At 42.8% G+C, this 144179-nt stretch overlaps 1 protein-coding gene and 1 long non-coding RNA gene across 2 annotated transcripts; one reads left to right on the forward strand and one right to left on the reverse strand.

The window, feature by feature from the left end:
- Nucleotides 1-19754: 19754 nt before the first annotated feature.
- Nucleotides 19755-82182, reverse strand: ARHGAP20 (Rho GTPase activating protein 20). The gene is given in 16 exon segments (XM_050332403.1): nt 19755-21676; nt 21678-22747; nt 24355-24466; nt 24924-25113; nt 26031-26140; nt 27151-27312; nt 30251-30429; nt 34819-35001; nt 36914-36980; nt 40865-40942; nt 43752-43836; nt 44799-44840; nt 46700-46849; nt 51956-52126; nt 71939-72024; nt 82028-82182. Coding segments are annotated over 16 exon segments (2814 nt in total). The 5' UTR covers nt 82130-82182; the 3' UTR covers nt 19755-21649.
- LOC126648839 (uncharacterized) lies at nt 22700-27158 on the forward strand. The gene is made up of 4 exons (XR_007630900.1): nt 22700-22832; nt 23199-24624; nt 24764-24885; nt 26075-27158. It is a non-coding gene; the product is annotated as an uncharacterized LOC126648839 (long non-coding RNA).
- Nucleotides 82183-144179: the final 61997 nt, after the last annotated feature.

Genomic DNA, 144179 nt, shown 5'->3' on the forward strand with positions numbered 1-144179 from the left:
CTGGTGCCATGTAAGGAAATTCCTCCAGGTACTCCAGGGAAGTCTGCAGGCACCTGTGGCTGCTGTACCTGGGTTGTAGCTATGGCTGAATTGGTTGTCTTCTCATTGGCAGCAATCTGCCACTGGCAGCTGGTTGGCTGAATTCTCGGGATTTCGAGAATGTGTGTGCCATTCTCACTGAAAAAAATGCCAGGCCATAGGTGGTATTCCTCTTTCAGGCTGTGTTTCATCAAGAATGGCTCTCTGTAAGGATCCAGTTTTGGATCAAAGAAATACCCAGGTAAGTTGGATGTGCTTACTCCATCCAAATGGATCTGAGCAGGTTCAGAGGTGGGTTAGCAGCCTGTTTTCCTTTTACCCTTCCTGGAGTAACAGCCCCACTTTGCATAGGTAAGCCAGCACTATCTTTTGATCTGGTGAGTGCTCACAGGTTTTACTGGTAATGGTTTGGAAGAACAAGGGCATTGCCTTCCTAGAAAACTCTGACTGGAGGGGAGAGAGAGAGAGGGAGAGCTGACACAAGATCACAGTGATGCAGCTGCAGCTTCTCGGATCCAGGAGAGAGGCAGACATATACCACCCAGGGAGCAAGCAATGGGTTTTGGCTGCAGATAAAGGTGGAAGGTGTCATCTCAGAGGAATGTTTAACAACGGATGAAAATAACTGTAAAAGCAAACAAATGGTGTCACAGAGACAAGGCATATGGTAGCTCAGAGTGACGGGGAAGCTTGTTCAGGCTGTGGTTCAGTTCCATGGACTGATGACTGTCAGGAGGAAGCACAGCAGGGGATGGCTGGAGCAGGAGAATCTCTGCTTCAGATACCAGCTTTTTTTTTTTCTTCTAGCCTAATTGTTATGATCATCACAGCCATTGGATTTCTATCAGAAAATTAGGAACACCACATTCTGTCCTGGTATGGGGAAGTAAAAACAGTGTCTCTTGTCTTGAAGTTTCCTGCCCTTCAAGGGCTGTCCTTCAAGGAGAAGGGCAGCACAGGATTCTCTGAGGCAGAGGTTTGGGGAAGCAGAACAGAGCTGCCCCAAGGGTGAATGTTGGGAATGGCAGGGAAGCTCAAGAGACTGGGATTTCCCTCTGCTGAGTGATGTATACAGAAAATGTATTTCCAACTCGAACAGCCTATGTCTGAGCATTGAATGCGAGCTTCACATTAAAAATTATCCTAATTAAATATCTAATTGCTGGTCTTTATTCTCTACTATTTTGCATTTTATCAAGTATTTGCCTTTGGATAAGAAGGGTGGAAAAGGTGTAGCTTCTGAGTTGCCCGTCCACTTACTTTTGGAGGTAAAAATGCTGAAGAAAGCACAAGGCATCAGAGACCTTTACAGCAGCACACAGAAATGAAGCAGGAAAACCAATTACTGGGGAACAAGAGTTAAATCTTAGAAAAAAAGTACAGATTAACTGCCAGATATTTGCTATGGTATTTCACTGCTTATATAACTGGTTAATCAGTGCTGTCAACTGCCCAGCACTGGGCTGCTCCTGTTTTACCATAAAGCCACCATATATAATACATTTAATCCATTTCCACTTCCTTCCAGCTGAAGAGCTTCCATAATGGCTCTAGATCACAGGAATTTTGTAACATTAACCTTCCTCTAAGGGTCATGTGCCAGAAATTCTTACACCCTGGGAAAATAATTTCCCCAAATGATTTTGTTAATGAGTGAAAAATCAGCTCCAAGCCTGAGGTGAGCATGAGCTGCAGTGTAACCACTGCAAGTGCAGCTGCCCCAGAAATTGATGTACTGCCCGATGCAGTAGTTCATGGTTTCTGCAATGAGATGTTATTTCCCAGACCATGGTTTATTTTTTTTTTTTTTTTTTTTGCTCCTTCAAATCTGGAGTGCAATCAAAAATACACAGGAAGGTTCTTTTGCTGTAAACTCGTGGTCACCTTCAAGCTTGGAAGGAGACCTGCGTTATTTAAGGAGTTCATTCCTGGCACCAAATTTGGGTGGATGCTGCTCTGACAGCAGGTCTGAATCTGTAAACAATTGGCCCAAATCCACTGAGGGAAGAAAAAGACCCTTTAGCCAATCCTTGCCACTTGCTCCTCACCTCTCCAAAACAAACAGACTGGTATGTTTTGGTTTAGCAAAAATGTTGAAACAAATTACATTTGATACAAGCCACAGTACTATATCAGAAGTGAAAACCACAATATTCCTTCCAGAGTATGCTGAATATTTAGAAATAAAAATAAACCACCTGGCCAGGCCCCACTGGTGCATGCACTGAGCTTCCAGCCCTCTCTTCTGTTACTTCCTACGCTGCTTCTCCTGGAGAGCTCCTGATTTATTGACTGTTTCCCTCCCACTCCATTGCTTGCAGTTTCTCATGACTTCCACTCACTCAGTGGGTACATCTGTTCAGGTTTTTTTCTGCTCAGTTTATGTCCTTTTTATGGTGTTTCTTTGTCAGAGAGAAATCAGGTATCCTGCAAAAATTCCGTTTATACCACACTAGTCAATATTACATTGAAAGCACCCTCTGCTCATTTCAATAATGATGAAATTCTTCAGGTTTCTTGTACTTTTCGAGTAACCATGATGCCTGGAATCCTGGTAGGGTAACATTCTGGTAGAATACAAGCCCTCCAGGAGCTGCCAAAGGAAACAGGGAAGGGGTGCAGGAGCAGCTCCTGGCTCCAGTGCCGCATCCTTGAGCTTCAGCACTGCCTGTGGCCCCTCTTCCATTCCCCAGGAGCTGTAGGGGGAACCCAGGGCTTGACCCTGGCATAATGCTGCTTGGTGCATAAGGCCATAGAGGAACAACCAGAATGAATTTGTGGATGAGGCATGCTCTCAGAGCCCTGCAATGCCACAAAACCTCACGTTTCTGTTGCACTGGCTTTCACCAAAGCTCCTGCTGCAAAGCTCTGGAGCCGTGTTGGATGGCTGAGCGCACAGCAAGGGGCAATTTAATTAGTGACTACATACAAAACTCATGTCTGAACAGCTTCATCCAGGGCTGCGTCCTCTGTAGGCTGCCTCTGCCAGGCATGGCTCTCTTCCAGTGCTATTAACTTTGATATGCTTCTTAAAAATCTTATCATACTTGCTTCTGAAGAGATGAAGCAGCAGAAATCTGGAGCCTGCTTCTCCATTTTCTCCCAGGTTATTCGCAGCTCTGATGCCATCTGTAATGTCAAAGTGCTCTTTTTCTAACTTCATAGCCTTGGTATTAGGGCTTTTGATGAAAATCCCCATTGCTGACAACTTTTCAAGATCCTGGCTGGGAGCTTTTTGATTTCCAAACTGAATTTCAGGCTACATTATTTTCACAATTTTCTCATTGAAAATGTCAATTAAACTACTGAATAAAATAATTCTCTTTTTCTTGATAAAAAGTGTGAAATTTTAATAATTTTATTTTTGTATTGCTCTTCATACAGTGAAAGACATGGAGAAAATCAATTCTGCTGGCTTACACATGATACCATTTAATTCTGGTAAGCTTATTCATAATGTTTTCCAAATCTGAATACTGAAATTATCTCACTAGAGCACAGGCTCTAAAATATCTTTTCTAGCTTTGCAATGTTTTCCAGAATGACAGACAGAGGGCTATAAACCCCAGATATTTGGCTGGGAAGTCACACAGTCTCAGAACAGTTTGGGTTGGAAGGCACCTTCAGAGAGCACCCACTCGAGCCCCCTGTGTGCTTGTTTAGGCAACTGCATAAACTTTCCTTAATTTCCCAAGACAAATGATAGCATCTGAGTTTTTATGTACTTTGTACAGACTTGCAGGAAAACAATAAGACCCATCTATCCCCCCAAGATAATACGTTTCCTCCTCCTTCTGGGTATATCTTGAAAAATGTTGAATAATTACAACCTAATTGAAAGGTCATACCTTAAAATAACTTTTCTTAGAACTACCTTTTTTCCCCCACAACCTCTCTGGCCCTCCAGGCACCTCCCAGCCATTCTAATCTCATCAGCAGAAGCAAGATACCTCGTGTCCCACAAACACCTCATAGAGACAGATCTTGCCAAAGCACATGCAAAACAGGCTGATACGGCTTTACAATTCATCCTCATGATAGAACACCAAAAGCCATGGGTGAAGGTAGGATTAGTGAGATTTTTAATTGACCCTGGCCTTTCATCCAAGGATTTTTTTTTTTTGCGATTCACCTTCACCATGGGCAAGGAAATGTTTTAGTTGTCTGCATGTAGGGAGTTTGGTATGGTGCACCTCTGCCCCCAAGGCCGTGTACCCCCTCTCTGCCTTCACTGCCCTGCCTTGCCTGGCCCCTCGTGGGAAGCTCCAGCTCAGGGACAGCACAAGGACACACTGACAGCTCCGTGACCACCAAGGTACCTCCATAAGATAAGTATGTATGTCCCTGCAAAACCTTCTCTCTGATGAAGTCTGATGAAGACAGAGGATGAGGGGTGATGGGAGGAGCTTTATGGCTCACTTCTTTCCATGTAGTCTCTGGAGGCAGGCACCTTGTGGGTTTTGTTGTTTTTCGGGGTTTTTTTGGGGGGTATTGATCAAGGGTGACAACCATCTTAGGTCTAGCCCAGTATCTCACAACAGATCTTTCTGCTCACTAGGTGGTTGCTATGCCTGTGTGTGTTTGGTTTAGGGTGGTTTAATATCTTATATTTGATGGAGCTCTATGCTCAAAATATTTACTAATCCCAGTTTTATCAGGGACTATGAAACCAAGTGCCTTAATGCATACTCTCTGCTTAATCCTTGTAGTTCAAATGGAATTTGAAGCTCAAATTGACTCATAATCTCTTCTTTTTTACAGTGTGCATTTTCAATCAATTTGTGAGTTGAGCGTGTGTGTGCTGTTTTCTTGTTTTCCAGGTTAGGACAGTCCCCTTCCCAACAGAGAAACTTTCTGTCTTAGGAAATTTGGAAGGTGTCCTGAGAATGTATACATACAACAGTGCTGGAAATAGAAATGTGGCATTTACTTACTGGGCCAAATATCAAGAAGCAAGCAGAGAGTTAAAAGGATAATACAGCAAGTGTGTTATTTAAATAAATTTAGTTGGTAATGCTGATGAGTGGTGAGGACATTATTGGAAAGCTTTTGTTACAGGGAAGGATAAAAATAGAATTAATATCTCCCACAGGCAATTACTTTTAAAAATCACAGCTTGTTCCCTGTCTCAGAAGCTCAGTGGGACGATGGAGCTCTTGTGTGGGAACAGAAAGGACAAATAAGAGAAAACTCAAGCCTTACTTTATGCCAGGTTTCTACCTGGTGAATTTCACCCCACCCTACCACATTTTGCTCTTAGCTTCTACAAGACCAAGAGTAGGCCACCCCTAGGCAGCTTGAGGGGTTCAAAGGCCACCTGCACACACAGGAGCCCCCTCAGTAGTCCAGTGCTGGGATTATGTGGTGGGTGACAGCAGCAGGGCTTCTGCCAACGGCACCTCTGGCTTCAGGCAGCCTCTGGGATGTGCAATGCACAGAACCCCTAAGTTGCTCTCTGGAGGCACCTGATCTTAGTGTGTGGTGAACAGAGAGCAGCAGAGGCTTAACTTCACATGCTCTGGATTAGGTTTTGGAAACTTGAGTCCCCACCAAGGGAGCCTCAGTGTCATAGCACCATTTGGCTGAACTTGGAAGTACCTCCACCCACCTGGCAGGCAGATGGTGGTACTAAATCAGTGTTCAAGGCACTTTTTGCAGGGGGGGGGATGTTGAAGAAGGCACTCATTCATCATGAAGAACAGCTCAGGGTGGGAGATGACACCTCTGGACAATCCTTCAGCTGTAGAGGAAACCCAGCACCAATCTAACACTAATTCTTGGATAGATTAAACCTCACCCAGGCCTTGGGGGAGTGGGTCGTCTCTCCTTCAGTTAGCAGCATCAAATTCAGGCCCAAATAGGCATAAGGTTGACATCAATCATGGCTTCTTGTCCTACATGTAAGCATCATCACTGAAGTCTTTTCCCTTTAGTGAATGACTAGTCCCCATGGACAATGTTAGAAAAAACTAGATCTCTGCTACATGGGGGAACATCAGCTCTGTCCTGCACATGGCAGCTGACTAGTGTCAGCCCAGGTTTAATTTAAAAAGGGGTTTAAGAAATTCTGACAGCCACAAAATCAGCAGAGCTAGGACAGGGGCACCCAACCTCCCTGCTTGCTGCCCCTGAACCCCTGAGCTGCTTCCCAAGGGTTTAATAAGCACAGAAACAATTTGGGCTACAGAGAGTCCCACAGCCAGCCCTTGAGGGTGAAATGTGCTCTTGGTCTGAAAGAATAGCAGCTCAATTTTTCTTTAGCTTATGACAGAGATTCCCTCAGTGAACTCTCCAGACGAATGCTAGTGCAGATTTTCTGTAGGAAAGGATCTAAGAAATATAAATCAATTGGTTTGATGCAGTTAGTTAAGGGCATGATACAGGAGTGTTTGATGTTTTCCTGGAATTACCTTCTTTTAGAAAACAAGACTTTTGGCAGTAGCAAGGGCTGGCAGGCAAAGGAGTAAGTGGCTGTACCTCCACTGCTGGCTGTTTCCTATGGCACAGCCATACCACACTGAGTAAAGTACCAGTTCTTCCTCCTTCCTCTTTCCCTTCTCCAAGAAGCACATAATCCTGTGTGGAAAGCTATGGAGTACACCTTGCAATGGAAATGTTTTTCTTGACACCATTCAACAGCATCTAAGCAAAGGAGCTTTGAAATAGAACAGTGCGCCATCTCAAGAAGGGATTATTAAGAAGTAGCATGCCTATTTCTGCAGCATGTTAGCATGAGTTCCTCCTCACTGATGTCTGAGCACAGCCTCATAGCATGAGGAAATGTTCATTTTTGTCACATCACACTGGAGTCCAAAACTATGTAATAAACTGCTTTAAAGTAAACACAGTTTCAGAGAAAAATTCAGGCTGGATCTAATTGTGCAGATCCTTCAGCTGCAAGGCAGCTTTGCCTTGAGCCAGCTCACAAATCAAGGCCATGGACATTATTCCTGAGAGCCCCTATGACTCTGTGGGATATGTGTGATGGCTGGCATGGGTGCCTTGTGCCCCTAGCCCAGCATGCTGAGTTCAGCTGGGACATCTCACATCACTTGCTCTGGAGAAGGAACTTATTGGGAGCTTACAGGATTGCAGGAACAATGGAGGGACTTGAAAACACCCCAGGAGACAACCATGAGTACAGTGTACATGTGTGCTCAGTGTGAGATGAGCTACTCCTCCTCCCGAGGTGGGCTGTGATCACTTGTCCCTCATGGTTAATGAGAAAAAACTCTACCAATAATCAATCCTAGAGCAAGATGTTGAATATAGAGCTCTGACCTTTGTGGTTTAGAGCATTATGAGATCAGCTTGCTTTGCTCTCCTTGTCTGAGCTAATTTCTCTGACACAGAGAGATTCTCACTCTTCTTGCTCCATTAGATGCTGTTCAGCATGTCACTGGCTGCTGAGGGTGCACACTAATGTTCACTGTAACAGCATTTTCTCAGTGGCCTAATTAAATTCATTTGACTAGAGAGAAATAATAAATAAAGCCTGAGCCACTGTTCTGGTGAAAAGTTCCCCATAATGTCCGTGAGAGGGAGAGTAATGATGGTTCTGTGTGCAGAGCAGGTCTCCCTGGCTGAGCCCAGTGAGCTCTCCTGCTCTGCAAGCACACACATGCTGGCCGGGATCCATACCCTCTCCTACTCAAACTTTTCCCAATTCAAACAACAATAGAAATCTGGAAAAAACCCAAAACACTTCATTCAGAAAAATCTATTGTAAAAATACTTCTTGTCTGTCTATTCTCTCTCCTTATTATTTTCTTACTCTGAGAATTACCTTAATGAAAGGAGATGAAGGAGGCAGTAGGTTCACTCTATCTCGGGTTTGATGCCAAGCATCATGGCATACTTACAGGGAATAGGGGAAATGCGGCATGGACAAACAGCTACCTTTTTGTTTTGCTGGAGAACTGGCACCAGCAGATTGAAGGCCTCATGGCTGTCTGCATGGGAAGGGGCTCCACAAGGTTCTTTCCTTCCCTGCTTGCCTCTGAACCTCAAGACCATTAGAGATTGGAACTGAGAAAACGCTTTTACAGACAATACTAAGATAAAAGCAATGTGAGTCTGGGATTCAGGCTGGGTGTGGGTTCTTTGGGTGCTCACCCAGGATTAGGGGTGCACACACAGGTGTCCATATGTGAGTTAAGTGCTGATTTCCCATGGTAGCTGCTTGGGATACGAGCACTGTGGTCAGAGGAGTCCAGAGAATGAATCTACTCCTCTGAAGCAAGCACAGGGAAAGCATCTGGCTGCCAAACCAAAGATGCCTAGTGCCATATTGGAGACTGTAGACCCTACGTGGTCTCCAGGTGCTGTCCCAGGGGCTCGGGGACCCTGCACGTCCTCTGTGGCATCTTCCAGCCCTGTGCAGGTTCATCTACCATCCTAGGACATTTCAAATAAATTATGCTTGGGCAAGGTATCTCACCTGCCAAACCCCTCTTCACACCAATAGGAAAATCTAAATTCATGAGGACCTGATAACACAGTAGTTATAACAAGATATCAGGAAGCTGATGTTCAGCCATGAGGGGCTGTAGGACATTCAGGGCAGGATAGCTGTCTGGATCATAGCACAGGAGGACTATCTATCTGACCATCTCAGACTCAGGTCTTTTTCTCCAGATATATTCTAGCCAGATATTCAGTTAAATATGGCACTTTACATCCCATGTCCCGCCCTTTGTCAGGGCCTCATCTCCAGATTCAGACTGAGCTGGTTGGTGTAGCATTGTGTGATTGCTGACAGCTCTCTCCCTTGCTCAGCCACCCCCATCCTCTTCCCAGCAGGTCACTAGGGCTGCAAAGCCTTAAAGGTTTCTCAACAAAAAGAGAAACTGAAGGAAATCACATAAAATCAAATGCAACCTTTAATTCCACGTACGATATTGATTTTCTAACTTTTTTCTTGACACTTGCAAAAGTATGTCATAAATTGAAGCGAGATCTGATGTAGAATTTCATTTTTCTTTTTTTCATCTAAAATGTCAGAAGAAAATGTGGATTTTCATGGATAAAGGGAGCAAGGCTCCAGCACTTCTTGAAGAGAAACAATGAAAAAAAAAAGGATGTGTATTTATGAAATGTTTCAATATAACTAAAACCCTTTTCTTCCAACAGAAAAATATTTTGACCAAAAATCTAAATCTCCACCCAGCTTTTTTTGATCTACAGCGTCACCCACAAAGGGCATACTGTAACAGCTGAAGACAAGCTCAGTAATCAGCACAAGCCCCCTATCTCCCTTTCTGCTTGCAAAGGGCAGCTCTCTAGTCACTACTGCAGCAGTAATGATAATTGCCAAGGATTTGCATTTCTGCTTATCCTAAAGCTTCCTATTTCAAAGCAGAGACTTCAGAGAACTAATTAGCGCAGAGGTTCATTAAATCTAAAAAACGCTCTCACTAAGTAGACGGAGCATCCAGACCCTTAACCCATTTCCCAAAGGCAAATGCCTTTCTGCCTCCTAAGGCTTTATGAAGAGCAATCTGAATCCCTTAAGCTGCACGAATATAGGGAAGGCCAGTTTATACCATCTCCCAGCTTTTTGCCTCAGTACTGGGAGGCCTGGGCGCTGCCCCAGGACCGTCGTGGGGCTATGGGGCAGCACCAACCCAGTGCTGCAGCAGTGTGGGGCAGGACCCCCAGCACAGCCTGGCCACGAGGGCAAGGGGACAGTGGGTTCAGTTCACCCCTCCCTGCTGTAATAAGCGACCTGCCTGTGCTCCGGCACATGATGGTGCTGCCAAAAATGTCGTAGAGAGCCAAGATCAGCCTGCAGCCAATGTGTGTCTGTGGAGAGAGAGAAAACCAAAGGGACATTATAGCAGCTCTGTGCTCCCATTCTTTCTCAGAACCTAAAGAAATGGCTGTGGCTTTGTGTGGAAGTTAATTAATGATAGTAAATAATATTCCTTTGTGCTAGGAGTGAATGGCGCCCTTTATGCGGGGATCTCAGTGTGCTTAATGCTCTGTATTTAATCCAGCTTCACAGCAAAAGCTATCTGAATTATTCATTGCAAATAAATTATCTGAAGAATACAGTCCTTTTTTCACTGCCTGTGAGCCCAGCCTGCTTTCTTTGATGCCCTTTTCCATAGCCAGCAGTGTCTTTACAACAGTTTGGGCAACCGACCCACAGTGCGCAGCTCGTTGTGCTGTTTGCTAATTGTGAGAGTGTGTGTGCACGTGTCAGGGAGGCAGCAGGAGGAGGGAGACAGCCTCCAGGTCCTGCTAGTGGTCTGAGTAAACCTCTGAATGGGAAAGGAGGCAATAAGCAATGCTGAGCATGTTCCTCATCTGCCCACATAGATGAATACACACACATGCATATGTATATGGAGCTTTTCATATGCACCATGCTGTTGGTTCACACAGTGCCCAGACTCCAGTTAGGACCAACTGCATATGGTAAATCCACAGACAAGGAACTGAGATGACATCCTTCTAAACTGATTTTGGTACGAGGCTCAATGTTACGTATAGAACACATCCACTTCCTGATATTCAGGCAAATTAAAACCTCTCGCAAGTACTCTCAACCAGCAAAAAGCTCTGTACTGAAAAGTGGAGAGACGTGATTACTCAAAGCGAGTGTGAACTCCATTGCTTCAGGAAAGCAACGAGGCGGGATGTGACTCAGCTGCTTGAGGAGGACGAGGTCCTGCAGTACATAGATTCAGGCCTATCAACATCTGGATCCCAGGGGTTTTTTGATGCCCTGGGCCTGGGGATGCTCTGGTTGTGTTTTTAGTCAGCCCTTCAACACTTCGTTGCAGGTGGCAGGTTTGACACAAAGGCCCAGGATGATTTTTCTCATGCAGGCAGAGCTCAGCCATGAACTCTCTGCTACCAGCAGGTTTGAGATGCCAAAAGCTGACGTGGGCCCAAAACGCTTTTTGCCTAATTCACCTACACAGAAAAATGCAGGCATCACTGTGCAAGGAGGCAGAGATGGCCCTCCTCTCCCACGTCCCCACTGGCTGCCCCCAAGGAGGGAGAAGGGAGGCAGAGCCAGCCCTGAAGCTGCAAGGAAGTTCTTCCCGTATGGATGGTCCCATCACTGAGCAGATGCCCTGTCCTCACCTTCCCACCTCCAGAAAGAGCTGCTGCTCTGGGCAATTTTGCCAAGAGTATTGGTTACTTAAGTATTTGATGTGTGTCTGTGTTCTTGAGCAATGAACCATCCAGATCTGAGGAACACTGGGGAGCCTCTCAAGGACAGCTCTCGGTGGGAAATGTTAGGAGCTGAACTGGATATAGATATTCCCCAATAAAGAGGTGAAATGCTGCACACATGGCAATGTTTCACTAAATCTCTAGGTTAAGTCTTACGGTAAATGAATGCATGACTGAAAATTATCTTTTTAACATAAAATTTTTGCTTGCTGTTTTTTGTTGTTTTGTCTGTTTATTTCTTGTAAACAATAACTCACCTTTATAAGAAGGGCTTGGTGTTTCGTTTAAAAAGATCATTCTATGCAAATTTTTTTACCTTTGGAAATAGCTAAACTGACAGAAAAAGAAATCTTAGGTTCATGTTTTTGTCAGTTCCTTTTCATCAATAACACCCATGTAAAAAAAAGCCAAAATCAGCAAGGAAACAGACTGAATCCGTAACAGCTGGGCTGGCATTTTGTAATCACATCTGTCAAGAAGAAAATAAATGAAAGCAATCCAGCCTCTTTCCTCAATCCTGATGTGTTATCTGCCCTCCAAGCACCCAGTAAGAAAAGCACACAGACATCTTGGCTGGGTTCAGTGAGGATGTGATACTCAAGAGATGACAAGAGCAAGGTTTCTCCATCCCAGGAATGAACTTTCATGGTGGGCTGACCCTGTCTGAGTGCCAGGTGCCCACCAAAGTCCTTCCATCACTCCCCTACACAACTGGACAGAGAAGAGAAAATATAACAAAGGGCTCATGAGCTGAGATAAGGATGGGGAGAGATCACAAACCAGTTATTGTCACAGGCAAAACAGACTCAACTTGGGAATAGTAACTGAATTTATTACCAATCAAAATCCCCCACCCTCCCTCCTCCCCAAATTCTGCCTCCCCCCTCTGCGGCACAGGGAGAGGGACATGGGGAGTGGAAGTTATGGTCAGTTCCTCACAGGTTGTTTCTGAGGCTTCAGTGTGGGGTCTCGTCCCACAGGCTGCAGTTCTTCAACTGCTGCAACCTGGGCTCCAAGGACAGAGAAGCAGATCAATATTCATTCCGGACCTGAGTCCAGGTTCCAAGTGTCCCTGACCACCTCTGTCCCCTTTCTGCTCCAGAGGACTGTCCTTTCCCTGTCCCTACGCAGAAGGTATTTCATATCCCAGCTAGTGACACAGCCCTGAAGAGCAGAGGGGTGTTGTCCCCTGCGTTTGAAAGTTTGGCAGCTAATCCCACCTTCTTCCATTCATTGCAATATACCTCAATAAAATAAATTTGTTTTAAAATAAATAGGTTTCATGGTCTGATTCTGCATCAGTCACAGAAGAAAATCAGATTTGAGAGCACCCATCATTTCATGAGAGCCTAAGCATTCCTAACAGAAAGCTAAGTATGGGGACTGTATTAAGGCTATAAATACCTTGTAGTGATGAGCCTGGACTAACAACCTGTTTTACAATGGGACCCACTCTGCATCTGCATCGTGTGAGTCTCCTCACCCCAAGGCAAGGCTGAAATTTTGTTCACAGAGAGGTGTTTTCAGAATTATGGGTTTTATGAGTTTTTTGAATGTGAGAAAAGTGAAGAATTTACATAGTAAAAATTCTTGGCAAAGTTGGAACCTCTAGTTTCTTTGTAATAAACCAATTACTGTGTTGTTGAATTTACACACTTCAGACAAGTGGACTGTAAACTCATATCCCAAGGTAAAAAAAAATGCAAGAAATTCAGACTTTGGCTTTGCCAAACATTTTATTAGACAAATTCTTTTTTTTTTTTTTTTTTTAAATTAAATCTAGGCAGGATGCATAAGTATTGAATACTTTTTATTATTTCTTACACAATGAAAGAGTACTTTTGAAGTCTTTAGTTTATAAAATAATAGATAGATCTCTGTAATGTAAGTTGTAAATGGAAACTTCATAGGAATCATCTTTTTTTCAGCAATGCAGGAACATCTGGTATAGTTTCTGATTTATTTAGAAAATAGACACATGGGCTCCTGTCCAGTGAGGAATTTAGGTGCAGAAGCACTCTTATTTCACTTCTCTGGGACTATTTACACATTTAAGCTAAGCCCAAGCCCAGTCACTCTGCTGAAGGTGACCTTCCAGACTCCTTGTGCTATCTCTGTGTGAAAAGTATGATGTCATTTAGATGCTGCACATTTCTGCAAGTGTTTAGATATTTCGCAGAGGAATAGCAATGCCACAGAAGTATTCAGGTGGGCCTGAGTAATGAAGAGCGTATTTCAGTAACAACCATCTATGGAAACCAACTCCTGCCTGGAAAGGTGACTTTGGAGCATGAACTTCCTTGACTGCCTAGTCACCTCGGGTTTCTAAAGTCAAAGGCTCTTGTGGGCATGGTGTCAGATATCCCTTTCCCAATCAGGTGTGCCAATAAAGCACCTGAGCGCAGCCCTGCCTCCTTCCTGCCACTCCCACCCAGTCAGGCCCCCAGCTCTGCTAGGGGAACTTTCAGGGGTGCATTCAGGGGTGTTTTAGGTAAAACTGGTTTGTTCAGATAAAACATTTAAGTAGTAGCATTAACCAAGCTGCTATTGTTTACTGTGAGGTCAGGGTCCACCTGAGCTGCTGCCTGCAGCGACTGACCCCTTGGTGGCTTTGACTGGATCTGGGGAGATCATCACCCTCCTGCACGAAGTCCTTGCAAAGCATTTCATACTATATCCCCTGTGCAAGCTATCCACGGGGCACTTGAATTTTAAACCCCCCCCTTCTTGATCAAAAGTGTCCACTGACTCTGTTGTAAGGCAATCCCTTGCACACAGTGCTTGCACACAGCGAACAGCACAGGTGACAGGTCCTGCTCCTCTCCAGCTCCGCAGGATTAGTGTCTGCTAGTGAAATCTGTACTCACACATGGAAAATGGGTGTCTCTGCTACCTGGCATTACCTACTCAGTCTGCCCATGAACTGGTCTCCCTCAGGCCCCAGTTTCCCCAGGTGCTGGCACTGGCACCCTCCAGCCTCTGAGGTTCGTGATCCCATTCCAGTTGCCGGCACTCGGCTCAGGTGCTGCTGCCCATTCATCTGGCTTGAAGGTTGCTGGTGGTCTCTCACATGTGCTCAGAATAGAGGGTGTGCCCACACAGAAGGTTAACTGAGAGAATGTAAGACTAATTACTATTAGTAATAAGTAATTAATCGCATCGTTACATACAAATATTTAGTAAGACTGTAGGGCAGGCGGTGGTGATGAGTTACAGGGCTCAGTCAGAGGAGTGTATACTGACCAGCTGTCTCTTGTCACCTAGACCAGCTCCTTTTTATCCCCTTTTCCCTCTATTATCTCATGCTTGTTCCTCCCCAGTCCATCTTGATTCCTCCTTTCCCCTGCCTTTGATCCTTACACTAAACATCCCATAACAAGTCCTGTACATTTCTACAGCCCTCTTAAAACACCCCCTAAGAGGTTGTCCAATGTCCTCAAATACTTCCCCCCCCTCCAACCCCCTGAGCCTTGTGTCCCTGCAAGCACTGATCCCTGCCATTCTGCAGGGTTTTCTGGGGAGGGAGCAGCCCCACTAGTGCCTTGGTGGGGGAACCCCAAGCTGACCACACTCCTCTGACAGTCCAAGGGATAAGGTTGGAGCACTCCTGGGGCAGGTGGGGGGACTGGGATCCCATAGCCAGCATTGCCTCTGATCCCTGGGGGGATCCTCTTCAATCCAGGCTTTAACCACCAACAGGTTCTCTCCACAGGTCACTCTTCCTTCATCAGCACTTACTGTCAGGACTCATTGTCTAAGCTCTGAGCTGGGATGGCGTGCACATTGGCAGCACAGTCCTGTCCCTTCCCTTCCTGGCTGGCAGACTACCCAGCCCCCACTGCTTGTCCCAGTCCTTGGGGCAGCAGGGAATCCTGTGGAATTTCTCCAGAGCCAGGAGGAGGAGAAGGAGGAAGACGAGGAAAGCCTTGCCTTTAATGGTCACATCAGAATTACTGCTGCGCCTGAGAGCAGATTGGTAGCATGTTGACGGAAATAGTTTGTGACAGGAGAATCAAGTGCAGAGAAATAATTTCTGTACTGAAAACACCTCTCCAATGTAGGGTCACAGAATGGCTAAATTCTGAATTATTTAACTTAATGCAACTGGCAGCAGCTACCGAGTATTTGTCCTCGAGGAACTGCTGACATTTGCAGTGAAGCCACAATGAAACTGACAAAATAGGGCCTGGAGCAAACCTAGTATCAAGGAAAAATCATTGCACACTGCATTGTACATATTTGTAAGACACAAATGATGTCCAAAACCTTTAGGCCTTGTGTGGCAATCATGTCCTAACAGAAATATTCAACACCTTTAACCAAAGGGTCTCCCCCTTTGGACACCAGTGGGTCAATTAGTTTAGCTTGACAGTGGCCTCAATACAGAGACATCAGTAACTAATCTTGGGAGTAAGTGAAATCATTCAAGCATGTCTGTGAATGAGAGAGCTGGCTCCTTTCCCATGATGTTTATGCAGGGCTCTGCTTAGCCGGCAGACATCAGGCTCCACTGCCTCTTGCACTTGGCGGGAGCGAAGGACCCTTCCATGGGGAAGTGGGCTTGCACAAATGCCAAAGACAAGGCTCAGTGCAGCTGCAGCTGCTTGCTCAGGCTCTTCCCACATTAGCCCTTGATGAAGGAGAAGCACTTACTGTGGATGATGCCTTGAGTCTCCCTCTAGATGATTCCTCAAAACACTGTGAGTGCACGAGGATGTCCAGTGGTGTCGCTGAGCCTAGTTCCTTATGCATACTCAGTTTTTCTGGACACAGGAGATGGGGAGGTGTTAAATATTGAGAAAAAACATATATCATAGCGTCTGCTCTTAATATATAAGCTTATTGGATAACCTGAAGATTGGGTGTAAGACTATAGGTTTTTTTTGTTTCTCAGGCATTTTCTAGGTTATTTAAGAAATTATAATCATAATCTGTCTCAAAAAATTTTATTTATTTGTCTGACTTAGCTACTTTTAGCAAAATTTCTCTGTCTGTGATGAACGTTGCTATCCTTTCTCTGGACATGAGCTACGTGTCTTTGACACAAGCCAGTCACAAGTGATGTTCCACAGAGGAAGGTAGCTGGAAAGCTGCCCAGTGGAAAAGAACCTGGGGGATGCTGGTTGACAGTGTCTGAACATGAGCCAGCATCATGCCCAGGTGTCCAAGAAGGTCAATGGCATCCTGGATTGTATCGACACCATTGTCCAGTTCCCCCACCTCCAGCACCCAACCCTCTGCTGGGTGCTGTGCAAACACTAACAACCACCAGCCTGCCCCAGCATACCACGGTATTTAGAGAAAAGACTAGTGGTGAAAAACAGGCAACAGAGGAGACAAATAACTTTGCCAAATGTCATACAGCAGATCAGAAACAGAGCTGGAAATGAGATGTCGACCACCAGATCCTGGGACCACATATGTCCCTAAAACAAAAAAGGGGCTGGAACATCAGGTCTTAACAGAAATCCAGTGATTTAGAGTCACGGATAGAAAGACATCTTCAGTTTAAAGGCCGTGCTTCATTACCCAGACCTGTAATCTATTTCACTTGAACTCTGCAAACTAGCTTAAATAAGAATTAGATGGTACATATCTTTCCTTTTCCTGGATTGGGCTGTTCTGGAGAGATAAAATTTACAGGGATGAAGGAATAGCATTTATGAACTCAATGAAGAAGAATGGAAAAGCACACAAAAAACCCCTTAATAAACCCAAACAGTGATATTTCAGGCACAGAAGTCCTGCATCAGGGCTAAAAAAAGACAAAGACTTTCAATGCAGGTTGAGAATAAATTGCTCTAAATTTATATTATATTAATCTCTGAAGTTATCTGAAAGGAATGATGGTTAGTACTTGTGAAACAGAGGCAGAATGATCATTAACAAGGAGAACATGAACCCCTGTGGGAAAGAAAGTCCAAACGAGCAAGGTAATTTTTCAGTTTGCTTCATTTTATGTCCTTGACATCAGTGGATGAGGAGTCACTGCCATGCTTCTTCCTTAACTCAGTCATCTTTTTTATTCTATTGTTTTTCTGTAAGATTTTGCTGCTTCATGAAAGGAGAAAACATTTGGGAAACATCTCACCTACCATTTGTCACAAAAACTTGGGCACTTCCTCCAAAGCAGCCACAGCAGTTTATGGAGGCAGACATAAACCGGGCCCCGTTTGCTGGCAGGACTTGTGACCTTGCAAGGGAACCACCCAGCCTGTTCCTGAAGGATTGAACCCCGTGGAAGGGACCCACACTGGAGCAATTAATGAAGAACTGGAGCCTGGAGGAAGGACTCACATTGGGAGAAGTTTGTGGAGAACTGTCTCGCATGAGAAGGACCACAGGCTGAAGCAGGGGAAGAGTGTGAGGAGCCTCCTCCTGAGGAGGAAGGAGCAGCAGAGACAACACGTGATGAACTGACGACAGCTCCCATTCCCCATCCTCATGTGCCGCTGACAGGAAGGAGGTAGAGAAAATCTGAAGTGAAGCTGAGCCCAGCAAAAAGGGAGGGATGGGAGGAAGGTGTCTTAAGAATTAGATTTTTATTTATCATTACCCTACTCTGATTTGTTTGGTAGTAAACTAATGTCCCCAAGCTGAGTCTGTTTCGCCCACGGCAGTAATTGGTGAGTGATCTCTCCTTGGTGTTATCTCAACCCACGAGCCTTTTGCTGTAATTTCTCTCCCCTGCCTAGCTGAGGAGGGGAGCGATAGAGCAGCTTTGGTGGGCATCCAGACAGGGTAGCCCACCACAAAGGCCAGCAACAAAGACATAAAAAAGAGTTACAAAACTTTATTTTTAATATTACTTGGACCCAAGATCCCATTCCAGCCCACCAGGGTGCCCAGGGGAGGAGAGCAGCTGGGACCCCTGTACATCAAATGTTGGCTTCCCAACAATAACATACCTGAAGCTGCTGCTTACTGCAGTGTTTAGAGTCGCATCTGATACTCTGAAAACATTCACTACAATTCATTTTGAATCTTAACAGCATTTAATTCCTTCACTGAGGCATTGCAGGCAGTGATCTTCTCCATTAGCACTCTTTTTTGTTCTTGTCACAGAACATGCCTCGTGCAGCAGCAGGGTGTATGTCTTGTAAGGTAGAAGTGCATTTTAAATTGTGCTGGTTCTACACCCAACTTGTTCGCCATATATTTAAAGCTGAAAGCACTCCAGCATTAGCTACAGCTCAAAAGCAGACACATAATTTGTTTCACATCGAAGCACACTTGGATATACCCTTACCTCAGACTAGCAGAGATAAATGACTTGCTGGAAGATACCATTTGTAGGACAGAACATTTATTTTGCAGAGACTAGAGATTTTCTAAAGCTTTATTATTGTTGCAATGAATCAATATTTGCTACTTGATGTAATCTTGGCAGCACAGCAATACGCTTTTTACCATTTCAAACAGTGATGCAGAGTAGCTGTTTTATTTCAAGATAGCATCTTTTCTCGTTTGTTTTGAAGGAGGTGCATACGTAGGGCTATTAGGTGACAGGTCTCAAAACGCATATGAAGTATTTTACCTGTGGAAGGTGACTATTACAGATAAGACTCTGCATAGGACTGTTTTCTTTAAAATAGCTGAATGTGAAAGAGAACAAATTGCAGTCAAGTCTTGGAGCCTGCACACAATTATACATGCTGGTACTGTTCTAAGCACATGATGGCTTATTGCATTACATGGGGCTCCACAAATGCAGCTCTGCTTACAACATTTGCAGGATTAGAGCCCAAAATAATAGCCCTCTGATTCTATATTTTCAAGCAAAGGTATTTTCTAACCTTGTTAACAGACTTTCCTCCCTCTTCTTCGTCTGCTGGAGAGTATCCATTCTGTTTCACATAGAGCTAAAAGCCTGTTCTGCTGATAATACTTGGAAGCAGCTTAGTGCACTGGACAGTGTTTACATTTTTCACACATGTGAGTGACTTAGGAGCATCAGCACCATTAGGACAGCATAGTTAAGCACAACAGGATCTGAAACTCCAGTACTGGCCAGTATTAAACTTAGTTGGGGAGGGCTTTTGAAAACAGAAAGCTAAGGAAACCATCTGTGCAATTTCAGAAGCACTGTATGCATGCACACACATTCAGATGTGTTTGGTTTATCCCTGCCATTCTTGCTTTCTCTATAACGCAGCTAATATTAAAGAATAAATCTTGATTTCATCCCATGACTTGCTTCCCCCCCTTTCCTTGCTTCCAACTGTAATATCTATTATGCCAAAAGACCTCTCTTCACCTCCATATTATTAATTGCATCCCATTAGCTGAAAGCACCCTCCTACCTCCAGATGAAGAAAAAAAGGGTAGGAATTCTTGTTTGAATATTGCTACAATTTACAGAATTCCACAGGATGATGGCATGCAGTATGAATTATGCCATCGAAAGCAGAAGAAAAATGCTTCAATCCCTCCTCATGCAAGATTTGCAGTGGCATCACTGGGACTTTTGCTTCAGCAATAGCTTGTAGAACTGACAGATAAAAAAAAATTACACAGAATATAAATTGAATTTATGACATAACAAATAATATTTAATAGATAGCATTGAATGCATACACATCAATACCAGTGCTGTAACAACAAAACAGAACTTGTAAAATTAGCAGCAGTTTTTTGCAAGTACAAAAATACACATTTTATTCAGAACATATATAATAGCAAAATTTAACAGGATATATTATACAAACTCAAAGCATTTAGATAATGCATCACTTTAATATATTACATGACGTATGACAAAGACAGTGAGATCATCGAGTGCACCCTCAGCAATTTTGCAGATGACATGATGCTGAGAGGTGCAGCTGACACAACAGAAGGACGAGATGCCACCCAGAGGGACCTGGACAAGCTCAAGAAGTGGATCCACTGGAATCTCATGAGGTTCAACAAGTCTAAGTGCAAGGTGCTGCAACTTGCCTTGGGTCGGGACAATCCCAGATATGGGTACAGACTGGGAGAAGAACTCCTTGAGAGCAGCCCTATGGAGAAGACCCTGAGGGTGCTGGTGGATGAGAGGCTGGGCATGAGCCAGCAATGTGCACTCTCAGCCCAGAAAGCCAATAGTACCCTGGGCTGCACCAAAAGCAGTGTGGCCAGCAGGGCAAGGGAGGGCATTCTGACCCTCTACTTCACTCTGGTGAGACTCCAACTGGAGTGCTGCATCCAGCTCTGGGGTCCCCAGCACAAGAAAGATGTGGACCAGTTAGAGGGGTCCACAGGAGGGTCACAAAGAACATTAGAGGAAAGGAACACCTCTTCTATGAGGAAATGCTGAGAGTTGGGGTTGTTAAGCCTGGAGAATAGGCAGCTTCAGAAGACCTCACTTCGGCCTTCCAGTACCTCAAGGGGGCTTATAAAAAGGAGGGAGGTTATTTTTTTTTTATATGGGAAGAGAGTGACAGGACAAGGGGCAATGGTTTTAAATTGAAAGAGGGCAGGTTTAGATTGGTAGTTAGGAAAAAATTCTTTCCTGTGAGGGTGGGGAAGCACTGGAACAGGTTGCCCCAGGAAGTTGTGGATGCCCCTTCCCTGTAAGTGTTAAAGGCTGGGTTGGATGGGGCTTTGAGAAACCTGATCCAGTGGAAGGTGTTCCTGCCCATGGCAGTGGGGTTGGAACTAGACAATCTTCAAGGTCCCTTCCAATCCAAACCATTGTGTGATTCTGTGTTTTAGATGCTGCATAATAAAATTACATGTGTTCTGCTTGCAATAATACATAATGCCATTTACAGCAATGTTAAGAAAATATTCACAACTTAAACATGAACAGAACAGCCAACAAAGCACAATAAATGAAACACACAGAGTGGCAGGGTGTTAGTTACAAGCTTCTGCATTTCCCTTTACATATTTTTGAGCTTACTTTTGTCTTTCTTTTACAGTGTGAAAGGAATAACTACACCTATCAAACATACCGCATAAACATACAGAAAACAATACACTTACTCCTTGGAGGACAATGAAGGGAATATTCATCAGTTTCAGAACAGTAGTATAATACCACAGTTGTGGAATCTATGCTGACTTTGCACACTACATCAAAAGCACAAAGGACTGAGACTCACATCTGCAAGGCTCAACACTCGAGTGGTCAAGGGGAGAGGCCCAGCAGGCACCCCACTGCCCTGGCAGGGTCAGAGAACAGGGCACTGGCCTTAGTTACCTCCTGTGCCCCTTCCAGACTTTCAGGAGACTTCTGTTTTCTTGCTTTTCAGAAATTTTTATTATTGTTACAATGTTCTTGCAAAGCTTTATGTCAGAACATTACTCAAACAGTTTCCTAAAAAAAGAAAACCTGTGAGTCTGGGGACTGCTCAATTAAATTTGAACAACCTGGATGTTAAACTTAAAATGAACACACATTAACACCAAAGGCATTTTCTTTATGGTGTTTATTTTACGCATTAATATTCCTCTGCAAAAAAGCTTTGGTCAGTCTCTTTAAACTTTGGATTGCTGCAGTGTTTTTCTAGACGTCCTCTTTGATCATGAACACTGTCCCTTCCTGTGACTTTCAGAGGCAATGGCTGAATTTTAGGCTTAATCGAATAGCCATCAACCCCATCAGTAGGTTTCAGGGGGGCTGGCCTGCTATTGGGCTCCACCAAGCCCCTCTCAGCCACAGTGTCAGTAGGTTGTGGAGATGGTGGCACCTTGGTGTGTGCAACCAAATAGTCACCAGCCACAGCAGCATCAGCATCTTCGTGTTTCTTTAGCAACTGAAAAGTGCTGTCGAAAGGGCAGGAGACTTCACTTAGGGTAAACAGAGTCTGGTCTGAAAACTGCGAGAAAGCACTGTCCAGAGAGCAAATCGACGACACAGATGGAGATGTCCCCGAAGAAGACTGGCTAGAACAGCTAAATCCTGAGCAAATATTTAATCCCTCAGGCGTTGGAGGCAGGAGACTGTGGGACAGGTCTTTCCTTTCAACGTTTTGGTTTGTGTTGTCACTTTTACCAACATTAATCCCCATAATCAAGCTCTGATTGCTAAGTTTTTGCCTTTCCATCTGCAACGACCGAAGCTGACAGAGATAGTCTTCCTCTTCATGAGATAGGACAGCATCACAGCTGGCTTTGCGTGTTGCCTTCTCATGACCATCATCAGTGTGGACGAAACTGGAGGCGAGGAGGGCAACTGCAGGCTCGGAGGAGCGTCTGTATCTCCTCAAAGTTTTGAGGGCACCCGAGGTAGCTGCTGAAGAGAAACCCAGTGCACTGGAGCACAGAGACTCATTCTGTGAGCTTTTTTGTGATGAAAACTTCAGGTGCATGCCAACAGAAAGTGTCAACTGCTTTGATTTGGTCTTGCTTTGGATTTCATCCACCTCTGTCTGCTCCGAATCACCATCACTCAGAGTGAAGACAGACTCTCTGCTCCTGTTATCTTGATCGCGGGTTTTAATCCAGTCACTAGAAGAAGAATCAGCTTCATCATTTGCCTCATTTTCCAGGCTGTCATAGGAAGAGTCATTCTGATGGAGAGAAGCAACATCTGCAAGGACAAACCAAGTGTTAACACATCAGTGACTGAACCACCCTATTGATAAGCAGTTTCCTTTTTTTATGGTTTTTTTTTGGTAAGTATCCTTTACTTTTAGGAGCATTTGCCCTTTAAACATTCTTCAAGAGGAAATACCAATAATTTCAGAAAAAATTACTGTCTAATTTTGAAATGGAAAAGCTCAAGTGAGTGCTAAGTTGCAGTTCAGTCAAGAAATACAAGATAATGGCACAATTAAGGGTTAGGGTTTTTTTTTGTTGTTGTTGTGGTTTCCTTGGTTTGGTTTGTTTTGGTTTTTTTTAAGTGGAGAACTTTAGTAGTAGATAATCTAGCTGTAAACAATTATTTACATACATACATGTATTTAGCTGGTAATTATTGGATTTTTCTTTTCATTATTGAATATTGAAAACAACATTTAACCTTTCTTTCCTTCTTTCAGACAACTGAAGAAAACAGAGCATACTTTGTATTTCCATGGTCTTCCAGAAAATATATTTTTAAGAGCAACACGGTGAAGTTTTAGTCTCAGTTTAAACAGTCACCTCATTTCCACTGAGCAGGGCACACCTGGGTCCTATCCTGGATCTGCGATAATTGGAATTACATTAAATCTCTTTTGCTCCGGGCCAGTCTAAGCTGACTTATCTCACATTTGCAGCAGACACAGTTCACACACGGGCAGTTACCACACCTCAGTGCGTGCCTGAAAACTTGTTCAGCTGCCATAACCTACTGTGGGTCTGAGCAATCAGTCCCAGCACATCCCAGCGCAGCAGATCCCATGCGCTTCACTCCTGGGGGAGGAGGCAAGCCAAATTTCACTGGATTTCATCAAGTCTCACATGGAGCATGAGGAGTGTAGAACAGCCCCACTGAGTCAGTCTGGCATGCCAATGCAAGTGCAATTACCACTTCCAGTATAGGCCAGCTGTGATAAAATCTATTTTACAAAAAATGCTGCTTTAGAAATACTTTTGGGAGAGACACAAAACTCCAGTCAAAATCAATGCTATCACAGAGTTGGAGAGAAAAAGAGCACTAAGAATAATATGGAATGTTCTGTCAACTAGTCTGTCAGACAATTTCAGTCACCAGTTCCACGATTTTTCTGTGCTAGTAGCAAAATCTGGATGTCCCATTGGAATTATGAAGATCTCTCTTTTTTCATAGTGAAGAATAGACTTTCAATCCTAATATAATGGTGTGACATGACAGCTGCATTATAACCATTGTTGATCACTGACTTCACGATATTCTGGAGGCTGAGGCAAAAATTCTAGACTTAAGATGAAGCTTTCTGCAGATTTTTTTCCTTTTTTTTAGTTCATTTCCCCTTCCTCCTTTTTTTTACCATAGTGGCTCAGATGACTGGTACAGGAGCAAGAGATTCTATGTGAGAGCATTCTGTGATATGGCTCAGGTCTTTGGTAAGTTGAATCAGTTTTTATGACCAATACTGTGGGCAGAGGAAAGAGAACGGCACTATCTGGAAACACTGCATGAAAAGGGAACAGCACTCTTCCATGCAGTAGACTGATCTTTTATCTGGGTAAATTTAGCTGTCTTGAGGGGATCGAAACATCAATCTGTATTACCTGAGCTGTTCTCTCTATTACATGTCATCAGTATTTCTCCGAAGAGGGAGGTGATTTCATCTCCAAAAATCCTACAGCAATTCTCAATGAGGAACTGTACCAGACTGGAAATCTGCAACAAAGCAATGGGAGAGAGATGTCTTGTCAGATCTTCTATTATTGCACTCAGGGCAAGCTCACCACACAGATGAAGAACAGGAGCAAACTGTATTCCACGATGGCAGCCAGGAACTACTCCCTCAGTCCCCTGGGCCCAGATAAAATGTCCTGGTATGCATCATTATACACATCTTTTCCATTTCTACTCTGTACTGTTCTGAGGTCACCACAACCACAGAGCTTCTTGATGAGAGAAGCACTTCACTAATACACTGGGTGTTGATTTATGATCTTCCTCCCCTTCTTCCAGGCAGATTATGAGAATGGATAGATGAATGTTTCTGGAGCCCTGATAAGAGGACAAGTCCTGATCTGAAGAGGTATTCTATGTTTTCATGTTTGTAACCAACAGCCTGGTTGAACAGGAAGAAGGTTGGTTTGTTTTTTTACTACATTTAAGTGTCTCTTACCTTTTTTACAAATTCACTTTCTATATCAGGAGTGGAGGAAACAGGAGGCCAGAGCAGGCTAGGTGCAATGCAGATAGCCAGATTAAATGCATTCATCTGGTTCTCTTCAGATCTCATTTCTATACCATGCAGCACTCCAAAGATGTAACGCAGGAGAACAACATTAGCTCTGGGGAGCTGTTCTAATAACCTGAAAACATACACAAATGTAATTCTTCAAGTTAGCGACCATTTTCCATAGATACACACAAGTCAAGGCAATGGAATTACAGAAACAGGGTAACACGGTCCACTAATTAAAGCTGGGAGTGTGTCAAAGAGATGTTCTTGCTCAGCTGCTTTCCCTCACTGTTTTCTGGAACAACAGAAAACACCACAACACATAATTAAAATTATGCTCTGTCGAACTAATGAACCAAGTACAATAAATGCCATGAAACTGTACTTCACCTAAGCTCCCTGATAATTCACTATTCACTTAACCAAAGTGTTCGGCTGTCTCTCCATGTCATCTAGTTGCCTTAAGTATATATGTGTGTAAGTACGTGTGAGGTCAGCTGGTGTACCAAGCTCTGCTTCCCGTGACATAAACTTTGCCTACTTTCTGTTTTATACCATCTGCAAAGGTGGAGGTTTCCCTTGTCACTCTGCTCCAGCATTTACACACAATTCCATCTTGGCTTCAGAATGGTCACTGAAATTTGAGATGAATCAGGGGAAATATATGAGGAACTGATTTCATCTTCCCTTTCATCCAGGACTCCAAAGTTCCCTGCAGGTGGTTTTGGATTTGATATCAGACAGAAATTCAGATCTTGGATGGTGTATTTACAAATAATATAAGTTGGTTTTGTTTTCTTCATGAAAGGATATTTAATTTATTTACTGGTATCCACAAAAGGCAAAAAAGTGGGACAAAAGAGTCAGTAAACTGTTTCATACAGACAATCATTTAAGTACATATATAAGTTTGAATGTTCTGTCATATACACAGATAATTTTAGCATCTATTTTAAAAAAAATAATTGTAAATTGAATATTTGTGATTCTGCATTCTGGGATATACATTTACAGGAAAAGAATGCAGAGAATATAAAGTAACTCTACCTTTGTATGCTTTTTATCTTCTCTTCATTATTTCCTTGATCCAGCACAGAGACCCACTTATCACACAGCTGGGATGACAAAATGCTGCCTGGGATGTTGCGAAGAAAATCCTTGTCAAGAGAAAAGAATAACAAAACACATGAACAGCTGTTCTGGAGCATGTGAGGCAGTAGGAGTAAGACATGCACATAGAAGAGGATGTATCTGTGGGATGGCGCTCGCTGACAAGCATATTGTTACACACAGCAACCAAAACCAGAAGAAAACTATCTGAGATATGGAAGTACTTTAGATTATGCCTAAAATGATTATTTTTCTGCCCTGTCCTTACCCTTTCCTATCAAAATAGAGGTATTTGCAAGCCTCATCTGATATTGCTGAACTAAAAAATCTGCAGTGAGACCAGTTACTTTGTTGTTGTCTTCACTTATCCCTTAACTTCATCTGTAGTCCCTATTTCTTCTCCTAAGATCAAATGCATCCAGACCATAAGCACTCCAAGACATCCCCACCTTCTCTCCCCTATTCAATCTCTTTTGATAATAGAGTACTTATACTAGTCATGAATAGTCATGCTACTCCTCTTTCCTTAATACCTCAACCACTGGGAGGGAAACTGTTGCAGCTTAGGAAGAACTCCCAATCCTAGCTTCCCAAACAAGCTAGGGAAGCTATGATGCTTTTTTGCACAAGGAACACTGGTTTTTATATACAAGATTGTAAGAAAAGATAGTGCATAAAAAAATAATCCAAATATTCATGGCAACACTATAAACTCACCAGGGTCTGTAGTGTAGGGTATTACTGACATGCAAGGAAACAGGTCTGCAAACGTGCCTTTTTAGTATTTCATATGCAGAGATAGAGTATCAGAACCAAGTTGTAACAGAGAACTCAGAAAAACCGGCATGAAAACAAGCTGGCTAGTCCTCTTCCTCATCCTAAGTAAATGGTAAACCCATTGTGAGATTCTCACAATGTTATTGTGCCAGCTCATTCTTCTCAATTCAGTTCACCAGTTCCTCTTTAGGCCTGTCCCTGGAAAAAAGCTCTACTTGCTTGTGCATGGGATCTGTGCTGCTCTCACCCAAAAAGGGAGAAAGGAACATTCTTCACATACCTTAAACAAAGATGCTGTCACAAATATGGATTCACAGGCTAAGTCCACCTCAGAGCCTGAATCAAGCTTCTCCTTGAGCTCTTTGAAGGTTTTTGCACTTCCAGAGCGTCTGAAAATACCCTTGGTGGAAGGGCCTTCTTGGTAAAGGAGGGAAAGCATGTCCTAAAAAATTTAAAAGCAGACAGGATTTCTCATAAATATATTTTATTGTCCAGTGCCATTAAAACGCAGTTTTGCCACTTCTGCCCCATCTGAAAACCTCTGAGTCCTAAAAAAGCTCAGAAATAAAACACAAGTCAAGGCTAACCCTCCAAACCATGCCAAACTGCACAGCAAAGCTGCGATTTGGGGCTCTCATTTTGGAAAATCTCATAAATACTGTGCTACCACTGATGAGCACTAGCTTCCTGCATGATTTTCCAGGACCTGTGCAAGTTTCAGCCAAGCCATTTAAATATATAAACATTGTGGTATGGGAAAAGGAGAGGGGTCTACCTAACTGAAAGCTCTGCATCTGACAGTGGCCTCAGACAGACACAACTTTGCAGGAAGATATGAGACCTTCACTGCTCATCATTGTAGTCAATATCATCGCTGACCAGAGATAGACTTCTGTTCCATTGTTGATGTCTGAAAGAGATTAGATTTTTATCTAAGCTGGAAAGCACTTCTTTAATATCTATCTGCACTTCTTCAGCAGATCAGAGTCAGGTTTTTACTCCCTTTGCTGCTTCTGAGTGGTATTGTACTCTGCAAGCAGCTCAGGGCTGTCACCTTGCCTCACCTCTGAGGCAAGGTGTTCCCTCTTGGGAGGTCACCCAGAGAGGGCTAAAGCTCAGCCTTACAGCTCTCCTAAAGACAATGAGGCTGCAAAGGACTACACAAGTGGGCAGTTTACCACATGAGATACTTAAAAGGAAAGGGAAAATAAGCAGTTTCCTGCCTAGCTTTTAAAATAACAGGAGGGACTTATTTCTTCTGCTAAATAAGAGAGGAAAACAAGCAGAAAAGGAAATGCTGAAACTTCTTCTGAGGTAATATGTTCATGATATTTGCCAGATGCTTAGTTCTCTGCAGTCTCCTGTGGGTCATCTCTCTGACATGCCGGTCACCTCTTGCAGGTCTGCTCCAAGCGATACAGAATTTGTCATGTTTATCTCTTCCAAAGGAGAAATACATGCAGACAGTCTCTGGGATTATGAGTATACACACATAATCTGAGTCTGAGGACCAAGTTATCAAAAGAGATGGCAAGAAAAGGGACACTGGGGAGAGCCCATCACCATAAAACTGAATTACTGAACAGTAATGGCTAAGAAGTGGGGTTTGGGGACTTTCCCAGTCTGGGCTGTAAGGTAGATCTTCCTGATACACAGCAGTGCAAGTAAGTCTAATGGAAACTATTATTTCTAATTTTCCTCTTTAATGTTTCTTTCTCAACTCTTGCAGATGTTGAAGGCCAAGAATTCATGTAAGTGCAGATGCTTTGGAGAAGCGCCTTCATGGCAGCAGGACTCAATGCAGCATTTTCATTTTCTTTGCAGTAATTTAGAGCTTTGCCATCAAAACAGGCTGAGTCCCACACTACAGGATATTAGCACATGAACAAATGCTTTGAAAATATATTTTGAACAAAATATCTACAAGATAAAAATGGGAAGTCCCTGTTAAACTAGCAAACCCAGACAAAATGACATGAATGAAGGTAATGGTGTAACACAATTCGGCGTGGCCATGGCTAAAAGAGAACCCTTCAGCAGTGAAAGCAAGCTCTGAAGCAGATATTAAACATGCCTGCAGCATTCGTCCCTGGTATTTTCCTTCTCTTGCAGGTAAATCCCACACAGTCCCCCAGTATTCCATTCTCCAGAGATGCTGCATGAATTCAGAAGTAAGTTATATTTTGTGGCATAAACACAATGCTTAAGATTCAAAGAATGAAGCCTACCAAGCTATGTTTCTATTCTTAGTAACTCTGGGGATTTTTTCAGATAAAAATTTACTAATATTTATGTTTTGGAGAAATTTCTGATATGCAGCATTGGCTCACCTCTTAAACAGAGAGCATGAGGGAATCAGGTGATCATATTCTTACAGAGTTTATCTCTGGAGGGCTTATTTAAATAATCTAAATGATGAAAATACACACTTTTCCTTTAAAAGAAAACAATAAACCCACACTATTAAAAGACCTGAAAAGTCCTAGTATGATTCACTATTCAGGCAGTGATAAAGCAGCACATCAAGCACAAGCTTTGGAGACAAAACATCTCTTCCTGTAAACTGGTGTAACCCCATTGATTTCAGTGGGGTTCTGGCAACTTCTTCCAGCCAAAAGTCAGGCTATCAAGATGAAGGAGGCTCAATCCCACTCTGTAAATACTTCAACTGCTACATCGACAACAGGGCAGCCCTTAGTCCTGACCAAAAACGCCACATATATGCCTTAATTATGCCTAGGAATGGGTTCTAGGAAAACCTTTTTCATGTTCCTAGACTGGTTTTGAGAGCACCCACAGCACTAGAACTCTCTCAAGACAGAATGAAAAGATGCTTCTGCAGCCTCCACATTCCCACCTGTTTTTGCAGTGGTGTTGTCGGATCAAAAACGAGGACTCAGAGTGCTTGCCTGTCCTGGAATGCCTTCAAGAAAGGCTCTGAAACTGTCTAGTTATGGGCAGGTGGCATTTTTATGCATGCGTGGGCTGTCTATATGGGACAGTAGATGACATATTTATGGATTTGGGGATTTTACAGAGATCTTGGGAGTGGTTTAAAAAGTATGTGTGAACGTGGCATTTATTTACACTGCGTAAGTGAGGATTAGGGAACCGGCCTTACAGCATGGGCTATAAAGAAGGAATAGCCCAGAGCAGCAGACCGATCACATACATTTCTCAAGCTGTTAGTAACTAAGCCTGACCACAGCATATGTTAAAAACTGAAGTTCTTGCTGAGAACCACAAATGAGATTTTCTTCTGGAAGCCTTTCTGGTTTCTCTGCTTGGGTACTTTTAATGTCTCATATACAAACACATTCTCATCTACTACACAAAGAAATTCCACCACTGTAAGACCCAACCCTGAGCCTGGGACTCACCAAGAGGGGTTTGGGCAGGTTGTCATCCTCACAGATGGTTGTTAGCAAGAGGCCAAAGAGCTTCCCGGGAGCAGCAGATGTTGTGGAGAGGGGTGCATTGTCCAAATGAGAGCCTGGGCCACGCCAAAAAGCCCAATTTATGATAGATCTTTTCCTTTTAAATGGCTTTTGGCTTAAGTCTGGGGAAAGAGAAAGGTGTTTATTACAAGAAATGCATTTCAATTCTAGTTCCAGTATTTGGTTTTTGGTGGTTGCTACGGTTTCAAAGGAAAAAATGTAATGAACTCAAACAACTCCTTGGCATACAGCTAAGCCTAATCCACCATGAATATACCTGTGTGTGTATGTGTGCGTGTGGAGAATGTGTTGCCTTACTCATGTCCTGAAGAGGATACAGGATCTGCACTGTGCTGCTGGACTACAGCATCAGCACTTACCACTAAGTGCAGGAGGGCAAACCTCAGCCTGCTGACTTCTATTCACACAGAGCTGGATTCTGCTGTACAACTCATTTTTCACCCACACAAGCAAAACCAAAGACCTTCTTTGGAAAAGAAGGTTTCCTCTGTCCTCATCTTGGCTTGCTGACCAGAGGCATCCTAGTGTCCCTGGCAATGCAGGAGAGCACCCATTCTCCCCACAAGTAACACCAGGGAATCAACTAATGGGTGAGATGTTTTCAGACCATGAAAAGCCACTGCCTTTGCTCTCTTATCTGCAATGCAAGAGTATCGTTACTCTTCTCACTCCAAGCATTTGCTGACCGTGGCCCAGGGACAGTGCCTGACCTTTAATCAACGCATTCCAGATGGCATTTCAGCATGCTGCCGACACACTGATGGGCTCCATTTGTCCTAATTTTAGCATATTTCACAAGATATCAAAAGACCACCACTAATCAAAGCTCTTATTCTCTTATTTGCCATGTATAGAGAAGGAAATACTGGTATTGGGATACAAAAAGGGTTTTTTCATATGACCTTTCTCAACATCAGACAGTGTAAACTCTTCTTAACAGCATGGGCTACTGCTAAGTGGGGAGGAGTTGGGGACTGTTTATAATACAAATGTTAACTGGGAAAGACTTATTCTGATATTATTTTTCCTTTTCAAGGGGTTTTCAAAGCCAATCAGCATTGACTTAGTTGCTTGCCTACCCTATATACTTTTCTGTTAGATGGTTCTTCCACCTCGTCAAACATTTTACTTTCTGCTGTTGTGGAGGGCAGAAGCAAGGCTTGCAGAATTAAGGATTGCGGCATAATACCAGGTTTTTCTCTCCAATACTTTATTCTCTCCTACACTTGACTACAATTGTTTTTTTAGCTCAAAGAGTGATTTTCATTATAGGTCATTCCATTCCAGATCATGCTCCTTTTGGGAATGGGTGGAAATCTTTTCATTAGACGCTTACAGGATGAAAAGTTACAGTTTAATTCAAAATGTGAACATATGAATGAGAAAGCCTGATGAAAAATTCTTTTCATAAAAAGTAATGAGGATATACATTTTAAGCAGCCCAAACCTTCAAGAAATGTAAGTTTGGCAGTATCTAAGGCTTTACTTGACACAAATAACCTGTAACTTTCAAAATGACATTTTTTTCTTTCAGATGAGCTGGATATCAGCACACAAATAAGGTTTGCTTCACTTGGAGTTCCAGTTATACAACAGCAAATACATACTGGTGTTTTTTTCTGCCAACTCTGTAGGTCTCAGCGGAAGTAAAAATTAAGAAAAGATGTTTTTTTGGAGACCAAGGAATAGCAGAAGTGAATAAATAAGGGGTCTTAAAATTGGGAACTCTTCTTAGTCTCTTACTCTTTGCTCCCCTCCTAAAAGCCATGCCTCAAACTGACAGTGTGAGCAAGAGGTAATTGTAACTAAGTGCAGCTCTCTCCAGGGACAGGAAGGAAATCTTAACCAGTGCTCTTCAGTATACCAGGGCAGAAACCAAAAACTGATGTACAGCAAGGAAATGCCATGTCACTTAAAAAAGTAACATTCACTGAACTACAGGAAAACTCATCCCTTTAATATTCCCTTTTTAAAAGGGTTGAGAAGTCTTAAGCTAAAGAGCAGATGAGAAGGGGTGGATGTACACTTTCTTTCCTTGAACCTGTGCAAAGCTGCAATACAAGGAGAAGCCCAGGCTTCTCTCAGCCAAGACAGCACCGGTTATTGCTCTGCAGAAGTACTTCCATACAAAAACCTCAGGACCCTGCTCTGGTGGAATATTCTAGGCCAGAATCAGAAAAAAAGCAACACTACTTTGATGGAAAACTCAGAGCTCACAGTAACCATCTCTTCTGCTCATATGAAGGGAATTTCCACTCATAGGTAGTGTCCCAGTCATGGAAGTGGCATTTCCTCTTCTTGAATAATCAGAAACTTCTAAATAAAACTTAAGAACTGTTTAACAGTGTAGCATCCTTTCCGATCAAACCCCTAACTGTCAAACAGTTTTCAAAGACCTCCTTTCTGTATTGAGACTAATTGGTTGTATCTTTGCTTTCTAACAGACAATTAAATAATAATTTGGATTACAGAGTAGCCACTGGCAGCAGTTGGTTCTTTCAATACTTTAGACATGTGCTCATGAGCATTACTTAATGGCTATGTTTAACTGGTAGGTGACCATTCCTGTTACGTGCTGAAAGGTTACACAGGAGAGGTGACAGAAACACTCCAGTTCTTCCACACATTAAATTCTCTGTACTTTTTTTAACCATCCTTCCAGGACAGCTGATGCAACTACACCACCACACAGCTACTTATTTGACCTGACGGCCTGGTGTCAGTCATGTCTGCCTGTCAACACCGCCACTGCTGCCTAACCATGGTGCATCCTGGTGCAGCTGGGCAGCCACTCCTTGCTGCCTCCAGAAGGCACAGCATGTCCAGCACAGTGGTATCAATGTAGGGAAGTGATGGGAGGGAGGATAGCACAGCATGTGGCAGTGAAATGTGAGATTACAGATGCCACTCTCTGTAAATTTTCCCTGTATGTGGCATTGTGCCTAGTGGTTAACCAACAACAAACATAGAAATTCTGGCTTACTGATCTGAAGGTGAGCCCAAAGCCAGATAACAGCCTTGGCTTGCATACAGGTACCTTTTGCCATTTTCCAAAACTGAAATAGGTAAGAAGGAGTTAGGAGGAGCATAAAAAACAGTGCTGTATGTGAGATAGCCTGCTTTGCAAGCAGTCAGACTATACATCACTTTAAGAGGTTCTGTCTAATGAAAGAAGGAAAGGTGAATGGACTAAAAGCCTTCCTCCCATTTAGAGCAATCCCTGTGCATGACATGCAGGCTGCCCCAGGCTTCTGCTGCCCCAAGCTAGCCTCACCTCCCCTCCTGCAGCTTGCACAGCGCTGATGACAACACATCTGCATTAGAACTCTACAGGCCTGATTTGCATTTCTATTTTCTCTTGCCAGTCAACATCAGCTGCCAAAGCGGGGTCTGTAAACCTAATTACACCCCTTTGCTAGATTGCCTCATTCTCGAAACATGCCATGAAGTAATATGTGATACAAATTACTGTGAAGGGGGGGGAGGGTGAAGGCATGCGGAAAGGAAATTAATATATATAAAATATAATCAATTTTCAGAATAATTTATAATAGTCACTAGTATAGTTCACTATATTTAACTTCTAAAAACATTACAAATGGATTCTGTTCATATATTGTGGGAGATCTCAGCAATTGGGGAGTGCACAGGGTAACAGCATGTGTGTTTTTTTTTTATGATACAGTCACTAACAGTGAAGTAGGTCAGAGTTCCTAACTGAGCTGAGTATGCCAGTGTGTTAAGCACAATTAAAACACACCATGGGATGTATCCTTGCCCTAGGTCTAACGCCTCAATCCAGTAAAGATCTCCTTATTTCTTTTATTACAAGCAGTGCTCAGTCATTGCATCGTTGACAACAGAGTGCAAAATAGAGAGCAGGTGCTCATACTTTTGTAGCATCAAGGCCAAAGGTAGAAGAAAATGCTACTTTCTTCAATTTGTTCAAAGAGTACTGAAATAAAGAAGTTCTATTTGCTCACCTCATCTAAGAACTCAAGTACATGTCTAGACTTTGCCACTTGAGGGTCCCAGTGAGGTAGGTGTATAGTCCTAAGTACCTTATTGAGATAAAGGATGCTGCCAAATGTTGCACAGGAATTCTGTGCTGAAGTCAAGCCTTGACTCCTGAACCATAAAACCACTCTGCCTTGCTACAGAGCACAGCAAGGGCTGCAGAGAGAAGCTCACCTAATAGGCTTACAAAAAATTGCAGGGGAGAGATTTTGTCTTTCTTTGGCTTGTTTTTAGAACAATTATTTGACAGGCAGCTTGTCAAAATGTAACTTACAAGGATGACACATACACAACAGCACACTGAAATCAGGGAGGGCTACATTGCAGAATCCCCCGTGCAGCTGGAAGGTACAACTGCATGATCCTCTTCCCTTTCCACTACCCCCCATGCTGGTACATTTGCTTTCTGTAGCAGAGCCAGGGAGGTAGCCAGGCTGTGGGTGAATGTTGCTGGGGTGAGCAGGGCAACGTACCGTTCAGCTGCTGGCACACGGCCACTTGGCTTGGCTTCAGCACAAACTGGCACTGCAGCTCCTGGGGCAGCTGCTCCGTCAGGAAAGACTCCTGAACCTGCCTGGGGCAGGCACAGTGCTTTGATCCATGGGGCATAGCGTCGCGAATGTGGCTCATTTTAATTCCAAAGGGATATTCATGTCCTGTTCAAAGAGAAATCATAATAATCTGTGTTGGATTGACTGGAGACTTGCAAAACTCCATCTGCCCTGTACGGAAGCAGATTTTGCTTGCTGGTCTGCAGCACTTTCTCTTTCAGTAATCTAAGAATTGACACTTTTCTCCATATTTACACAGGCATAAATCATACACTGGCAGATAGGGAGTTACTGTGTTTGGTGCAGTTAATCAGACGTAAAAGTAAAATCAGACCTATTACAGCAGTATCACATAAAAGTCCATCAGAAAAATACAGATATTTACTATTTCTACTGCTTTTCTTGTAGTACTGAAAGTTTAGGTATTGATTGCTTGTATCATTCTGGAGAGAAATGAGATTTGGGGAGCAGTCATTTTTGCTAAGCATGCAAACCCCCAAAAAAATCCAGAGTGAAAGTGATCTTCCCTCCTTCTCTGTGTTAAGTGCAACAGCCATCAACTCAGTCAAACAAGCCACAATTATGACTCTCATCTGAGGCTGAAACAGGAAGGAAACGTTAATCACAAGGCTCATGCAAATGAGCTACACTTGGCTTTAACCAGCATCTTCGGGGACTACACAGACACAATTCATTTCTGGAGGAGTTTTCAAAAATGCCACCGGAAAGACGTTTTTCAGACTTCTCTAAAGACCTGGCAGATGAAATATATTAAATATGGATGCAATGCTAAGATGTTTTAGTTAGCTTACAGTTAGACTTGAGCACTGAGATTGGAAGAGATGTTATTTGAGATTGTAGGTAGTATGAAGCTTTGGCACAGTCAAAACTCTGCTCCTGATGTCTACCTATGATAAAAGCTGACCTTATCTAATAAACATTTGCATAAATATCATGAACAGCATCACTTTCATACTCCAAGGATTCTTCTTTTCCAAGGATTATAATTTGAATTTGTAGTGAAAGTCAGTCAATTAGAAAGGCCTTTACCATTTCCGAATTCTCTGATTCTATGTTTAGAGCTGTGGCTGTGATTTGTTCTGAAGAGGATACACAGTAATGGTCAGAAAGCCAAAGTCTGGTATTTTTCAAAGGCAAAGTAGTTTGCACTGTCTATAAGGTGCACAAGGTAGACCTTTTATAAATATTAACATTGTCTGACTCCAGCAAAGCATTTGTAACTAAGGCTGCTTTGAGAAGGAATGCTAAGATTTACTGGGGTTAGATCTGCAAGAGGTAAACCCAGGAAATTCATAAGTTTTTCTTGTTCTAATCATCTGCAAACTCTTACAGCACAAGTAATGCTGGGCTTCTACAGGGAAAGGTTATTAATAATGGGAGGGGATTTGTTCTTAGTGAATCATGGGCCAAAATCAAATCACTCCATCCAATCACTTCTGAACTTTGGGTTGGTTTCTGTGGACAAAATGTTTTGAAAACCATTTTAGAAAGACAATAAGCACTAATTTTCTCCTAATCAGAGGGGAGCTGTCAGCCAGTACGAAAAATAGGGGATTGAAAAGGACCTCTTGAATCAGTTAACTTGAGTTAACAACAGAACATTTCTCAAAAGTCTGCTGGGTTTTACTGAGGAGGGAAATAAACAATGCTCTGGAGGTGTAGGAAGAAGTATGGTAAAGCTGGACAGCCTCGAGGCTGATGTCCCCAGGAGGGGGTGAGTGGAGAGGCCAACTCTGCAGAAAGACTGGGGCTCATGCAGCAAAACTGCGGCAGAAATAAATGACCTTTTCCAACCTCTTAGTGACACAAGCTCTTCAAAGCAAAGGATCAGCATCTGACTAGCTCCCCAAATAAGCAACCTTGTGTGACAGGGAAGTAAGAGAAAAAACCAGGAAAAACAAAAGAGGAAACTGCATTTCAGTCTTCCCTGTATTTCTTGCTTCCTTCAGCACTAAAAGCTGAGTGAATATTGAAAAAAACAATGTCAAGAACTTACCAATAAGAGGGTAAGGAGCATGTTCTCTTCCTGAAATCACCCACAACTTGTAATCTTTTTCAGAGCCCTTTAAAAGCAAAATTAAGAATAAATTTGCCAGCCATTAAGGACAGGTTCATGTAAGGTTTCTCACAATATAAGGACAATCTGCACCTTGTCAGCAGTGTTTACTTTCCAGTGACAAAGCTTGCCACCAGCAAAGTTTCTGAATTTTGTCTGTCATGTGCAATCTGGTTATGTGACCAGGATTCAGCTCTGAGCATTGAGAGGTACTGGAGCCCATCATTTCTGAGGATAAGGGGGAAGGTTTCCCACAATTCTTTCAGTGCTCCTGGAAGCAGAGGGATGGATGTCCCAGCCCACTTTGCCCTGCAGCACTGAGCAGCACCCAGAGCCAGGGAGAGATGGGTCTGATCCCCCAGAGGGATTACAGCTAAGCAGCACAAGGAGGAGGATGCCTGCTGCAGGGCATGGGGCAGACAGCAGGCAGTCCCTGTGAGCTGAGATCACCCTTCAGCTCCATCCTGAGTACCACGGAAATCACACCCTCTGGGGTGTGCTCTGGCATACAGGGACAAGCCTCAGATCTGAGAACTCTGTTCCACCACTGCTCCAGCTTCTCTACATCCCCAGCAAGAAGGAGGAGCTCAGGCTGGTGAGCCTGTGACCCACGCTGGAAGGCAGGGCAGGAGTACCTTCACCCAAGACCTGAACCCAGTCTGATGATGCCAAGGCAAGGATGGCACCCATGGGACTCCTGGCACTCAACACTGCCCCAAAATCTCCTTGTAGGGCTGCTGTCAGCCCTTTTGTGCAGCCCTTTCGTGTGGAAATGCTTGGGAGCACTGGAAGGTGTTTTAGACTGCCGAATCCTCTTTAAAATGTACAGTGGAGAGAATAAATTTACATCAAAGGAGACAATTTTCAAAAGACTGGAGATTGTGATCATCTTTGCGAAAAGCTGAGTAAAACCTCTGATTTGAAAGCAAATTCAAAATATTGCCTTTAGCATAAATATACAAGTCAATGTTGCAGTTTAATTGAAGAAAGAGAATAATACTTTTTCCAGATACGATGGTGAGACAATAGAAGTAAAGAGAATGACATTTAATATAAACCACACTCAGGACAAAAGGAAATAGCAAGTGGATAAATACACTGCAATAAAAGTGATCTATTTTACCTTAAATTACTTTTCAGTGATACTGTTCAATCAGGATAATTAAAATCTAAAAGTTTTCTGTCTACAAAAGGTGATAAATACCTCATGACAGTATCTATTTATCACTAAAGTTAAATCCTACCTCTTTTAAAACAATTTGCCTACTCTCCTGCATTGTCTGGACCTTCACCCAGTGTTCCCAAGGCTCTTGAGACTCTTCCTACTTTCTGCATGCACCTGGTGTAATGCTGATACATCCAATAAAGCCTTTGCAGTTTGCTTTCTGACTGACAGAGCTTTTTGGCCCATATTAGCACTGCTGTTAAGTTAGCTAGCAGGGGGCAGAAGGAAAATAAATAGGCTTTGGAGACATCTCTGATGCCTCAGGGCAAGCAGCCAGGACCAAATAAATACAGCTGAGGAGCACAGGAAAGGGTATTTGCTTTTCCTTTTACACATATATATGAAAGGGTTTGTTGCTGTGAAGGGGAAGCTGGGGAAGGGAAAGAGCTAGTAAATGTGGCTTTCAGGAGGCAAACTGTTCATCTCCTGACTTCAAATGTTGTCCTTTGTAGGCCTTATGAGGCCATTTGTCAGTATAAATATGACTGTCCCAGAAAAGTCAGCAAGTGTAATTACAGAGCTGGGAAACCCAAGGCCCTTCTTTCTGCCCCACTTGATAATTTGGAACAGATGATCAATGCCATTTTGCACGAGCTAGTTGTCATTTTACCAGAGCAACCACAGAGGAAAAAACCCTGTTGTGTTAAACCAGAGTGAACTCGGCCAAAGTAATAGGCCCATTAATCACACAATATGTGAAATGTAGTTTTTATAATTGCCATTGAAAAGTCATAAAGCTTCTTTCAAGTGGTCCTCTCTAGACATAAATAAAAAACCTTGCATAACGAGAAGCTTCCTCACAATCAGAACAATCCTATGAGGGGTTTGGGTGTTTGATTGATACCCAGGCTACAGCTTAATTTATTTAGCTTGTTTGATTTTATTGCTAATCTTATGATATCCCTATAATGGAAAAAGGCTTTATGCAATAAAGAAGCAGTGAAAAAATGTAGTATATTACTTGGGCAAATAATTCTGCAGGCAAGATTTTACATCTTTCAGATGGCTTTCCTTCTTTCTCCGCTTGAAATAAAAATGTGAAGAGAAGGAAAGGGTTGATTGTAATACATACAAAAGAACATAATGCTGAAACCAACCAGCTCCTCCTCCTGCTCATCTCAGAGTATTCTCTTTGAATACTACCATTTTCTGTTTTTTCTGTACACAAAATGAGGAAGTGCAAATGACACCTGTAAAATGGGTAAAAATGAAGCACATCACAATAAAGACTTGCAGTTGTAATATGGCATAGTGCCCTGATTTTTGGTGCCAAAAATCTGCAATTAAAATCCTAATTTTAACTCACATCTTATCCTTTTCACCTTGCAACCCCCTCCATGAACTCCAGAGCTTCCTTAATTGGATAGACTACTGGATTCTGAGTGCAGGCCAGAGCTCCAGCCCTAGTGTAAATGGGATGTCTGAGCCATAACAAGGTGGGTAGACAAAAATTGCTCTGCTTGAGAAATGCCAAGCTAGTAGAATAGACCTCTGCATTAAAAGCCTCTATAAATGAGGGATAAGAGATTATACGGAATGCTAATTCTGAGGTTACTCCAACTTTTTCTGTGAATATCCAGAAGCCCCAGGGAAGCAGAATAGTGGGATTTTGCTCATATTTACCTCTTCAGACCCAGGGCTGTGGTAAGGAAAGGCTTGTCAAATTCTACGCAATGAGATCAACATATGCACAAAGAGTAAGACATTTAAAAAATCTTATTACCCAAACAGCAGACTGGTAGGCCAGTTAAAAAGCTGTCATCCAGGAGCTTCTATATGATCACTGGTGTTGGTTTGAGCCACATTGAGAAACAGAATAAGGGAGCCAGAATTCTTGTCCTTGGCACTGATTCATTATCATACCTGAGGCACTACCTGGTCTGGTTTAGAGCAAAAGAAGCCAGCTGAGGCAGTACTTGATATTGTAGGGATTGCTGCATCTATTTGGTAGTACCCTGCATTACCATAAGTCCTGTAAAAGCCTTTTTCCAAAGCAGTTTCAGGACATTGCTTAAATTGGGCGCATTCAGATCCTGTGCATTCAAGATTCAGACTGGGTGCATTCAGATTCCCTGCATTATTGTAAGTTCAGTAAAAGCTCTTTTCCAAAACAGTTTCAGGACATTGCTTACATTGGATGCATTCAGATTCCGTGCAATCACTTAGTTACGTTCTTGTCTCACATAACTCTAAAGGTCCATGGATATTTAGAGTACCTGATTCGGACACTTGAGAGCAGTGCTTGTACTTGTCATCTGGGGCACAGCTGATCATGCATGTTTGCACATTTTGAAACCAACTAACAGACAAGTCAGTAGGTTTCCTGTTCACACTGAAGCATGCAAAAGGAGCTCTATCAAACTCTCAGTTCTTGTGTCAGGATGTCTCCTCTTAGGCTTCAGCAAAACAGATTTAAAAGCAACTTGAAACATGACTGATCCCTTATAGGGATGAGAGATGTACTCAAAACTTTTAAGGCATTTATTAATCTCTGGAGGGCTATATATTAGCAAGGCACTTCTGCTGCACTTCAATAACTCTGAATTGCTATATTAAAGGATTTAATTAATGTTCATATCCTAAAACTTGGAAAAAGTGCAAGGGAAGATCTGATTGTTATAAGTGACTACAAAAAAAGACTCATTAAAACTGGTGCAAGGACTTACATTAATTCCCAGTTGCTGCAGGGCCATCAGAATTACATCGTTTGCTGTATCAACATTGGTTACACTTAGGGTTTTTGACTGTGAACAGAAAAAAGGAGAAGGGGAAAGTGGCATTAAAAATTTGGATTTGCAAAGAGTATCTGAAATGCAGTAGCTCTGCATAATTCATTGTTGGAAAAAATTGAGAATATCCTGTTAAAATTTTACTTGTTAAATAAATTGTACTACATAGATAAAGGTCCTGTCTGAGATCAAGGTTTGATTTCCTCTGCTTTGTCACATACTTTCTGTATTTGCTCCACGCTTCCCCTAGCAGCTCCATCAGAAGAGAGAGTGCCATGATTACTGAGGACATGACTTCCACATTAAAATATGCAAAAAGATAGAACTACTAACTGCACTTTAGACACCACATAAAGGAAACACAATGGTTTGATTAATTTAAAATCACACAAGTTTCCTTTGAAAAAATTAAACATTTCAGTGAGTTTTTTCAGTGAAATAGCAATTGTTAATAATTTCTGTCCCTTTCAACTGAAGTGCTCCCTGGCAAGAAAATAGTGTACACAGGCTGTTCACCTCTACCACCTTTGCCACATTCTATATAGATTTCTCAGAGTTGGATCTGGCTTAGTACCAGAAGCACTTCCTCTTGGTAATCTTTCATCCAGTTAAAATGCTACCTCTCCAGCAGCCTCTGGAATCTGCTGATTGGCAGTATGGAAAAGCATGGAGCAGCAGAGATACCACATTCTAAACAATTATGGTGACTGGCATGGAGTGCCAAGCTTTGGTTGGTGAAAGTGCTGCTTTCCACAGGGCAGTCTTTCCAGAGTGAGATTTCAGCATCTGCTGCCTGGAACCAGTACTCCTCCCGTACTGCTGCGCAATGCTCCATGCCTCAGCTCCATGGGTTGCTCTTAGCATCGAATGCACTCGGATTGACTCTACCCTCAGTCCTGCTGGAATGTGGCAGCACCACTGCCATCACCTTGCAGAGGCAAAAACAGTGGTGAGAGTGTCCAGAGTGGTTTTTGCTTGCAGCATCGTACCCATGCTGGTCTCACTCCCAAGCTAACAGGCAACTCCCACACAAAAAGCACAAGTCACTAAGCCCTCTTTAGAGGCTTGGCTCCACCACCAACACTACACAGTTTTTGGACTGCAGCTGGTTCCTGGCCAGACTAAAGTCTTGGCAGAACAAAGGCATGCCCACTGCAACAAACCACCCAGGCGTATCTGATGGCCCAAACAAGGCGAGGTGGCAGAGCTGGGATGTAGATGTTCATTGCCAGTCCCAAGACAGTTTGCTGATACCTTCTGTAGCATATCAATTTTATGCTGGCCATAAGGTGTTCAGGTGAAACAACCCCCTGACATTTTGCATTTAGAAAAGATCTGAGCTGTACATTTGTGTAAGTTCCTGACGGTAACAAGCTGCCATGGCAATGAAAGGAAAGTAGTGAGAATACGGTATATCTTGCTTCAGGACATATCTGAACGCTCATACCATAAAAAATTTAACATTTGCCTGTAGCAATGACATCTGGCTCTCAGGAGTAGGTCAGAACATTTGCATAAGTTTTGCTCTTGGCAAGAATATAATAAAATGGTTTGTGCCTTGTGTTCAGCCTTCCTTACTGTCCAAAACCAAAATAATTCTTGGGCATGTCCAGACGCTATAGCAGGAACCATGCTGCAATAAGAACTATTTGCATCACAGAATTTCTATCTGTTCCTCCTCTGTTTTATTACTGATAAAATCCAGACTATAGGGTGTCATTTCTAGGACTGTCAGGATCCAGAGACCATATGTGGCACATGAGCTAATTACTGCTAGGGAAAAAAGGCATTAAAAAGAACCCCAACAAACTCTGGTACAAGACTGCAACCCCTGAGAGCATGTATGATTTACAGACTTTTACACCTGAGCAGACCTTGATCTGTAGTCTTGCATTTGAACTATCACAATTTTTGGTATTGTTTATTAATTTTTGTCTTAGCAACCTAGAAATTATATTATTGTTTAATTATTATTTTCTGAAAAAAAGGCAGACTCCTTTATGCTTTCATCTGTGCAAATACAGAATTCTAAGTGCAGATTCACCGCTGGGCAAAGATCTTCAGTGAAATCGGACTTCTGTCAAAATTTCTCATTCCCTTGCACATGCTCCCTGGGGTTCTGAGCTTGAAATACAGATGTTACAAGAAAGAAAAAACAAATGTAGAAGAAGTAAAGGAAGAATGGGTGGATTATCACTGAATGCTAGGGTATCCCTATGGAATTGGCTACATATAAGAACTTAGTTTAAATTGGTTAAAACTTACTTAGTCAAAAAGGTGCAAATCACCCTGTGGATGACCTTTTTTTACTATTTATACTTTGCCTATAAATTTACCAGCATCAATTAGTTGATGCAAAACACGCTTAATGCAATTTCAGGGTGTTTTTACACACTGCTTTCCTGACTTAAGATCACTATAAACCACAAAACACACTGCAGCTTTGCAGAATTGAATGAAGGCAGTTGTGGGTTTAGATAAGTTTTACAAGCAAAAAAAAGGATACATTGTGCTGGCATTTCTGAAGATGCTTATGCATAAGTTCCGCTGGAGGTGTTTCTTGGGACTTTACACTGCACAGTCTTTAGTTTGTATGCCAGAACCAGTATTTCTTACCAAGCACACTGTCTTTAAAACGGAAGTCATGTATTAAACACAGGGAACAAACATGTCAGGGCTGCGTATGCCAAGTCTTTTCAAGGGGCTGAATCCCTAAAGGACATTGCAAATCAAAGGAACCCTTTCAATATCCAAAGGATTTGCAGGTCACTAGCACTCACAGGTGATATGGATTTGGACACCTATTTAACTCAAGAGCACTTACATATGCACAAGTTCCCACGTCTTTTGCAATTATCGTCACAGGAATCCTTTTAGGATTGTCTTTTTCCTTCTCTTCTCTTATTCGACTGACAAAGAAAGTACAAAACAAGTAAAATTTTAATATTGCAAATATAAATAGCAAGACATATATTTAAATAGCAAGCAAGCAGTAACTGGATAAGAAGCAGACTGTTTGCAGATGTACTGCACTAGAAGGATCTCCGAAGAAAAGAAAGCACCCAGCAGCAGTATCTGGAAGGAATGCCAATTGTGGTCCCCAGTAATGCCTTTGTTGCCTTGAAGTTCATTGTAGAAATCAGAGTAATCAGCAGAGAAAGTGAATAGAAAAAATCAAGCTAAAACTACCCATCATTGTGATGCCTCAGTCTGCACTAAAAGCTCCTACTGGAGTCTGTTACATCAGTACAGATTAGCTCAAAGGACTGAACAGGAGAAGAGTGAACTGGAAATCATCCCAGCAAGAACGATTTAAAAAACCCAGGAACTCTGAAGAATCAGATCAAGACAGAAACCTCAACCAGAACTGCTGACCAGAAAGCAGAACTATCACTGTCTGTCCAAACACTGAACGAAATAAGACAGCTCTATTTCTGCAAACCCTCCCACCATACCCTCCAGCTTGTGGTATGTTCTGTAAGACCAAAATATAGCTGGCCACAAGCAGCAGACAGGTTAGAGCAGAGGTCCTGAGCTGGGCTTGCTTAGATGCCATCAAAATGGAAAGAGCTCCAGGCTCAACCAGAGCAACAGTGGCAGAGGCTTCTGATGCTGCATGGGGAAGGAATAATGTGTATGAGGAATTGCTCTGGTTTTGTGCTGAGCACAGGGAAGCGATTCTCTCCTTGCACAGTGATTGTTGCATAAAAGGCACACACCATTTTCTGCAGGAAGAAGACATGATATTTTTTTCCTTAATATCACTTTGAAGGAGCTTATCTATCATGATGGCATAGGCACCACAGCTTGGGAATCACTGGTCTAGACTGGGACTCTTTTCAATGTCTTTAAAGACCACATAAAAAAGTACCTCTGCAAATAAGAGAGCCATGTTTCCTTTTGTTCTGCAGACCTGAAAATTAAAACAAAGCAGGGATAAATCAGCCATCATTCTAACACCAAAATAGTCCTCTTACAAACCTCAGTGGAATGGACTGTTTCTTGGTTGCAATTTTATAAATACCTACAAAAACTAAAAGATTTATCCAAATTTGAATGAAAAGTCTGCTTCCCTGCAAAGTCAACTGAAAAGCCTGCCCATGGAGACCAAAGGCCCCAGTTAGCAGTTTTTGTCACAGAATCTTAAAGTTTTTCCAATGAAATCAGTAGGAAAAGTATTGAGTTCTTAAAGTAGTGTCCAAATAGAACAGGAGGGCACTTTAGAATAAGAGATTAATTCAAAAGTTTAAAGGTATTTCATCAGGTATACAGACTTCTTTCCACTTTCACTATTCTAATTATCTTCTTGTTTATTAGTTGTTTTATCAGCACATCACAAAGTACACATAAGCCCATTGTGCTTAGTACAGTCAAACTTTGGACATTCTAAGGCATATCTCATTTATCTTTATCTCATTTATACACTTTCAAGGATACCAAGCTGTCCAGTTAAATGTAGCTAATAATAGGACTGTTCAAGGAATCTAACCTAATTTTGCTTCAACTTTCTTGATTTAAATCCTGTCCCAGATGGAGTAACTGCTATTCCCACTGCTGCTTTTGTAAATCAAGTTTCTTCAAATTTTAGAGAAGGTATTTAGGGAACCACAAACCTTCTGAATGATGCTGTGAGGGGAATGCTACAAATGTAAATGCTACAAATATGACTCTGCTTTGGTTGTTTCAGTTATGTTGGACATAACTGGACTCACCTGGCATTTCAGATTTTTCGGTGTACCTCCAGACATAAAATAATTTCACTGCTGTAAAATCTCTGACTCTTTTTTTATTTAAGCTATTGCTTTCCTATTCAACTACTTTCTGATATCTATACAGGATCACATACTGTTTCTAGATCAAAGCTCATGTTTATTGGCAAGAGTTCAACTGAAAATCAATAGAAAATTTCATCTCTGTTTCAGGGCTATTAAAGTGTAAAAACCATAAACAGCACAACCAACTCAATAGAGTGCACTTTGTACACTCTTTGGGTAAGGACAATGTGATACAGAAATTAAACTGGATACTTCAGCTTTTGTTCTGTGTTGATAAAGAAGAAAATGCATTTTCCAAGACTCAGGCAAATTACCGTGGCTAAGCAGCTGGGATTTCAGGGGGATGTGCCCTCCCTCCTCCAAAGTGACGACAGAGCCCTCCTGCTGAGACTAAAATTAGCCTAATCACTGAAATTACCTCTACAGCCCTTATGTGTGCTACAGTCTATGCTGCGAAGACAGTCCAAAAATCTTTCTATTAAAATTCAGAGATGCTGCTTTAAGAGGAATTTTGACATTTTCTCTGGCACAATTAAATTGAACAGAGAAATAGGACAAGGTCAGTATTTCACTGTATGTTTTTTGCTATTTCCAATACCTGCTCTTCTGTTTAAAACTGTCTCTTTGATTCTTTCATTAGCTTGTCTGTTTAATATTTGTAGTTCATCTTATTAATTAGCCAAGGTGTTCATCAAGTTATAAAAAAAAAAAAAGGATAATTTCCACTGAGCAAGTTTGCAGCACAGACAGTGCTTTGCCAAGTTACATATTTTCTTAATTTTTAAAATGATAAGCAAGTACCACTGCTCCATTTGGAGGGAGAAAGAAGATGAGGTGTGGAGGGTGACTTGCTCACAGCAGTAGAAGGAATTGGTTTAACGATCAGCAAATTGCTGCTCCCCACATTCACTGGTGCTGAAATGAATTTGTGATAGTCTCATTACCTGACAGCCTAAAAACATTTAAGTAACTTGAAATAAAACATCTCAATTCTTACCTGAAATTTGCCACACAGTTTGTGGTAGGCCAGCCCAAAACAAAGGACCTCTCTGGGTCTGTGCTGCCTTCACAGACTTCTTCTGTACAAAATGCTGTCCACATCTCACAGAGACGTGCTTGGCACTTCAGTTTGAAATGAGAGTGTGACCTGCAGGCAGAAAATCATAGGTAAGTCACACAGATGAAAACATACCAAGGCAGATTAAACAACTAGAGATTTTTCTTCCTTCAGGCACACGTGAAACTTGCATTGGAGCTGAGAGAGAAGGTCTTCTGCTTCAGTTAAAGAAAACAATGTTTTATTGGGTTACATATAAAAACGTATCAATTTCTCATTTGAATGGGATCAACAGATCTCTTATTTGTGGGATAAACAGATTGCTTGTGGCATCCCTGGGAACTGCCCTTCTTAGGGGAAAACTTCTGTTCATGTTTAGAGTTCTTCTCCAAATCTCACCATGAGGCAAAGATTGCCACTTGTACTTGAGTCTTCTTTTAGTGACTTTAATGCTATTGAGGAGTTTATAATACAGTTCTATTGCTTAGCCCCAGGGTCAAAAACTATGATGAGTTTAAGTAGTGACAACTAGGTCAGGGCAAATGAAGAAATCCTGAAGAAAGAACAAGCAGAAACTGCCATTTGTGTTAGCTACAGAACAGGTCACCATACAGTCTCCACGAACTAGATGCATGGTAGTTTTAGGTCCACATCACTTGGAGACTGAGCCAGAACTTTGTGCATTCTCAAAATATTCACTCATCTATAAGGAAGATATAAAATTTCCCAAATTTTTAAAAATTTGGCCCTTCCTGTGTTTTATCCTACTAAACAATAAAGGTCAAATTTACACAGTTTCACATTTTAATTTCAACTCTTTTCTTCCACCTGTTTTCTCATTATAAGTCTCCTTCCTTTGTAGTATTGGTGAGGTGCTAGTGCTATGTGAGAAACAAGTGAAAACTCAAAGTCAATGCAGCTCTGTAGCACTGCAACAGCCACACACTTTAAGCCCTGCAGTTGGAACTACCTGAGCTGTGGTTGTCCTGGGCCATCAGGGAAAGGCTGGAGCAAAAGTGTTCCCTCCCTGAAGCCGAGGGGATATGCAAGAAAGAGCATGTCAGCTCACCACTGTGTTGCAAACATGATGGGGACAGTGCCGGCCACTGTGGTGATTAGGGCTCTATAAATAAATATGCCAAGTAAGCATTTTCCTATGGCTTTGATACATGTGGGCCACCTTCTCTGAGATTAGTCTCATTTACAAGGTATTTGACTTAGAACAGACTGAACTAATTCAGTTGGAATCACGAAAGTACTTGAACCTTGTTGCTTTCAAGAGGGAATAGGTGAACTTGCAGTACCCTGACTGGTCTAAGTTTTCCAGCTGACATTGTACTGACACGTGTGGTGAGATGGTGTGCAGCAATGCTCCCAGTGTTGGGCAAGAAAGGATTATCAGTGTATATCAAACCTGGTAAAAAGATGCACTTCCATTTGTATTGTCATAAAATACTGTAAAATACCATCTCAAGTTCCTGTATTTTTTAAACTAAGAGCTAAACACCATGTTCAGCTAAACTAAGACCATGGTGTTTCCTGATCAGTTGAACACTTCACCTCTCTTCACTCTATTATGTTCTGCTGCCCAATCAAAGAGAAACTTAAAGTACAGGAGAACATTTCAGCATGCTTGTTCAAAATTAGTTTATGATGCAACAAGTAAGGTCTGTCAAGAATATAAAAATAACTGTATTCTGACTGACCACAGAATGAACTGTGAAAATGTAGATTTACAAAAAATTACAGCTGTGAATTCTAATGTAGATGTTAATAAATGGAAGTCTGGTCTTACTCCACAGAATCAACCTGTTGACCCTCCCTTTCTCCTTAACTTTTTTCCCATTCCCCAGTACAGTGAACACTCTACATGCTGTTTCACTTTTTTAACATTTACAGTTCATAAAGCCAGATCCCTACAGTGCCAGTAGCAGGTGTCAGCAGGGTGTTGGCAGAAGCACAAGGATGTTCTCCAGTCATGCTTGATGTATATTCTTGCCCTGTTTGCCATGCGTAGTCAGAGCTTTCAGCTATTATCAGTATTCAAGTGGCCTGGTTTCCAGAGGCACTGAAACAGTAGCCTCCATTAACATCTAAAGAGCCTGAAGTATATTTTTATCCCTATCTGCCATGTCCTTTATGCAATCCATGGGTTCTCAGCATTTGTGAAATGTGGGCCTTCTACTGAAGTGCCAAAGCATTACCTCTAGAAATGAATATATCATTGCTGACTAAGAAAGCAGCATGACTGAACGTTTTAAAAATGGCCAGAGTAAAATCTAATGAATATTATATACATTTTTAAGGAAGTCCCCTAGCAAATGTTACCGTAAACATCAGGCAGATCCCAAGTCCACTGAAATCAAGAGAAAAGTCATGAACATCAATGGTGCAGGTATTGATTCACTCCATGCAGAGCGCTTGCAGTTCCTCTTGCTTGCAATTGGATACTTTGCAACCGATAACAGATGGGAGATTAACTTCTCACTGGATTTGCTAATCTCCTTAATAGGACCCTCTGACAAAAGCATTAATGGATCTACTGTGAGATTGCTACCATAATTCCATGTATGCACTTAACCATTAATTTCTATGTCCAGACATATTGGGAAAATAACCTGAAAAGGCATGTTTATATACAAGGGTGCACATTACAAAAGAGAAAGAGGAAGTCATTTCTCTGTGCCTTCCACACAAAAATTTACGTGAGAAACCACCATTGAATTGACAGATCCTTGAAGTATCTACTCTGCCAAACAGAAACACATGCTATCTGTAAGAAATCTAATCAATATATAGGAAAGAGTATATAATATTTTACATACTTAACTTTGGTTCAGTGAGAAAAACTCTTTCAATCAATTCATTTGTGACTTAATCCCCACATGAAGGCAGTGAAGGACAGGGCAGCAGAGGACCACAGCATGTGAGTATTATTCTTGTTTTTTATAAGCTGGTATAATGCACATTTCAGAAACTATTAGAAAGTAGCAAAAAATGAACCTAGAGGCCCCTTGTCTAAAGTCATACACGGACCAGTTGTAGAGAGAACTTACCCCTCACAAATTTCCGTGGGAGCAATGCCAATTGGCTGCCTTTAAGCAGGAACTCAGTGCTATACAGTAGTTTACTCAGCAAGCTCAGAGGACACAAGATCCTTGTTGCTCTCTTTAGGAAAAACTTGTACCTGTTTGCTGATCATACGAAGCCTAATTACACATGAGCTCCCTTTGTACAGTGACCGGCTACCTGCACCTGAGCTGACACCAGCACAGCACCGAGCTGTACCAAAGATACTGTAGGGGTTCATATGCCTTAAGCCAAAAAACTACTGAAGACAAAGGAGTATTACAAATTTTTAGCACCTTCACAAGGAATAATTCTGAAGTTAAGTCAGATTCAACCGTATCAATAACTCTGTCCTGGTCTGACTGCTTTGACTCTGCACCAGGCTATTAAAAAGTCAATAGCAATCAACAGTCACAGCCACATAGCAATACACACACTCAGGTCTTCCTTCTAGGAACCAGCACCGGTAAGACAGCTTTAAAAATGCTGATTTTTAAGTAGTATTCATTAGTGACAGCTCTGATGCTTTAATTGCTGACAGGGTAGCTGTAAAGAGAACATCCCAATTAGATCTTCAAAATACATGAAGTAATATCACTCAAAATACTCTTTATACCATTTCTAGCAAAGACTTGCCCACCCCCCTTTTCACATGCAAAAGCACAATTTGTTCTCTTCTACCTTTTTCAAACATTGCAGTCTCTGCTCCACATTAAATCACACGCTGTAAGAGCTGTTATTACTCCCTGGGGACCAGGTTTTTGTGTGGTTACACCAAGTAGTGCTTTCCTATGCAAATAGTCCCACTGGGACCCAGTCAAACCTTCAGTAATATGCAGCTCAGCTTGGGGCTGTAACATAGCTTCTGCTCAGCATGCTGACCAGGGTGGGAGGGATTTACCCCTTCTGACTTCAGTCTTCTACAATTTAGGAGCTAAGCTAGTGGACAAAGACCACTGGATAGACAGTGTACAGAGTAAGAGACCCCCAAGAACCTGACTCCCCTCACCCACTATCAACACTCTTTCAGCTCCAGGTGAGTTTGCTGCAGTAAGGTGCAGCTTCAGTGACTGTAAGACTGTAAGAGAAGCCTAGAAACTCGGGTAAGTTGCAAATAATTCACATTTTAAAGCTGAAATTAGGTGAGGTGAATTCCACTCTAAACAAGCAACAAACATAAATCAATACAGTAACAATGTTGTCATTGCTACTGCTGGTAGAATAGCAAGGTTTCCCCTAAATATCCTTACGTTCACCACCCACCACAGCGGAACATGTTTTGTGTAAAACATCCTCTGTGTTGTCACACCACATCAAGTGAGGGAGTTCAGCTGGGGGGGTTGTGTTTACCATGTGTGATTCAAACAGACACGGCTCAGATTTCTACAGAAAACACAGATTTCTTTTGGCTTTTCCCAGAAGCCCCTGAAACAATTGCTTAAGCGAAATGACACATTGCAAAAGCCCAGAATTCACATTGAGACTGCCCACCCTGCGAAACCACAACACAGTGCCTAACAGAGAGAGAAGCTACATCAGGATTTTTTATTATTATTTCCCCATAACCCATAACAACAAGTGAAAGCACCCTCTAAAATTGCCTTAAACCACAAATGCCGCATGAATCTGGCATGCTAGACACAGCTTGTAAATGTGATTTAATTGTGAATGGTAGAGTGAATAATCAGAGCTCAGCAGTGAGCCTGATTACACATGAACACTACCCAGACTGCCCAGCACCGCTTCCCCTTCCCCACGCTCCTTCTGGCACAGGACAAACTGCAGAGACATGCACTGTAATGCCGTCTGCAATCTCTATTTTTATACAGCTGCTCATCACTGGTGTGTATCCAAAGCAGCTTCCAGGTAAGGGTTAAGATCTCTAACGCCTCTGCAACCCACCACTGGGGTTACACACACCCCATGGGACTGAGGATGCCCTGTCTGAAACACGACAAGTTGAAGGTAGCACAGTGGACACAGCCAAGCACAAGTGAACCTTTTCTGTGACACTGCACTCCCAGAGCGGAGAAGATTACACAATGCAAGCAATACATCAAAGAACATCTAATACTTCCTTAAAATGTTTTATCCTGGAATTCCTCTGTGGCTACGGGCCATACTCACTTGGACTTGGCAACAACCAGAATGTCTGTGAAGAGAAAAAGGTGTCGCTCCTGGGTCTGCAGACTCGTCTTCAGCTGCACATGGCCATCCAGGATGAACGTTCGGTTGTGGCATATGAAAGACTGCACAAGAGGCCATGCCTCTGGGCTGAGGGGGGACAAGCAGCCTTCCCTGAAAGAGGAAATAAAATAAATGGGATAAAGAAAAGCAAATCAGACAGTTGCTTGTAAATTGAGAATCAGGTAGTGAATCCCCATATCTGCTGCCAAAAGGCAATTTTTTCACTTTTATTTCACATTTCAGTGAAAGGTGAAAGGGACGGAGAGGATAATTCAGCAGTCAGATTCTGACACAAAATCTATTAGGGACTGTCCTCACTGAATCTTTTACAGCCTAACCACATGTCTAGCATTTAGCAAAGGACAATAATTTAGACATTTTATCTTTTTGTATTTGCTTCCCTTTGTACTGAAGTCTTAGACAAAATGCTTCACCTTCTGTGGGCTCTCCAAAAAGAGAGGAGACATATGCACGATGAACAAAGGACTGCACAACCACCTTGGTCAGAATAGGACTCATACTCAGGGTTAAAAGTGATTTATAGAAAGTGTTTGGAACCAAGGACAAACATAAGGTGTAACTGAACCTTGCTAGAGACAGACCATGTACTAGATGCAATATGAGACAAGGCTACTCAGCCTTTCTCTCTCCCAGCACACAAACCACAAACACTGAAGTAAGCTCCTGCTGCAGGTCTTGGTTGTGTGACCAGAGCTATGTTCGTCTGAGGCTGCTGGGTAATCCAAACCCAGGTCTATGGGGAAAAAATCAGACTCTCTCCTGGAAGACACTGATCTTTTCTAAGGAGGTATTGCAGAGTTTATAGCCCAAGGTGGAGACATGATTCTCTCAACCCCTCCTATCCTGCATGAAGTAGTGGAATAGTTATTGAAGCAGAAATAGAGTTTCCCCAGCACGATGGTCAGCTCACTCACCCAGACAGGATATCCCTCATTTCTGAGTCTGGCTCTAACAAATTACTATTTATATGGAGCTGAACCAAACGAATGTGAGGGTCTGAGAGGATGACACTCCTTCTCTAGGGCTCACTAGATGCTTGTTGCAGGTCAGACTCTCCCTTTGAAAGCCAGAGGCATGGCTTCCATTTCTCACAGGAAAGTGAGAGAACTCAACCTGGATCTCCTACACTCTGGCGTACCTTAAATAATGAATTTCTGGATTAAAACCCGGACTTATCAGTATCTTTACTCATGATTTTAAAATCCAACTTTCCAATTATTTGCTTTCCCTACAGATGCCTCCAAGTGAACAATTTCCCTCTGGTAGAATGGATCAGTTCAATTTTTATTCAAATGTATTGTTTTTTCTTATTAAAAAAAAATTAAGCTAACATTTGGCAGGATCAACCTGGCAAGGACAGGCTAAAGTGAACAGCTTTGCAATTCTAGTTTATTCCTGGCCCCAGTGGAATGGATGACAAACACCTAATGACTTTGCTGGGAGAAGAAATGGAGCTCATGCAGTTAAAGTCACAAAACGAAATAGGAGGGAAATGAAAGAAAACAAGAGTGAGCAGAGAAAACCTTCAAAGAAGGTCATAAACCTTCTTGTACCTCTCTTAGAGTCTCCTTGACTCACGATCCTCCTCTCCTTGATACCTGCGGCTGGATTATGCAGGAAATTATTTAGGAAATCCTGACAGCTGGGAGAGAAAGGATAAGCTCTGAGATTGGCCTACATTAGCAGGACACACTTTCACTGATGTGTAAGGAGCTGGCGAGGATCTCTGCCTGCTGGGGAGAGCCTTGTTTGCCCTTGGATTCCCCTTTCTGGCTGGGAATCTGAATTTTTGAAAGAATTACTCAACTTATTTTGTCTTAAACTATGTCTTAATCATGTCTTTCATTACCTACCCCTTCAGGGGAGAGAGAAAGAAGCAGAAGGGGTGTCCAGGAGTGTGGAGGTTAAAGCAGAGAGAGGAGTTTTGGTCCAGCACAACAGTGATACATGCTGTGTGGCCAGCAACAGGAATTAGGGGAACAAGCACCTCTTCTACTCTTCCACTTCCGTGGGACGGGAATTTGCCAATTCACCAGTTCACTGGAGGGTGTTAGGTAACTGGGACTCCATTTCATTAACTCCCTAGCAGCACTTGGCACAGAAACTTAAGCAGAAGTCAGGAGTGATGACGAATCAACCTGTGTGAAAGCCATACATGGTCCTTACATCAAAGATTAAGCAGCAATATACTCACTTGTATTTGAACCCCATACCAACAACAGTTAGGAAAACCCCCTCCATGTTACACTGCTGTAACCAAATTAGCAGAAGCATTCTTAAAATCATAGGGTCAGGCTTTTATGTCTCCATATAGGCAACTCTGTTTGATTATTCCTGCTTGTGCATTTTCTACACACTGATCTGTAAGCCCAGGAACCTCTCAAATTAAACTAAGCAAAATCTTTGTCATATAGATATGCAAATGGAGGTGTAGTAGGTTTAGTAATGCCAGTAGGGTCAAGCAAATTGAACTGCGTTTTGACCCAGTGCCTTTCAAGCACACCTGTCATCTGAATTCTAATAAGCACTCTTTCATACTCTAATATTAGGGTTTACCTGATAAGCCTTATTTAAAAAAAAAAAAAAAAAAAGAAAATATTTTCTTCCCAAGAAACAAATTAGAAAAAAAATCAAAGCCATTAATTCATCCAGAATCTTTTAAGGCCTCGGGAACAAGAAACACGGAGGAAATTCTTGTCAGCAGTGCCAAAAATGTCGTTTGGAAAGCATGCTTTTGATCCTCTCAATTAACGTTCCATAGTTACAAGACATGAATGAAACCAAGTGTTGTTACATTGAAGAAAATGCAGATCAGCAATATCCTTGGGCATAGGGATTCATGTGAGAGAGATATTTCTGCAGTTCAGTTTTTAATGGCTCAATGATTTTTCTGGCCACTAAATGGGTCTAGTTTTGAAAAAGTGCTAAGTATACAAATACCGATTCTTTGAAAATTCCTTTTAATAGAGTTAGGCAAAACTCTGTACTTAAGCCAATGTGATTTCTGATATAATTAAAAAATAAGTCAATGATATAGGGCTCTCTCTGCCTTCACTGTATTTCCCTAAAAGTCACTTTATGATTAACACACATTAAAAATCCCACAAAGTAACATCTTTCCAGTTTGGCAGGAAAAAAAAGCCATCACCCAGGTTTTTTAAGAAGGAACTGTGAACTGATTCCTGAATAACGGCGATAGATGGGGATCCTGCAGAGTCAGCAATCAGTCATGTTCCATTTTGTGTAGAAGAAAGGCTGACGCCGATGTTTTGAAGGCATTGCCATTGTAAAACGCTAGTCTTAAGTGGACATTTTTTCCTAAAATAGTATTTTGGAAGTGTGAAATTTCTATGTGGGATTTTAACGTAGGAGAAACTTTTGTAATCTGAAGATATCTATAAGATATTCATAACTTATTAAGAAAAACACTAAAATCTCTGTACCGGCTGAAATTAGTTGAAAGATAATTAAAGATTTCTCTCCTGGTGTTTCCAGACCATAACTTTTTGTGCCTGTTATTTTTCAAATGAATCAAAATAGGCATTTTGTGCCTATTCAAAAGACACCAATTTAAAAGAACTCTTCAGTTTTGTAGGTGAAATATATTGAATTGAATTCCACACTAGTCAGCCAAATGCTGAAAAATACATTCCAGCTGCATTCAATGTGAAAGCAAACACATCAATGCTCACTTCATCGATCCTGTATTTACCAGAAGCTATAAAGCACAAAAAATACTTCTTTTTTCCCCTGAAGAGCTTCCTTGGGGTTTTCAGTAAAACTGATACCTGAACAGCATGACCTACAAAATGTTTATTCTTGGTGTTAACGGAGATGTCAGCTTTATTATCTGTTTGTTGTGAAAACAATGAAAGAAATTATACTTTCCTAAAGGAGAGTTTAACAGCCCATGTTAAGTGGTTACTAAATCCATGATCCAAATGTCATTTATGCCAATGGGAAGCTTCCCCTGATTTCAGCTGGTGATTACTTCAGCCTACCTATGATTTAGATTAAGCTATAATGTGACTCAGGGGAACAATCTGTTCCAAGGTGGCTAAGCTGGAATGAGCTATTGCAGGTATCTCAGCTGTAAGACATCCCTCTAAGAGACTGCTCCACGCTCCATCCTAAACCTCACTCCATTGTTTTACTTTTTGTTCTCTGCCAGAACTTCTCTCCACTGATGATATTGCTGCAGTCACAGAAGTTGATTTCCTCTTATGATGCAGCACCAACACTCTCCACACGATTGATACCTATTGAAATAAAATGCCATTTTGCTTTTTAACCTCTGAAGTCCTTCACAAGAGGTAGGTGAAAAATGTAGTAAAATGGCAGCTATTAAAAGGCTGAAACCTGAGTCAGCCCAACCACGTGAGAGGCTGCCCTTGGTCTGTCAAACACATATACATAATAACTTTCCAAATTCCTCTTACAGTGAACAACTTAGCCTTTATTAATTTCACACATATGTTCTGTAAGCAAAACTAATGCATGCCTCCAGAAGTGCTAAACCCTGAGTAAGGACCAGAAGCTCTTTCCAATTTTCATAGAATCAATCATACAATCATAGAATATCCTGAGTTTAAAGGGATTCACGAGGATAATCAAATCACAGAGTCATAGAATAGTTTGGGTTGGAATTGACATTTAAAGGCCATCTAGTCCCATCCCTCTACAATGAGCAGGGACATCTTCAAATGCATCAGATTGCTCAGAGCACTGACCAACCTGACCTTGAATCTTTCCAGGCATGGGGCTCTTAACACCTCTCAAGGCAACCTTCCTTATAGGCCACCTTTAGGTACTGGACGGCTGCTCTAAGGTCTTCCTGGAGCCTTCTCTTCTCCACTCTGAACAGTTCCAATTCTCTCATCCTTTCCTCACAGGAGAGGTGTTTCAGTCTAATCATCTTCATGGCTCTCCTTTGGATCCAGTCCAACAGGTTCATGTCCTTTCTGTGCAGAGGACCCCAGAGCTGCACACAGAACTTTATATGGAGTCTCACCGGAGCAGAGCAGAGGGGCAGAATCACCTCTCTTGACATGCTGGCCACATGGCCATACTTTTGGTGCCACTCAGGACACAGTTGGTCCTCCAGGCTTCCAGGGCACTCCTGACTCATATTCAACCTGCCATCAACCAAGACGCCCAGGCCCCTCTCCACAGTTCTGCTCTCCAGCCCCAGTCTATACATACGCCTGCAGTTGCCCCATCCCAAGTGCAGAATCCAGCACTTTCCCTCATTGAACTTCATATGGTTGGTGACTGCCCAGTCCTCTAATTTGTTGAGGTCTCTCTGCAGGGCCTCCCTGCCTTCAAAGGAGTCAACAGCTTCTCCTAATTTAGTGTAATCGGAAAACTTGTTCAGTGTACCTTCGAGTCCTGCATCCGACTCATTTATGATGATGTTGAAGAGAATGTGCCTACACACATAGAGCTTGCAGCATAAATCTAACCTTATCTTGGCTACAGGCTAGAGAGGCCACCAAGCAGAACCCCTGCCAATCCTCCTCACTGTATTCAGAGATAACAAAACTTATTTTCTATATCTCAAAGGCCAGTTTAGTTTTGGATGGCTCTAAAAAGTGTGCAATGTGTCTTTTAGGAATAATAAAGTCAATGAATTTTCAACCTCAGTGTCTCTCAGTAAAGCATATACTTTACCATCACTGAGTCACAGCTTTGGGCTAGCACAACCCACTGAGAGAGGCAGGAGCTATTCACATCCTTTCAAGGCTAGTGAAAATAGCAGCTATCTGCACAATAAGAAACATCCACAGTTAAACCCACGTTACAGATTTTTGCCAGAATGGATTATCAGTCAGAGACAACATGTGATTTGTGACCATTAGAGACATCCCCAAAAGCAAGCCTGATCTAGAAGGTAAGTTCCTCCATCTTCTTAATAGAGTTTATATTGGAAAACAGGTAACAATATTTGCACTTTTTTTCTGTGCCTCCTACTTAGACCCTTAAGCTCCTAGAAGTCCCGTAAGAAGGAACTTCAATAACAGCTTAATAGATGCTTGCTTCATATATTTGCTAATGAGGCAGGCCCTGCTAACTGGAGCTTGGAAGCCAAGATGGTTTACAGTTGGAAATCCTTTAACACATACGACACATTACCCCTATTGTGTGGCTAGAGGGTGTTTTGCATTCAAGATACTTAACTAAATAAAGTATTGAGAACAATTCTTTAACTAACCAAAAGCAAAGAGCTCCAATTTGGTGTGCAAGAGCTCACCAAATAAGATGAGATAAGATGAAAAAAAAACACAAACCCCTAACACAGCAGTGAATACTGATCTGCCTTGAACGGCAACTTATAGTGTACCTGAGTGCAATGTTAAGATTGTCAGGACTTCGACACATTCATCATAAATGATAATTTGGATGTGACTTGCACTATAGTCTAGCCAACTTGACAAAATCATCATAATAATAATGGCCAGTCTTCGCGAGTGAAGATCCGGGGAAGGTCTTTACACCTTCCAGCCTGCCCATTGGATTTTTTAGGTGAGACACAGTGTGCGTGGAACTGAGCCCACCCTTTAATCCTAAGGTTCATCTGCCGGGGCCAAGTGAGCTTGGACGGTGGCAGCAAGGTCCTCAGGACGTAGATGGATTGCCTTACACGGCTAATGAGCTCCATCGGCCTGGACAAAATCATCATAGATTTTGACAAAATCATCACACAAAACAGATCATCGTGTTCTGTACACAAAAAGAGAAGAGTGAAAAACAAAATGAAAGAAGAGCTTTCCTTGTTCACTGAAAACAACTGCCCATGCTTGGGACTGAACACAAGACAATGGAGATGGTCCTGTTCATTCTCCCAATTAATTTAGCCTCTACCATGCTGCCAGCTTCTTAAAACATATGGCTTAAAGAGTCACTCCCCATGCTAGAAGGGCTGTGAAGAGAAAGGAGGCTACAACTGCATTGCATACACACAGCAGATCTACCTCCAAAATTTATCAGCAAGGGACTTCATCTTTGAAAAGCAGCTGAGGAACAAGCAAAGCCCTGTGCAGGTTCTTAATTATTTGCTCAGACTAGCTGTGGATGGAAAAGGGCAGAAATGGAGATACTACATGGTTCTGCACATTAATGCTATCTAGCTGGAGATATTCTTGTGACATGGCTTGGCACAGACTCATAGACCATCTATAGATGGAGTAAGGAGCTTAAAACACGGATGCAAACAGTCATGCCTGTTTCCCATGGCTTACTCAGTCCAGCCTGGTCCATTCCCACTACCTGTTCAGCATGACCATGCAAAGCCCCATTGGCTTCAGGGATGGGCATTCACAGCTCCTTTCACCATAAATAAGGCAACATGCAGACAAGGCTCACCCACACAGAGCAATCTGCAGCTCAGAGCCCTACTTAGACCGGCAGATATTTATATATGCATATATATAAAGATCCTCTGCATTTTTAAAGGTGCTAACTACTCCTTTCTGTCACTGCCTCCCAGTCATGGCCAGTGAATGCCCTCAGCAAGTCATCCACATACTCAGGATCTGCCCATTTCAAATTCTCATCATCCAGAATATGCCTGTCATCTAAGTTTATATGGCACTTTTTTGTAATAAATAATAATTATACCTGGAGAGTGGAAGTAAGCAAAAAAAGTATGAGCTTGGAGTGTAGGAGTGTGTTCCAGGAAGGTGGTAGGTAAGATATGGGCCAACACAAAGTTAGTATGCAACTGTAAACTTATACTGACTATTTATAGAGGAGACTTGAATAGACCAGCATAAAACTCTCTTGATCACATGGGCTGCCAACCCATTTCTGAAAACCTGCTGTCAATTGATCCCTGCTAAGGCAAGGGAGCTTCGTTCTGAGGATGCTGGGCATGTTTGCTTGCTGTTATCTATGGTAAATCTTATGCAGTTGAAGCAGCACTTTGTGAAAACAGTGCAGCATTCCAAAAATAGAAAGTCTATTTTCTGCAGCACTCTGCTAAAGTCCCCTAGGCTATCACTGTTGTGCATACAGTAGCTTTTGTACCATGAAGTAAGTGAGATATGCTTGGTTTTTCAAAGAGCATTACTTACTAACTTTTAAAATGCTTCTACTTTATAAGTGTTCTTTACTAGTTGCAACTTCTTATTTCCAAGTAACATATTTGAACAAATTTGAGGCTGTCACCCCTTACCCCTACATTTTTCCTTATGGTCTGTGGTTCTCACAGAGACCCCTCTGCCCTGGAGCATGAGTCAGCCTCAGTTCACAGCCTCTAGTGCAGGGCTATCCTCACTCTGCACAAGTAGATCAACCTCAGAAAGCTGCAGCAGAAAATACTGCACCAAAGACCAAGCAGTGAGTCCCAATAGGGTCACAGAAACTGCAGACCGAAATGTGTTGCAACCCTCTCTCCAGCACTAGCAGGGCAAGCACAAGCCTGGACAAGGGAAGGAAGATGAATATTAATTAGGAGCAAGTTTTACGCAGATAAATAGACAAATTTACATTTTAGGGCAGAAATCAGTTTATATATATTTTATATATCACTTATATTTAGGAAATTGGATACCACTCCTGTTTCTAAAACCCGATGTACTCATTCTAATGCAATATATGTTGAAAAAAATATTCCAACTTAGATTATAATAGGATTCTAAAAACTGTTTCACATAATCTCTTCATGATGTCAAACTCTTACTAAACATAATAAAAATTATTATGATGTTATGAATAACATGATTAACACTAAATGTTCCAGGTGTTGAGGCATGTAACTGTATTACTTTTCTGTAGTCTGGCAGAAAAACCACATAGCTGTAGAGTAAAATGCATCATTAAAACAAAATCCTCGCACATTTCAGGGTGGAAGCTTGGCAGCTTAACTGAAAACAAGCTCCACTTAAATAATTTTTACATAGCCAAAAGGACAATATTCTCCGCAGAGCAAATATGCACTACAGCGTGGAGGCTGGAGACAGGAAACACGCTTGTGGTTTGGTTTGCTTCCAAGGCTTTTTGTTTTATTTTAACAAACAGCTGCAAGGTGTTTACTCTGAAAATTTAGCACAAGGCAAAATTCTCTATTGGTATAAATTAGCACCACACATTTTGGTCATATTTTGCCCGTTCCCACCAGAAAATAAATTAGTGCAAGCTATTTAAATCCTACTGAAAAGCTCTTGCAGTGTGGGTGTCCTCCACTCCTGCTATACAGCTCTGACAGCAATCAACAAGTTCAAGGGGTTTTGGTTCAAGTCCCTCTGAGCAGGGGGGAGGTTTAGGAGAGGACATATGAACATGCAGAAGTCAACAAAAGTTTTTTTGCCTTTGGAATAATTGATCCTCTGTTCACCATTACAGCTCCCCCTCGTTTTTACTGACTAACATAGCAGCACCACCTTGAGTTACTCAGTTTCCCAGTTGCACCAGGGAAATGCATTCCAGGCACTGTCTACCCCAACAGAGATTTCATTGTTCAGGCAAACAAAAAAACTCGAAAAAAATCACCAAAAAAGTGACCTTGGGGGAAAAAAAGGAAAATAATAAAGAAAAAGAGGAAAAAAAGTAGGATAAACAAAGGGCAGAGAAAAGGCCCAAACTTAACACCCCAGCCCTGCAGTTCTGCACTATGGTTGTCTGGGCTTTTTGGAGCTTCTCGTGGCCTACAAGAAGTCTGGAGGCACAGGCTACTTTTTCTACTTTCAACACAGCTTCTTCCTACCCATTCTGTGGAGGGATACAGGGGAACACTCTGGGATCTCAGGTTCACTCATGTCCCAGTAGAAGGATCAAGTATTATATTGGCTGAAGGGATAAGGTTTCTGTCCTACCTTGATTTTTTTGAGAAGCAGTAATTGCAATTGGGACATTTAATCCCACTTAATTAAAATCGAGACATTTAAAAGCCTATCTCAACTCCATTGATTTTGACTTACCTCATGAATGAAGCTAACCTTTTATTCAAAAGGGGTTTTCATATATCTTCTTGCAAACCATATTACAAGAGTTCAGCATAGGTCATATAATAAGCCAAGAACTCTGGGCTACCAAAAATAGCTAGGACATGCTGCAGATCTCTACAGAAACAAGTCATTTCAAGCTGATGTGCCCATGAGCTGAAAAGATTGGTGTGGGCATCTTTAGAAATTCCTTCAGGACCATCATGTATGGCTGTTAATGAGCCTGCATGTATCTGCCTGCCCTATCATCTGCAACTACTCATCACACAGGCTGTAGATGGGCAAGAAGGCAGCACTTGGGTGACTACATTCTTTAAACCAGGAAATGGCATTTTCTAGGTGACTGCCTGGGTTTACTGCCTGTCAGTCACCTCATTCATCTATCAGATAATACCAGTACCAGTGGGGCTGCTCACAGTCTCTCCAAGTCTCACTGCTTAGTCGTCCTGCCCCTTTAGACTCTGATTTTCCCATTCCTCAAGCAGTAATTCAGCTAGGCTCTTCTTCTCTTTGGCTCGTGTCATCTGGGTAGTCAGCAGTTAGGCAACAAATTTTAATCAAAAATACATTCAAAACAGTGCAAGACTTCAAATCTGTGGCCAGGTAAAGCAAACCTGGAATCCACTAGCTGCTGTTTTTTAACTGCCCTTTTTCAGGAGAAAACTTGCTGCTTATAAACAAAGTAATCACACACAAAGTGACCTAGAAATATCTGCATGTACTGCCTTTAAAAGATAAGCTCCTTCACCATGCTTTATCCTTCCACAAACTACAGCTGTCATTGGAGCCACTGCTGATCGGCATTGCCTGTATCCCCAAAACATAACAACTACTTGGGAAGAGTATAGAGAGGAAGTTCAGTTGGGTAGGAATGGTGTGAGGAAGGCCAAGGCGAAGCTGGAACAATAAACAATGCTGATAAACTGGTAACAGAAGATGAGGAGAAGGCTGAAGTACTCAACAAACCTTTTGCCTCAGTCTTCAGTGGCGGTCTTTGATGGTTCTCTTCCCTCCTCTGAGCTTGAGAGGCTCAAGTGGATGGACAGCAGGATGGGAACTGGGGAAGAAAATAGATTCTCACTCTAAGAGAAGATCAGGCTCATGACCACCTGAGGAACCTGGATGTACATAAATCTATGGAACCTGATGAGATGCACCCCAGATTCCTGAGGGAATTGACTGATGTAGTTTCCAAGCTATTCACCATGACATTCAAAAAGTCATGACAGTCAGGTGAAGTCCCAGGTGAGTGGAAGACAGAAAATATTGCACCCATCTTTAAAAAGGGTAGAAAAGAGGGACTCTGAGAACTAACAACCTGTCAAACTGGAGAGATCATGGAACAGATCCTCCTAGAAGTTATTCTAAGGCAAATTGAGAACATGGAGGTGATTTGAGACTGCCAACATGGCTTCACCAAGGGCAAGCCCTGCCTGACCAACCTAACAGCCTTCTATGATGGAGTGATTACAACAGTGGATAAGGGAAGAGCTATGGATGTCATCTAACTGAAAGGACAGATCACAGAATACTCTGAGTTGGAAGGAACCCACAAGGATCATCAAGTCCAACTCTTAAGTGAATGGCCCACATGGAGATCAAACCCACAACCTCGCTGTTATTGGCACTGTGCTCTAACCAGCTGAGCTAATCTCAGGGTCAGTGGACTTCTGTAAAGCCTTTGACATGGTCCTCTACAGCATCCTTCTCTGTAAATTGAAGTGATAGGTTTGATGGATGGACTGTTAGATGGATTAGAAATTCCTTTGTCTATGTCATTAATGAAGATATTAAATAACAGTACCTTCAATACCTGAAGGGACCCTACATGAAAGATGGAGAGAGACTATGTACAAGGGCATGTAGTGACAGGACAAAGGGGAATGGCTTCCTACTGGCAGAGGGTAGATTTCAATTAGATGTTAAGAAGAAATTATTTCCTGTGAGGGTGGTAAGGCACTGGAATAGGTTGCCCAGAGAAGTTGAGGATGCCCTGTCCCTGGAAGCATTCAAGGCTGAGTTGGATTGAGGTCTTGAGCAAGCTGGTCTAGTGGAAGGTGTCCCTGTCCCTGGCAGGAAGGTAGGAACTAAATGATCATCAAGGGCCCTTCCAACACAAGCCATCCTATGATTCTGTGATTCTGTGAACTGTGGGACACCGTGGGATGAACTTCACAAAGCCCCATCACAGACATGAAGACAGGATCTGCCCAGCCCTTGTACTGGCTTAAGTTTTTAAGGATCACTTCTTTAAGAGGGATGACCATGGGTGAATATGGGTGCCATATGGAAGACAGGATTGTCACTTCACTTGTCCCAGCTGTAACAGGAACAAATCTGGCTTTGGTTTGCCTCAAGGGCTTTAAACTATATTTTAATACTAATACTACAGCACAGGAATTATCCTATTACAGAGAAGAGATTACTTGAAACACCTGTTGTTGCCAGCTATTGCAAGCATAATGACCCTTATTCCTTATGAATAGCCATGCAGCCACATGCACCTGTTTCGCTCTCTGTTAACTATCTGCCTTACCTATTCAACAAGTTTTTCACACAGCTACTCGGGCATGTTAGTCAGAGGTTCCTATTCCACCAGTGATCTGAGCTGGGGAAAAAAAGCTATTAGAGGATTTCCCATATCCCTACACCTTATGATGGTAGTTACCCGTTCAGTGCTGCCAGCAGTCATGCTGTACTGGGATGTGCGAAAGCACAGCTCCAGGTGTTTGGGGAGCTCTCTGATCAGCAGGAGAGTGTCCAAAGAACAGAGGCACTTGAGAGGTCAGGAAGCCTCTGAGACAGTGTTTTTTAAATCATGGTTTTAGATTCAGGTACTGAAATTATTACCATCTCTTGCCCTTAAGGCTTATTATCCTTTATTGGATCTAGCCCCCCATACACTTTAGACATGGGTACAGAGGAAATCTTAAGAATCTTAAGACAGACTGTTACTCCCATGATATGATTACAACTCTTCAGCAGCAGCTTGGTACACAAGGAAGCAGCTGGACTGAGGGAAGCAATATGTATCAGCCCAGGGAGAGTGTTCAATGCCTATTTAATGCTGACCCTTGTCAGAGGTGAGAGCACCAGAGGCTGCACATCAGCCTTCACATCATTAGAGCCTTTCTGCTTGTTTACACAAGATAAATGATCAGAGCAGTCTGAATGAGTTGGTCTGTGATTTCCTCAGGTATGCCGCTGCCCAAACTGCTTGGCCAGACTGTCATTTGGCAGAGATTTTGTTGTCTAAAATCAGAGATACACAATGGTTGGAAAACAGCTGCATTCTGCCAGACCTCAAGGCCTAATCCAGAAAGTCCTTAAAACAGTCTGCAGGCAAAAGCACATGTGGACACTGAGACATCTGGACAAGCAGAGCCCTGCACTCATCCTGATGAGCAGTGCCTCTCACTGTCTTCATCTTAAAACTGTCACAAACTCTATCCAAAGGGAATCAGTTTAAAGCACTGGTGTTAAACTATTAGTCACTAACTGAAAAATTAATCCCTTATTTAAACTTCAAAACCCTGCTTCCAAGGCTTCCTCCTGGTTACTTCTAGTCCTTTCCTTTTAATAAAAAAAGCAGCATATCTCTGGGAGTTGCAACTCATTTTGATCTCCAGATGTACAAACATTGCTATAAGCCAGTTTCTATGTCGTAAATGAAGAACTGAGGGGTTTTGTCAAAAACAAACATATACACACATACACACACTCAAAGCAAAACAGAAAAAACACAGCAGAGGGACAGGAACGCCAATTTCTAAGTTAAAAGGCCATTTGAGGCCTCAGAAAGTTCACTTTGTTCCCTGTTAACAGTTAATAAAATTTTATCCCAGCTATTATTATGTAAAAATAAGTTTTGTGTTCAAGTACATTGCTTAGGAAAATAATACTCCAGTGTCATAACTAGATTAAATCAAGCATAAATTAGAAATACTATAAAAAATGACAACTTGTACAATATCATCACAAATTTTTTTAAATTATATACAATTCCATTTAAAAGGAAGGGTAAATTGATACAGAATAACAATTTAAAAAAACCCCAACATTATTTTTCTACAAATTCATATATCCTTACCTTATGCAGGGAAACGACATACTGAGGGGAGAAATCCGGGAAATTTCTCATGCAGAGATTTCTGCCTATTCTAAGCATAAAGTGTTAAAACATCAAAACATTTTATGAAATGAAAAAATTCATTAAAAATCCTGATCAACTGTTTTGAGGGTGAATTAAATCTATAACGTAGACACAGAAGCAAAGAACTTTTCATTTGCTTTGTTGACTGAGTCTTTAGGAACAGGATTTCCCCTCCTTATTGATGACTAGCTGGAGCTTTGTGGAAAAAGCTATGAAGTATCACAAATCAAGATAAAATGAGTAGTGACTGTATTTAATCCCTCACACTGGGAAACTCTACTTTGTGGGATTTTGTCCTTTTTCTTACTTTGATTCATAAAACAGCTCCTCTGTATTTTTGAGTGTACTAAGTCTCTCTGACAAAAGACTCTGAGATGAGGGGTGGAGGACACAGGGCTGTCCCAGAGGTGCTGCCACTTTGATTTTCACCTTGGGGGACCACTCTGACAACAGTGATAGCCCTTGTGTTTCCCAAAAACCTCAAGCCCTGCGGCTTCAGGAAGACTTGTCTTGCAAGGACTTCCTTCCATGGTATGCCTATTCGTAAGGGTGAATGAAGGTGCCATAGAGGCCTCATCCCTTGCGACCACACCTTTTGGGTGGCTGAGGGCACAGGAGGAGGCTTTAGAGACGCCATTTCAGTTGTGCGGGTTAGTGCCCAGCATTACCCTTGCTATCCCAGTCACCCTCTCACAATCCTTGGTGTGGCAGATGAGGTCGACATGAGGGAACAGCCCCCCAGGCAGGGCATGGCCTTGACTGCCCCAAACAGTGGGAATTTGCCCCTGCTGCCCAAGGCACCAGTATAAAGTGAATGTTTTACCCCATTGGTTTCTCCCCTCACCTCTCTTCTGCAGCTTCAAGGGAACCCCCTCCCACCCAAACTGTGGCGTCTGCATTTGGAATGGGAGCAGGCTGGGATGGTACCTGTCCATGCTAACTCCCACTCTTGGTTCTGAGCCCACCCCTTCCTGCTGCTGGCTGCTCCGGAGGCAACCCCTCACTGATCACGGCTGTACGGCACACACGGAAACTGGCACACGGGGACACCGGCACACACACACAGCGTGACAGCCTTTGTCCCCCAGAGCCCCTCAAAACCAGCCACGAGGCGTCATCTGTCTCGCACCATCCCAGGGCTGTGCCCTGCAGCAGGGTGACCCTAAGCCATGCCCTGTGAGCCACCAGCAGTGGCACCATCGGCTGGCCCAGCTGTGGCGGCCCTGGCCAAGGGTGCCGCTCCTCCACCTGGCAGACAGGTGGGGACCCTGGCAGAGAGAGGGGCGGCCTCAGCCATTCATGCTGATTCTGATCTCGCTCCGACAAACTCTGCCATGGTGCCTGTGGGGCTGTGTGAGAGCAACACCCACCTCAGCATTGACAGACAAGGGAACTGGGGGGTGAGCCTCTTCCTCATGAAGGCCTGGTCCCGCACGAGCCGGTAAAAACGGCTGTGGCGCGAGGCACAGGGGCGCCTGCTCCTTGTCCGCCCCTCCGTGCCGCTCTGCACCGGTGCTCGCCTTCACCAAACAAACACGCCCCACGGAGATTACACTGCGAGGCAAAATTATTCACTGTCGTGGACGTGACTGAAGAACGAGCTAAATTATTACAACTGAAATATCTACTTAACAAGCTAGTTGCTTGCAATGAGCTTTTATTCCCTTCATCCCTGCATTCAGTTTTGCCTGAAACACCAAATACCCATCTTCCCTGTAAAAAAGAGACAGTTAAAGCCCTCTGGCAATTTACATTTATTAAAAGTCTCTATTTTTGTCTTCTTCTAGTCACATAGCTTGGATCAGCCACGTATCTTCTGACTAAAACCCTGAAAACACAATGTCCAAGACTCTGGGAACACTCTGTATTTGACTAGCGCCAAGTGGAATGTATTACTAGATTACACATATGATCTTCGTTATCTGGGATATTTAGCCTTTGGCACAGGACCCCTGGAAGACAACATGCCAGAATCACTTACTGTGCACTGGGAGAAGGAAGAGCAGTCTCTCTGTGAATGGCATAACACCGCTTCTATGTAGCAAAGGGCAGAAAACACCTTGGAAACTTGTGAAACCCTCAGTTTTTACCTTCTACTTTTTCAACCATAAAAGCCACAAAATAAAATTGCATAGGGATGACATTTTAGGACCTTTGTTTTAGGGTTCTTTAGAAATTTGTTCATAAAACCTTTTAAAAAATATACTTCAGTGTTTTTTTTAAACAGCCCCTGCTTCCAGCTTACACCAAAATAACATCATAAACATGATTCATGGTGTAAAAAAGAGTTGTTTCATTTTTAGTATTTTAACACCTTTACTGTGTGGAGACACAGATCTCTAAATGGTCATGCAGATTCGGAAACTGTGAAATTATATTAATAAGTTTCAGCATGTAAAAATATCACTTTCAATGATCTGGTCAGGTGTGCAATAGGAAAGGGGAAGCTGCCAGTGACTGCAGCACATAGTTTGGCTGTCCCTGTGAAATATCAGAGACGCAAGCAGAAGTCTGACAATACAGCCCAAAAACTTGGGTTTTGTCACAAGTGAAAATTGTTTTGAGGGACAGCAGAACAAAGGCTGAAAATCTGACTTGAAACAAGTCTTTATTATTCTGTATCAGCTACTTTATTATTCTGTATCAGCGAGATGACAATACCTGATGCTTTAAATGGAGGCCTCAGACATTACTGTTTCAAGCCTGTCATTTGATTTGTACTGAACCATATCATTAAGTTGTGCAGGTTTCATTAAAGGACACCAAGAAAAAGTAAGAGGAAAATTACAACTGCAGAACAGGTCTAGGGCCAAGTATAACTAACCGAAATCCTTTGCTGATTTCATACACATTAATGGAGTTAACAATCAAATTAATTTTTCCTGTGTCTGAGTATCAGCCAAAAAAAATACCAAAAGCTTACTTTTCCAGTGTATTTCTACAATAACTTTGCTCAAAGTGCTCCCAAAGAGGGCATCTGATGATGTGGAACAGTCCTTATATGCCTATTCATCACTATTTTGTAATGAAAAAGAAGCTGTGCAGAAAAAAAGGAAGAGAAACAAGAACAGGAAGCAATGGAATAGTCTCTGTATTTTCACCTCTTGGGTGTAAGGGCCCAAATTCCACTATAATATCTGTACTGTTTACTATGTTCCTCTGCTGCCTGCAGGTACCAGTCAAGTGATGTAGGGATTACAGCATGATTGGACACCTGTGCATCAATGTGCCGCACAGCCACACCCACAATTCTTCTGCAGGCCAAATATCTTGTATCTCTCTTTATGTGGCTGACGTGGCAAGGCCAAGATTTGTAAGGAAGGCTGAACTTTCATTAAACCAAATGCTATAGCTGGAGAAAACGAATACAAGATTTTAAGCACAGTTCTCTTTCAGAACTGAGTAAGAGGACAAAGGCACAAAACAAGCATCTGCTATTTCCACCTAGATCGTCTCGCCTTGGTCACATACTCATGACAGCTACAACAACATCACCATTAAAAACCTTAATCTTCTGAAAGCTAAATAGCCATCTCCAGATGTCACAATGGTTTCTTTGAATAGATAGCATTAATAAACTTTAAAATGCCCCAAAGTAAGTCTGTCCAAAGTAGGTGCCAATACATTTTATGAAAATGCTCTGTATATAAACCAGGGACACCTGACATATAAAGTGGTATAAAAATACAAACTGACTTGGCTTCTAAGTATTTCCTGCCCTTTTAAACTTTGCACTTGTTCATTAATTTCAACAAATATTGAGGTGAGCCAGCTGCTGAGGTGAGAGCATTCAAATAAATCCCTCACAGATGTTTGTTAACTTCAGATAGGAGCTTTATTATCTACAAGTCATTAATCAACCATTAACAAGTAAGTGTTATGGAGTCCCAGTATTAAGGTTCACTGCCAGAGAAGAATAATGGATTTTGCAGGCTGGCTGTGTCTACAAGAAGGAGAACTAAGAGCTGAGACAGGTCTGAGGTAAAACATTTGGAGGAGATTAGAAAACATGAGAAGTCATTTTGTTGCTCTTCAACTCTCCTTCAGAGAAAGCACTTCACAAGAGTTAAGCATTTACACAACAAACTGAGTGGAAAGATCAAACTCATCCATCAGTTCAGTGATGAAGAGGAATGTGCTTTGTACAGCCAAAGAGGAAAGTCAGGCACAGGTGAGAATTGCTGCTCCTGTGAACAATAATAAACACCATCCAAAGTGTCACCCTTTAACTCAAAGACTCTGAAGCTACAAAATCACCTGCTCTGATTTCAGGATCCTCAGACTTCACCCCATACCTCTCACAAAGGCCACAGACTTCAATTCAAACCAGCAGGAGCAGCTAAATTGTTGCAAGTCACAGACAGAGGACAGACATGATTGAGGCAGCATCCAACAGTTGTTAAAACAGCAGGGTTGGTCAAGTAGGCAAAGCATTGCTCTTACTGCAGAACAGGGCAACATGTTCCCCTCTTCAGTTCTCTTCACCACAAAGTTTTTGCCAACTGGCTTTACAAAAAAGTCCTTTCACAAGCCAGAGATAATTCTCATTGGGGCTATACAAGCAAGACATATTTACACTTCAGAAAGCATAAAGTTCTTAGGTGAAAATGTACATATTGTGTGTCACACTCGATGTCTCTCCAGCTATTTCCAATTTCTGAAACTTATGGAGCAGGCAATAAAACAAATTAAAAAGCAGAACTGAAGAAAAATGTTAATGTCTGAATCCCAGCAGGCAAATGAAATTTGCCTCTCCTATTTTGCTACTCTTTTTTTTTTTCAAAGAGCACTTTCACAGGTTTCTGAAATACTGTGGAGTTCTACATGATATCAAACCAGGTACTAGTTAGATCAAACACAAACAACTTTCCAAAGCTCTGACTTCTTCCATACTGACTACTTAACACACCACAGAGTAGGAAAAAATATTCCTTACAAAGCCATACTCTAATTTCCCTCAATATCATTTCTTCATAAAGAGCAATACACAGCTGGAAGCATTAACAGCCCGCCAGATGGTTCACTTCTCGATAAACACATTTTGTAAGTTGAAAGCCTAATGAACTGTAGTGCAGGGAGACAAAAGTTATGTGTGCAGAGTGGTTCAAATGGCAGGTCAGGGCTGGGGCTGGACAGGGGACTTGCTCCATAGAAACTCCCATTTCTATGGCAGTTTTACATTGGCGGAGGTAGGAGGAAGGGCTGATTCTGGCAGAGGACAAGGATGAAAAATGCTGAATGATTAACACCCACATACTCAGCCCCACTTAGTGCTAATACTGGACAGGAGAAGGCTTGATCATCAGATCCTGGCCCACAGCATTGTCCTGAGTCAGTAGGTGCTTCCAGAGCCCTGGAGAGCCTGTACCATGAAGCAGGCAGTGACAGAAGAAACTTAGCTCAAATTAAATTGCACAATTCCACAATAAGCAATCTTGAGTTATGCCCGGCACTGCATAAGTGTACAAGGCAAAAAGCAGGGAACATCTTCTGCCCATGCCACCTCCCCAGGAGGCAGTCACAGCCAGTCACTAACTATTTACAGCTGAACAGCCCAAATGTCACATGCCCAGTTGCAAACTGCAGAGCAGCTTTGCCCACCCAATGGGGTACAAACAGCTTAGTGTGGCAGCACTGCGGAAAACCAGGAGAGCTCTGTCACATCTTTCAGTAGGCTTTATAGCTGTGCAGCTACCGAGCAGCATGAATTGTGTTCGACAGCCTGGTGTGGACAATAACTCAAAAACATCTCAAGTTTGGGGCTGAGAAAGTACAAAACAGTACGGCAAGCAAAACTCACTGACTTACCTCGAGGCCGATCGAGATCTGCTAAGTGCTTTGACAAAGATCAAAGATGGTGCAGACTGGCGTCTCTGGGCCAAACTCTTCATTTTCTGATTGGAACGAGAAACAAAATGAAACCACAGGTGAGATTTGAAACAGTAACTGTATGCATAGTGCCTGGTCGCAGCCAGACTCCCATTTCAGACCACGGGAAAAAGGCTGAGTTATTGCCATCAGCAACCCTAGAGGGGGAAAATGGCTGTAAAATATCGCCTTTTGAGAAGAACAGGAGCATGACCAGAAAGATACAGAAAAGCTGATGATTAGTGTCTATAAACAGATACCTGTGGTACACTGCGCACATGAAATAAACACCTAGAGCTGGTCCTCAATCACTTTTTGTCCCTTAATTATTTATTGTACTTTAAATTTATCAAATTATCCAGAGAGGGGCTTAAATTTCAAGTGTTTCATACATTCCTGTGTAAGATCTGACATCTACCATAAATTAAGGTTTGGAGTCTATCCATCTAACCTTATGTGCTATATTGGGCTACCTTTTTTTCTTTCCAAATCTTCAGAGATGAGTGCATTTTCCTTCCCTGATAATCTAGCTGGAGCATTATATCTTACCTCTCAGTAGTCAATCCTGACCGTTTTTTCATTCCTGAGTATGTATGGGAAAAATAGGATAGTGGGAGGTAGTTGTTAGCACAGAACTAGGAAGGGACTGAGAAAAAGGAGACACTCAAAGACAGGGAAAGCAGCATGGAAAAAAAGACAAAGCACAAGGAAGAGATGCAAATGTCAGTAGCTAACAAGGGAGTATGGATTTCCATTCAGTAAAGTTGAACACTACAATAAAAATACTGATCAAACAAACAATACTGCTTTCTCCAGAGGTAAAAAATTTCAAAAGCACCCACAGGAGGCAAAACTACACATTTCCCTGAACACAAATGTATTCACTGCATCGTATTTGCTCTCCCTCCTGCAGACAGAAGCAAGACTGTGTAGTCCTGGCCCTGACCCTGGAGCTGCTCTCTTGAACGGGTTGTGCAGCCTGCTGCCAAGGTGCCTGACCTCTCCCCTCACTGACCCTCCACCAGAAGGGTGATTGTTACCTTATTTAGCTCAAATACTTTTCAGAATAAACTGGTGAACAAAAGAACTGGGGTCAAACTCCTCCTGAGACGCCGACAGGGCAGTATCCAATGCTGCAGTGGTCCCTTACACTACCATTGCCACCACCCACAAACCAGGTGAACCTTTGACAGTCATGAAGTCTCTGTTCTCAGCTAATCGCAAAGCATGCCTTTCTTCCTTCGTACTAAAAATAACCACTGACTATCAGGACAAATATGTCAGAACAGTCAGAACAACTGATTCTTCTGCCAATGTATGTGCTGGATGTGGCACACATTTTGTTTGGGCAGGTGCACAGCATGCTCCCCTTGGAGAAATTGAACTCTACAGTACTAAGTATTTTACTTACTTTTGACAAGGACATTTCTTTCATTCACTGCAGTGCATCTGTTATTGTGTCATTTTTTTTTGGTTCTCCCTTTATTTATGTAGAGCATGCTTGTTTGTTTTGTCAGATACTCAGTTATAGCTATTGTGCAGCAATTGTTATAAATTCAACCATGTCATTTCAATTCACCTTTAAAAATTATCCACTTCTCCCTGTTTTATCAAAGATTAACCTTCTCGAGACTGATAAATTAAGTCTGGAAATATTTAGCTGTCTCAGATAAGACTATTACTGCATAACAGCAGATTACTGACAAAAGAGATGCCCATTTTTGATAGATTTGAAATAAACAAACAAATAAATAAGCTATTTTTTTTCTAGTGAATGAAATCAGTTTGTCTTACTGCTAGCAAATATGAAAAGCTGTTAGCAGTTTTAAAAGTAGCATAGCTGCAAATATGAAGGCAAAAGGAAACGTGTGTAACAATGCAGTCTAACATCCTACAGAAGATCAGACACATATCTCACACAACCAGCAGATTTTAGGAGTTTATATAAAGCATCAACTCCCAGTGGGAAATGTATTGTAATTTACTCATTATTGGGCAGGTGGTTCTTGGGGGGGATAAAAACATGGAACATGTCAGGTCCTGCAAATGCAAGGAAAGTTTGTATATTTTCAGAGATCTTAATTCCTTTGACTTCTTAAGTCTGAAAAGAAAGCAGCATTTTAAAATCTATGGCAATTATGGCAATTCTTTTCATGCTTGGGTTAGCAGTGCTGAATAGTGCCTGTGGCAGAGAGATTCTAGTCTTGACTTAAATGTTTGAAGACAAAGGTAAAGTCTAGGACTACAGCAAGTTTAATAAGAGCTCAAATAACTGGCAGAGATAAATCTGTTGGAAGGGATTCCAGGCGGTCTGTGATCAGCCTCTCTCAATTTGCTGAGTGCAAGACCCATTTGAGCAGGCTGCTCTGGGACACCTCTAGTCCAGGTCTGTATTACCTCCAAGGATGAGATTCCACAGACTCTTTGGAAAAAATCGCAGTACAGCTATTAAGCAAATCTTAGGAGGGGAAAGAAAAAAAAAAAAAGAGCCTCAAAACATTAAAGGGATCACTGATGAGAGAAAAAAAATTCATGGCAAAACTGAAGTGAGTCAGGTCAGCTGTATGCAAATAAAAACATTACACAGAGACATTGACTACAGACAGAAAGGGGTGATTTTTTTTTTATTTTGCTATTCACAGAGTTTGGGAAGAGAAAATAAGTGACCATCATGACAATATGATGTACTTTGAGAAGGAAGAGGATAAATTCATATTTGGCTAAGTTGGACCAAGATGCCTGCTCTTCTCAATTTCACTGCCTTTACATGTGCAAGGATGGCAATGTGGAGAAGAGGAGATACATCCTGAACAGCTGTAGTAAGAGCAGATGTTTGGGAGCAAAAGGAGATGTAATGACCAATTATCTAAGTATGGGACACAGAAGCATTTCTCAACATATGTCGCACATCATTACCTCTCATTTTTTCATGTAAATATTAGAAAGGTCAACACCAAGAGAAATCCTCGTACTTGCTGGCTGAGTCACACCCATGTGAAATGTATTGTAAAATCAGTATCTATAATGAATGTTTACAGTGTGCTAAACGCAAAGATGATAATCTTGTATCAGACAGGACAAACTAGAGTTATTTTTGTCTTCCTCACATTCAAAAGCTTGAGTTCCTGCCTCCTCCCCTCTGATTCAGGTTTAACTTCATACTTTCTGCATTTTTGGTGGTGGTTGTCCTGACTGCTTTTTAACAGAAACAAAAACGTTTTGCACTTTCAGTTGTTGGACTGGCAGTACTATTTGGGTAATTTCTGGTATAAACAGACACAGGCCAATAGATTTCAAAAGAATGAATTTACACAGATATTGATCACACCTACACTCTGAAACACTGTTTCATAAACTGTGATGAGCAGATCAGCCCACCATGCTGAGGACAACAAGCTTGCAAACCATCACCGAAAATATGCTATCTCTCCTCAAGAATCAGAACACCCTAGGGATTACAGTAAAACTTGCCTAAGTATCTTACAAGTCATCAGATGGAGGAAAAATCTATTCCTGACTGCCAGTATTCTGCCTCGCAGGTGAAGTGGATAATGGTACTATATGGAATTTACATAAAATAATATGTTGCCAAGTTATGATATTGATTTCTATTCTGTGAAAACGGTAGCATAGAGCAGCATCTGCATGAGGAGATCAAAAGAACTAGAACTGTCTTGCACATTATATGTATCACTTTATGTCACGCTTATAAAGAGAACTGCGGAGTGAATTAAAAAAACACATTAAAAAATTAATGTTACTTACTATTAATTTTGTGATGGCAAATAACTGAAGTAACACATATACAGTGTATGTAATATTTTCAAGTATCTAGAGGAGTTAAAAATCTATGCAATAAGCGGATACACTGCAGCAGCTACTGCAACCATAGAGGAGATCGGAGCAGGCAGGGATTGTGTGCCGTGATTCCCCAGGTGCACACTGCCCACGTTGCCAGGTTTAGATGCCTGACCCATACAATGGTCAGACATGGGCAGGAGGATTCCTCTCTTTCAGCCTCTGACTCACACACCTGAGCTATTTGCCCTGTGCTCCTTTTATAGACAAGAGAGAGAAAAAGACACATTTAGGACGCAGTTCATCTTGTCTGAGAACTTTTCCTTCACTGACTGTAGAAGAAAACTAAGGTGACCAAGAAAATTGAGTTAATCATCTCAATTCTCTTCTAGCTATCTGAGCAAAGGACAGGGAACAAGCAAACTTGTGAGCTCAGTAACACAGGGAACAATTGTCTTCTTGTATTGGTTTGAGCCTACAATGAGAAAATGATGTTACCTGATGTCTATTTAGGAGACTCATACAAAATAGTTGAAAACATTATTTAGTTTCTGACTGACAGGTAAACATTGCAGAAATGCCTCTTCAGCAATGTGCAGATAACCTTATTAAAGACTCCTCAGACACTAAAGGATTTCAGGCCCCTGATTTACAGGCTCACTTCAGAAGTGGGTCAAGGCTGGGACATCTGCCTGGGTCATTTAACTGGGTGACAGGGACAACCCTCAGATGTGCCAGTGTCTTGAGCTGAGGCTCAAATGGCTAAGCTCTCCCTTTCACTGATTTATTTTTCTAATGAAAGGAAGTTTGATTTTAACAAAGCCCACTCTTTAAAAAAAGTATCTAAGTTAATAACTGAACGATTTCATCCATGCAAACTCTGCTCCTGTTGTCTGAGCAACAAACTATATTTGTGGTATGCATTTCTGGTTTAGCTAGACATGAACCAAAGCACAGAACACAAATCCTTACAAAAAAACTGTCAGGAAAAGTTCAGCTAACAGCCTCACAATCAAAATATCAAAATAACCCTCAGCATATATTCGAGGACAACTGGGCATCACTCTTTCCCCTGTATCATGGGGCCACTTATGAGAGGCAATAAATAATTTTTTCCTACATACAGTATTTGTTAGACTCACGGAGTAGGGTCATCTAAAAGTACCAAAAATAATAAGAATGTCTTATAATTTGGTAAAGCAAGAAATAGACCTATACTGACCTATAACATTCTTGGGCCCTCATAAACAGGGTGAGAAGATGACTGCATTTGAACTGCTGGCTCAGGCAGCTGAGATGGAGGTCCCACAGAGAGACCATTTACCATAAAGCCAGAGGAGGTGACAAAACTATGTGCTTTTGTTTATGCTGGCAGAATAGTTCTACTTACAAGGACTTTCCTAAAAAGAAAGCCATTTTTGGATGGATGATTGAGGAAAAAATAATTGCAGGGTCACAAGAGGAAAGAGCTATCAATACAGTGGAAGCAAAAGCACATGATTGTGGAACAGCAGCTGCTAGAGAGTGAAGAAAAGATGAAGATGGAAGATCATCTCAGAGTAGAAAGAAAAATGGATAACAGAAACTAAGAGCAAGACATGTTCTGCAACTGCTTCCCAAAGGATACACATCTTTGGAAGCACTGATAGGCGTGTCTTCAAAAGATCTCATCCATCTACGTCACAAGATGGAGATGTGGAAGACCAGTAAAAATGTAGACGAGGAAAGCATTGAATATTTTGCTTCTGGGTCCTATGGTCAGATCACTGGGCTCATAGTGCTCAGATCACTGACTCTGTGGTGGTTTTGATGAAGCCCAAAGTTTCCTTTCAATCCTGACACAAAGCAGGAAGGTTAACACATAGACACAATTCTGCCCCAGTTTCTGCACAGCAAGGCTTTCTCAGGAGCAGTTTACAGATAACAGAGAGAGGAGATTCCCCCCATTCCATATGGATACTTCAAGCAAAATTAAGTAAACAGGCAATAATTTGATAAAAAATTTGATAACAAATAAATTTGATATCTGCAGTTCTTGAGTATTAGATACCACATGACCTGTCAAGCCCCTCTCTTTCCTACTGCCACCATGAGGGACAAAAAACACCCAAGGCTTGGAAAACCAAGAACTAGAACACATTGTTTTATGCGTAATTTTCATTTCTCTCATGGACAGACAGGAGAAGGAGTGCTAACACTAGTTAGTAATTAAAGCAGTATCAGGAGGCACATCACAACAGTAAGTTACCGTAATCCAGCACAGCCCACCAAGGTGATTTTAACCTAAGGACCAACTAGGCGTATGATTTCATTAAATAAGAGTCTCTTTCGGTCCTCATCAGAGATAAAACCACTGCAGGATATATCTGTGGTCTGACAGGAATTGTCCATCACTTCACTAAAGAGTGTCAGAAGTGTTCCTGGACATCTGAGATTTCCAGCACTACCAGGTGTGATTTTGGAAGCAACCCAACAGATCCTTAGCCAGGATCATAGTAAACAGGATAGAGTCTTGCAGGAAGAAGAAACCTCTGCTTAACAAGCTTTATGTTAAAAAACATATATATGGGGGCATGAGATCAGCTAACATGAGATCAAGGTATCATCAAATACAATGGGAAAGACTTACTTTTTTTGCAGAGTAAGACAAGTAAAGGGATGAGGATTATGTCTGACTAGCATTGCCCTTTCAATGCCCATAATTTGTCAGAATTTTATCCATTTAGCACCCTGTTGGGGGACACTATAACTCTCCCTGCCAGTAAACTGTTGCTGTATTTGTGATCAGAATCACAAAGAAACATATTTTTATGGTGATGGAAAACCTTATTTCAAGTCTCAGACCATAAATACTAATTTGCTAGGTGAGCAAAACCATCATTTTTTGCATATATTGTAGGAGCAAATATTAAAAATTGCTGAGCCCCCAAAACATTTTAAGCAATTACTTGAAAACATCAGCAAAAATCCTGAGAGTGACTCCTGCTGCCAGATACTGTTTTGTGTAAAGGGTTGATTGGAATCTAGCGCTTCTAAGAAGAGAGAAGTGAAACATCAGGATCTTATAAATATGGTTAAATGACCACAGCTGCTACTGCTGACATGGCTACACTGGCATAAAAGACATCTCTGCTGCATAGTTTGTTTTGATAAATTTGTAGAAATAAGCTCTATCTGTATAATCACTTTTACTCGTGTTACTTCAATCCACTTCAGAGTTGTATCAGTTTACTGGTATTGGTTACTAAGTTAAACAGTCAATACAAAACTCCTCTGCAGGTCAATCACACATACTCCAGTGTCTCCAGTAAGTCCCGTAAAGGAGGGAATCTAGTCCAGAATTTTCTGAAAGCATTAACTAAAACACTGCACTTCAATGTCACCTTTTAGCAGGGTGCCTTGAGTGCATTGTAAGCATTTAATAGAGAGAACCTCCCACTGCCTGTGAGGTAGGTTAGCAGTGCAAACCATTTCGCATGCCAAGAACAGGAAAAGAAATGGTTCCAGGAAATTAGTTTAAATAGTCATACAAAATACATGAAAAAAACCCTAGATATTTTCTATCTCTCTTCTGGTTCGATGGTGTGATCAAGAACGTGATCTTTCAGCTTCATTTTGACAGCCAAGCAGCAGATGAAGTAGGAGTTCAAAAACCAGAGAACAATGTAGCAAATCTCAGCTAACTTGAGAAAGGTGTACTCAGGATAATAAAAAGGCAGAAGGGTTCAGTAGTCGCTTAGTGTCACATATTTGGGGATATTTTTTGCCAGAAAGCAAAATAATTGATGTTAAACACGTATTTGCAACCAAATTGCTGTATTACCAGTATCAAAACTGATTTCTTGCCATCACATTCTTCCATTTAACTGTATGCAACCAATACAAATAATGTAAGTTCCCTGGTAGCAAGAAAGACTTTCCATATTGTAAAAAAACTTGATGAGGAAGACAAAAGAGAGGTATATATAGAGAAATATTTGAACTGTCTCTGAGATCCAGCTTCAGGTAAAATTAGGAACAGCCCACTGCTGTGCATGCATAAAGGTAGGAATCTTCGTCCACAGAGAGGCACAAAGAGGTGGTGTGCTAGTAGTCTTAAGGGAGCACCACGACCGTGGACAAGCAGCTGAGCAGTTGGCTGGATGTTGGTGGCTGCCTGTGTCAGCTGTGCATGGTGTGCAAAGCTGCCATATGCTGCATGGCCCAGCCAGGGTCTCAAGCTGCTTCTCCACAGGAGGATCTCCATCTGTACCCTTGTTGCATGTGCCTCCAAGCTGAGGAATTCCAAAAGGGCTGCCAAGATCTGTAAAAAGTAATATCCCCGCTCTCTTGTCAGCGCTGGCAAAAACAAGGTCTGCATTCCTTTGACTGTGGGCTCTTTGGAGCAGGAATAGGAAACACAAGTGCTATCATTAATATTTGTCCTCAGAGTGCTGAATTATGAAGTAGAACTTGTAAGAAAAAAGTGTTCATCTTCACAGTAGTTGAACATAACTTCTCATTTCAGGTGGGTGCCTAGCATCAGGGCTCTGCCAGGTTGGAAGGTACATGGTACTCTGTCTTCAGCAAAAACGAAAGAAATGGTTGATAAAAATCAAAGTCGTACATTTAACCATCAAAAATTAGATCACAGTACTTGCAGAGGGTGATTATCTACTGTACCATTTTGCCCACCCAGGCAGCAGAAGGTACTCCACCACTCTGTGTAGGTGTATCACACACCCACCTCAAAAACCAATCAGGTATTAACTGCAGTGTAGTAGAAGTCTTGGCCAAACTCTCTCCAGACAACCATCTCACCACTGACAGCAGCTGTCATAAGAAGAGGTCCCCAGGGCTGCAGTCAGGCTGTAGTGCTTTGTGTCTTGGTGGGACACGGCACACATGGACACAACCCATGGAAACAGAGCAACACTTCCCAACCTTAAGAGTCACATCAGCAGGAGAGGGATCAGGATTCCTTCCTGCACCACTGTGCCATAGCCAGCAAAGTCCCAAAGACTGCTTAGCCACAGGACTGGACACAACCTCAGCCTCTAATACCATGCATCCTAAATTCACCAGATTGACAGATTTAGTAAAGGACACTGTAGCCTGGCCAGTCATTCTAATCCTACCAGCCTATTTGGCAGTCCTCTGAAGTGTACCTCTAAAGACAAGGCAGTGCATGGATTTAAATGCCATTGTGAGGCAAAATTGGTAAGGTAGGAAAGCACCAGCTCTTCTTTGGATAGAAAAACACTACAGCACTTGCTAAATCAAAGAGAAAAGAAGAATTCCTGTTTTATACAGTGGGAAGAATGTGGTTATTACAGCTTGGTCATTACAGCTAAGTATAAGGCAGAAACAAGTGCTTGGCTGTACACAGAAGGGAGCATTTTGCACTCAGTCGTGTCAGATGCTGAAAAGTGACATCAAACAGATTTTGCAACCAGTTTTGAAGATGGGATGAAGCTCTTCTGCCATCATTTGTGTTATACTTAGCACAAGGCGCTTCTTGAGGAAGCCTCTTATATCTCTCTTGCACAAAGCACGTGTGAGAGCAGCCAGCAAACCTGCTCATCTCTAGCAAACCCTTCCCTTGCTCTCCCCAGGCATAAACGCAGCAGATCGCTCTTAGATCGCCTGGATAACCGTTCTGCAAACCTTTCCCCAGCAAAACCTCCAGACATCCATCCAGCAAAGCTCCCTTTAGGTCTCCCCAGGACATCCATGCAGCAAATACCCTTATCGCCCCAGCACATCCATGCAGCAACATCCCCCGCGCCCGATCACCGGGAAATCCATGCAGCAAAGCCCCCTGGCTCCACCGAACACCATCCAGCAAACCCTTCCCGAGCTCCCCGGGACAGCTGTGCAGTGGCGCTCCTCACCTACCCCGGACATCCAGGCAGCAGCCTCCCTTTGCCGCCGGGACATGCATGCAGCAACCCCGCTGAGGTCCTGGAGGTTATCGACCCGGGAGAGCCCGCGAGCCCCACTGGGCACCGCCGCACCTCCAGTTCCCCGGGCACCCGTGCACAAGCCCTTCCCGCAGACAGCCCCGGCTCCCCCGGCGGTTCCCCCGGCAGTCCCGGTCCCGCCGGCGGCGTGCAGGACCCGAGGGCGATGGCGCGGCGATGGAGCGCCCGATGGGGCCGCGCTGCCCGGCAGTGTCCCCCGCGGGGGGCTCCGGGGCCGTGGCGAGGGTCGGGCAGCGCTTTCCCGTGCGGTCTCCGGGGGCGGCCTCACCTTCTTGCTGTCGGCGGCGGCGGCGAAGCCCCTGCCCTCGCCGCTCACCGAGGACGAGCGGCCCGGGCCGAGGTGCTCCTGTTGCGGGGACATCACGTCCATGCAGCCCCGCGCCGCCGCGCTCCCGGGAGCCGCGGGGACACCCGCACCATGGACAGGGCGCGCCGCGCCGGGACACGCCCCCCAGGGCGGGACACGCCCCCGTGGGAAACGCCCTCACAGACCACGCCCCCCCCCGCGGGCCCCGCTCTGCACAGGCGGGGTCTGCAGGCGGCGGGGGAGGGAGTACCGCGCATGCGCGGCCGGCGGGCTCGGGTGGTCGCGAGCAGGCGGCGGTGGGGTCTGGGGCGCGCGCGGTGGTGCCGCGCGTGCACGTTCCGCTGAGGCGGGAGGCGCGAGGGGCTCTGGGGAGCTGCGGGGTCCCGGGAATGGGGCGGTGCGGGGGCACGGCACCGGGGAGCTGCTCTAGGGCCCCGGGGCAGTGAGGGCGGTGCGCTGTCCCAGGGCTATCGTCCCCTCCCCACAATTCACCACACCGCTCTCCACAGAGCCCTCCCGCGGGGGGGTCCCTACCTGAGGGCAGGCAGCGGGTTGTTGCGGGTGTGCGTGTGGGTGTCCCACGGCAGCACAGGCTCACAGCCCACTGGGACAGCCCGGGGCATGCCGTCGTGCTCCAGAAAGCCGTGAGCAACAAGGAGGAACCACTAATTGCACTAATGGACGGCACTGGCTCAAGAACAAATGGGTGCAAGTAGGCTATAAATAAATCTGAGCTGGAGAAGGAGAGAAAGTGTACTGATCGTACTGATCCTGAGAGGAGGAGGAGGTTGTGGAGGATCCCTGCCAGGCAGGAGCAGAAGGTGTACGTGCGTGAATGGTGGTGGTTTGATACAGCTGTCGTGTTTGTGTATCCCCATTAAGTATGGTGTCTTCAACAGCAAGGGGCTACTCCTGGTCACCCAGGAGGTTCTTTCTAACCCTGTCTTTCTACACTTCGTGAGCGACAGTCTCATCTCCAGCCTTTCCAGCTGTTACAGACTCTATGTGAATTTTCTCCCACATTGATCACAAAAAAGAAGCATAAAAAAGATCCTGCCATGTCATGTGCAGCTTTTCATAACTACCGCTTTTCTTCTCTGAGAAGAGTTTTTGCATCCCTGTGGTGAATTGGAGTGGGAGTTGTTTCAGCTTTAACAAGGTTTTACTCTTCATCTGGAGAACCCAGGCTGGTTCTCCTCCTGGAGGCAGAAACTGATGTGCTGCTTCCATAACTTGGTGGCAGTGGCTCTTGCCACATGACTGAAATAGCAGTAAATGATGAATTTGGTTCCATGTTATGTAGCTACCCTGGACAGGTTATTTAGGCTCAGCATATCCATGTGATAGTGCTTCAGCGATCCCTTTGTTGAGATTGATGTGGGCATCTGCCCTCTGTTTGCACCATCATTTCTGCAAATGAGTGGAATCATGTAAGTAAGGGAAAGATGAAATATTAAAGGCAGGGATGTAGTGTGAGTAGTTCTGCCTCCTCAGAGGGGTTTTGTGCATCTGTCTTGGCTTTTCCTCCTTACTTTATCTGACCAATTAAAAAGTCAGAGATATCTCTGACCACCAGTAGATAGCTCCCGTGTGTCTGATCTTAGAAAACCCAGCAGTCTGCCCCTAATATCCTTGGGAAAGAGCAATGGATGGTTAGGGTAGAGGTTTGTATGCACTGTGTATGTTAACTTGTCATGAATTTCACTATTTCCTCTTTGTTGCATTTTTAAAGTCTTTCAGCTGAAGTGTAAAACCTTGAAATGATACATCCTTGGTATCTGCCCTAATTTACAAACAGATGGCCATTCGTCACTGAGGCAAAACAGCGTATAAAAAAGCCTTCTGAATTTTTAAAGAACGAGTCTCTGAAAAACCACTATGTCAGCTGATTTTTGCACCTCTGGGCCTTGGCACAGGCCAGGTGTCAGGCTGGCCCCGGGCGCCTATCCCTACATGTGGTACAGACCTTGTCTCAGTGGTCTCACAGCTCCTCCCATCCCCTTGGTTGTACCCCTGTTTCTCCTTCTTCTCCTCCTTCCACCACAGTACAAGTTCATCGAGGGGTTAGCAGCAAGTGGAGAGCAAGCAGCATCATAAGCTTCCCCTGGCACGGCACCCAGGTCTGTAAAGTGGGGAGGCAAGTCCAATTACTGCTGCAGGCACCTAAGCCAGTGGGATGCTATCCTCAGACAGGTCTTCAAATTTCCGTGAGAGGGCTAAGAAAAGATCCATTAGGGTAGAAAGGAAACAGTATGAAATGTCTATTCAAAGCCCAGAATATATTTAGCAATTTGGCAGCCTCTTTTCCAAAAGCATTTGCAAGTGATGATATTCTCGGTGACATTTTGGAAACAGGGCTGTATGTATATGTTTATTTTGCAAAGGAAATGTTACATAAGCTTTCCGAAATACTCACACGTGCTTAGGAGTGTTCTTTTATCTACTACCTTGAACACATTTGCTACATTCTTCATTAAATACTGACTCTTTTACCTACTTGAAGAGACAAATAGATTAAAGTCTTGCCATTTGGTGACCAAGACTGGAGAAGATGCTTCTCTTTGAAGCAAAAATATGTTTATATATGCAAACATACAGCCAGCATATTTTTGTTAGCTTCAGTTCTCCCCTGGTAACAATGTTTCCATACCTTTCCTTAACCTGCTCTGCTGGAAAAATGGATGGGAATTTTAGCACCGGAGATGTGAACTGGCAGGAGTGACTGGGAGAGAGCAGGGTTTTACAAGCCTTGCTTCCCCTCACTGCAGGACAAAAGAGGGAGCGTGCAGAGTACAGTAGCAATGCACAGGCAGCCTGGAGCACCTTGCCTGTAAAGAGACCTCTGGTGTGACACAAGCAGTGAGTACCTTATGATGATTAATCTCAAAGGGTAAAAACAAGTAAACCCAAATGGGAAACAGGAAAAATAGGTCTATCCAAAAGACGGGTTAGAGCTGAGCCAACAGTTTCTTTCTCGCAGACCAGGACTTTGTTAATTGATTTCTGTCTGCATTTTGAGAGATCCTTGAAAATTGGGGAAGTGATCAATGTTGGGGACAGGATGTCATTGCAGCCTGTGCAGAATCCCCAGCACTGCCTCTGCCTGACATTTAACCTGCCTCTGTGCAGGGATTCCCAATGGGATAACCACCAGCTCTCCCTCACTGCTTGTCCAGGGATGCAGAAATTCCCGCAGGGGCTGGTGTGGGGGCACGCCAACCATGTGGCTGCTGCTGCCCAAGCCGCCCTGGGTCCTGCCACCCCACAGCACACAGTAGGTACACTGTGACATTGGCTATAGGGCAACTACTGGGTGCTGCCTCTCGTATCACCAATGTCATCAGGGTATTGACATCTGCTTGGGCACTTCCAACCCCTGTTGGTCTGAACAATGAAAAGATGAGGTATGTAATTGTACCAAATCAACCTTAAACTGCACCATCATCACCACTAGCTAAAATCCTGCTTGAGCCCTGCCCCCAAGAAAAGACATACAAGGCTCAGGAAGTAACATGCATGTTCATAGAAAGATTTTCTCTCTGTTGCCTTGGCCACAGTGTTGTGTGAAGAAAAATACCAGAGAGACAAGAGGGAATTGGGACAAAGAAATATATGGGTGTTGTAGGAAAATCATGCTTGTACACAGGACAGAGGAGAATTATTCATGGGCAAACCCATCCAGGTGGAAATGTGACCCCTGTAAATCTGCCACATTAGGGAAACCCAGAGTGAACTGTTAGCAAATGCAAGTTATACAGGCTGCCTCTACCTCCAGTTTTTATGGGCTTTCCAAGCACGTTAGCACTAGCAGACATTCCCTTCCAAGAAAATTATGATATCTAAGGAACTATGTAAGGCTATAAATGAGTGAACAGTACTTAACTTGAACTAAAAAAATATGATTCTGCCAAATCTGCCCCAAAAGGGTACATTTGCCTGAACACTGATTTTATGAACCTCACAAATGCCCCATGCAATTAAAGACATGAAGTTGATCTGAATTAGAAACTCCAGAGGCAGTTGTACTTCAGCAAGATCTGATGCAACAAATCTCTAATATCTCAGTACCTAGAATCTCATGCTTCTCGTGCGTTGTGGACAGCTAAAAATAGGACCAAATCCTGGACAGATTGGAGCTACTCACATGGAAAAAAGCTGAGCTGAAAAGAAAGCTTGGAGAAGAAAAACAGGATGGATGGAATGGATGCTGGAACTCAACACGGGAGCTCTTAGTGGCAGGCATTTATCCTGTGGTGTGAATGCTTTGTTGCTCCTCTTCACGGTGTTTACTGCCTCTCCTTTCCAAAAAAGTTGTGGTAAGCTGACAGCATCCTCCGTGCTCTCTGATTTCAGAGAGTCTGGGCAGAAGGTGGTCCAGCTACCAAGCCCTACCCCTCTGTTTTGATAGCAACCTGCTAATAGAACTGTTTAATGCTATATGAGTAGCTGCTAAGTGGAATTCATGAATGTCCTGGGATTCAGGCTACAGCACTTATTAATGCTTTGTGCAGATAGGTTCACATTAACAGGAATTGCCTCCTTCAGTCCCTTCCCATGCTATAAAGTTTGCAAGGCCTTTGGAGCCAGATGCTCTGCCTCAGAGACTTCATAGGCGCTGAGAAACACCTCACTTGGGTAGTTCTGCCAAAGTTCATCAAATGAACAAAGATCTACCCACTCTCTCTATCCCAGAAATACAGATGGTCCCTTGTGAATGTGAAGTCCAAGTTTGCAGCAGGTGACATGTTTCCAGTGGCAGGGACAAGTGTGCACATTGAACGAGCACCCCAGCTGACAACTCTGCTGTAGAAACAGGCACGGCACAAGTACTGGAAGAGTCTGAGCGCTGGGTGCTCCACATGGGATCACCACTGTGGCCATCTAGAGCCATGCTGCCATGTCTACACCTGCTGCCCAAATATGAGGGAAGACCTTTATGTCTCAGGCTTACGGATGAACCTACCAATGATCCTACCAATTCTTAACATCCCCTTCAGCCTTATTACATATGCTCTGTGAAATTCCGTCCAGTGCATCAAAGGGAAGTTTGCCTTTGAAGGGCTGCGTGCTTCCTGCATGCAAACATCGCTCTGATTTAATTCAGTTTGATTTTTATAATCAGTGTAGTTAAACCAGTACGATGCTTGTGAGCAAATATGGCTGGTGTAAGCATCTCAATGTCTGTATGGCCCAATATCAACACCTCCCATAAGCAAGTGACATTTGAATTTTCCTACCATTCATATTTTCCCTGCTTTTCCTATATCTTACTTCTTATTTTTATGCATTATTTATTTTGTTCACATTAATAGTCTCATAAGATTGTTTATTTTTTGTTTCTCTGCACTGAAGATTTTCTTACAGTCCTTGTCCAGCATTCAGTCTTTCAATTGCAAATTGCAAGGCAAAGTTGAAAGTCAGCAACTGGATATTCATCCATGAGGGACCTCTAAGTATTAGACATGAAAGGATAGCATTTCATTTAAGATAAGGCCTAATCTCTTCTCTTTGTGAGCAACATTTCTGAACTTAATCTGAGCACTTGTGCCTGGAGTGGTTTTACTTTGCTCTCAGTTAGGTGGGGAGTGGTGGGAATACACTGAAGCTGCAGCATATCCTGAGTACAAAAGGCAGGTGCCTTTAAGAGAAGGGAGGTGGACTTTAGGAAACATCTACTAAGTGTTTAAATATGTGCAGAAGACACATATCTTCAGTATAAACTTGAGCCTAATAGGATCTCACTGTACCCATCACACTTCTTGACTCCTGGAAAACCCGTGGTCCACAGCACTCATAGTGATGCTCAGCATCAGGGTTGATTTCTATTCTTATTCAACATGTTCTTGAGAAAAGACATTTTATGACCTAAAGTTTGGTGAGGGGGTGTTTTCAGATGCTTGTCCCAAAATTAGAGTCGAGAAACATGGTTATCAGCATACAGATCGTAAATAACCTGCACTGGTTTTTGTGTTAGAGCCAGGTGTTGCCGACAGACTCCCTGGAGCTCCACAAAGCATTGGCCACATTCACAGCCAAATTCCCACTTCAGTGGTTTGAGGCACAGAGTGATAAATTAGGTAACATGAGTCAGGATGGCATATAAGTGACCAGAGAGAATTATACATTCATAACAGGAACGTTTATAATAACTAGAAGGGGAAGTTACTGAGGTTGTACTAAGAATAGATCATCTTTGTTTTATGGCTGATGGGACTTAAATTTATTGGAAGGAGAAAGTGGACTGTTGACATTGGCTCTTTAGGAAACATGAAGGAAACTCCCATGAACAGGGGACCCTTTCGACTGTAATATACACTCATCCATAAAAGTTATCACATTATCATTCTTGCTCTGGATTCAGTTCAGGCATCACTTTATCTGTCTCTCTAATTCATAACCTAGACAGTTTTTACTGTGAGTGTGTTTAAGAACCCTGAGGGCTGTATTTTTTTGTCAGTTTGTGTTTTTAACATAATGGTGGATTGTATTGTACTTCTGATCCCATCCTAGATTTGCTATTTTCCATTCATCATAGATAACTCCCTTTTCCTAATAGCTGTGGATCTGTCAACTGTGAATGACAGACATTAGAAAAATGATGGGCAAGCTTTTTAGTTGTCCTTTCATAACACTGCAAAATTTTTCACCAAAAGACTAGGATGTTTTCAAAAGTGACTCAGATGAATAAAAAATGAGCTAGACATCCTCCCACTGCCTGGTGATACAAGAGGAAACAGCTCTCTTTTTCTTGTACAGCATTGAATTACTCCATATAAACTGATATATATATCTTCAGCTTCTGTAAGCCAAGGTAGGAGCCCAGATTTCACTGCATTCCATGGAGCAAGGACTTGGCCCTCCTGCCTGCCTCAGCCATAACAGCACCGCTAGCATTTTACAGATTAAATGGTCTGTTATATGAGTGTGGTGGGTTGACTCTGGTTGGATGCCAAGTGCCCACCAAAGCTGCTCCATTACTCTCCTCCATCACTGATGGGCTCATCCTTGGCCAGTGGCAAGTCCATCTTGGAGCCATCTGGCATTGGCTCTGTCAGACATGAGGGGAAGCTTCTGGCAGCCACCCCTGTAGCACCTTACAGCCCCCTCCAAAAAAAACCCCGCTTGACACAGAAACCCAATACAATGAGGGCTGAAATTCCTGGATCTTCTGTCTGATATGGATAGTGAGGACTGTCGAGCTCCAAATGGAGTTTGACTTTCACTGCAGTTTAAGGGGATGTAATTTCTGGAAAGGGGCAGCCAGCAGCAGCAAGGCAGTGGAGTGCTTGAGGTCCCTGCGAGGCTCCTGCCACAATCACTCTGCCTCTCAAGTGCTACTTCCAGCATCCTAACATCTTAGGGTCAAAAGCAACGGTTTTGGAGTGTGCCTGACTCCAACATGGTAACTGTAAGAAGCAGATTTAGGAAGGACCTCAGAAGACCATCTAACCTCCTCATCAAGCAGCTTTACCTGGGTCTTTCCTCAAGGCCTTTTGGATAACTTGTTCTTAGAAATGAGGGGTGATGGGGATGTGTGGCCTCCCTTGTGAGCCTGTCTTTGCATTGTCCCCACAACTGGGAACTGTTTTCCCTGATAGCTGACTGAAACCATCTCCTCCTCAGTTAAGCTTATGGCAACTTGTCCTAAGTCCAGGGGATATGAACAGAGTTTATTTTTTCCTCCTTAGAGCTACCTTCTACATATTTGGACACTATGTCCCCACAACCTTTATTTCCAGACTAAACAATACCAAATCCTTCAGCTTTCCTTGCAGTCAATGATTCCTGGTCCTCTGACCCCTCTTGTTTTCTGAATTCTTTCCATTTGGTACATTTCCTTTCTAAATCATGATTTCTAAAGCAGGATATGTTTTGTTTGTAAGGATGATGTGCACATGTTTCTCTTCCTTTCACACCCCACTTTCAACCCAAATGTTTCTCTGCTTTTTTATTAACTGAAGAAAGGTGTAACTGTGGAGAGAGGTATGGAGAGGTTGGCAGTATAACCTTAATATTTTACAAAAACATTTTATATTTACAAAAAGGTTATCGCTACTGAGGTGCATACATTTGGATGAGAAGCTAAGCTGTAGGACAATCCTGGGTTGAATTATTTTAGGATTTGAACTTGAGAGGAAAATAGAGGGTCATTACTGTTATCATAGAATGGTTTGGGTTGGAAGGGACTTTAAAGGTCATCTAGTTTCAACATCTCTGGCTAAATCCCAGATCTTTCAAAACAAAAACTGTTTCATAAACCTTGTTAAAAATTAAATTTCTTAGATCACAAAGAAGGAAAAAAAAATAATTGGGGAGGGAGGTTAAAGGATTTTGGAAAAAAAATTCCTTCAATATGCTGGAAGACTGAAAAAGTTCTTTATCACGAATGCCAAGGATTTGGGGCAGAGGAGCTGCAGAGAGGACTGGAGGCGTTGGAAGAGGGGCAGAGCTGGCAGCTGCGGAGCTGTTGAGTCAAGAAATGCCACATGGAGCAAAAGTGGACAAGGAGGCGAAAGGGCTACAGCCCTTCGTGGGCATAGCTCTTTGTGCCTGACCATCAGCAGCACGGGCTTTGCTGGATTGACGTCACAGAGATCATCACATGTGTGCAGCTCATCAGGAACCTGCACAGAGAGGACAGGACGCCTAAGGGCCACTTTGCTAGGCTGCCAACCCCTGGTGAGCAGGGCAGGGAGCAACATCACCTCGGCAAAGGAATAACTGGATCTTCCCTCAGCCTAAAAATAGCAATTAAATACTGTGTACACATTAATTATAACTGCTACAAGGATAGAGTAGGAGGGAAAAAAATTATTGTGAGACATGTTCAAATTTCTTCACTGAAAGCCATTATTTTTCTTAAAGGAGCATGACTTTTTCCCCAAGGTGCTTTTAAATGTTGCACTTAGATGATCTAGTTCTCATGGGGGGTTTCCTCTCAAGCGAACTCTCAGGCATGGGGTTGGAATGTAGCAGTGCCACAGATAACAATATTTTGCCCCCAACCTGAATACAAGAACACCTTATAATTATTTTAAAGTGATTGGATATAAGCTAATGGCAGACCTGAGGAGAAAATAAAACATATGGCATGGATAATCACTGTTAGATGCTACTGGACTATCTTCTTGGGACATGAGACAGTATGCAAGCCTACCAGCTTCACATTTTATATCTTTGCAGTTTGCTGTGAGGTCATGAAAAAAAAACCAAACCAAAACAAACATAAAAAAATAACAACCCACCCCCACCAAACAGCCTCAAATAATGTCAAGAAGAGCACTGGTATTTATTAAAAAGAAACCTGAAATTGTTATCACAGGACTATCATGTTGATTCTGCTGCCATTCAAGGTTCACAGATTAATTCTGCACTAAAGAGATTTGCTCTTACAGGTCAGTGGAAACTGTTGATCCTGAGAGGCCTGTCAAGAAAAATGAGTGAATTATGCGGTATGGCCAAGTCATGTGCTTACCAGGCCAATTTCAGTAACCAAGGCAGCAAAAAATCCATTTCAATGAACTGAAATTAAAATGTGTAAAAATGTACAGTCTAGATTTTACAGGATTTTCAGTGTTCTGCAGTATGACATAATGACACATATTTTTATGTCCTCGGGACAATTCTGCTGGTTTCAAAAGGTTGAGCTGACACTGATGTCACATGATCCATTTATTCTACAATATATTCTGGCTTTGCTCTTTATTTAATGCTTTGCAATTTTTTTTTTATATTATAATTTTACAGTTACCTCACTGGATCCATGAGGAAAAGAAAAAGGTGCCAGAGGAAGGTTATTTCACACACAAAGTTTCAGGAGCCCAAGCCTTTCCTAGCTTACCTTTCCTTCTTCTCCACCTGAATGCAAATCCATTAAAAATGGTTCAGGAAACTTCCACCTCTGCGTTCACACACACGATGCTTGTGAATCATATTTCTTTAGCAGGGGTTTGTAATCTGATGTTAATGAAGCCTCTGGAGTAGCACTGTGTCTGAGAAGGAGCTGGTAACAGAAAAGGGGTTGATGAATTGTTGCAAACCTCCAGCGTTATCAGTGGAAACCCTTGGAATTACATCAGTACAAGAGCTCTCACATTCTCTTTAGTTCAAAAGTTTCTATTGGCAGAATAATAAAAATCCCCCACTGCATCTTATGAATAGTTTACACTGCAAATTCCAGAGCCCTGGCTGCTCCACAGCACGGGTTCCAAAGCACCACAGCCGTGCTGCTTCTTGCCTGCTGCTAGCCCCTTCAGACCACTCCAGCAGTGTGAAGGTCTCCATACCCCACATGAAAGACATCGTTCCTTTAAGACCCCTTTCCAGAGCTGTGTGAGTGGGAGGAGACTGGGGCACAGATGCAAAGCTGTGCTACAGCCTTGCAGGACTTCACGGGGAAATGTGGTGGGTGCTTTGCTAAGTGATGTGGTGGCTTGCAGGGCATAGGAGCTGCTCCTGTGCCTCCTAGGTCTGGACCTGAAGGATTAATGTCAGCTCTTCAAGTTGCATCGTAAAAGCCCATCTCTTAAACCCCAGCTCCTCCTGATGTCCAGTAGATTTGCAGACTCATTAACTTGCTAAATAACCAAGATATTCCACAAAATTGCAGGCCCCACCTGTCTCTCCCCCTTTCAAACTCTCTGAAAACAGAGAGCTGCTGATGGTGTTTCACCCCAATATTTGGGGATAACAAATTATTTGCTCTTCCAGAGAGTCACACCAGAAAGCTAATGGTCATTACTGAAAGGTCCTTCTTTTACTCAGGGCTTTGAATAGTATAAAGTCTGACAGTAAAATAAATACTGTGTTAGGGAATGATAGTACTCCGTTGCTAAATTAATATCTAAATGGCACTGTGAAAAGATTTCCATTATAAAAATTATTTTCTTTCTGGCCTATATATTGATCAGTGTGGATTTGGTATCATTTTGTCTGCTAGTTGTTGCTGTTATCAAGTGGAAACGATCCCAAGCAGGCTCTCACGCCACTCAGCTCTTTGCATAAAGCACCATAATTTTACACATCCGAGACTGTAACATTTTATCAGCTGCAATGAGCATTTTCATATTGACCAGTAATGTTCATTTATGAGTGGGACCAGAGAGTTACTGGAATAAAATAATCCCACAACACTGTAGAAAATTTCATAGGATGGTTATAAATGTAAAATGAGAAATGAAGTGCATCTCAGTAGAATTATTTGTGGCTGATCCGAAATCACTGGTGTTTTAGCTGCCCTGCTAGAGGGATGAAAAGGATGGTGGTGCCCAAAAACCTCCAAGGACTTTGCTTTTGCTTGATCTCAAAGTCAAAATTTTCTTGCCTTGTAATCTTTCTACAATTACCTACAGCAAGGAATATTTTCCCAGGCACAAAAACAAAAAAAAATTGTTTTTCCTTATTTCAACCCTGTTTGTTGCTTGTTCATCTTTCTGAATAACTGCTAGCATTAGTCATTTGTTCTCCGTGGTGCTCATGTCCTGCCTGTGCCAGGAGGACTTTGAGGATAGCTGGCAGCAGAAAGCAGGCTGTAAGCCAGATACTTTATTCTGAGCAGTATATTGCCCCAGTCTGCAGGTTGGCTACCATTGATCCTGGCTGTTAGACCCTGCTTTTCTGTAAGAATGAATTGAAGGCCGGTCAGCCATGAGACTGTTCTACTAGATGTTTTGTTATGCTTCATAGCTCTGTGTTTGTGGCTCTCCAGCCAGTTTTCAATCCATGTGACAATGTTCATTTCCAGGCCAGTTTTGATTATTTTTCTCTGGTGTGAGATACCCTATCATTTACTTTGCTGAAATCTCAGAATATTTTCTTTGCGTCATTGCTTTTGTCCAGTAATGGTAAAACTCCATCATAAAATGTAATCAAGACTGTCTGGCAAGATCTTTTATTTAGGAACACATGTGGCATGCTGCACATAATTCCACTACCCTCTTGATGTTTCATGATTATATTTTCAATCTTAACCTTGTATTAATGTGGAGGGAAGGGGGACACACACACAGATTTGTTTCATACCTAACCAATCATTTTTTACACATTTCCACATATCCTATAATGCAGAGCACATATGCAAGGGAGATATGTTATTTTTCCATGCGGTTTAGGCTGTTTGTTTATTTTGTCATTAGTTCTCAGTGAGAAGGTCATCCTTTCCCCCAGATGTTTATTACTTTCCAAACCAAGAAAGATTTCTCTCATAACTTGCATTGCAGACCTAATACTCGTAAAATGCATAAGCCATGCCAACACAGTAATGGTTTCAAGAACTTTCTATATACAAAGCTGTGGTTTACCACCACACCATGTCTTATCACAATTTAGCAGAGAGCCATAGCTTTTGATTAGTAAACCAAGTCTTGGCCAGTTTGAAAACACAATGCATGGGTAGTGAGAAGCAGGAATGTGTGTGTGTGTGTGTGTGTGTGTGTGTGTGTGTGTGTGTGTGTGTGTGTATTTGGGAGAGATTGATGCACTGGTTTCTTTCAGTTTTTCAATTTAGTTCCATTTTTTACATTATTATCGCATATTCCCAATAAGGAGAAAAAGGGTGATAATCAGGAAACATTTGGTTGTTGAAAAATTGGAAAAAATAGTCCCAATTTGTCAATTCTATTTTCAACCTTAACCTTTATACCTCTCTGGTCCTTTCTCAGATATATATATATTTCTGATATATGTATGCAAAGTGCATAAGCATGGAGGTTCCTGGGGTTTAAATATGTTATCTCTACTCAATAATTTTCTTTCTGCAGAATTTTTGATTACCGTGGGTGTAATCAGATACTTCTGCATAGGTTACTACTGACTGTTAGGAGAGAAGGCTTCAAGATAAATTCATATATACATTATATAGAACTGACAAGGGACAAGTAAATACTTTATAGTTTCATACATCTATGAGCCAGGAGATGTATATATGTATACATGTTTTGCCTTTGCAAATCTTACAAATATGTTTCCATGGAGAGATTAAATATATATATTCAGTATACAATGTAAAAATTATCTGGTTGGTTGGAAGGAGGTGGCTCGTATTTCTGATATGTCTGAAGTTGAATTTCTTCAAATAGAGTCTCTATTTTTGCCTTGATAGCATGAAAATGCTGTTGGGGATTGCTAGAGAGATTTATTTTGCTAGCTGAAAGCTGAGTAGGCATCTCTGAGCAGCAGGTGGTAAGGACAAGAGATAGGTTGAATTAAATCACCATAATGAACAGAATTTGATTTAAGGAGAAAGAAATTCTTTTAATGACATCAAATTCCACTTGTGACTTTCTCCTCAGCACAGACAAGCTGTAACTACTTTATGCTGAGCAAAATATAAATCTTTTGGTCTGGTACTACACTAACTAAGATGTCAGGGGTAATGTTACTTGTTTTAGAGTTTGTGGCATCCACTTGACAAGGAGAGGTGAGAGTCACACTGTAGAGCACTGCAGCAATAATCCCACCAAATGTTGGGACCAAAGCAGTTTCTTTCTTTTCCTCATTGTGGGATTTTCACTACAGACAAGTCCCAAACCAGTATTTTACGTCAATTGTCCTGAGGGCAAGGTCAGCAGCTATCTGAAATTCAGCATTTTTGTAAGTTTGGCCTAGAAGTATTTTCAACTGAGTCTGCTGCACTTTTAAAGAAGCCAAATGTCACACTGATCAACAGCCCAAGTGCCTGGACAGGCAGCCTTTGGGTTTGGCTGAGATGTGCAGTGAATCATCTGTGAGAGGGATGTGACTTTTTAATATCTCGGAAATGGGGAATTCAGACCCTGTCTCTAAATTAAGTAATCCTCTGGGAAATTGCTGAGTCAGCCTCTAAATTAACTCAAAACTGTTTTCTGTTCTGAAATCATAGCACTCATATAAATTAATTCAGCTCACAGTGGTACAGTCAGAAGCAGCGGAATGGGAAACAGTGGTTCCCAGATGAAAATGAAGGGGCAATGACTACGGGAGGGAAGTAATAGGGGAGAATCAGGCTCAAGTCTGACAGAAACCTATCTTAACAAAATTACTGAAAACATGAAAAAACCAGCTCAAGAAATCAAGGTTTAATATGTTTTGGATTTTGAACATACTTCAGTTAAAAAACTTACTAAAATACTGTTTAACTAATAAAATTCAGCTGCATGGGTAGAAGCTGTGAAAATCCATACACTTTCTGATGAAGTGTCTTGGCTAGTATTGAGAAAGAACCAAAACAGCAAGTATTCTGATGAAGTATCTCACAAGCACTGCAATAGACCAGAGTCTCATCTGTCCTTTGCACCCTCACAACAACACAGTGGTCACCACTCCCAGAGACCTTCAGGAACAGTCTGAACAAGGAATGTTGTGGGTCAGCTCCTTCCCACCTTAAGGATGGCTACTGGGGGAAATAATCTCACAAAGAAACAATCAAAATGTATTTCTACAAATCTGATACTCCAGAAATTTGCTTTTATTATATAAGACTGTGACTCAAACAAAAAGAAAAAACAAACTGTATATTTCAACCTCCTTTCACAAGCTTTCTGCTGATAAAAAACTGGCTTTGAAGAAGGTGATTATTATTGACTGTCTAGCTTCTTATGTAAAAACAAAGAATTCTAAGGGAGAGTATCCTTCCTATCTGCTGAAACTGTGAATGAAAGAATATGGAATGAATATGCAAATGCAAAAAAAGAAAATAGACAGTATTTGTGTGTAAGACTAAAGCAATACATATTCTCCAGTTGTTTATGATTGCTGTAATCTACGGGCAAGATGATTGCAAATGACATCTCTGACTGTGCGTGTCTGTAGTGAACTTCCCATTTCCCATGATCGGAAAAGATAGGAATGCTTCCCTTGTCCTTTCTAGCTATGACTGCTCCCTAGCACGGTGTGTGCGTGCATTTATCATCTTCTCTCCGTCGGTCAAAACTCAGTATCACACTATACCAACTCAGGCTTTCTGTACCAAAATAGTGTCAAATCAACAAGTTTTTACCTTGATCACCATAAAACAGTAGCAACATGTTTCTCTCCCCCAATGACATACATAACTGGGAAATCTCCTTTAGAGTAAATCAAAGGCACTATAATCTGTTCTGCATGTCCTGGAGGGCTTGCTTCTATGCATTTCTGGCATGTTCCTCAGCCCCTCACGTATACACACAGTCACATGCACAGAAACTTGCCTGGTTGGATTCATTATTTTCCTGCCCACTGCCTGCTCCAGTTTTTTCCTGCAGTTTTCAGACAAAGGCTCCAGCCACTTGTGAGGCAGCTTGGCCCCAGTGTGCAAGCCCCTGACCCACTCTCTCAGCAAACCCTCACGTTTCCCCTACTGAACTTCTCCACAGGCAGCTGCAACAGGAGCCAAGCAGGTAGTCTCTGCTTCCAGACGGAAAGAGAGCATGCATCACACCCTCCTGCAGCTGCAGAGATGGGAGATGTCTGCAGTCATAAAATCCAAACTGTGATCTTCATAAACCCACGCAACTCTGTCTCCACAGGACAGGTGAGTGCTCTCTGGCACAAGCAGGAGAGCAGGCCCACCAGGAAACAGCTACTGCAGTACCCAGGTAAGGCTGAGCATCTTGAAAATCAAACCTCAGACACTGTGCTTTTCGTGCTGGACTCGTGGGCTGGATGGACATTATTATTTACTGCATTGTTCATGGCCAGAAAGGATCCCTGGCAGTAATGACTGTGACCTCTACTTTGAAACTGAGGGTAATTGCCGTTTGCTTACAACAGCCATGGCATTGTAAGGCAGTCATAGCAGCTCCAGGGAATCGGCAAGTCCACATCGCTTGACGAGAAATCATTTCAGTCCTGTTGCCCAGAGCTCAGCTTTGCACAGCCCGTCCAGGCAACTGGTTTGCATGAAGACCCCATCAGCTGGTAGTGTGTTGAAATCCCTTGAATGCCTGTCCCTGAGCTTGGAGGATAACTGCGAGGAGACCTCCTCCTCTCACTGCACCTTTGCTGGCTATGGCAACAGCAGAGGAATGGCCGCTGTTTCCCGACTCTGCTGCATACGAGGTCACTGTTGGCATGGGATTTTGTGACTTGGCCTCTGAATTCAGGGTTTATCTGGAGATATTTCTGAAATATGTGGAGAAGATTGAAGCAATAAACTACTGTAAGTGAAGACACTTGCAAAAGAAGCCAGATAAGGCAAATCAGTCCTTTTTCTTGTCTCCACTAAAATCCATCCCTGCGTTGGCGTGTCAAGCAGAGATGAACATTTCCTAAGTAAGAAATCATATGTTGATCTGGCTAACAAATTCCCAGAGCCATTCTGTGAAGTGCCTCAGACTCTCTAAATCTGATATCAATTCTCTTTTCTCACTCTACATCCTGCTTTTTTTATATCCACAGTAAATCATTGCTACCTTTCACACAATGTGAAGTGGCATGAGCCCCCACCTTGGGAGCATAACGAGGTTGCCCCTCACCATTTCAATTCCCTTGGGCATCTCTTATTACCTACCTCTGGTAAGAGGCTATCCAAGTACTGGCACTTTTACATCCCTGCAAATTACCACATATTTCTTGATGAAGCCATCTGCTGACTCAAAAGGCTATCACTTACTGCATGCAGTTACTTCTCCATGCAAAGAGTCCAGTTCCTCTGTTGTGCAATCTGTCCATTTGACCTTCTGACTGCAAAAATGAGACACTTGCTATTTCCTCATCATGCAAGAGGCAATCAGCTCTTATATGGGGTAGTGACTTGGCAGAAATAATGTACAGTCTTTTCCTATTCTTAGAATAAAAGAGTAGCATGTAACTCGACTCTGAAAACATTAAAGATTGTCACAGCATTGTCTGCACATGCACTCCCTGTAGCCTTTTGAGAGGCCTACAGTTATAAAAAAAGGTGAGAATTACAGCTTCACTCTGGAATGGTACTGCTGGACATCAGTTAATGATAATAAAACAGAGCAACTACCTGCATGCTGGATTACATGAGTAATATGTAAAGTTAGGCACCTAGTTTGAAACTGTTCCCAGTTAACTTCATGCAAGAGTCACCTCTGCTGTTTCCTTAAGTTATTCATACTTTGCCCCTTAAAGTGGCTTCCAATGCTGCCTTTCCAGTTTGTCTTACCAGGCTGGGCTGGATGGACTGCAGATGGAGAGCCTCTAATGCAGCATCAGCATGGCTCACACTCTCTGTCCTATAGGTTTCATGTCCACAGACAGATCCAGCACCACGGGGCATGAGATTCAGAGTGCCCAGCCCATGGTCCCACTAGCCCCTGTGGTATCTCCCAGACAGCCCTCGCACACTTTCTCCCCAGTACTTTTCCACTTGCTCACTGATGTATCTAACCTTATTTCTGAGGTTTGCTAAATATAAAGCCAGCCATAGGCTTCAGCAAGCAAACCACAGAACCCAAACAAAAGAAAACTCATTCCTCATTTCCCTGGCCAGACGCAAACAACATCTACAACACTTCCCTAATTTAAACATGTGAGATTTTCCTGCCAGCCACTGCAAAAAAAAACCAAAACCTGCCCAAATCATCCTGTCTGGGACATGGTAGTCAAGCTGAGATGCAGCACTGCACATCTCTCTGACCTTGTGCCCTGTCATCCATCTTGGGCACCCAGACGCTAGAGACCAGCCCCTTGCTATCTCGGTTATCCGCGGAGTCACTGTTAAAATCTTTTTGACCTGTTGAATATGGGTTTTAGCACTGTGCTCTGGATTTACTACTGATGTGAGGGCAGAGCTGTTTCTAGTTGGTCCTGTGGCACTGTGGCATCTTCTTGATGCTCTCCCTGTGATCAGACCCACTGCCCTGGTGCGCTTGCACAGGCCCCAGGCACCTTCTGCCAGAGAGTTCTTGCCATTTGGGTTCAAAAGAATAAGCCCAGTGTATCCTTTGATTACCTTACAAAAGTAAAATTTCCTTGCTTTTAGGTAGCATATTTTTTTGAAATGTGATTTTCTGCAAATAGATTTGCTACTCGCAATATGGAAAGACTCGGACCAGCAACCCCAACAAACCACTTATGAAAGTGAAATGACTCTAAAGGATTGTGCATGAGTTCGTTTTTAAAAACACAGTCTTATATTTCTGTAGAAATCCACTTCTTTTATGCAATTTCCTTTTGCTACAGCCCTCAGGATAAGATGGAGTGACAAACCATAGGCTGTTTCTATTCTAGGGTAGCCTGTAAGAAATAACTGTTAGGTTCAGCAAAACAACAGCAGCCTCTGGAGGCAGAGAACATAAGCAGTTCTGCTCTCCTGTTCTCTTTGCCCTTTCTGTGAGGACTCAGCCCCACAGAAGCCACTGGCTTGTTTCCTCTTCTTCCATGCAAAACTTTTTTCCTCCTTCTTTCTTCATTCACCCTCACACATTTACCTTTGGCCAGTCTGTTTCCCTTCTTGCTGTGGTGCTTTTGCATTGATCAACATGTCTGGTTTTATTCACTCATCCTTCCCTCAGGACACTGCTGCTCCAGTGGCTCAGCATTTCTGGCTGTTCCAGAAAGCTGCCCCTTCCTTGTCCGACCCTCTCATCACTTTTCCGCTTGCCTTGGGAAGTGCTCGCATCCTGCCCAGATGCTGAGGGTTCCTCAACCATATTCCACCATATGGTACCACATCCCTCCACTTTATCTCATGGAAAATATCAAGATAATCAGACCTGCCTTGCTGTGATTCATGTAACCATCTGTCTGGGCTTCCCACTAATCGAGTGCTCTAATACCCAGTCTGCTAGCTAGCCAGAATATAAGTGGACTTTTACTTTCCAAATTTCTTAATCTAAACAAACATGAAAGGCCAAATTCTGCTCTGGCCTCCATTTGCACAAATCCCATTTGTGACATTAAATGGAGCTGTTTGAATCAGTGAGAGCATGGAGTTTGGCCCAGAGTTTTCCAGCTGATTTATGGTGTCCATCTGGCTCCGCTTAATCAAGGAGAGCCTGGCCTGAGCACAGTTTTTAAACAACACAATACTCAGCTACGGCCACAGCCATGTTCAGCACCAGGGCTGATGACCCAGCTCTGTCCCTCCTGCATCACTTTTACATGTCTCTTGAGCTTTCAGACACTGCCTGTCTGGTCAAGTGGGACCCTGCCTTAAGTAAACTCTCTGAAATGGGGATGATGAACTTTTAAAGAAAGCTTGGCTGTGGCCAATTTAACTGCTACCAGGACTGCTTCTGTAAAGCACTTTTCACCAAGGACTATCCCATGTGTCTTCAGCCATAGGGAGAAAGCTGGAAGGCAGACTGGTCACCTCCCAGTTCTGCTTAATACCCAAGGTATTGTTTGCAGTTAACTTGGCCACAGCCAATTTGGCCACAGGATCTTGGGCAGACCTAGTCTACAGAAATATATACTGCAGCATCAGTGCTCCTGAAATCCCTTTTCCCTAAGGCATCAGCCATGCAGAGCTTCAATCCCCTGCTCCAGGAACCAGTACTGCAATGGGGGTCCCGCTCTCACAATGTAGCTCTACCAGCACCATAGCACATCATCTTCCCTAGGGACCCCAGAAATCCCTGGGGTCCATTTCCTGGCCCCATCTGGGTAACCACTGAGGGAGTTCAAACCAGGTTTGCAGGAAGTGTTCAAAGGAGACATGGATAGGGATGCAGGTGGCAATGCCCCTTGAGTACCTAAAAGTCCATTGTAAAGAAACGGGGCACCTTCCTGGTGTGTATGACCAGCACTGGCAGGTGTACTTGAATCAGGGAAGGGCAATGAGATCTTTTCCAGTCATTTCAGGAGTCTGATAAGACAGACTTTAAATTCTCCAGGATGCAGCCCTCAAAAAATCACATTGTGTTTTTCCGACCAGACTCTGTCCACTTCATACCACTGGCCAAGTGAAAGCCCACCAGCACCCAGTCAGTCCAATTCCAAGTGGAAATATGTAACACTGAAAAGAGGAGTGTTTGAAACTGAAATATGTGTATTTTCTTCATTTGGAAAACAAATTACTCCTACAGTTCCTTATAGCTTTTGTGACATGTCCAACATCTGCAAGATTTTAAGGCCACAGTTCTTGAAACCCAGTGAACATCAGGGAATCTCACCTTGCTTTCAAGAATTTAAAAAAGCTCCTTTTCCTCAACTTTTCATTTAAAAAATCCTTATTTTGAAATGAACCTATAGTGTAGAGGTTCCAAAATCAGTCAAAAAGCAAATAAAAGTCATCTGAACCTGTTAATTTTAAAATCTCAGGATTTCTGAATGCCAGGAATTGGTGACACAAAATTTCCATACAGACAATGAAACAAGTCTTCTAATCAGTCAGCATGATAGAAAGTCTTTTGGATGCTACCCACAGGATTTGTTATTTTTATAACTCTTGGCTGGTTGAAGTTATTTTAAATTATTCCCTCTCATTACAGTTTGATGTTAATTATCATATAGCTGAAAAAAGAAAATGTGTTAAATCTAAAACCAGGAAGAAGCAGAAAAGAAAAAAAGACCTAAGTTCCCGAAAGCAATGCCATCACAGTCATGTTGGACCTCCTAATCATTTCATGCACAAATTGATCTGAAAGTAGCGTCAAGAACCTACCCTTTCACCTTTTTGCCTCAAGCCAAGAAGGTCTCCAGAACTCCTCAAAGAGGGCTACAGCTCAGGGATGTTCAAAGTGATGCACTATAACCGTTTTTTCAAGGACTCTTAGACAGTAGTTGGAGCTGTGTAGGGTATTTCTGCAGAGTCTTCCCAAAGGCAAAGCCCAGAGAGAAGATGTGAGAGCAAAGGGGGAAAACGCAGTTCTGCTGTGTGTACAAGCAGGAGACCGGGTTCCCACAGAAGCAGAGTCACTCCTCTGCTCATCAACTTCTTCTTTCTGAGTTCAATCTGCGTCTGGTCCCAGTTCCTTAGGGCAGAGAGGAGCAGGCTGGAAGGCACTTCAACTCTACGTTTGCATCCTTTGCCATCCTCCCAGGCTAGAACATCCTTCCACTTCACTGTTTTCCAAGTATCTTCCTCAAGAGGACTGGCAGCCAAAAAAAAGAAAAAAAAGGGTTCTAATAATGAAAATTACTTGCTTAATATTTTCCGTATTAATGACTTTGCTTCTTCTCTGGCCTTAAGCCATTTTTTAATCCCTTTCAGCATTTTACTGCCTATTCTATGCCATGCTTTCTGACCTTGCAAATCAATCTGTCATGCAGTGCAGTATTAAATACACCCCTTACAGCTAGAGGAACTGTGCCTACTGTTTCCCCCTTGTCCACTAATCCAGTAAGCAAATTCATCAGGTATGACCCACATCACTCATTGGGGACCGACAGTAACTCATATGAGAACCTCTCACAAGGCTGAAAAACAGAATCCTGCAGCCCAAATGCTTTACTAAAGACAGTCAAATTCTTCAGTCATCATCCGTGACCCAGTCCTGCTCTCCAGCATGAAGCGAGAGTAAAATTAATGTCAGTGAGGTGATGCGTGAGTGGTTCTGGCATAGATGGGAAGAGATTTGGCTCTGCCGTTTACAATGTAAGATTATATTTGCTTTTAACATTCTCACACCTGGGGAGTCTCCCATCTTCCTTGTCAGAAAAAGCCTCACACAGCACAGTTGGTGAGGCAGGGTGCTGAGTCCGGAGCTAAGTTGGCTGCAGCCATCCAACCATTCAGACCAGAAGGTGTGAAAGCAGAGGGCTGGAAAGTGCCTTGGAGATCACACAGTCCAAACCTCACACTGAGACAGGCTGCAAGACATCCAGACTGTCCCTGACAGATGTTTCTCTGACCTTGTCTTAAAAAAATTTTAATTATCCTTATAATTAGAAAGTTGTAAAATTAAATGTCTCAGGCTGCAAATTTAGATGATTACCTCTTGTGTGCCAGTCTGGTCCCCAGGGAGGTAATGTAACAATAGATAAGAAGAGCTCTGAGTGCTCACTGGTATTTTATAGGGGTTCAGGGTCAAAATCCGGGCCAAAGTAAGGATTTTCTTACTGCCTTACTAGTGAAACTGTTATTGACACAGTCACATTTTTTTTTCGGAGGACGAAAAGAGGTGGGAAGACAAATGAACATCTCAGAGCATGAAGGTGAGAACTGCTGTTCCATTCATCTCTCCCCATCAGCCCAGGAGAGGAGTGTGCTTTCTAGCCTGCCCTGGGCATGTCCCTTGTATATTCTGTGCTCATCACTATTCAATATGATGTCATTGTTGAGAAAGAAAAAATGTGAATTTCAAACAGCAACAGTCAGATTTTTATCCATTTTTACTCCAAAACACATGATGAGCAAAATGATGCTTTCACAAAACATTTCCACTATTGATGATGTAAATTCTTGGAGAAAAACTGATTTTTCTGGCAGTCCCTTCTCTCATTCCTGCCCCTTGCAAACCTAGGAGCTGGCTCAGGACTTTGACTACGTTCCCTCTCTAACCTCAAAGCATCCTGAAGTTTTCTTCTCCATTTTCTCACAGTTTTTTTGACACGTGAACACCAAAACTCCCATCCGTGTACAAGGGTAGTTACTGGCCCCTGTCCCGAAAAAAGTTTGACAAGAAATCGGTAGTTTCACAAAGCTCTATTAATGGAAATATTAAATAATATGTCAGATGGAGCAGGTTTCAAACTCCTACGAGACACTAACATGATGTAATATCTCCTTGGAAACACTGCAGTGTGGGGGTTTGGCAGTATGTGTCAGTGATACTACAGATTGTATAGTGTGGGACTACTGTAGCTGCTGGACACTGCAACTGTGCACTGAAAGTCTTTCAAGGCTTTCGGTGCCCTGCCTGTTAAAGGTTATCTATGCAGAGACAGATTTTTAAAGCTAAAAACTGTGATCTGTGTTTCTGTTACTTTTAGACTCAAGTAGCCAAGACACAAAAGGCACTTAGTCCCAAATCATGGATGTTTTCAAAAGGGTTTCTGCACATTCCGATGTATTTCACTAGACATCAATAGGGACAGCCGTGCACTGGAACCTAAGGATGTCTTTTGATGATTCATGACCCACATTTAATATTAAACTTGAATAAACTGGCTTTCTAATACCAAAGATACTTATGGGGAAAATTGTATTTAGACACTAAAGAAAAATTTTACCTTCTGGTTGCTTTGGCATGAATAACCCATTTTTATCATATTTCCTTTTTAAGGTTGGATAAAGCCACAGATGCATTTGTACACAGTAAAACGAGATAATCTAAGATGAATATGTCAAACCAGATTGCAGAAAGAGGTGATATTTAGAGTGGATGAAGGAACACTCAATATGAGATGCTGGTAACTTGGAACATTATGTTCCAGATTACATAAAAAAAAAAAAAGGCAAAACAAGTTCTTTTTCCCTTCTTTCTGATAAATTGCCTTCAGGCAAGTCTTGGGAATTAACCTGTGATCTCATGTCCCCCTTTTCACCCTCTCCCCACTGCAGCAAGCAGAGATTTCTCAGAAAGCTTCCCCAGTCCAGTCTGCTGCTCTGCATAGTTCCAGCTCAGAAACTGGTCAAGCACCTGTAGCTCTACATGGATAATAGAGGTGTAGCAAATTGGCTCCTGGGTGTGCTCCTGAGACTGGGTTTTTTGGAAGCAATACAAAGCTCTCCTTTGGTGAGGGGAAGCCCCACTCGCTGGGATGTAGTCCTCCCCAGTGGGAGATCAGCTGGGCTGGGTTGTCATTCGCGCGATGCTGGATGCGAACCCTGCACTGAGGCTCTTGGAGTAGGTTGCTTTCTGTGCAGCAAAACCACACCCAAGAAGCTCTAGCAGGGCCTGCACAGGGTCAGGGTGGGATACAGTAGTTCAGCATCACCATGCAGCTTGCAATTGCAACATGCCCTGCAGTCTGCCATCCTGCTTTTGCACAGATACATGCGTCTTTAATCCTGTTATAGAATCACAGTAATCTTTGGGTTGGAAGGAACCTCAAAGATCATCTAGTCCCAAACCCCCTTGCCACAGGCAGGGACACCTTCCACTAGACCAGGTTACTCAGAGCCCCAACCAACCTGGCCTTGAACACTTCCAGGAATGGGGCATCCACAGCTTCTCTGGGAAACCTGTTCCAATGCCTCACCAAACTCACAGGAAAGAACTTCTTCCTAACATCTAATCTAAACCTACTCTCTTTCAGTTTGAAGCAATTCCCCCTTGTCCTATCACTACTTGCTCTTGTAAAAAAATCTGTCTCCATCTTTCTTGTAGGTTCCCTTCAGAGAAGGAGCCTCCCTTCCTGGAAGGCTGCAATGAGGTTACCCTGAAACCTTCTCTTCTAGAGGCTAAACAACCTCAATTCTCTCAGCCTTTCCTCATAGGAGACGTGCTTCTTTCCTCTAATCCTCTTGGTGGCCTATGCAAGGTGAGTAATTCCCTTGGCTTTGTATGCATGGGACTAATTTGGATGTGATTGTCTGTAGGAATGAGTCTTATGTGTCATTATTATTATTAACATAAACATATGCTCAGCATCAACATAAAGCTGTTCCAGCCACAACCACTGAAATACAGCCACTCTGTCCTGATTCCTTGCTGGGTTAAAAAAAGAAGCTAAATCACTCTGCATGCAAGCAGATAAAACTGGAGAGAGTGAGAAAGTTTGCCATGTATCACATTTTCCTGTTTATTGTCCTGGGGAGGCTAGAGTGCTTATGACACTCAGTAGCACAGGTGACAGCAAGGCACAACAGTCTGTCTGGCACTATCTTTCTGGTCTAACACACATGCAGAGGCTATTTATTTCTCTATACTTCTACATCTTATTAATGTGATTTTTCAGAATGAGGGCACTGCAGAACGATAGCTTCTGTCCCTGCAGGGTGGAACACAGATCAGTAAAGAGGGAAAACATAATCCTGCATTAAGGGATGAATTTCATCCACCCAGCATAGCAGTGTGAACTTCCCCAGCCATAGCATCCTCCAGAACTGCTCAACCCTGACCTGGAGAATACCACTCTGGGGCTGAGAAACTGGATGGTATTCTGGTTTTCAACTCCCTTTTGTTGTAGTGAAATATTTCCAGTAATAATAGGAGCTGTTCAATGTGTGGCTCAAACATTTGCTGAATGACAGCAGCACTGGGATTTTGCAGCTTAGAAAATTCCTTGTTCACCCTTATGCGATGTGTGAGATCATGGAAAGACAGAGCAATTCACCTTCTGCCTGCCAAACACTTAATCACCATATAAAAATTTTACAGCATCCCTTGGTAGATATATATTAGCACCATTTAACTACTTGCAGATATTTTTCAGAGAAAGCAAATTAGAAGTATGAAAAAACAAGAGATAAGCAGGGCAGTCATCTTAGCGGGAGGAAACCACAAAAGGAGGGCAAGTGAGTCTTGGGAAACAATTCTCCTCAAATAGGCAAAGAACTGGCCTTTTAGGTAAGCACATGTGCACTTATTATCTAATCACCACTTGCAGTAACTATCACCATTTACAGTAACATGCATGATTTTGGGACAGTAACAGGAGAGAACATTTCCCTGGCTAATCTGCATGCCATTTAGGTAGGTCCTCAAGTGTCTCTTGCTGTTGATAACAGGGTTGAACAAATGCAGCAGAGTCCATTCTTGTAGCTCTCTTCCTCCCTGGTCGCAGGAGGAGCAGCAGGCAGAAGTCAGGGATGAAGAAGCTCTGTGTGGCAGCTTCACAGGTTCCTGTTCAGGAGGAGACCCTCGGACAACGGAGGAACTGGGAACATAGCTAAGCTGGCTGCGACAGGAAAGCAGAAAAGTACTGGTATGATTAGGTGGATCAGCTGTCCAGGTATACATACAGCCCTGCACCACGGGCTGGGAAAAGTGCCCATGTACTAATGAGTACAGAAACATGGCAATTAGCTTGTAAGCGCTTTGGATTAGGACCATCTGTGCCATGCTCATACAGCACCTGCTGCATTGGGCCCCTTAGCCTGCCTGGCTGAAATGCTCCTGCAGGACAAACACCCGGAGCAAGGAGCTCACACTTTTCCTGCTATCACTGCATGCCTTTTTGGAGAAAGCAGGGAAAACGATTATTTTTCAAAAGAACATTGTGTTATAACAGCTCAGCGTTATAAGCAGTTGTAACTGCTCAGAGCAGGTCAGTCCTGAACTTAGTAACGCTCTCCAGACGAAGAGCACAGCAGAAACATATGCAGGTTTTTGGACAGAAAGGGAGAAGATGGGCTGAAGACAATTCTGTGGAAGATTCAAGTACATTTCCAGGAAAAGCCAAATGATTCATCACACTTCTAATAGCTGTTATAGCCCTAATTGCGAAAGCAGTGGCACAGCAAAAGCGATCAGACTAATTAAGAAGGAGCAGAATGACATCAATTCTGAAAATTAGAGAGGTGAGAAGAGTTTTGGTGCAGTACTTTCAAGGGACATGCTGAAACCTTCCAGCATAAAATCACCAAATCAGAATTTTGCAGCTTAAAACCATGAAAAAAACCAAGGAAAGGGGTCCAGAGAACCATGGGGGTCCAGTCCAGCACCAGGGGAGCTGCTCATGCCCTCCTCCCAAGACTAGACATTCTATTCATTGTACCTTATAGTCTAACAGTTAATGGTAGGAAAGATTTCAAAAATTGAAAACAAATATGTTCCTGGGAAAAAGTTCATCTACTTGCTTTTTTTATTTGTAAGACAGCCCACACTTATGGGGAGAGGACACGTGCAACTAGTTTTGCATCTGTCAGGAAAAAATGCCATCCACTATCTGCCAAATTGACTTGATCATTCAACCTACAAAAAATGAAATAGCAGTGATTTTGGGACAGAATAATAAGACAAGTGTCTGACAGGGTGTGTGATACAACTGGAGATATATATTATAAGGTTAACTGGGTTACATGAATGTGCTTCAGGGTCAGCAGTGCCACCTGGCATTTTACCAACTTATGTAGAGATTAAAATTTCAAAAATCCAGCTGTGCTTTAAAAATCCAACATAAATTAGGAAAGTTATGCAATTACTGTTTATATTATATCTAACTATGCTTTAGGATCCATTTTATGCATTTATTACTGATGTCACTGGATAAGTCCTGGTTCCAATGAAATCTTGATTAAATCTCCAAGAGGCTTCAGTGAAGCTTATGGTTAATGCCTTTTCCTGCTGAGTTCTCAGAAGTCTCATTTCTGAGTGCAGACCAGAAGCTGAGAGAAGAAGGGTCCAGTGAATTAGGTCGTACTTGAGTCTTGAGTATTTCCCTGCACTCAGTTCCCTCCCCTGTGAGAGATTTTTCAGTGTCTTGTGAAAAGATTCAGGGTCTGTGTCCCCAACTCTCAAATTAGCCTAAGGTTTCTCACCGAAACAGGCAAGTATGTGGAGGACAGCAGAGAAGTCCAGAATAGCTCAAAGAGGAGAGACAAAATCCCACATGCAATGAAACCACCACAAGAAGAGGGGCTGAATAGCAGAGAGGGTCCTTTCTTGCAGATTCATCTGAGCTGTAAAGAAAGTTCCAGAGGAAAGGTGCAGTGACATCACTTGGAAAAACTGCTAGGTTGTCTCCTGTCCCCTTCTAGAACATGATTACTTCTGTAGTACACAGCTTGCTAGTGTACCTGGTTTGGTCTTCAGTCTCCAAGGACACATCTCCTAATGCCTGTAGCAGAGACCTAGGTCATTTTAAACAGTGGAATGATACCAAATATTGTCAAGAGTATCAAACCCTCCAACCAACGTGTGCTGCAAAGTTCAATTCAACCTTAGTGCAGCATCCAGAGTCCAGACTGAAAATCACCTGTATGGCTTCAGAAACAAAAGAAAAACATGAACAAAATCAAAAACATACATAATAAGAAACTGATCAAAGCCAGCACCCTGTGGAAGTCATAGTGGATTGAGCTGATGGGTGCATACATCAGCTGTTCCCCAGACAATTTTTCAGGAAGTCAGGTAGATTCTGCTTATTCTTCTCTGGGAAGGAGCTCCTCAGCCATCACCTAAGCAAAGGACAACATGACAGGAGAGCGAGACCTTCATGCTGCTGATCTGTGAGCATTTGGAAATAGCTACCATGCCTTTTGTGGTGTGCAGGTGTGCAAATATTAAATGCTGCTGTCCTATAGACTCATCCTGACCAGAAAGAACAATGTGAGTCCCCTCCTCCTGTAGAGGTAATCTGTATATGTGACACTCAGCTCACTGTGAGCATCCTGCAGGAGCCTGTGACAGGGAAGGCATGTCACATTTGGCCAAGATTTCATTCTAGGACTGATCCATGTTCTGAAACATGGACTCTCCTAGGCAGCTGGATATAGAGGGTCAGACAGATTTTGGTTACCCAAGCAACTCACATGTTATGATTCCTAAACAACTGAGATGTTGGAAGGCTGAGGACACTGGAGGGAAATGATTATGGAAAATAGAAATAGTTTTCCAGCCATACAGACACACTGTGGTAAGATCTGCTTATTGACATGTTTTCAACTCCTCATCATTTTCTGGATGGCCAACAGATTACCAAATATCAGACCAGATATTTTATTTTCCTGTTTTCCCTTATTAAATTCAGACACCAGCAAAAGAAGAGCCTGCCCAGGAAGAGTATAAGGGGTGGCTGTGTTCTGCACTCTGACATGGCACAGTGCTCCTCGGGTGTGCTGCCTGTAGTCAGCCCTTCACAGCTTACAATTGTCTCATTAGCTCATGGAGCTGCAAAACGCCAGCTGAGATAGTAAAATAGCATGATGAAGATTACTGAAGGTCAGGGCACCAGGTCTTGATGCAACACCAGTCAGCATTGTTCCAGGGACACCAACACAGCAGCTCAGTTCACTGGACATCAGCAATAGCTGCTTGCAGACCACCCTCATCATCACATTCTGAGATTTTATTAATGTTTGCCTGGAAACTGTTCTAACTGGCGAAGTACCATGCTTGGATCTCACATACCAGGATGATTTCCAGCCCCTGGTGCTGAACAGTTTCCCCTGCAGATTCGTGCCTGTAACCCCAATAACCTTCATTTAGCTTCACAGCTCCTGACCTGAATCAGTTCCCCAGTCATTTAATTTGAGACTCATGATTAATTATGTAGGTAGCTCATGTTAATCAGCAATTTGTTAACTGTCAAAATGTCCCCACCTCCTAAAAGACTGTGTTTCTCTAGAGTGAGGTGTCCTCACAAGAAGGAGCACGACATGGAGCTGGTCAGACAGAGCAGTAGTTTTGTGTCAGCTGCTGTCAGGTATTTCAAGTTTGGAAAAATTAGTCCAAATTATCTATTTCCTCTTTGCCTCCTCTGGACTGTGTTTGCAAAGGTTAGCTGGCATTCACAGGATATAACATTAACAAAAATTCTGCCAGTTACTTGAGATACTCTATCAAATCATTGTCAAGGCAGCTTTTTTTGCAAACACGAGTCACATCTGAAGTCAGCCTAGAAGTAGCAGCCACTGTGATAAGCAGGATAAATCAAATCAGTTGATCTGACTCACATGGTCTATCCATCAACTTAGCAGTGATCTGTCTTTTCTGATAGCCAAGCTACTTGCCTGCACACCTTTCATAGGCAAATTTAGAGCAAAGTGCAGGCCAAGAGGCCTGCAGACCCATACAGAAGCACTAAGCAGCCCCATGCAGAAGCAAAAGGAATAAAAGTCACAGGACATAAGAAAATGTCATAGAAGATAATAAAAATGATCCTGCATAACTGACTTCTGACCTTGGATGAATAAAGCAACCATTGGCCTGAGAAAAGACCACTCAGCTCTGAATATTCAGCCCATCACATTGTGCCAGCTGACAAGATAAACAAAGAGACTGCAAGCCCCTTCAAATAAAAATGGATCATTGCAACAGTTCCAAATACCCAAAGCCAGTGTAATCAGAACAAGATAACCAAACCACACCTACACTGGTATGGCTGTGCATCCCTGAGCAGTCCCTACACGACTCTAGTAGCCCAAGACAAAAGAAGCCTCTGGACTCCTTCCCCAGAAAGCCAAAATTGGGCAAGAAAGAGACACTGGTCTCTCTTCTAATGGTTCTATCCTGACCTCATGAGCTCCCCTCTTTCCTGCTCCACCCAGTGTGTTGGCCAGCCAGGCATGGAGTGGTGCCAGTTATCCAAAAGCAGCCATTGAACACAACTGGGGGCAAAAGGGCTAAGTGTTTACTGAGGACATAGCTGATTTTCGTGAGTCATTAGGTCCTTTTTGTTCTTCCGTACCCCTGCCCTTTGACCAGGTATACCAGTCTCCCTCAAAATATTTTATGTCCCAAGTTGGTTTGACAGGTTCATGCCCATTCAGTGTTTTGGAGGTGGTCTTGTTTGCTATGGAAATTATGCCTTTGCATGTCAGCAAATGTATAAAGTACATAGTTGACACTTTGGCAGTCCTTACTTAAAGATTGTCTTGATTTGTTAAAATTATCCTAGAAAACAACAGTCCAGTTTGTCCCCATAGGATCCAGGCTCAAGGCCTGTCTTTCACAGATTATGAAAGCAGATTATTAGCAGCCACAGAGTATGTTTGGAGGTGTCTTCTGGAACCTTGAAGAATTACTTCATGAACCTTGATGTGGGCATTGAGAAGATATTGAAGAAAGCAGAAGCCACAGAAACTGAGGAACCCTTCGGTAGGCTGGAATGAGACATGGGAAGAATGGAAATATGAGGGGATACAATTTGCAGAAACAGCTATTAAGACACAAGTTAGGAAGCTGCAAGGAGAGAAACCCATCTGTCATGGGCTGCCTCTTGTTCAGCCACCATCAGTCTCTGAATGAGTGAACTGACAAGGTACAATGTTCCACTACAAAAATTTGAATCATTCTTATAAAAACGGGGCTAAATAATGATGCTTTGAACTCATTTCTGGAGCTGAGAATTGTGACTTAGTAACAGATATACTCATTGCTAAGGCTTTTATGATGAAAAATATGATGATTTGGGAGAATCGGTTTATCTAGGATGCTTGTTGTGCTTTCAGATTCAGACAAATAATCACAGTTTGAAGCGTGACTGCTTCTTGGCTACCAAAAGAGAATTGAATCTGAAAGTTTTAAAACACTCACACCAGCTGGCTCCAAAAAACTCGTGCCATTCCCTGAGAGTCTTCATCCAGCTCTGGAGCTAAGCAACATACTGATTTTGGAATAGCACAACCCAAGGGAGATTTGAAAATTAGCATAAAAGTTTAAATTCCTTTTGATTATTTTTCTTGGTGATGAATTCATCTTTAATAGAAGATATTAACTCATAATTTTCTGCAACATTAACACAATAGCAGGATTTGAAAATCATAGTTCTTCCCTGAGTGATTCATTCTGTATTAAAACATTCACCCCTTAGTACAGCTGGTCCCCTATTCTTACATGAAGGTCAATGTTGAAGCTAAATTAGGAGAAGAAGCAAGGACTGTCATATTTGTAATTAATTCAATATCTGTGAGGAACATCAGTACTCTGGAGTTTTAAGGTTCACAATTGTTTTGGAAATTGTGTTCTTTCTAGGCAATGTGCCATCACTAAGAACTCTTTTGTACCACGAGTTCCTCATCATTCATTTCACTGATGAGATGTTTTTGGATGAATCATGCATTGCTAGAGTTCATTTTGAGGTTTGTCTTGTAAGCATCCCAGTGTGAAACATCCAGTTCTACCATGAAAAATGAGTCTGGTGGACTGAGACATGGAGGTGACAAGCAGCCACATCACTTGATGAAGAAAGTGGAAATCTTGTAAGTTCAGTAGTTGGCATCATCACTTTTGAGAAGACTTTACACCTGGAAAACACCTGTTGAAGCTACTAAACCCCAGGTACTGCAGTTTCCCCACTGGAATCAATGGCAATGCACCAGTAAACCAACGTCTTATACTTTTAAACCTCTTTCTATTAAAGGAAACAGGCAAAGCCAGCTAATAAACATTTGGAAGAATTGTGCCTGTTGATATATTAATCTTCAGGAACAGGAGAAGCAACAGATGTGATCAACATTTAATTAGGAACACTTACCTCAAACTAAAAGGTGTTTAAATTGTTTTATCTGAAGAAAAGGCAAGTTCCCTGTACTTCAGGCAGAGTTGTCCAAAGAAGAGTTTACCCTGTGCTTGTGTCATCCTCTGCGAGAAAATCTTATGTGAAAAACAGACCAGAGTGGTTGTAGATGCCCCATCCCTGGAAACATCGAAGGTGAGGTTGAATAGGGCTCTGAGCAACTTTATCTACTTGAAGATGTGCCTGCTTATAGCAGGTGGATTAGACTAGTCGACCTTTAAAGGTTCCTTCCAACACAAATTATTCTATGATTAAAAGCAAATCCTGAGGGAGATATGAAAAACTTGAATCTTTGATGGTGATACGGTGGGTCCCTTTGAGCAGTGACAGTTCAACGTCACACATACTTCTAGAGACTTGTGGGCTTTCTTTTAAGAACCTAGTAGCAGCTTAAAAAATTAAGAAGTTTGTAAGTGAAACTTCCAGCCTTTTCCCACTGGTGTTAATTGGTCAGGCAGTCTATGGACCAGTGTGTAATGGAATAATTAGGGAAAAAATTCACATTTCCCACACTAAGTATGTGCGACGTCACCACTGTAGCATGGAAATATTACAAGTAGTAGAGTAAATTTTGCCACAGACAGAAGTGGACTTTATTTCTACTAACACCCATTGTGCCGTGTTACCAAGCTGTGTATAAGCCCAAATAGAAAACCTGGCAGCTATTAATAGCCAAACAGTCTTTCCTTCTCTGCTCCTCCTCATTCCCCTCTCTCACAGCAAGGGACAGACTGGGATGGGGCCGGGGTGTCCCTCTTGTCACAGATTGCTCTGACTCAGCCATAGCACAAAGCCAGAGCCTCACCCTGTACCTTGATTTTCACAGCAACACTCTCTGCTTGAGAAGTCACTGGAAAATTAACAGCCTCAATGAACAGAGACCATGTGTGTGTGTGCCTCTGTATGGAGGGGGAGGCTGATGGTCTCCCTTTCCATAGTAGCGATGTTTACACTCAGGATAAGGAATTGCCAGCTTCCTCAATGACAGTGTGCAGACACCATCCTTCAGTCATGTGCTCACTTAGCACAAGCAGTAATGTAGAGATGTCTCTCAAACGCCGTGTAAGCCTCGCTGCCCTTGTTGCAAACGCAAATTTTGTCCAGGTTATCATCCCTGTCCCTCACCCCACCCTTGGGCCAGCTGAGGGCAGGGTTAGTCAGGTCCTGGTGTGAGCTGCTGACAGCCTCGTCAGCAAAGTGACACCCATAGATATCACCCACACTCAGTGTTCCTTCCCCAACAAGCTTTATGCCTCTGTAAGATGTTGCAGGAAACTTCATCCAAAGCTGCCAGCTTGGAACAGCACTTCTGGGGCACTGGCCCTCTCACCAAATGTCCTCCTTCCCCCTGGGCAGAGACAGGCTGAGAAGTGCTTAATGCTTGGTTACAGCAATTTAACACTGGTGCAGCCAGGGCTGACTCGCTGTGGCTCATCAGCTTCCGTACTTTAGCAAGAAGGAGACAACTTGGGAAGCCCCCATAAATCATACACTCACAGCCTACCTGACCTGAGTAACCTCCAGGTGCCCATGGGCAGGTAAGAGGAGATAGTCATCACCTAAACTGCAGGTGAGCAAGTTTGTTTTTATGGTCTTATATTCTGAAGCAAGATGTGGCCTGAGAAATAAATGCTGGAAAGTGCTGGTGAGAGAGAGTAATGAAAAAGTTGGTAAACAAAACCACTGTGGCACAGCATATATCTTATTGTTTCATATGTTTCTCCTGTTGCTTTTTCTCATCATGTGCAATCATAATAGACCATGCTCTTCCCACTTGAATTAATCAGCCTTTGCACTTACTGTGAGTAGAGCTCAGGATAAGCAGACACTCTAAAATATGTCCTTATTAACCTTTGTAATCGTCTCTGTGCCTATTAAAGGTAATGGCAAATTAATATGTATTATTCTGTTCTATTTAATATTTTTTTTACATATAATTTCAGTTTCAGTTTCTGTCTGTTCTACCAGCAGAGAGGGGAAAATAAGACAGCAATTCTGTCCTTCACTTTGCAAGAAAAAGGATAGAATTCAAAGGTCTGTGGGAATAACTAAAAGCCACGTTTAAAAAAGTCACCTCCTTTCTCTTGATTTGTACTAAATAGATTTGTTAGAAATACAAGTGAGTACTCACAAGGGCACTGTCAATTTAAAAATTACTGCATCTCTGCCTGGAAAGTACTTACTGTCCCTTACTACAAATAAAGCTGTAGCTTAGTATAAATGAAAGCAAAGCAGAAGTAGAATTCTCTGTTATTTTTTGCTTTTGCTTCCCCCATCCCAGTTTGTACATTCATACAGCCTTCTCTGTCTCTTGGCAGCCATCTATTGCCTCTTTGTATTTACAATTACTCTTCCTCTTCAGAAGTTTGTTGCACAGTTGCAGCAGAGGGGAAAACATTTTCATTCTTTAAAGAAATGAGATCAGGAGGTGGGATGAAGACAGACACCTCTCCCACACTTGTAAGCCAACTGAATGTAAATTGAAAGGTAAAACGTAAATGAAAAGAGCTTACTTTTCTGTCTTACTATGATTTCTAGCGAGTTCGTTGCTTGCCATTTGTTCCTGTGCACCTTCCTCACCTTATTTTTGTTAATTACTAATGACCATGCACCTACAGAAAGGGAGAGGGAGAGGAGGTGGCTGTGGTGGGGGGGCAGCAGTCCCCCTGGGGCCAGGGGTGGCTGTGTGGCCCGGTGGTGCAGGCTGCCCCGTGCCCTGCTCCCAGCCCCAGCTGTCCAAACATGTGGACCTGCTGCCCAGCCACAGGCCCGCTCTAAGTGTCATAAAAGTTATGAATAACAGGTTCTTGTTCCCTGCCTTCTGGTGTTTGACCCTTTGCCCCTCTCAGGAGTGAGGTCCCCAGCTGGAGCACCTTGCCTCTTTTGCCATCTTAGAGTGGGCACACACATCTCCATACCTCTCCTTTGTGACTAGGAGTGCCAGAGGGAGGTCCTTCCCTTTCACAGCCTGCAGCAGCCTATCCATAGAGATCTTGCAGGAGCAAAGGAAACCCTAATTTATCCTCTCTCCCCTGTGCACTCTGCTATGTGTATTTGACTTCTCTTGAGTTTGGGGTACAGTCCTTGAGAAGCAAAGTATACATATGTATATATATTACAACAGAAATGCTGGAAGAACCCCTTTCATGGCCCTTGGAACAATTCTAAAGTGTCTTATAATAAGTATGTTTTCCAAATCTTCTGTAAGCTTAGCTTTCAGTTATGCTATAAGACTTGCCTGAATTCAAATTATTGTTACGTTCAGAAAAAAAAAAAAAAAAGACAAATATTTGGTGAACCCATAATAAATTCAGGATGGATGGATACTAAGAGCAGAATAGTCTATTCTTAGATTTATGTAAATGGGATTTAAATAGAGTTTCTCACAGAGGTTGTGCAAAGAGATAATGGGAGGATTACATGTCTAATGTACCAAGCTATTTAGGAGTCTGGATGTGTTCTTTCTCTGAAAATTAATTTTTCCCCCAATGCTACCAAAAAAAAAAAAAAAAAAAGGTGAATCTTATTTTAATCAAATGCTTAGTTTACTCAGGTTAGTTTTCAAATATCTATAAGTTACTTTGGAGGGAGGTTGAACTGGGGACTGATTCCAGGAAACCAAACCACGACTTTCAACTTGTGCATCAGTTTTCAGGGCTCTTGGCGAGGCAAACATGAAGCCCTATCCTCTTCCAGAAAGTACCACAGGAGTTTTTTTTTGGGACAAGTCCTCCATGCTCTGAAGGATTCTCTAGGGGAAGAGTAGCAAAGTACTTTCACAAACTTCCACATGCACCATCAGGTCAGCAGTGTAATGCTGAGGAACAATGCCCACCTATGGGATTTGGAGCCAAGTGACTTTGCTCTTTATATTACTCTTGTTCCTGCTGCTGGTTACTTGGCCTTTGTCCCCTCCAATGGCCCTTGTGCTGGATGCACACACCTATATCCCAGTGCTCTGGTGCAAAAAGGCTCCCTCTTGCAGCCTCCCAAGCAAGCATTGTAGAGTCAGCTCCTCATGGGTTATCCAAAATTGACTGTATGTACACTCTGTATTGCTCAAAAGCTTTATGAAGCAGCAGACCCTGGGGAGCACTGTTGGCCAGCAATCCACCATTCATTTTTCTTGCCCCACCAGCCTGACTATTTATGAGGTGGTATGTGATTTGATGGTACTGGTTCCACATGTAGTGCTGATGTCATGTGTTTTAGATTTTAAATGCCAGTTTCATTTTGTAGTGCATAATAATTTGTTTCTTTGGCAGTCCATAAAGAATTGCACTGAGTCTTGGCATGCCTGGCTGCAACAACGAGGAAGGGGAAGCAGGAGGACTTAATGTGCACTAGGGGTTGTACCAAGAGTGGTGCAGTTTATGTTCTCTGCCAAAAACATCATCTGACATCAAGATACATCTATGCATGCCTGGAACACTTGCTGCTCCAAGTACTTTGCCAGCAATGATGAACAAAATCTGGCAGTATCTGGGCAATGCATGTTTGATGTTAAGACCCACCCAGCAAGGTCTGATGTAAAGACAGGAAAGTGAGGTAAAGCATCCTGCTAAGGTTACAGAACTCACGTGCAAGAGAGAACTTGTACAACTCCCATAGCTTCAGTAGAACCACCCTTCCTCTCCCAGATACAGACATCATCTGATTTTGGCCACATCTCCTCTAAGGACTGTTCTGATTAGGGGCAGCCCACACGTTCAAACCTCTATTCAATTTTTTTTTCTGATATTAGAGTCCTCAAGGGAATCTATCTATCAAACTTCCTACCTAGTTTTGAGCTAGTTTCCAGTGCGGAATGAGAGAGGTACATTTGGGAAACAGATGCTTGAAGAAAGAGATATTCTGGATAAAGAAATAGAAAATCAATCATTTTTTTTTATGGCCTAAAACACTGATGAACAGAACTTACACCTTTAAGGGAATAATAACAGGAACCAGCAAGGCATGCAATACCCACTGCAGTAAATAAAGGTATTGCCATCAGATAAACATATGTATGAAATTTCATGTGCATTTACATAGGAAACAAAGTCCTTCCAGTAATTTCTGCTGCTCACAGAGGTGTCTGTGCCCTGCTTGGAGCTTCCCAAACACTGGGATGAATGCTGCTTGCCAGGCGATGGGTGCTAGCACAGTCCCACATCATTGCACCGGAGGTGTGTGAGGTATTTCTGAAAGAACTGTAACTTCAGAGTGCTGTAAGAAGATTCATTCGAAGGGGGATCACTTTCTGGCCATAAGAGTGTTAAGAGCACTTGACTAGTGCACTGCTAGCAGTATACATACCGGACCTACAGCAGGTGAGTCTAGAGTTTCTCCTGTCTTTGCTATCTGTTCTCTCCAGATAAAATACTCTATCCTTATGAAAACACACCCTGTCTGCATAGGCTGTGTATGAATTGTCATTACTATCTCAGTTCCATCAGTCTCAGGTAAGACTTTCCTACATAACTGTGCTGGCAGCCTACATACCTGTGGATGAAGGTGGCATCTGCTATTTAGTGGCATCTACTTAGCATAGTATTGTAAGTGCACCACACTACACTGCACTATACTGCTGTGTTTTGTTATTGCATTTACGTGAATGCAGCTCTATCAAAATTGAAGTTCCTGCTGACGTCCTAATAGCTCATCCTAGCATCCAAGTCTGACTCAGATAAATTCTAAGGAAAAGCTTAGAGAGGAAAATTATTCACCATGAAAACTGACAAGAGGAAGAGGAATTCTTAGAGGAATTATTTGCACAACCCGGTTACTGAAATAAACCCATATATTGCTCCCAGTGCAAGCTCCCATGGATCTGGGTGCTTCATGAGATGTCTCTTGAACACACACAGCTGTCACTGCTGCCTGCAGACAGGACCCAGATTCCCCAGGGACAGGCAGAATAGGACAACCATCCCAAAGCCCACACTGGACCACTCCCCACCTGGGACCATGTGGTTGCATGTCAGGGTTTGACCCCAGACTCATGTACACTTTGGAACCAATTCTGCATCATGGGCTGATGAACCCAGTGAAACCCTGCATGGGCTGCATTGAGTGCTCCCATAAACCCCAAATTTAGTTGCCGATGAGATTGGCCTCCACCAGGCTGCAAAGAGCTCCCTGCTGCTAACTGCAGGGTGAAGAGCTCTGCAAGTAGAGGCATGGAGCAAAATCACAGTGTATCAGGTCAAGCCAGTACTTATTGCTGCATATTGCTGTATATTCTGACTTCAATTTCCCATTCCTCTCTATGCTCTTGTTTGCTCTCTGTCCTGAAGTGGCCTTCCCTACTGAGGCAAATGAAGGGAAAGCTAATACCATCTTTAAATGGATGGACATAGAGGGAAAAAAGCCTTGAGGAAAACCAGAGATTTCTTTAGGAGTGGCACAGCAAAAGAAGACAATACAGGTCCAGAGTAATTGTTATAGGTGCAGTATGACAATATTGATCTGTCAGACCATTAGAAAAAGGTGTCTGGGAGAGCAGAGATGAGATGGGAAGATCTCAGCCCCTTTTCAGCTTTGAGATGGTCTGTCTACATTTCTTTTCATCCTTTTTGTCTGTAGGTCTAAGAAAAAGATACTCTCTTCCAGTATATTCCCCTGCACTCTGAGGATCTTCTGGTAATTATGTTCTCAGCCAAAGGACTCTAATAACAGAGTGTAATAAGCACAGCACTCATGCCTTGGCAGGTTGACTAGATAAGGTTATATACAATATGATAGAGTTTTAACATTATTACTGACCTGGCCAGAAGCTCAGTAAGAGCTGAACATCATATTCTCATAACATATTGAACCTCTTCTCTAGACCAGAGAACTCTCAATAAATTTCAGAAGGCAGCAATCACTTAGATGCACTTTGGACTCCTCACTCTGCCACTGCTCCTTAGCAGAGTCCCAAGGGAATGTATTTGCAATACACTGACTTCAGATTTCCCCTGTCAGAAAGCATTTATCAAAACAGAGAGGTGAAAGATCTCCATCACCCAACACTAGAGATGCCAAGTCCACCACAAAGGGGTCAGGACACAAGCAACACATATGCACACACATTAATGAACTGCAAGAAAAAGGTGTTTTGCAAATACTTTAAAAATTAGTGTAGAGATTTCAACATACAGCCTGCTTGATTTCCAAGCAATGGGAGGAATTGTCTTATGACTGAACTATGTGCTAATCTTGCTCAAGCTCCTCATATATTTTGCAGAATTTGAGCCTCCTATTATTTTAAATTAAACGTCTCCTCTGTTAATTCAGTTATTCCTTTGGACATGAGACTTGAGTCATTGAAATGCACGTGACTTGCTTGTAGATATCTGTGAATCCTGCACAGCCTGGAAAAACAGCTGTGACCAGTAGAACTTTAGAACAAGAAGCAAAGAGAGGAGAGTTATCATTCCAAAAGGGTTGGAAAGAAACACGGTGTCACTGTTGGCAGAGAAACTCAGAGAACAATAAATAATTTAGCCTTTTTTTTTTTTTTTTTTTCTGTTAAGAGCATACATGTGTTCTGGTGCAATTTAGGAAAATATTTATATTGAAGACACTACAGCACCTTATATCATCTTTCCAGTTCTGTAATTTTCAATAAAATCAAACATGCTTATTTACTTAGGTAATAAATATTTATTACCCACAACTACAATGGCCCCAGTGGAGAAGAAAGATAATGTATTGATCCTAGAAACATTGCTTTCTGGACCACATGAAATATTTTTTTAGAGATATATTCTCTGGGAATCTGCGGGCTCTGTCTCCTGCTAGTTCATCCCACTTGCCCTAGGAGAGCTACCATTGCTCCCAATGTACTCTTCTAACCTGTTTAGTTGAATATTTCCAGCAATGTACAAGCCTGTGCCATTAGAAACTGGCTCTCCACATCTAGTCCAAACTGCTCCCAATGACTTTCAAGGCATCAGGACTTCTTGTCCCATCTCCTGTGGACATGAATGCCCTTTCAGCCTGAGAAGCTTCTTCCAAGCAAAACGATCATGGCACTTCCCAGCACTGCCCTGTCTGAGAGCAAACAGAGGTGCAAGTTTTGGTAGGGTGTTAGCAATACGCTGTTTCTCTCCACTCCAGTCCGTGGAAAACCAGCCAGTCAGCACAGTCCATTGTCCACAGCGGTGTCACTGCACTGTCTTGCCCATCACATCTCCTTCACAAAGCCCTGTGCAACTGGGGAGTGCAGTGAAAAGGTCATCGGGCTCCTCCTGCTCCGTCACTTGCACCAAAGGTGCGGCTGCACAACCAGCCTCCACTGTGACCCCGGGAAACAGTAACCATCAGGAGGGAGGGTGCAGGGTGTAATTTCAGGTATGCTCATGGAACTTCAAAGAAAAATGTGGAGGAAGAATGTTCAAAGAAACAGGTGAACTATTAAGACTTAAAAGTTAGGTGAACCCCAACTCATGTCCAGAAAACTGGCAGGTTACGTTAAATTCGGTTAGTTCTGCGTGTGCCCCAGGCAAAGCCCATCAGTAAAACAGGCCTCCTGAGCAAGCAGCAGCTCCTTTCCTCTAAATCTGGCTGCAGAGGCTTTGTACAGCATTCAACCAGGGCAAGCTGCTGGTCAGCATGGCTTTATCAGCAGCTGGAAATAGTTTGTACTCAGAAGATTCATCACAATGACAGCGTATCATAAAATGTGAAGTTAAAAGGAATGTAATCTCACAACTCATCAAAGAGAAGAAATTTGTTGTGTGTTGCTTTTTCCTTTGTTTTTTTCTTTTTAAGACAAAAAGAAAGATTATCCCTTAAAATCTTTCTAGCCCAAACCAGCCTTAAGTGGAAAAGTCTGACTTTGGCTCAATACCTTTTTGTGACCATGCTCAAAACTTTTGCAGTGATTGCTGTCTTGGAACCTCTCATCCTCTGATTACTGTAAATATTAACTCTTCATGGCTTGCAGTATTCTTATCTGAGCTAAACACATCAAGGGAGATTTGTGAACTGATAAAAAGTTAGCTTTCTCTTTAGTAAAGGCAACTTTGAGACAATTACTCAAGTAATATTAAGATAATAATTTAAACATAAATTTCCAAGCTAACCATCTAGTGCCATAGGGATCAAGGCATCTCCCGAGAGCGAACTCCTCTCTGCCTCAGGTGGGTGGGGTGTGTGGGTACCTGCAGCACCACACCCATCACAGCAGGGCAAGAAGCATGTAATGTGTATTTTGGATTTCTAAGGATGTGACACTTTTATCTGAGACTGGGTATCTGAAGGAGTCCCTGATGTTTCAGCCCATTTTACGTCACTATTTCATGCAAAGCTGCTTGAATACATTACCATCTCCCCCTGCCCACAGTCGCTGTCACAGCTGAGTGTCTTTCATGTGAAATTAAACATGAAAGGTGGGCAGACCTTGTGGAGCCCTTGACATATCTCTAGAATATGCTGTCTGCCTGGGATCCCTTTTTCGGCCATAGTCATCTGCTCTGTCATTATTTTAGAAAGGGATTGTTCCAACAGGACACGGGGAGAATTGTGTGCGGGGGTAGATGAGTAGCATTTGTATAGTAAGGAAGGTGTTGCAGCTTTTTCCTAAAGGCAGAATAGCTTTTAATTCATATAATCTCCTTTTAAAATTTATATCATAGACAGATCCTTGGGAACAAAATTGCTGTCCCCTGCTCTAGCTGGGGCAGCTGGAGAATCGTGTTTAGGATATCTCTTGCATCTAAGGATCTTCATTTCTCATGCTAAGTGAGAATGATATTGTAATCAAATATTTCTTCATGAAAAAGTAGCTCTGTTGTGAGCACAGCTGTGTCCTTCCTGCTCCAGAGGGCCCCGGGGTCCCTCCCCAGGACCCTTGCTTTTCTCTGTGAGCACGGGTGGAGAGTGCAGGCAGGGCTGGAGGTGCGGGGGGGTGTGTGCACCATGCTGACCCTGATGGGGAGGGGATGAAGACAGTGCTGACAAAGCATCGTTACTTGTAACTGAGTTACCAGCACACGATTTATGACTAGGCTGAATTTAGTGCTACCCGTGTAACTGAAATAAAACCCATGAAAGAGAATTGTGGCTCGAGTCAGTGGCCATAAATCAACCAATCCCCAAATCTCTGGGGTGTTGGGGGGTGAGAAACGCATGTATTTGTGAGCACTCCTGGGCTCACATAGTGGGCTCCTTGGAAAGCAGGTCTGCATTTCATTTGATTTGTCCAAATAATAATAAGTACAGTACAGTATAAATATTTTCAGTTTTACTTTCTTAAAGATGCCATGTCTCCACTCTCTCCTCTGTTCCCTGTTTTCTCTTTTCTTGTTCATAATATGCTCCTAGCATTTCAGTTTCATATTAGTAGGAAGTAACATTTAGCTCCCTGTCCCAAATTGTCTCACAAATTAAAATGAAATACATAACACTGCTCAGATGTAGCCACATCAGGAAAGAAATTGGGCAAGGCTGAAAAATAAAATTCTCCATGATGAATTAGACCAGAAAACTTAGATTTTCATAACTTGGGTGCTAACAGGTAGACCTTTAAATTCACACTTATTTTGTAATTCATACTAACAGTACTTAAAACCTTTTTCTGGGATGCTCCAAAAGAACTTTTCTGGGTCACATATTCAGGTGTTTAAATCTTAAATTGGAAGTTTAGTTTTAGGGACCTGGTTTTGCCATGTCAGGAGCGGGTCACCGGTAAGCTACCAGCTGCATGGGTAGTTGGTTCCCAACCAGCAATGGAACTGGGACGCCACATCACCATTTCTGCCAGGGTACACAGTCACCTCCTCAGTGCCCTCTGACTTTGTTCTTTCGTTCAGCTCCCATCTAAAAATGAACATGCCCTTCCCACTCCCATTCCCTGCAGCAGTGTCCCTGTCTGGGGAGTGGGCTGCAGAGATCCTGCAGAGCCAGGTCACTTCCCCCAGCCCCATCTCCATGAGTGAAGGCCAGGCTGTTTCTCCCACCCCTTTTATAGGCTGGTACCATTGCTATCCCACATATCTCTTCTGGGATACACCCACAGCGCCAGCCACTGAGTTAAAAATACTTCCCTGCCCCTCGTTATTCACCTCACCAGGTCAAGGCAGGACTTTGATCTAAATTGAAAGGCATTCCCAGGGATGTGGTTACATGAAACACATTCTGTAAAGGCTCTTCACCATTAGGTTTTATCTTTGCTTAGTAAGTTTACACATGATGAGGGCACTATGGGAACACAGCAAGCCTGTAGTGAGACCATGTTCGATTTAATAAACCTAAAAACCATAACCAAAATGGGGCTATTCCTTGGCTTCTTCCTTGGTTGTTTTCTGGTGAGAACATGCCTACCTTGATGTTTGTTTTCACTCAAAGCAGCCTATGCTTACCCAGCACACAAAAAATATGTGGCCTGGGACAATTTCTCTGCTCCACTAGCGCTGTGTGCTCCTGTTCATGTTGTAGAATGGGAGAAACTAGCTCTTTTTACTGTTTGGCATTTTGGCAACCTGTGGGCTTTGGGTGAAGGATTTTGCTGGATCCCCAAATTGTGCTTTGTTCAACACAGGGGATGTGTTTCTGGGCAACCATGGGTGACTTCATCACCTCCTCCCTGTTTCTGTATGTCAGTTTGTATCAGACAAAAATATGATAAGGCCTTCTTTCAGTAGTTATTGTATCAGTGAGTTTTTTAACCAATAATGTTCATGAAACAAGGAAAGGGAGATTTTTAAAATAGCTTAGGTAAAGTTTTTGTGGTTATTAGAGCTGGAGCCTTGTTTCTTTTGGGCAGGTTCCTTAGGGCTTTATGCCACTTGTTTAGGTCAGTTCTGTGTGAGGGTCTTTCCTTTGAACCTGTTTGGTTCAAAGCCTACTTTTTAAGTGGTGGCAGTTATGGGTATGCCAAAAATTTTGGAAGAGTTGGGGGATGGGGCGGGTTGGTTTTGGCTGGTTGGTTGCAGAGGGAGTTGTTTTGTTGTGGTTTTTTTTTTCTTTTTCTGCCATTCAAACAGCTTAGGTTTTTTATTTTCTTGAGTATTTTTGGAACAGGTTAGGGAGTTGAAGAGATGTTACCAGTTTCCATAGAAAAAGTTACATCAGCTGACGCTGCTGGCCATCACAGGCACCAAGCTGTGGTTCATCTCAGCCAGAGGTTTTTCTGCACAGACATCAGCAGCCAGCACTGATCATACACAGGGAAGAAATAAAGACATACTAGCTCTGATTCCTGTTCCACCAACATGGCTATAAATCTGAAGGCTCTCCATTAAAGTCAACAGTGTCATACAGGTATGAGAAGTGACTCGCTGCAGCCAGCCACGCTTAACTTGCTGTAACCCCAGCAGCTATTTTTCATGTGCATGTCATTGCTCTGCCCATTAAACCTTGCCGGGTGACTGGAGAGAAGTTTTACTCTGAGAAGAGTGCTAATGAAGCACAGCTTTGACAGCTTTTCCCTCGCACCTCAGGTGAGCAGAGCATCCTGCAGCAACTGCTCAGGGGCTGCCTCATGTCCCTGGCGCAGCTTTTGGCAGGCAGCTCAGCTGCGTGGGGCAGTGCTGAGGAAGCAGAGAAACAAGGTACAGGAGGTACAAAACAGGCTGTCAGGAGACCACCCTGAGCCAGAGCTGCTGTCTGACCCCAAGCTACCATCAAGAATTAAATAAAGCAGCCCTGACACATTTATAAGTAGAAGCTCTTTAAGACCAAGACCAGCAAAGAGGTTCTTACTGCCCACCACTTGTCTGATTTGAAGGCCACCAGTGCTGTTCCTCCTCCTGCTGTTCCTCCTCCTCCTTCCCATTGCTTGTGCTTGCACTGATCAAGTGTTGTCCACACCAAGAGAGAAGACATCACACTTTGCAGTCAGCTGCCTATGGGCAGGGTTCAAATCTCTCAGGCTGCAGGGGGTCACTAAATACAGACTTTGCATATTTTGGAGGAATGAAGTGAGTCTTGGGATGCAGGAGGCATGGTGGCATCTTGCCCTCTGATTACAGAAGCCTTAACCAGAAAAATATTTTTCCAACTGGAATCCTCTAGTGAATTAACTTTATGCCTAATTACAGGATGACGTGGGGGAGCTTTCTGGCAAATTTACGTTTTCCCAGAACTGTGTTTTTAAAATAACCTATCATCACAATGCTGACAGATTGGAAGAAAAAGGAAAAAAAAAAAAAAGTCAAGGTCTGTCATTGCTCTGCCACTCTAGACATCCCAAGCAGAAGGACTCAGGGAGAATGAGTTTGTAAAATGCTACAGAAGTCAAGAGGTTTTGGTCTGTTTCAGGCAGATGATAGTATGGTGAACACTCAATCAGCAGTCCTTTCTCCAAGACCTGCATGCCTCCAGCCCACAGGGCCAAGCAGAAGTAAAGAGAATGCAGGAATCAGGATTGGTACCTTTATTCCTAAGCCAAAGAAGAGTCACTGGTACATGGAAATGCAAAACCAAATGGTACATGGAGCTTCCAAGGCTGATACCTGTCTCAGAGTCAGAAGATAGAAACATCCTTTTATTTCATTACAGTCTACATGTGGAAATAATATACCTACTGAGTCTGATGTCAACAAAAACGATTTCAGGTAACTCCATGGGGCTGCATGTGAAGAATGGTATTTCTCCTCAAGAGTAAAAGCACGAGAATCTGTTTCTAAGTTAACATGCCATGCAAAATGAGCCAGAAGTCATTAGGACAGTGAAAGTGCCTTTCAGCTTGGAGATGGGAGCCCTGATGAGCAAAGACCTACAGACAGCCCAGTGCAGTACTCTGGCCCTAAGCTGCAGTACAGGGAAGTATTGCTTCCTGTTGCTTATGGGGTTTATTATCAAATATTCTTTACATCTGCTGGAAAAGATAGGTAACTTCCTGCATTATGCAATGAGGTTGCCCTTGCCCAGAATCATCTCATCTACATTTAAGCACTTAATTTGGACACCTGATATTAGGTGTTTAATCGCTTTAGACTTCTTCTACAGAAGTCCTCCCTACACATCTTCGATGTTGATGAGGCAACCAGAGTGGGAACCATTCCTGGGGGTGTCCCAACAGGTACCTGAACACCTTTTTCAGGTGTTCAGAAAGATCTATCCTGTATCCCTCTCTCCCTGGAGCACTCCTATGTCTCACAGCTTCTAGGACTGAATGGTGCAGAGAGTGATTTTGTGAACTGGTCCCAGCCATGAGGCTAAGTAATGTTAAGTAGTGTATTGGCAAGGTCCAGACCATCAAAAGCTGTTTCTTACCCACTCCTGCTCATGAAGCAATATCTGAGGGCCCATTACAAACTGGAGGACATTGAATGAGAACTAGGAGTTACATTAACCTATAAGAAGTCTGCAGCATCCCTCTGCAGCCCTGGGAGAGAGAGCACAGAGCAGGGAGTGACAGCCACTTCTGCACAGAAGTCAATGAGACCCAAATACGTGTTCTTTAAAGGTACTTTCTGCTTTTTCTTTTGTTAGCAGCCTGCTCTCAGCCCTCTTGCTATATGAAATGCACAGTTGTGGTCTTTAGGTACATGTTGTTTACAAGATATGTTGTCCTTCTCTCTAAAGAACATCACGGCAACCTCTTTGCAATTTGGAGCCCGTGTCATATGGGTACATGGCACCACAAGACATAAACCACAGCTACTGCAGAGCCTGCACAGATTCCTTACAATATGTGTAATGGAAACAGGTGAAATTCAAACAGTACACTTAAGTATTTTTCTAGTCCCCATTAGGGTTTTGTAGCTCTCCTTTATTTAAAGAATAAATTTCTGACACTTGAAAGAAGCTAAACAACTGTGTTTGAAAGCTTTAACATAAAACAGCCCCAAGTCTGCTCTTTCTCTTGAGGAAATTGTTCAAATCACTATTAAAATGTCTTTGTTGAGAATGTAAAAATGTTTGGATTAAATGTTATATTTACTTCCTAAAAATGGATGAAAAGCACTAAATGGTGTCCAAAATATACAAACACCTGGAAAATGCACACGTACATGAAAGCAGGTAAGAAACAACTGATGCAACAAGTGTTTGGAAAGAAGTTAGTACCAGGGTCATCCAGGAAAGAATGCTTTCCAAAATGCTGAACTTCAGCCACTTTAGCTAATATGGCACAAGCAGCACAAGCCAGTGCATGTTAACAAGCACAAGTGAAATCAAGATTATTTTAAGATTATATTGTGTGATGGCCTTGCTTAAAGTGTTATCCCCTGAGAAGAGGATTGAAATAGTTGTGAATCCCCTTGGATCCATTACAAATCCCAAAACTTTAGTAATTTCTTATACCCTTGTTTCGCTAAGTAAGGGGACAGCTCCTGGATGATTAATAGGGCTGATGATGTTGGATAGAAATTATTTTGTCTATATGATTTTCCCAGGTATTTCTGTATTCCTTACTGTGTGCTTGGAGACCTCAAGGAGGAGGTGGGTATTCCATCATTTTGTGCAAGTGGTATGAGGTGTTAGCAAAGCTGTCTTACTTTGGTTGTTTATCTCCTCCTTGTAAAAACAGCTACAGCCTCATCCTTCTGGCTGTATGCTGGAACCTGCCTTAGAGCCAAGATTTATTAAAGACTAACATCTGCTTGAATAAAAGAATGTATTGGGTTAACTGATGACCTAAAGTCCAGTCCTACTCAAGCTGCTGTTAAGCCCCATGGATTAGAGCCTAGCATCCCTGCACTCAGCACAAAAGTCCCCATGAAATCCTCTGCAGCATATGGACTTATAGACATCCCTGAACATCATAGAGTTAAATGCACTCCTTCATCCAGACACTTAATTATTTCCATTTTCCAAGTCAGGCTGCACATGTTTAGCTTTGGTGATTTGTCAATTTAATTTTGGAGCTGAGGGCAGAAGGCAGGGTGGTGACAGCTGAGAGCATGCTGGCACAAGCCCCAGCAGTGCAGAAGTCCTGGTGCAGCGGCAGGGAAGGAGGGTCGCTCCCTGGCTCTCCGTCACACTCTGGGGAGGCACCCACAGCGCGCAGCAAAGGGCTCTGTGGTTGTGTTTTACACCCCCGTGCTGATGTTAAGCAGACTTGACATCAGTACAAAATGTCCCTGCGATATGGGATTTTTCAAGCTGTACCAGAGCTAGATCTGTATTTTCAACGTCTGTTTTCAGTGTCTCCCTGAATGCAAGGGCAAATCTGACAACCTAGCTGTGTCAGATATGTGTGAAGTCACTGGACTGGGTGCATGCATCTTTCCTTCCCGAGTTAGTTATCCTAGCTGCTGAGAAAACCAGAGATCGAGTCAAATACAAAGCAGAAATGGTCCTTCCTATTGTTATACTTGTTTTTTGTCCATTAGTGACAACGTACACCATGTAAAACTCCATAGGAGTCTGTGTCACCCTCAGTCAGGTGGGAGAAGAAAAGTAAATAAAGGATGTCTTTCAAGAGACGGAATTTGCCTTAAAAACAAAGCAGAATTGATAGCTCCTGTAGCACAGTCAGAGTATTATACTCTGCTTTCTGCTGGCAATGTTTGCCAAGTGAAACACAACAAACCCCTAGCAATTTTTGCATTGCTGAGAAGATGGAGACACACAATATTACCGGTGAAACCATTAGCACTCCAGCTGATGAACTATAGGAACCATTTTCTATAGTATCTTCCTGGTAAAATCTTGAAACTTGTCTTCCTCTTTGCTGGAAGAACTCTTACCTTTGTTCACCACCACCCAACTCAAAGCAAGGTCCACTTCAAAGTTACAGCAGGTTACCTAGATGAGTTTTGAACTCTTCCAAGGATTGAGATGTCACTGCCTTTCTGAGCCTCTGTTCTCATCTTTATCTTTGTTCAGAAGATTTTCTCCTTATGCAGAAGAAATTACCTGTTTAGCTATTTGTCTTCATTGGCTCTTGCCTTTCTCTGTTCACCTTCAGGAAAAGACTAGCTACATTTTCTCTGCAACTCCCATTAGGTAGCTGGCAATGCAGTTACGTCCCCCTCAAGCTTCTCTTCTGATGGTCAAACAAACCCAGCTCCCTCAGCCTTTCCTCTCAGCCATGTGCTCCAGTCTCCAACCAGCTTGGTAGCCCCTTCTGGACTCACTTGTATGTGTCCATGTCTCTCTTACACTGGCAAGCCCAGAAATGGATCCAGCACTCCAGATGTGTCACATCAGGGCTGAATAGAGAGGAAGGATCACCTCCCCCAAGCTACTGTCAAGGCTTTGCCTAATGCAGCCTAAGATGCCATTTGATTTCTTTGCTGCAAGGGCACACTGCTGGCTCATGCTCAACATTTTGTCCCCAGGATCCCCATGTCCTTCTCTGCAAAGCTGTTTGACAGTCAGAGGACCCCCAGTCCACACTGTGATAGAGGGTTATTCCCTTCCAGCTATAGACTTTGCATTTGTCTTTACTGAATTTTACAAGGGCTCTACCACTCCCTGTCTGAGGGCTGTTGAGATCTCTGAAATCTCCAACAGAGACCTCTGCTATAGTACATTCAGATACACAGCACAGGGGCAGGGTGGACACTGTGGTGGAATTTTGTTTCTAATTCATTTTGCTTTGCCAGGAGAACTGGGGGAAAATCAACTGTCATGAATTTACTTGCTGTCTTTCAGGGATGGAGTATCTGCTGCTGTTCTTAAGGAGCAGATAGACTATGCTCAAACTCTCAGGCCACCTCCATCAGTCTTTGTAGTCACAGTTTCCATGCTGACATAACCAGCACTTCAGGCACCAACTTTCTCTCCTATTTTAGCATGGTTTTAAACCTTGAGAGAACTGCGCCTGCACGTGTAAATGTGAGACATATTTTGTTTCAATATTAAAAAAATCAAATTTACCCTTTTGAGTATTAAAGCAGATCTATATCCTGGTAGAAACTGCTCTGAATATGTTAGGCTGGGATTGTCCCGACTGTACTGGCCACCTGTCAGTGGGAAACGTTACCATCTGTAATTCAAACATACATGGGCAAGCATTTCCCACAGCCAGAGTCTGCATGTAAAGGATGAACCTCTGTGCCTGTAACAGGTATCCTGTCCCCTCACCTTTCACCCACAACATCCTCAGAGGCAGTGAAGAACATGTCCACTTCTGGGCTGGCCTCAAGTCACCAGCCGTGGGACATGAGAACAGCCTCCAGAAAACTAGTCTTCGTTCACAGCAAAATCCTCTCTTTGTTACCACATTACAAATTGGTTTTGTGGTCACATCCAGAGGGTGGTGGCCAACAGCTCAGTTTCCAGATGTAAATCAGTGACAAGTGGTGTCCCTCAGCAGTCCATATTGGACCAGACATTTTAATGTCTTCATCAATGACATAGACGGTGGGATCAAGTGCACCCTCAGCGAGTTTTCAGGCAACACCAAGCTTAGTGATGCAGTTGACACACCTGAAGGATGGGATACCATTCAAAAGGACCTGAACAAGCTCGAGAAGTGGGTCCATGAGAACCTCATGAGATTTAACAAAGCCAAGTTCAAGGTGCTGCACCTGGGTCAGGGCAACCCCTGATATCAATACAGGCTGGGGAATGAAAGGATTGAGACAAGCCCTGCCGAGAAGGATACTCCATGTATTTTCTCGCTGGAAAGATTTATAACACAGTGGATAAGCTGGACAGCTTATGGGAGAGAGAAAATTCCCTGCTCCAAGAGCTTTCTAAGCAAGTGAAAACTATAAAGTACCTTAATCTTCTTACATCTTGTGATGCCTTTTAAGGGCTATTCAAAGTCCACAATCAAGGAGCTGATTTTTATCTGAGGAGCTGGCACAACCTCACTGGCTGGAGTGACATGAGCTTTCTTTGGCCTTGTGAGCTTCAGGAGAAAATAGCTTTTCCCACCAGCCCTGTCTATCATCTGCCCAGTCCCGCTGTGATATGAGACAGTACCCACAGAACCATCTTTGTAGTGCCAGAAGAACCATTGTTAGTTTCCCTGCTGACATTTTGGGACATGACACCTTCACAGGGTGGATCACGATGGGGTTTCCCAAGGAGCTGCAGGAGGTGCTTTGTTTCAGCCAAAGCACCATCGAAGCAGAGTAACAAACGCAGCCTCCAGCAGGGCTGGGCAAGGCTTTAATCAGCCATTTATCCAGCTTATTAAAGTGACTGAGTTGCAGCAGATTTGCTGGATCTCCCTTAACCCCCCCCTACCTCCCAAATGTGAGCAGTGTGCATTTCCCAAGCCCCCTAAGAGCTTGGCAGCCACACCAGTGCTCCCCTGCACTGTGGAAACCAGAGGGCTGGTACAGAGCCTGGTAGCATATAAACAGTGCTTTAAGGTGAAGCACAAGACACAGGGCTGGCTCTGGCACACAGCTGTGCAAAAACAGTTTGAGGCTGGAGAGAAACTCTGGGTGGACTGGACATAGGAAGTGAGAAAAGGGGAGATAGGACATTATTTAAATGGAAAAAGCTAACCTATATGAAAGTTGACTTTGCAAAATCTGTCTGCTTATTTGCACTCCCCTGATATTTCCTGTCCTTCCCCAAGCACAGGGTAAATTAGTCATTCAGATTCTGTGAGTTTTTTGAGTAAGATTAAAAAATAAATGACAACTCACCTCCTTCTATGAGGTTGGGTTATTTGAGAAGCAGTGCTGTTTGTGTTTGGCGTAAGTCCCTCTGTGGGAAGGATGGAGGAGGAGAGAGGAGAAACTATTGACCAAAATGTTAAAGTTCCTAAGCTCATCACACTGGAGCTTCCTGGGGATGTCTCAGGGTTTTCAGCATAGGGAGAATGGACGAACCTCACTAGCTGAAAATCAGGAATGACAACAAGAAGTCACACATAAAGTCAGCAACAAGATCTTTATTTTGGGTGATCCTTCTTTCTAAACCCTCTGATCAGCAGCAAAACCAGAAAAGTTCATATTTCTGGGGTGACTAATAAAACATCAGTTTGAGCCACCTCAAAATCTAGGAAAACTTAAGTGAAATTTCTGGTGTTGAGATGCAGTTTTCCTCACTTCCAAGCACAAACAACTTGGCTTAAAAAGGAGAATATATTATATTAAAAAAAAATTCAAAGTATATAGTTTTACAGGGTGCTAATAACTTTAAAGGAACTATTTCACTGTCTGTCTTCTCAGCTATGACAAAAGGAGGGCTTGGACCAGATGCCGTAAATAAGAGTTGTGCATTACTCAGATTTGATCCCGGCTGTAAAAACCTCCTTGCACACCTGCCCCAGAAAGTCCCTCTGAAACCCCTCAGTAAGCCTCAGAGCCCAAAAGCATCAGTGGCATGGCACATCAGTGCTTTACAACATCCCTCTCGAGACACCTTCCAAAATTCAGTGATGCTGTGCTCACTGCTGCTGAGGCGGCGGGAGTTCATGCAAACAGATGCTGTAATCCAGCACAACGCAAATATTGGCACAAGCTCGGAGAACTTCTTCATGTTTATTTATCACAAACTGCAGTGAAACCTTTCCCAAAGGCTCCTGCCAGCTCCAGGCAGCAGAGCCAGTGTGCACAGCGTGGGTTGCTGGAGTGTACAACCCTCCACCTCCTCAGTCACAGAGCTTCTAGCTGAGATCCTCCTCAAGGAGCACAGGATGAGCATATCCCAGGTGCTCATCAGAAGCTGCCAAACACTGCTGGAGACAGCTCTAGGGTCACAGGTTAGTACCATATCAGGGTGTGCCCTAAATATGTGTGGGTGCTCAGGCCTTTCCCCCGGCCTCTTTGTTTTAGTGTATTTACAGGTCTATTATTGTATACAGGTCTATTAATCCACTTTGTGAATAATATTCTGGGACATTTAGTTAGAAATGTGCTTACCCGGGAAATGCAAGTGCCATTTATCATGTCAGCCATGATTGTGTCATTTCCAGCCTTCCTACTTGCTGTTGCTAGCTAGCCCGGTCATCTCCTTTTCCATATTTTTGAGTTTTCTGAGGCATGGGATATCTTCTTACATGACTTACGTTTCTTCTTACATCATCCTCCCAAGTCTTCTCCATGCAAAAATAATGAGTAATTATCTTATTCAAACTCCAGACACACTTCAACTGTAAAGCTGGTCAGAAAAAAAGAGGAGTGCCTTGTTTTGTGGGAGCAGCTTGCTTTCTCTCACCTGCCAGGAAGAAACTGCATTTCACATGCATAGACGTATTTGTTTGACACAGAATTATCAGGCTTTGCTTTGCCTTTATTTTCTTGCTATACAATTTGCTTCAGATCCTGACAGAACTGTTTCGGGATAAGAAGGCTTTCAGATGCAGAAAACAAAATCTGTATATTTTAAAAAAGTAGTTTTAAGTGTCTCTTCCCCTGCTAACATATTTTTAATAGTGTAGCAAAAACTTATTCCAAATATGCTCATTCCACTTTGCAAATCTTGTGCAGTCAAATAACTGGCAGCTGTTGAGCCAACTGTTTCCCATTTGAAAAAAAAAAAAAAAGCCCAAAATTTATTTATAAAAGAAAATGTCCAGTCAGACATTCTTCCCTTTCTGTTCCACAGATGCCTGTTTAAATAAAACCTCCTTGCATTACTCATCTATGGAGCCCTCTCTGCTCTGCTCAAGGTTTAATTACAACCTTGTCAGAAGTGAGACATAGTAAATAACAACACATGGATCTGGGCACTGAAGTTTATTTAGAGCCTACACACTTCGAGCCCTTGCCCTCTGTCATTATCTCCTGTACTCACTTCTCAGCTTCCCCCCAGGCCCCTGTGTCCCTCCCACAAGAAGGTCGCAGCTACCCTGGGTTGCTCAGCAGAAATCCAGGTCACGTCATGCTGTGCCACTGCTACTGGCCTTGGGTGTCAGGGGCCAAGGACCCTGGGCACCCCTGGCACTCATCTCTACACATTCTCCTGATCTCCGGGATCTTCGCCCACTTACAAGATCTTCCCTCCAATGTTGTTCTTTCTGAGATACATCTAAACAGGGAACCTTCTATTTTGGGGTCGGCTCTTCTATCCCAAACCCCAAGCCCACGGTTTTCCCAACTAAATGTCCATATGCAGAAGCCCAGCATATGATCAGCCACCTAGCTGGTGGCTCCGTCTCATGACTCTTCATTAACTGGAATATTCAGGTTGTTCTGCTTTACTTTAGATCTTGCATTACCAAGGTTTGCAAGAAGATCATCCCAATCATAGCTGGCAAGTAATAAGTTTCTACTTCAGTATTCAAAAGTTCAATTTTGTATAGTCACGTGCTCACACATACATACCCAATGATCTGCTGCCTGTTAGTGTTCATAGTTTAAACTAATTTTTTGCCTACAAGAATTTTCAATAACATGTTGTTCCAGAGAATGGAAATTAGCTACAATTACGTTTGTTCACTTTAATTTAATACCCTGTGATGAAATTGCTCGTATCAACTATTGACATTTTCTATGGATGATACGCACATTGATATGTCAAGTACCAGCATAAGCAAGTTGCAAAAGCAACACTTCCAAAAACAAACACTTTCTGTGTTAGAAAATATGTTACACAAGTTTCCACTCCAATGTTAATCTACAGCAGATTGCATGAGGAGATAGATGAGGTACTATACTGAAGGGAAGTGCATGGAAAATACGTAGGAAAAATTATGGGTTTATGCTTTTGACATATTTTTCCAAGAGCATCAGTCTGCATGAACATCTTAAGTGCAAGGTTTAGCTTGAACACAGTTCAGAAGTGCTGAGACATTTGAGATGACTTGAGAGAAGATACTGCAGATGATGCAAGAGGTATGGGCCTCTTACTATAGCACCTGTAGGAAATGGAAGCTATTAGCAATGCTTGTCTGAAAAAGGCTCAGCTTTCATCAGCTGTCTGTGGCAGTAGGTTTGGAAATGACATCCACCTCAAGTCCAAGAACACCAGGCAGAAGCCAGAAAAGCCAGTGGTGTCTCCAACAAGCACAGTTGAAAGCTGGGGTGAAAGTCAAGAAACTGGAAAACAATTGGTCTGCCAGATGCTGGGTGCAGGACTTGATTGTCAGGCAGATACTGAGAAAAGCTGGCAGACTGTATTATCCAAATGAAGGAGTAATTTTCATTTGCTAAATTCAGCTTGTTTCTCAGCAATTGAATACATTCCTACTCACCCAGTGTAAGGTTCATTCCCATTCTTTTAGGAATGCCTGTTGCACACAGTCCTAAGGTTCTTGTTTCACTGCCAAGCTGCTTGTTCAGCTTTGCTGTGGCTGTTTCACTGCATGCCCAGACACATGCTAAGACCCAACATGATGGCACTTGTGAAAAATGTTTGTAAAAACAAAGGAATTCATTAGAGGATGCAGAGGCGTGAGAACAGCAACCCCCTCCTGGGGTTCAAAAAAGGACCTGACTGATCCTGAAAGCATCAGCTAAGTGTTTACTACTTCAGGATCAGCATCTCCCAGGACAAAAGACGAGATGTAAGATTTTCACCTTTTGTAGGACAAAATGCATCTTGGATCTTCTTGCTGTCTCTTGTGCATATAGACAGATGTAGAGTAATCTCTGGTTTTATCAGACTATAGGCCATTAATGTTTCTTTGCCAGTCAGGCTTATGAGTGATTAGAAGGTTGTTCAGCCAGTGCCTTTTCCCCCTCACATTCCAGTCTCTTCCAAACACAGCACCTCAGAGCACAACACCAAGGGCACAGTAGCTCTGCCCTGAACATACAATCAGTAATGCCTGGCAGTCCTGATACCTCTGTAGAGCAATATCCAAGGTGGGAGTGCAGGATACTTGCATGCACTGGAACATACGGATGTGGTCATGTACGCTAGAGGGAGGAGAAAAAACATCCAGGGCTTGACTTAAAAAAAAGCATGTGCTCTGGTCTTGACTTGCAGGTATCTGGATATACTTCTGTTCTGACAGGTTCCTGCTATGCAAAGAATTATGTCTGGCACAGAAGTAGCAGCTGATTGCCCACTATTGCATCCAGCCCCAGTGTCAGCATGCATGCTGATACCTTCTCTATCAACTGAGTGACTTTTCTAAAGGAATAGTCCTGGCACAACAATTTAAATTATTCACATACCTACTAGAAAAGAAAGAAGTCTGGGATGTGATTCCTTGCAACAACAAGTAAACTCAACCTGGCCATTTAAAGCTGAGAGCCACGAGACAGAGAAGATTTCCCTCTGCTGTGGAAGAACTGCAGCAGGTAAGCAAGCACTATCCTAAGAAATCGAAATATTTGTTTCTACTTTCTTAGATTTTGTGGGGTTTCATAATTAATAATAGAAATAAAAAGAAGAGAGTGAGATAAAGGAAATATATGGATGAAATTTGTGACATACACAATAAGGCTGATGTTTTGGTGTACGCATGTCAAATGTGGTTGAAAATTATTTCAATGTAATAACATTTTATATTTCAAGTACAATTCAGATAGAAATATTCATAATCTTCTATTGTGGTGATTCAGGTGAGAATTAGTTTTTTATGACTGCAAAAAGATTTAAGTTCTATTACTCTCACAATGAACTAGAGCATATGTCACACGAATTCTCACATACACCATCCTGTCCACAGGCAGAAATGTGAACTTTGAATTTTTACTAGGGACACATCTAGCAGAAATTAGAAGCTTAAATTTTTCCAGCTGTCTTTGCAGTTCTTCAGTTCATTGAAGTTCGAAAAATTCTAAAAAATTACAGTCCAGCCAAGGTCAGTTGTAACAAAGCATGTTATGTTTGACCTGTGCAGTGCTCATTGCAAAGTGCTCACTTCACTTTATGTTAGTCTTTCTGACAAAATATTTGAAGGTGAAAGTGTGCCCTTAGTCTTAGTTCTCCTGATGTATGTTTATAGTGGCCTGTATACAACAGTACTTGTCTGCATCTGCATTTATGAAGAAAAAGATTTAAGGGCATGTAAGGGTAGGAAAAACAAGTTTTAGGCTAAAAATAATTGTTGTTATACGTAGAATGTCTCCCATGACTTTAAGGGCTTCTATTTAATCCTGGTTTACATGTTCATAGATGGAAGTTACCTTGGGTGTGTGCTTAGAAGAGGGTTATCAAGTAGGAAGATGCTTCCCGTAGACAGACTGGGCAAATTAAGTGTGCTGATGGCTGCTACAGAAATGGTGAGAGGAAATTTCTGGCTGTGTGTGACAAACTTTAGTCAGACTAGAAGGCCCAGGAGCATTCCACCACCCCAGAGGTTTTCTGCTGGATGCATGCAGGTCATGCTTTACACAGGCACCAGCCAAATGCTGCCCTGACAGATGCAGCCATGAAACCCAGTTGGAGAAAATTCCACAAAGCCGTTTCTGTCTGTGCTGGCCAACACAAGAAAACTGACATGTGGTTGCTCTGGACCCTGCACACAGGGCAGCTGTGGGAAGTGGCCATTTCTTAGTGGGACATCAGAGGAGCCAGGCCAGGTGGGAGTGCTGAGAATGGGGTGGGGGTCATTACAGTCAAAAGGTGTTGCTGTATGTCTTTTAGGGGCTAAATGAAAAGTTGGTCCTACAAAGACAGTCTTTTCCTTACCCTTGTCTTTCTTTTATGTTTGTATGCACAGCCTTTAAATATTTTGTAACTGTTCTCTTTCACTTGGTCTTCATCCAGCTCTCCGTCCATCCATCCATCCATCCATCCATCCACACAACCTCCAAATAAAAAAATTCCCTTCCCCATGCCAGCATTTTTCTCTTTTGCAAAACTGTAAGTAGGAATGAGCTGCGAGGCATAGATGTTCTCTCTCATTCTGCCTGTTCTTGCTTTCATTGACACCTTTGGTTTCTTGATGGGCAAAATTTCAGGATGGCCAAGACTAGAAAGCCTAGACTGAAAGACACAGTACCTCAGCCCTTCAGAGGGGTCCATTACCCCATAACTCGGGGAGAACATTGCACAGTCATTACTTTCACTTGGATAGGTGGCCTGGTTTCTGCTGAGTGCCTGGGAACGTGCCCAGGCTGTCTACCCTGTTCAGTTGACAGCACAATCCCAGCATCATTTTGGAGCAGAACAGCTAACCTACTCCAGCCAGTCACTGGACACAACTCAGACAGGATTCACAATAAGCCATGCCAGTGCAAGCATCCTGTTGTTTCAGTGCTGTCCTCAGAGCCAGCACTGGGCACATCCCACTTGCCAGCACAGACACAGGCTCTGGGGTCAGAGGACAACCTGTCTGCTCTGTGACTACTCTTGTAGGAAAGCTGTCATTGCGAGGAGGCACTAGAGGAGCATCTGTGAGGTTTGGGATCAATGCAGGCTGACAGGAAGTAGGCAACCACTCTGGGGAACGCTGATGGCACATGTTTGAGAAGGCTGATGGCACGTGTTTGAGAAGAATGTGGAAGTGATGCTTGTATTTCAGGTAGGATTGCTGAAGAGCTCAGTGCTGGAAATACAGGCCTCAGCAGCTGAGTGGCTGTGGTTTGTTCAAACCTGGCAGCACAGCAGGTGACTTTCCTAGAGAGGAGCCTGCACCTGCACACCTTGCTCCAAGGCTAGCTATGGTGGGTTTGTTCCCGCTCCATTTACTCAGCATTCAAATGCATGGTGGGAGCAGCAAGCATCAGGCACAGCCAGCCCTTGGCATCCCAGGCTTTGCAGCACTGTTACAGTGAGTGAACCCGACTGTCTGGGTCACTTGTTCATTGATTTTCTTTAGGGAAAGATGATTTACAAAATGAGAAAAGCATTCTAAAGTGAGTGCTTCTTTTGCACTCAGCATCACAGGTTGAAGCTCCAGACACGGTGCTATGCCAGAACCTGACAATGCAATAGTAGGAGTCATAAAAATAGCACAAAGGCATGAACTACCTGCTCTCAAAGCTCTTTTTTTAATGATTAATTTAATTTCTGATAACACATTTCTCACCTCCATTTCACTATTTCTTAGCTGTCTTGTTATGTAATAAAATGTTGTTTCCTTTGGCTATTTGCTGTAAAAATTACGCTAAAAACAGATTGGGAATGAAGAACAACATGTGCCAGTTCTGTCAAAAAAAGGAGACTCAGCTCACAGTTTGGCAGTCACAGGAGGAGCTTGGGACTGTGACAAGGAGGGGGTCAAGCCCAAAATAGACCCTGGTCTGAATAAATGTGTGGTGATGCCTCTGGGCCAGGCAGCTTGAGCATCTCTTTCTGTCTGCAGACCATCTGCTTGCCTTAAACCTGCAGTGTTCCAATTTGTACATGTTTGCAGGGAGGGAGAGAGCAAGGAGGGAATGGCTAGTGGTTGTGTTACTGTATGGACAGAATAGTTTATGCAGTAGCACCACTGCTCTTTCAGATAAGTGCTGTTACAGAGAAAGCCCTCCCTCTTCAACAGTATCAGACAAATGTTTCTTGCATTCTTCCTGAAAACCCTTCTAATGATCTCTCACATAGCTTTCCCTGTACCTATAAGCTCTTACAAACCTGTCCTCCTAATGCCTCTTCCAATTCTTTCCTGATACCCTAAATTACTGTTTGTCAACATTGCATGGTTGAGGTTGCCCACATCCAGGGTCTCCAGTGAGCTTTGCATCCTTGTTCTAATCTCCATGAGCCTTTAGCATATTTGGTGGTTCCTCTGTGTATGCTTTGATGGCTCTGGGCTCTTCTGAGGCTCCTCTCATCTCTCTGCACGAAGATTTATGTTGAAGTTTATCTCATCCATCATCTTGCAGCCTTTGTCCCTCTGTTTTCCAACTTGACTTCTTCAACCTAATCTAAACAGTAAGACCTAAGTTCTTTGCAGCAGGACTTCTTTGGACAAATTCCTGAGTCACTGTGGCATCATTTTGATGCAGCATCTATCGTACATACATCAGGTAATGCTTTGAAAAGGTAGCAAGGACCAGAACTTCTGTGTGTGCTCTGAATGGGGCTTTATTCCCTGCTTCCTGAGTCCTGGCTTCACATTACAAAGACAACCTAACCTACATCACATGAGCAGCATGACTTGACTCTACATTGCCTGTCTAATGAAGCAGGGCAACACTTTATGCCTCTGCAGATACTTCAGTCACTACCAGGACCTCTTGAGATGGCACATGATCTAAAAAACATATACAAAAGGCTTGTATCTCTACAGGACAATGAAGGCAAGGCCAGCTGACCAGAACTGCAGCCATTTGCAAACTACTCTTGATAAATAGCTAGGGCTGATACAGACAGGCAAGTTCCTGTTCTCAGGGATGTTCCTTGGCCCTTTTCATTTCCTAGGAGACTTTCTTTACTATTGTTCATTACAAAGATATCCAGCCTGCCCATGTCCTTCCCCAGCTCCCCATTGTTTCCTATAGCAGAACATCTTCCAACTCCCTCTCATCTTCATGCTTTTGTCTCAAAAGCATTTTTTTCCCATGTGAACAACCTTACTTTCCATTCTACATCCACCAAGTGATATTCTCCTGTCTCCCTTTTCCAGGCCTCTACTATACCCCTATTTTCCATGTCTTCATGAATATTTATAGCACTGCTCTGGGCGTAGTCACTAGCATGTGCTTTCACCTGCTGCACAGGCATGCACATAGGCACAGGTGCTAGCATTCGTGAGCAGCTTGGTGGGAACCTTGAAAAGGTGCAAGCTCTGAAGGTTTGGAGAAGGCCTGCACACTGCAAGCTTTTCTGGCCAACAGCTCAATCTTCATTTATTGCAAATTCAAGGCTGTTTCTGATGCTCTCTTGCAGGGATGAACCTTGCCTTGGGCACTATCTGCTTTTAAATTTCCAATTGGATGTGAACACAGTTGGCCCAACAGTCAGTACTCCTGCAGAGATGGCAGTGCCCTTGGTAGACATGTCATACTGGTGCTTCAGAGACACAAGTATGAGACTCTGTCGCTGGTGGGTCCCAACAAATCCCATCACCCAGCCTTGCGAACCAGGCACGACCTTCACACCGACCTTCTCTGCTCCGCATAGCAATAAGGCACTACCCTTCAGAGCAGTTTAGCATCAAATTAATAAACCAGACCTGAGTTTTTAAGGGCTTCCTTGCAAAAGGGAATTTTACATTTCATCTGTTACAGACAGAATAAAGTGTTGCAACCCCAGGCAGTCTGCAGTGGCTCTCCACGAGCCACACGGTATGTTGTCAGGCCCAGGCATTGTCTCACATCAGTGTTCTCCTGGCTGGAAGACCTGCTGCTCCCCCTTGCAATGGCTGAGGCACTGTGATTCAGAGTAGTTTCTTCAAGGTGTTCAATTAAAATCCCGAAACAGATTGGGCTTTCTCTAAATGATTTATTATTCCAACCAAAAACATTGAACAAGACACAGTATCTAAAAGTGGCTGTGAGAAAAATATGTTTCCTTAAAAAGTTTAATTTCTTTATGATAAAAACGAGAAGGCACAGTGTCAAAGAAGACTAACACTCCCATTGTATTGTCTACTATGACCCCAACATTCAGGAGCAGATCCATAGATTCAAAGAGAATTGTATGTCAGTGGTAAAATAATTACAGAATAATGACAATAACTTAAAAATGAAATGTACTGCATTTGGACAAAGTTCTGAGGTAGAAACCAACAAAACTAGCACTATCCAAATTTTTAAAAATTGGTTTATACACTGGTATGAAAAATTAAAAAAAAAAAAAAAGAGTACCATCTGTAACACTCAACCCTTCATCCCACTTGAAATCTATGGTTCAGAAGCCTGTGGGTTGTGGGGCTTGGAACTGGGCTCATCTTGAGGAGACTTCTCAAATATTTCCCTGGTTTTACTTACTCAAGCAATGCTGTCATTTGTGATGAAGTTGTTGGCTTTTGTGATTGCTACTGTGCTTCTTCTGGGTTAATGTCCCTGCATACCCACCTTGGCTGATGACAAAGTTTATAGCCAATTCATTGTAGTTATTCAGCCATTTCTAGTGAATCAGTGTTATAGATGGGATAAAAACTCCTGACATCCACCCATAATACTGTCAAGGAACAGTTATGCTCCATTATGAACCCAAATAGCTGAAATAACAGTGGCTTCTGTGGCACAACTCTCTAAATCAAAATGATATGTTAATGAAGAAATGTCGCTGGCTGTTTTTCCCAAAGGTTTATGTTAATGTGAAAAAAGGTGGAAGGTTATAGGACCTAGAACAAGCTGAAAAGGAGACCTCCAGGGCTGAGAGATGACTGACAGACACTTCAAACTAAGAGCAAATAACTGGCTAGTTGCTGATTGATTTCTCTGTTCAGAGAAACAGAGCTTCATTAGTTTCTATAAGTAAACAGAATTACTTAACATTAAACCTCTTGGTGGGGTCATTTTGTTCTTTTAAGAGAAATAATCTTTAACAGACCAGAATTTGTCTAAACATTTGTGTCATAAGGAGGATCATGCTGGTTAGCACTATTTATCTAAACATACTT

The sequence above is a fragment of the Myiozetetes cayanensis genome, unplaced genomic scaffold (genome assembly GCF_022539395.1).
Source record: "Myiozetetes cayanensis isolate MyiCay16 unplaced genomic scaffold, myiCay2020 scf5-8, whole genome shotgun sequence".
NCBI classification, from domain to species: Eukaryota; Metazoa; Chordata; class Aves; order Passeriformes; family Tyrannidae; genus Myiozetetes; species Myiozetetes cayanensis.